The sequence below is a fragment of the Phascolarctos cinereus genome, unplaced genomic scaffold, assembly GCF_003287225.1.
Source record: "Phascolarctos cinereus isolate Bilbo 61053 unplaced genomic scaffold, phaCin_HiC Scaffold_4;HRSCAF=312, whole genome shotgun sequence".
NCBI lineage: Eukaryota > Metazoa > Chordata > Mammalia > Diprotodontia > Phascolarctidae > Phascolarctos > Phascolarctos cinereus.
Window position 1 is genome coordinate 659,010,631 of NW_027555847.1, and position 137,770 is coordinate 659,148,400.

Sequence of the window (137,770 nt, forward strand, 5' to 3'; positions counted from 1 at the left end):
CATCCCTACTCTGTTCTATGGCATGGCCTTGGAGAGATGGTGGGTATATCACTCAGGCTTCAGAAGGTAGGAAACCTAGGCATGGTAACACATGCCCGTGAGCCACCAATCTAAGGCTGGTGTATTGCTTGAGCTCTTAGGGAGCTGCAGGGGGCTAAAGCCAATCTGGTGTCTGTCCTCTTTGTCACTAGTATGGTGGGCCGTGGGAGTGTGTGTGGGGGGGTGTTGGTGGTACCAAGCTGCCTGAGATCAGGCCCAGGTCAGAAGTAAAGCTTCTTTACCAATCAGCAGTGGAATCTGGCCCACATGTGGCCATTGGACATGTAACCTGGGAAATCCAGTCTCCAGGAAAAAAAAATGTGGAAAAGATGGATCAAGTTGGTTCTGGCCTATCAGATTTAGGGGATGGGAGGGAAATGGTGTGGTGAGTTGGAACGGGGCTGACCATTGTATGAGACTTAGTACTTGTGTGAAGCCAAGGTAATTAGCACCCTAATCAAAGGCTCTAGGCAGACCCCATATAGAGTATTGCTTTCAGTTCTGGGTAGCTCATAGGATTGTAGAATTTGAGCAGGAAGCCACCTGAGAAATCATTGACTCCAACTCTATTTCATAAATGAGGGAACTGAAACCCAGGGAGATTAAGTAATTTGCCCAAGGTAGGGAATAGAAGAGAAGGATTTGAAAGCCAGGGGCACTGCTGCTATGTCCTTGGGCTTTCTCAATTCTAAGGACATTGACAAGGTCAAGGGCATCCTGGAGGACGACTGGGCAAGGGACGGGGACAGGAGGCATGTGACAATTGACTGAAGTAACCGGGGAGGTTTATTCCAGAGAAGTGAAAACTGAGGGGGCACGTGATCACTGCACACTTTGTCTGGACTGAAGGACTGGCATGTGGAAAGATTAAACTTGCCCTATCAGGCAAAATTAGGAGTGACAGAAGTCAGGCAGATTTAAACTTAATATAAAGAAAAATGCCCCCAAATTAGATCGAGAATAAAAAGCAGTGGCTTTGAGAGGGGAGTGATGGTGGGGGTTGGGTAGAGTGGGGGTGTTTCACCTCCCTGGAGGACTTTCAGACAAGGCTGATCACTTTCGAGGAACACTAGGGAAGACATTGTTGCTCAGGCATACACCGGGCTAGACGGCCCCTGAAGTTCTTTGCAATGGTAACCCTTGAGCCAGTTGTCTGGGAACAGAGCTCTGGGGCCTGACTCCTGGGTTAGGTTGGATGGCTGCCTGGGAGGGCAGAGGAAGGCAGCAGCCTCTGACTTCTGGTCATGTTTCCCCTGGCTGATTTCCTAAACAAACCCCAATGTCTTTTTCTGCAGGGGGCTGGGATCAGAAGGTATCTGTGGCCGTGGTAGGGCCCTAAAAAGAATGAAGGTCCAAAAAAGGGGCTTCTGGACGCTCACAGATATAATCCTGCCCTTCCCACCCAAAAGTGAGGGCTGGCTCTGGATTTCAATTGGGCCCATGCTGACCAACCCTGCCATCTAGTGGCCGGACCAAGAGCCTGCACATAATGCCATCCCCTTCCCTTCTACTTGTCCTAGCTTCCCAGAGAACACACGGAGACAAAGGTAGGGGAACACCAGGGATCTTGTTGGGATCAGTGCCTTGGCCCAGCCAGACATCCCTCTGGGATGGCCCCGGCTCTCCCTCAGCCTCAGACAGGTCCAAGCCTGGGGCCCTCTCAGACAGGAGAGTCAGTCATCAGGGTGGGGACCGAGCTCCCTCCTTCTTCCGTAGCACGAAATCCCTGGGGCTAGCTGGGCTCATGGCATAGAACACATTGGCGTCGTCTGGGATCAGGAGCTCTGTGGGTGGAAGGCCCACATGGTATCAAATTGCATCAAGTTGGTATACTTAGGCTGTGAGTCTTTTCTTCCTCCGTATTTACTGTTTGTTTGGTTTTTTTTCCCCTTACGTAGCAGGGAAGGGGGTCAGAGGATCATAGAAATTTAGAGCTGAAGGGACCTTTGGCCTCTTATTTGACAGAGGAGGAAACTGAGACGGGGCAGGGCAGGGGGGAGAATCACATGAGCAAGCTCATAAAAGTGGCAGTACCAAACTTTGAACTAGACCCCAAGTCTGGTGCACCATGCCCACCTCTACACAAAAAGCCTCAGTGACTGGCGACTAACTCCCTTCCCCTTGTTAACCGCACTCAGTCTGAAGCAGCTTTCTGCCAGAATTGTCTGCCCTTGAATTTTCTCAATCTTGAGGCTCAGGAGGAGGGAAGGGCAGGACTGGGATTGCCTCCTCAGAGGGCTACTGAGAAGGGAAAGCTGGTTGGAGCTCTGCCAGAAGCCCTCTTGGAGAGTTGAAGTCCTTGCTCGGTTGGGGCCACCAGCCACCGCCCTGGGTTCCCCGGTCCCTGGAGTCACTACAGTCCCTGGGGCTCTCACACCCACTCACCCCGGTCCCCAGGCAGGACCTGGAACAGCTGATAGTCACGGGGCTGTGGCTGCTCCAGGTGCAGCTTCTGAAGGGCTCGGAGAACCACACCTGGAACTTTGTCCTGGCTAGTCAGCTGGGGGTGGAGGGTGGAGAAAGAATTCTTGAGAAAGAGAAGTGGGGAAGGTGCTAGGGAAACAGTGAGTGGAGGGAGGGAGCAGTGGTGCAGGTCAGTGAGAGGTTCAAGAGGCTGCAAATGGGGTGGGAATGTTCTAAGCGTGGAGACAACCTCCCTTCCCACCCTGATTCTCCCTTTGCTGCTGTAATACAGACTGTGCTCCTCCTCCTTACCAAAATGCTCCTATAAAGGTTCCCAGGATCATGGTCAATGCTGACTCTGATGACACAGGTATCCGGGGTCTGCTGCCCTGGGTGGGAAGTTAGAGCATGGCTCCCAGGGGAGGCTGGGGCAGCCTGGAGCTCAGGAGCTTCGGTTCCCAGAGGCAGCTCCACAGTGCCCTGGGCAGGGGAACAAGTTACAGCAATCAACAGTATCTAGTGCACATCCTGGCTTCAGTACAACCACACATGGACACACAACATCTCTCACTCTCACCCACCATGTGTAAGTCACCCTCATCAGATGTTGGGGAGGAGATGCTTTCCTATTCTTTCATTTGAGCTCGTTAACACCTCCCAGCCACACTGGTGTAATACTCCTCTGTTTTACACATGAGAAATTTGAAAGCCAGACAGGAGAAATGACTTGCTCAAGATCATACAGTCAGTGGTAGGGTCAAGACTAGAACCCAGGTCTCCTGACTTTCAGTCCAATTAAGTAGTTTTCCCAGTACTCTGGCTGCCTCTTCACACAAACACACAATATCATACATAGTTGAGGTGATGCACCTTGTGGCCCAGACCAGTTGCCCCTGGGGATGGAGGAAGGCTAAGGGTCAGGGGGTCCCCATCTCCAGGGCTGGATGGGTAGGAACCTGAAGAGAGACTACAGGAGACACAGAAACCAGAGATGGCATTATTCTCTTAACTGCAGACCCTAACCTTGCCCTCCAACCTTTATCCTCTCCCAACCTGCCTTACCTGGGACTGGAAGAGGGGGGGTCCCCAGGCTGGTGGCTGGGAGAGGAGCCCCTTTCCCGTGACAACTTCCTAAGAGTTGAGAGAGAGAGGTGTCAGATATGGCTCCAAAGGAAGCCCAGGTTTCCCCCAGTCTCTCTCCCTCCCCCATAATTTCATCATTCTTCCACCCTAAGATGGAAATTGACTCACGCACTAAGTCTCTTAGTAAGACTTATCCGTCGCCGGATCCTGGGGGAGCTGGGACAGGAGGCAGCTGGGGGCTCAATAACCCGGGACAGGCGGTAACTGGGGATGATGGGAGTGAGGAAATGGGGACCAGAGTCAAATCAGAGACTGGGTTGGAATCAGAAGAATGGAGATGGGGGCCAGAGGGATGGGACCAGGTGATAAGAATGCATCAGAGGAATGAGGTTCAGAACATGAGTCAATTAATTCATTTAACAAACATTCAATCATCATGCTTTGCCTCTGCCCCATGTCCCCCTGCTGCCTACCAAGTCAGTAATTCAAGGGTCACTCTATGCTCCAACCTAAGTAAGTAAATATCTAACCCTGAACCACACATGCCCTATACTCCCCTCCTTTACTTTTGCTTACAGTGTTCATCCTTTACCTTTTTCCTGTTGAATTCCTATCCATCCTTTAAAGCTAAGCTCAAAGGGCACATTCTCCAAGAAGTCCTTCCTCAATCAGTAATGACTTTCTCCTTCATACCTCAAATAGGATGGTGCTTATATCTAACATAAACCACATTTGTTGTCTGTATTTGTGTCTTATCCCTATACAAGACTGTGAGCTCAATGAGGGAAGGAAGCATGCCTTATCCAAGCTTACCCAGAACTCAGTACAGGGCTTTGCACAAAGTAGACATTTAATCAATGCTCGCTTAACTGAATTGTGTTCAGGAAGAGAAGCACTGTGGGATAATGGACAGAGAACCAGCCCAGAAACACACTAGCTCTATGATCCTGGGCACTTTGTTTTACATCTCATTGCTTCCAGACAACTAACTCTTAAGATGTGTAAGTTACAGAGCAAATGCTGATTTGCATTAATAGAGGGGGTTTCCTCACTGGAAGTTTCCTAAACCAATGGAGTCACAGATCTGGTCGACAAAAACAAAAACCATTTAGGAAGTGCCTACTTGTATGCTGGGCACTGAGGGACAGATATATGACAAAGCCCGCCCTAGAGGAGCTTACAACTTAAGAAGGAGAAATGCGGGGGAGGTAAGGGCACAGGAGAGGACCAGGCAGGCAAAATGCTCTTTGAAATGTGAGAGGGCAAAAAACACTTTCAGCTAGAGAAATCCAAGAAGACTTCCTCAAGGAGGTAGCAGCCACTTTGCTAACCACTGAAGTAATCAGGCGATTCCCACATCCACAAAAGGGGAGAAAAGAGAATGGATCTAATCAGATAAGAAGCTGACTTGAACAAAGACACGGAGACAGGAAGGAACAAGGCAAGAATGAGGGATAGAGAAGCCTGGTTGGATTACCAGAAGGGGAATAGTATGAGCTACAGTTAACCACGTAGGTTGGAGCTGGGATCCAGAGTTTGGACTTAATTCAAAGGAGATTGATTGCTTGCTCCAGGGTAAGCCCCTGGGGGCTTGGTCAGAGACGTCAGACGTAGGTTGTGCATCACAGGGTAGTGGAAGCAGGGATTAGACACGTCACCTCTGCTCCTCACTGAGGATACGCTGGGCACGGAAGGCAGCAAGAACAGGTGGCCGAGGTGGCAGGCTATAGTTCACACAGCGACGCTGAAGGTGCTGGATTCGGGACAGGATCTCCCACTCCTTGGAAAAGGGAGGCAAGGTTCTTTCTGCTGGACCCTCCCTCCCCCCACTCCCACCTCCCAGGCATTCCCACTCCCACCTGTCCCGGGGTCTTTACCTCTCTCCCCAGTTTCCCTTCATCACCCAGCACACCCTCCCCTTTCCCCTCTGCCCAGACCCCTTTACCTTCCTCCGCTTCTCAAAGTTGATAAGCTCTCCCTGGGGATGGTGGAAAGGAAGCAAGCCTGAGCACAGAACTGAGCTCAGAGTCCCCAAGACAGCCCAGATCACAGGATCATAGAACTTAAAGCTAGAAGGGACCTTAGAGATCTGGTCCCACCGCCTTAAATTTACAGAGGAACCACCTGAGGAGCCTCAGCTCAATGAGTGGTCACTTCAAATGCAGTGCAGTGGGGCAGTCAGGGGAGGTCGTAGGCTTCTGGAAAGGTCTCAGTAGCAAGGATGACCATGAAAGGATTGGGGGTTGGGGGGGGACTGGGGAGTGGGATCAGGGGCCAAGCTTTCACCTCCAGCTGGTCAGGCAATGCAGTGTCCAGCATGACCAGGTCAGTGAGGAAGGTGCCCAGGTAGGGAATAGGACCAGGGGGCACTTTCTGGAATTGATCAGAAACTCAATCAATTCCCTTGGGTATTATTGTCCCAACCTTGGTCCCACCTGTTCCATCATATCTCCCAATCCCAGTCCCTCCTTCACCCCCAGAACCGACTCTTTGTAGCCCTCTTCACTAGGCCTGCCCCCTTCTCAAGTTCAATGTAGCCCCTCACCAAGGGAGGGACTCTTGGAGCTGTCTCCTCTTCAGGGGACGTCAAAGGGGCTTCTTCCTAGGATAGAAAAGGGTTAAAGAAAGAACCCAAAGGATAGGACCCTGTCCCTTTTTCTAATAGCTAGACCAGAGCCCCCCAGAGGAAGAAAACCTGTTTTGTGGAACAAAGGTTTAGCCACAAAGGCAAAAAATGTTGGGCACTGAAGGAAGAGGGTACCCCCTTAGTGGAGAAAGCAACAATGGTTTGGAGACAGACGGAAGCTTCAAGGGCCCCATCTTTAAAAGGGTCAAATGAGGCAAGAGAGAGAAACATAAGGAATGAGGTCTTGTCCATTAAGGGGTGCTAAGGCTGAACTTCGGTGCTGGACACTGGGGAAATATCAACTAGGAGAAGTCCCAAACCCTCATCACTGCTTCTGGCTAGGTTGTTTCTATTCATACAGAAGGCTACTGGTTAAGTACACTGCTAGGCAAGTGTCTACCAACCTAAGCATTATATGCCACCAGCCTCAAGTCAACATACATTTATGAAGCACCTACTATGTGCCAGGCTGATAAAAGTTAAGCCCGGTACAAAGCGATAGCTCTGAAAGACCATGGGTACTCATTGTCTTCTCGGTGAGTCCTTTCCCCATCCAGCTTGGGTACTCCCACCTCAGGGACCCCAGCGTCCAAGGTTCTTCTGTACCTGGGAGAGAATCTCTCTGCTGTTAAGGTGATTGTTCTCATCTGAGAAAATATTGGAGAGTTTCCGGTATATGGACAGTGGCTCCCTAGGGGAGAGAGAGAGAGAGTGGGAGGAGGAAGGGAGCAAGGTCAGGGGTGAGAGAGCACCTCTTTGAGGTCTCTGCTAGTCAGTCTATCTATCTACAGCATCTCAGAAAGGGATGTCAAGAGTCACTTTCATCAGTCACACCAATCTGGAAAGGTCTCAGTAGCAAGGATTCCAAAGGGGATTAATCTCCTTTACAACATCTGGTAGGTCCCTTTCTCCTCCAGTAGCTCATTTCACTTCTGCATGCCTAGGAGCATTAGGAAACTTCCCAAATCCTAAATCTGCCTCTTGGCAACTTCCAACCCAGTGTTCCTAGTTCCATCCTCTGAGGCTATGAAGAACTACTCTGTAACAGTCTCTACTGTCTCTGCCAAATCCCATCTATCCCCATTCTTGTTATTCAGTCTATAGTCTTCGATCAAGGAAGAAGAGAATCAATCAGGTCCCTGAGGTGGCATCCTCCCTCTGGCCTCCTCTAGCTCACTCACAGCCACTCCTGCAGCCCTCACCAGCTCACCGCTGCCCAGCTCCTCTTGAGTCTGTATATGGGGTTGGACTGCAGCGCTGAGAGGATGGCCCGGAGGGATGAGAAGTTCCTCAGCTCCCTACAGCGCTGAGTAAGAAAAGCTAGGCCATGTTAGATCCTGTTAGTCTGTGTTGAAGACCCCTGGCATCCCACCCATGGAGGCATCCCACCTGGAGGCTTTCCAACTACATATAGCCTCCCACCTGAGCAATAAAGATCCATTTCTCCAGGCGTTGGGCCCGATGGGGTGGGGGCAGTCCTGGTCCCACCAGCACTGAGCTCAGGACACAACTAGTTACTGCATTGAACTGTGCCACAGTGGCTCGGACAGAGGGGGCAGTCCCACGGCCCACTGCTTTATCCCGATGAGACCACACAGAACCCAGGCACTCCCAAAGGCATACTTGAGAAAAAAGTTCCTGCGAATAAGGGTGGAGGTGGAGAGAGATACAACTGAATATAAGGACCTTCCTGCATTGTTGGCCTCCCAGCCCATCCCACCCCCAATCTCCAATCTCCCCTGGGGCTCTAAGTTTGAGTGAGGTGGTAGTTCTGAGGTCCAAGCAAGGGACAAAGAAGGCAAACATCCTTGCCCTATACATCAGGTATAGGTTAGGGAGGAGAGGGCCAGGGAAGTGTCCTTACTCCATCCATTGGGATCAGGGGGGTGGGGACAGATGTTCCCTGCCCAGGGGGGTAAGACAGAAGTGTCCCACAGGGTTGGGGAAAGGGGCCAAGGGAGCCGGTCACAGAACCAGGTGATCTCAGAATCAGAAAATACTTCAGAGCCCATCTAGTCCAGCTCATACTTGAATCCCTCTACTGTAGACTGGTCAAGTAGTCATTTAGCCTTTGATTGAAGGCCTCCAGTGAGAGGGAGCTCACTACCTCTCAAGACAGCTCATTACTTGGGGACAGCACCAATTGTTAGGACAGCAAGTCAAATCTGCCCCTTTGCACATCCACCTACCGCTCCTAATACTGCCCTCTGCAATCAAGTAAGTAGCACATAGCTCTGCCCTCTCCCTTATGAAAAATACTTCAAAGATCATAGATTCAAATACTTTAAGGATCAGAGATTTCATACTAGAAGGAAACTTATCAGGCAGAGAATCCACTCTGTCATTTTCTAGATAAGGAAACTGGAGCCCAGAGAGTGACTTACCCATGGTGGCAGAGGTGACCAAGCTGGAATCTGAACACAGGACCTCAAATCTAGCACTCTCTCTACTATATGCCTGAAGATAGTGACCATGTCCTTCCCTAAATCTCCTATTCTTCAGGCTAAATCTCCCCAGTTCCTTCAACTGATCTCACATGGAACAACCTTCAGATCCTTCACCATCTTGGTTGCTCTTTCTAACTTATCTGTGTCTCCCACTTAAACAATGATTCCAAAATAGCAAGGTAACACAGTGGATGGAGCACTGGCCCTAGAGTCAGGAGGACCTGAGTTCAAATCCGGCATCAGACATTTACTAGCTGTGTGATCCTGGGCAAGTCACTTAACCCCAACTGCCTCCAAAAACAAACAAACAAACAAAATGATTCCTGGAACTGAATCCAGATGTGGGATGACCAGAATTCAAATCTTGCCTCTGCTTCTTACTCGTTAGGTGACCTTGGGCAAATCACTTCACCTGTATCTTGTTTTTTCTTCCCATCTGTAAAATGAAGCCGTTGGACCTTCAAGGTCCTCCAGCTGTAATCCTATGATTTGTAATCCTGGTGGAAGCTAGGTGGTGCAGTGGATAAGGTACTGGGCTCAGTCAGGAAGACCTGAGTTCAAATCCAGTCTTAGCCACTTACTAAGTTGTGTGACACTGAGCAAGTCCCTTAACCTCTCTCTGCCTCAGCTTCCTCAGCTGTAAAATGGGGATTATAATGACACTCACTTCCAAGAGTTGTAGAGGGGATGGGATAATATCTGCAAAGCATTTAGCAAACCTTATGGTGCCATATAAATGCTAGCTATTATTATCTTATATTATGCCTAGAACTCTTAAAGGACAACTGAGTGTTCTATCACACTCTTCACCCTACTTGTTCTAAATTTAAACTCCCTACAAGCCATTTCTCTTTGTCAGAATTTCATTCCCTTTCCTATGAAAAACAGAAAAGAGTTGAGTAGTTTTGCCCTCTCTGAGTGAATCCATTCTTCTCCCTTTCAAGCAGCAGTTCTATCTTGTCTTTTATCCTTTTCTTTTCCCCAATGTAGGGAAAAAAACCCCACAACCCCTAAACTCATCCAAATGTACTTAACTTTCCTCAACAGCCTCTGCCCATTCTGAATTTTTGTGCTCCAATACTATTCTTAAATGACTTTTATATTTACTTTCTGTTACCTAGCCATGTTTCTACCTAAGGCCCTTTTTAACATCTCAATTGGACAAATAATTCCCCCCATGCATCCATTCACATCAATCTCTATGAACACCCTCTTTTCTTTTTCTTTGGGTAAGTACTGGTTTCTCTTTGGGTCTTCAGAATCCCATCCCTAAGAATTTCTTACTACTATTAGGCTGATTTTCTCTGTCATTTTTTAGTCCATGGGAACCTTTTTTTTTTTGAACCTTTTGAAATTTGCTCTCTCCAAATCTAAGATGCATGTCAGTATTTAACCTTATTCCAAGCAGCAGGGTCAAGAGGAGCTGGATGCTACCCTCACCATATCCATCACGGTCAGCTGCTCAGCTACCTCATCCACACTGAAATCCAGCAGCTCTGGGCACTCTTTCACATGTTGTTCTTCCTTCTCCAGGGGCTTTTCTGGGTCTAGAGATCCTGGGCAGGGGGAGTTAAGAATGAGGAAAAAATGGCCTTTCTCCCACTTGGAGAGGGGCAACAGGTATCAGAAGTGGACAGTTGTGGTGTCAAGGTTCTACTAGAGCAATGAGAGGACCAGGGGGATGGGGGTGAGAACAAGGGAGGAGGAACAAACCTTCCTTTAGCCATACTTAGCCTCTCACATGGGTGTGAGCCCTGAACATGAGCCAGGTAGAGACAACAGAAAGGGGGACAGAGGAAGAGGAGAGAATGGTTGGGGGTTAGAAGGGAGGGCTGTGTCCCAGAATACAACCCAGTCATGGAAAGAGGAGGTTTAGTGCTATAGAGAAAGAGACCACTGAAAATGGAATCAGAGGAACTCACATCCCAGCTCTGCCACTTCCTAGCAGGCAGATGGGGCAGCTAGATGGATAGAGTGCCAGCCCTGTAATCAGGAGGACCTGAGCTCAAATGCCACCTCAGCTGTGTGACCCTGGGAAAGTCATTTAATCCAGTTTGCCTCAGTTTCCTCATCTATAAAATGAGCTGGAGAAGGAAATGGCAAACCACTCCAGTATCTCTGCCAAGAAAACCCCAAATGGAGTCACAAAGATTCAGATATGACTGAAACAACTCAACAACAAAAAGATGGGAGACCTTGGACAAGTCATTTAATCTGGAGCTCCGTTTTCTTCATCTGCCTGTATAGTGCTTTAAGCATAATAGACACTTAATACATGTTTGTTGAATTGAATCAGATCTGTAAAATGGGGGCATTGAACTACATGATCTCGAAGGTCCCTTCCAGCTCTAATCCTGGGAGCCTATGATTTCAGCCAGGTTGGAAGAGGGAGCCTTTATCTTTCAAATAATATTAGCAATAGTAATGTAATATTCCTGAAGTACTTTATGATGAGCAAAGCCTTTTCCTCACCACAACCTTGTGAGGTAAGAAATAAAAGGTACTATCCCCATTTCACAGATGAGAAAGCTGAGGTTCATCAGAGATAAGGTGACTTATCTAAGGTCACACAATTAATATGTATCAGAGTTGGGATTGAAACCCCAGGTTATACATACTATAAGACCAACATCTTCTTTCCACTACCGATTGCCTCTCATCCACCGAGATACTTCTGAAAGAAGGACTCACCCTGCCCTATTCAGAGTAAAGGACAGAAGAGGGATGCATCCTGTCTTTTTTTAGTTAGCTGCCAATGCCCCCATTCCAATCTCCTAGGATGGCGACCCCAAAAGCAATGGGGCTGGTTGTGGTGGTAGGAGGGGAGGTACCATAGTGAGAAGGCTCTGCCACTTCTGGGGCCTCCTTGACCCCCTCTTTGTCCTCTTGGAATTTCTTGGCCACCTCCTCCTCTTCCTCCTCTTGGAAGTGCTTCAACAGCCTCTCAGCTTCTTGGCTCTCTGCCCCCCCTGGGGCTGCCACACTCAGAAAGGTACAAACCGGACCAGGTTGGGGTGGGCAGGGGGATCTTTGAAGTCCTGGGGGTGATCCAGCAGCCAGGAGCCCAGCACAGATATCAAAGCCCTGTAGCCAGAGTCTAGCCTCAGGCTATGAACTAGCCATGGACCCTTAAAAAACCCACTAATTTCTCACAACCAACCCCTGACTTCTCAAACCTAACTTCCAACCCAGTCATTGGCCTCTTACCTTTCACATTTAACCCCTGACTCAGTCATGGATCTTTCATCCTTGGAGACCCAATCAATGAATGGCTTATAGCCATGGTAGAAAAAAACAGGTACCAACCTGGACTCCTGCTCCTGGCTGTGATCCAAATGACCTTGACCTTGTTCCTTCTGTCCTTCCCTGGAAAACAGCCCCAGGGAAACATCAGTAAATGGAGACTGGAAGGAGGAAATAGAGGGATAGTAGGAGGGAGGGAGGGAGGTTTCATTAACATGAGGATATGGAAATATCAGGACTGGAGGCCAACCTAAAAGACTTAGACTGTATGTTTGTGTGTGTGGGGGGGTAACAGGATCAGGTTCTTAGGGTGATTGAGTGGTCATTGGAGTTGGGAATGAGTGGAGTCAGTGAAGGAGAAGGTGACTCGGGAAGGAGCATCTATTATGGAACAAGAAGACAAGAGTGGAAGGAAGGACAGGCAGGAGATTCCGAAAGGGGAGAGGAGAACCTGATGGACAGCCAAGGAGATACAGAGAAGATGAGGGGTGAAGTCGGGGAGGGACCTCACTAACCCTTGGGGTCTTGGGACCTGCCTCAGAGGCAGCAGGAGACCTAGTACATGGTCTGTGGGTATGAAGGCACGGTGCGTGGCCAGGAAGGCGGGCACGAAGGCCGGGTCCTGTTCATGATCGCCTTTCACCAGCTCCAGTACCAGACGCTCTATTCGAGCTGCGCGCAGTGCCCGAACTTTGCAAGTGCGATAGTGCACAAAATCTTCAGACCGCCCAGGATCAGAAGCCTTCAGGGGGCGAGCCTCAATCAGCCTCTGGCAGCAAGTACCCTAAAACCCTCTAGGGCCCCCGGCCCTGCCACCTAGCTCCTAGCTCCTAGCCCCCAGCCCGGGACTCTGCTCCTGACCCCTCCTCATTCCAGGCTCCGCCCCCAGGTCCACCCTCCTGGCCCGACCCTCCTACCCCTTGCCCTGTTCCTCACCTGGCCCCACCCCCTGCTCCCCCGGCCCAATTCCTCACCTGGCCCCTCCCCCTCGCTCGGTTCCCACCCTGGCCAGGTCGCTGATTGCGCTGCCGACGAAGGGTGACATTGTACACGGCTCCGTCCACCTTCTCTTCGCCCCACTCCTGGAGCGGCGCCTGCGGTGACCCAGAGCCATATTTGGGACTGGAGGTGACTTGGCGAGGAAGTCCCAGGACAGGGAACTTATCTCCCTCCCGCCCCTCCTAGTCCTCTTACTCCGCCTCCCTCCCCCGTCCTGGTTACCAGGGCGAGCTCCTTTCCGGGGGGCCGCTCCATGCCTCGGACACCTGCAGCTGGCCGGGGCGCTCCTGGCCGGACTCTGGCTCCGGCCCCGGCAGCAGCGGCAGCGGAGGGACTGAGACGGAAGAGCGGACCGAGCAGCCTGGAAGCGGAGCGTTCCGGCTTCAGCAGCAGCAGCAGCAGCAGCAGCAGCAGTGGCAGCCAGGCTCCTACTCTGGCCGAGGGCGGGGTCGGGAGAGGGGTCTGCGCTGGGGGGACGATGGCGGAGGGGGGCAGAGGAGGGAGGCGGGGGCTGAAAGGGAGCCTTGGGGCGAGGGCCCAGCTACGCACTGGTATAGGGGGTCACTCAGGTTCAGGCGATTAAAACTGCGGGCGGGGGGCGGGGTTGGGTGCGCACCGCTGACCGCCCAGGTAGGTGGGTGCTGGGCGGGCTATTTCCATTACAAGCAGGATGGGGACACGGGGACAGGAGGCCGGTCAGGGGGCGGGGAGTCCCGGTCACTGCCCACCTGGCCCTGGACAAACCGGGAAGTACTTTCCAAACTTCCAGGGGCTTTTTTGTGGGGGCTGGGGGGGGAGGTGCCCTTCAAATACACACACCTGGGAAGCCCTCCCCTTCCCTGCCCCCCCCAATCCCCACCAGGACCTGAAACCTAACCAGCCTTTATCTTTCTATCTTTCTTGGCCAAAGTCTCAACTCAGGCAGTCGTGGCCAGTTTCTATTTCTCTAGATCCCTATTTATCTGTCTCTACTTATCTGTGTGACCGTGGTCAAGTCACTTAATCGCTGAATCTGTTTCCTCATCTGTAAAATGGGGATAACAATACTTCACAAGGCTGTTGTGAGAAGCAAATGGAATAATATGAAAAACACTTTGTAAATCTCACAGTCCTATACAAATGTGAACATTTAGGACTCTTTGTCTTTGCATCCCTCCCTCTTCCCTTTAGTGCCAATGCCAGTGACCCTTCCACCCAGCACCAGAGGCGCCTGGCAGGCAGACGCAGGAACACAGCTCAGGCTCCTTTGTAATTTTTATTGCCTGAAAAAAAAATGACTACTTGGAGGCAGGCAGTAGACCCTGAGTGTCATACAGGGCCTTTGAGACCTTCTCAGACCCAGGAGGTTTATGATTGATGGTGGGAACAGTCAGAAACTAGGTCCCACCTCCCCTAAGCTGGGCCAGCAAGGCCCTGGGCCTGCTTCCCAAGGGACAGGGACATTGCTTCTCTCCCAGGCCTTAGGGGTAGAAAAGGCCTCAAACTGCTCTTGCCCAGCTATGTAGGCTAAGACTTACTCCTAGGAAGGAGAGGACCCAATCCTCTAGGTAGATCTTGAAAAAGGGGAGAGGACCCAGGTCTACCATTCAGGCCCTTGAGAAAGAACCTGGAGCTAGGCAGGGCCATGAGATGCTCTAACTGGCCCAGGTTGGGATCTGCGACTGCCCCCCTAGAGGGGTGCTAGCAGCGAGGCCAGGAGGTTGTGGCATCTATGACCGCTTTCGAGATCGAGACCGGCCTCTCTTCTTGCTTTTGGATTCTATGAGTTTCTGAGACTGGAACTTCAAGGATGCTCGGGTCACTATCTCCCCAGTCTCCTCCTCACTCTCTTCCTCATCTGAGGGAGACATAAGCAGGATGAAGAAGAGGGGTGGGGGACATGAGGACGTTCCCTGCCCCCAGCACAGATTTCTTGTGCATCTCTCCTTGCCTGTTACTGGCTCCTTGCCTGATATAACCCTATCCCTACCTACCCCCAGGCTGACTCACCAAAGAAATTGTCCTGGGTGGCAGATGTGGGCACGAAGATGCGGGTGTTGTGAGAAGGAAGCTTCCCTTCCAGGGTGGCATAGAACTGTGGGAGGAAAGGACAGAGTAAAAGGGCTGCTGGGCAAAGAGAAGCAAGGCTGCATTTTCTTTAGTGCCACCTTTGTACCAAGCACTGTGCTAGGGCCTTTACAAATATCCCCACCAAACAGTGGGGAGGCCTGTCTAGGGATTCAATATCCAGGAGCAGGAGGCGTGATGGAAAGAGAGAAAATCTGGAACAGTTCCCCACTTAGACCCCTTCAGGGCTCCCACCTCACGCTCAGCAAGCTGTTGCAGTAGATCTGGCACATTGCGTCCTTCCATTTCACTCTGAAGTTTGAGCAACTTCTCCTCGTTCTGAGCCATGAGGTCCAGCACATAATCTACGGTATTAGGGTTTAGCTCCTTTTTGCTTTTCTCCTAGGGAATGTGGTTCGAGTGGAACCAAGGTCTCAGGAAGTTTATAGGTGATGCCTCAAAGAGAGGGAGTGACAGGGAGCTTGGGGGTGTCTGTGGGAGACCCTGGGAAAGTGGTGGGCGGAAGGGTTAGGCATGATAGGGTAATATGTTGAGGCTGGATAAATAGGGGACTTGAAGGGGGTGGGGCAGGGGTTCATATGTCTGGGATATATACCACTGGGATATGCTTCAATTTTTCAGCCAGGTGCTCCACCCCATCCTTGGCAAGCTGCAGTGCTACAATGGTATTTTGCAGCTTCTCCTTAGCTTCTGCTATTTGCTTCTCCTGGGTGTCCAGATGCTTCTGAAGCTCAACCATGACCTGGTTATCCCTGGGTTGGGCAGTGGGGAGGGGAAGGACCAGGTGTGAGGGCCCTTGGGATGACACCCTATCCCCTCCCCCCCAGCACCCCGCTTATTCCCCGCCTCACACCTGATGGCCTTGGCCTCCCCAGAGTACTTGAGCCGAGTGAGCTCCTGCTGCAGACGCTGCTTGTCTTGTTTAAGTGCTGCCAGTGTCACTTCGTTCTCTTGCTTCAGGGACTCCAGGTGTGCAAATGTCTCACTCTGGGCTAAGAACCTGCTCACCACAAACTGTCCCCCCCCCACATCCACTCACTCAGGGATACAGATACACCTAGGAGAACCCAGACTGCTTTCCTTCCCATGGAGTCATTCTCAGACATTGGAACATACTGGGTATCTGACCTACCTACCCCCAGAATCAAAGGGCAAGAGAGGGACAGAGACAGAGACAGATCAGTGCATGAGCCTTGCAGGCTCTCCTACATCTTGTCTAGAGTTGAAGATGCCCCTTAATTTATGGGTGCTTATTTCTTCCTGTGTCTGGGGTAGGGCCCCCATGGGAACCTCTATAGCCTCAAGTCTTTTTCCTCCCACCTGGAGTACCCTCCCCAAGTTAGGTAGGGCAGCCAGAAGGCCTGCCCGGCCTCCCCCTCCCCCGTCCGGTAACTCACGCTGGGGTCAGATACGCCAGTGGCGACCCTGAGCCTGTCACATGCCAGCTCTGTCTGGTACTTGTTCCATTGGTGCTTTAGCTTGTCTGGTTTTGTCCCCTGGGCATCGGTTAAGGTTTCGTCAGACCGAGTGGGTACTTGATCTCGCTGCTGGGTCTGTGGATACCAGTGAGTGGCATGGAAGGTAGTGTACTCAGTTCTGCCACCTTCCTCCCCTGCCTCTTCTTCTTCTTCTCTTTTTTTTTTTTTAGTGAGGCAGTTGGGGTTAAGTGACTTGCCCAAGGTCCCACAGCTAGTACATGTCAAGTGTTTGGTCTGAGGCCGGATTTGAACTCAGGTCCTCCTGACTTCAAGGCCGGTGTTCTATCCACTGCACCACCTCGCTGCCCCTCCCTGCCTCTTCTGAACTGGGTCCACACACCTTCCTCTCAATCCGCTCATTCTGAAGCTTCTTCTCTTCTGTTCTCTTCCTGGCCTCCATCAATACCCTGTCTCGCTCCTTCCGATCTTTGAATAAGTTCTCCTCCAGTTTCTGAAGTTCACTCTGGGGTGGGGGAGGAGGTGGCAAGAACATCAGGGATTAGATAGAGGAAGCCCTGGGGGCCAAGCTTCAGGGTTCCTGCCCCTGGAACAAAGGGGGAGGGGCTGGGGCTGACATACTCAAGGCCCCTGCTCCAGTACCAGCTCAGCCACCAAGAGCTCAGGAGGCTGGATCTACAGGCTTGTTGGGGCTAAGTGCGTCCACGTGTGATTTGCAATGGCCTGGCCAGGTTGAGGTGAGGTGAGGACCAGGGTGAGGCTATGCCATACCTTGGCAGCATCCCGAGCATCTGTGGCTTGCTGGCCCACGTTCTGCAGTTCTGAGAACTCATGTCTTAGTCGACTGACTTCACCTTCCATTGCATCCAATTTGTTCTCAAAGTTCAGGCTCTCCTCCTGGGAAAGGAGGGGAGGGGAGGGCCAGGCTGGAGTGTGAGAGCCAGAGAAGAGGGCCTGCTAGTCTTCCCAGATTCTCACCATAGAGCCAAGCCCCCTCCTAACTTCATCTAGATCCACAAAGCAATTTCCTTACAATAAGTCCCTACATATAGGACCCCACCACACACGTCTAACCCATTTATATTCATTCTACCCTGCCATTCCCACACACCACACCTGCATGTAAGCCTTCAACTGCAGGTAAACTCGAGTGATGTGTTCTGCCTCATTGGCCTTCAGCCGGGCCTTTTCCAGCCGATTTTCCAGGTTGCGCATGGTCTGGGGGAGAGGTGGCAGTGATTAGGCATGATTCCTCCTCTCTCCAGGTCATTGACCAATTGTGAGCTCTCTGCTCCCATAACCCACCCTGCTTGGATTGGGCAGGGCTTCATGCCCACCTTTGCCACCTCAGTATCACTGTCTTGAAATTCATTAATCTCTAGCTCTCGAAGTGAATACTGCAACTGGAGCTCTTCTATTCGCTGCTGCCTTTGTTCTGCTTCATGTCGAAGGGCATTTAATTGTTTCATCTTCTCATTCAGCCGGTGATCCACAAGGGCCAGAGCTTCCTGGGGGCCAAGATCAAATGATAGATATAAATGTGTGTACATATGATACAGACATGCATATATCATATGTGTATATATAAATGTGGTATACATATGACACAGACAGCTGATACACATATCACATATGTAGATACATGAATGTGTGTACATAGATACACACAGCTGATACACATATCACCTATGTATAAACATAAACGTGTGTGTACATAGATACAGATAGCTGATACATACATATATCACATGTATATATAAATATGCATATACATGTGATACAGATGCTGTTACATATACACATAAATGATACAGACAGCTGACAGATATACATACCATGTGTATATATAAATGTGCATGTAATATGATACAGGCAGCTGATACATATACATATCACATATGCATATATATAAATGTGTATGTGTACATATGATGCAGATACTGGATACATATACATATCACATATATAAACGTGTCGATGTATATATGATACAGACACCTGATACATATGCACATATACAATATATGTACATATAAATGTGTGTGAACATATGGTACAGACAGTCGATACATATATACCCCATCATGCACGTATATAAAATGTGTGTGCACACACACATACACACATGTTCTGAGTCAGGATCCAGGACTCAGAAAAGGAGGTTATTATTAAAAGGGCCTCCTGGAAGTCTGGAGGTTGAGGGTCCTGCTGTGGCTGAGGCTACCTTTGCAACCTACCTCTCCATTCTTGTTTTTCAGATAAGGCTTTTCCTCCTTCCACTCGCTGATAACCCAGTGCAGCACTTTCTCATCACCCTGGGAAGCCAAGAAATCAAAACCATTCCCTACCCTATCGAACCCCCAGGCTTGTTTCCCCCCACCAGGAGGGCATCAATAGCAAAGTTCCCCACACAAACACTCCTCTAGGAGCCTTGTTTTCCTGACATAGCCCGCTCCCATGACCCAGGTGGCCTTGGTCTAGCCCAGCCCGGGAGCTTTCCCCTGAAAGGTCAGTGGAGCATGGGAGTCTCCCTCCCCCACCCTCCCTGCTTCCTCCCACCCAGTCCCCTCTTCTGCTCCCTCCACTCCAGCCCTCACACTGAACAAGTCTGACAGCTTCTGGTACGATATCTTGTTCTCTTCTCGAAGGTGTTTAATAGTTTCCTTGTTCTTTTTGATGGTCCACTGAGTGCTCTCATAGAAGCACTTACGTTCGCCCTCTGGGGGCAAAGCAGAGTGTGAGCACCCACCATACTGCCACCTCCTACTTCCCATCTCCTCCCTTTCCCAACTATCATTCCCAACCTTCAGCCCTTGTCCTACCCACAAATACCCCATTTCCTACCCTCCTCCTGAATCTCTCCTTCCATCTCCCCCATCAGCCCACTGCTTGCTAATCCTACTCTTCTCTTCACTCCTATGTTCCTCTCTCCAGCTGACCTTGGTTTGATTAGCACGCTGTCTTTGATCTCCCTCTCAAACTATGGACTCTCTACATTGTCTCAGGTCTGGCCATGACCTCAATATTCTGAACCCCATCTCACCACCCTTTCTTTCTTGGTTCTGGTCACGATCATTCCCTTATCTCTCCCTGAGCCCAACTTCTTTCCAACATCTCCCCAGGCTTAGGCCACATCAGCTGCCCCGTTTCTTTCTTTCCTTTACCCCCACACACATGCTTACCCAACAACTGGATCTTCTTGTGCAGCTCAGAAATCTGCACGTGAACGGGAGGCTTCACTCCAGAATGACTGAAATGTGGATGACTCTGCATTTGTTTTGCGTGATGCTTTGAGGCTGGCCTCGAGGAGATGGAACGGAAGGAACGGAAAGAACGGGTCTTGGGGAAGGGGGAAGCAGCTGGGGAATGCAGGGGAACCATGTTTAATCTTTTGCAAGGGAGTCTCCTTAGCCTCTGGATGAAGGGTAAGATAGAGCCCTAGCCTAGGGGGAGGGAACAGAAATTAGCCTATGACTGGGGTACAGAAAAAAGAAGATATCCGCCTGGGTTGAGGGAGCAGGTTGTGGCCAAGCCTGTGGGATTTAGAATGTGGGAAGAGTATCCTGGGAAGTCAGAGAAGGAACTAAGGGGAGAGAAGGAAAAATAAGGATTGGAGGTCGGGGAAGAACAGAGGGGATCTGAGGGCTTATTCCCAGGGTTCAGGGAAGGACTGTCCCAGGACGGGAGGGATCTGTGGGAAAGGCTAGCGCCTGGACATTCCTGGAGGGAGCTCTGCTGTCGCCTGCGGCTCAGATTCCAGGGTCCCTAGGACTCCCACACAGTCTAGGTCCAGATGAAGCCTCTCAGCATCTGTTTCCGTTGCTAGGAAACCATCTCCCCCTCCTCCCTCCGTCCGCTACTATGGAAACCGGCCGCGTCCCACGCGATCGTTCCCATTGGCTGGCGCTACGCCACGGGGATGGGAAGTGGGACCAGCCTAGAGGCTGGGCGGGGCATGCTGGGAAAGAAGGAATGAGGGAAGGGAGGAAGTTTGGGGTGAAGGGTGGCAGGGTCTGCCGTATAATCTCGGACTTCTAGTTCCTGGAGATCGGGCCAGAACTATCAGTGAAGGCAGGGGAAAAAGATAGGGAAATTTTTCATTCATTTCTGTCTTTTCAACATTAAGTCGCTCCGCTACCAAGATGGCGCCCGCAGCCGCCATTAAGCGCGAGACCCCTGCTTTGACTGTCCTACCCAAGGTGGCTGTTATAGCTTGAGATTCCTTTTCGCCACTCTCAACATGGCTACCATAGTGGTCGTTCCCGCCCCTCTTCCGGGAAGCCAGGATTGGACAGTAGGCCGGAAGTTCTGGAGTTCCTTGCTTCCGCTTCCTGTTCCTGGCTGGAGCCTGATCGGGCGTGTGCTGGGAAGCAGGGGTGGACGAGAGTGGCTTCTGGCTTCTGGCCCCGACCCCGCGTAGGTCCGCCGACGGGGTGGGTGGGTGGGAGGCTGATGAGTGCCTACATTTGTGGTGAGTGGCCACCATTGGCTGGGGGGGAGGTTATGAGGGACTCCCTTTGGCTGAGAGGTCAGGTCTCCCGTTGGTTGGGAGGGGGGTGATGAAAGACTCAGAGGAGGGTAAGGGGCTCTCAGTGGCTGAAAGGGGGATGGGAGTTCCCATTGGCTGAGAGGGAGGTGAGGGACTCCCATTGGCCAAGAAGTAGGTGGGCCCCATTGGCTAGGAGGCGGGTAAGTTAGTGCATGAGGACTGTGATCGTCTGCTTTGTGTTTGTTATTGTAGTTTGCAAGGTTAAGACTAGGCATCCCTTTCCTTAGGTCCTCACCTCCCGTGTGTTTTTCTTCTTGCCCTAGGAGTTGCTGCTGCTTCCTGTACCCAGCACAATGTTTCTGCCACCTCTCCTGCTGCTGCTAAGCTTTGCCACAGCTGCCGTTGAAGTCAAAAGGCCTCGAGGTGTCTCCCTTACCAGTGAGTTTTTTGCAGGAGGCCAGAGGCTAGTTAGGAGGAGGCACCGTGGAGCCTCCAGCAACCTCCTAAAGTCAATGGAATTGGAGGTTGGAGTGGGAACAAAACCTGGCTTTGCTGAACATTGTCTAAATTTCCTATTCTTGGGTGGGGGGCTGGGTAAGAATAATATGTTTTGAGTTTCTAAGCCGTAAGGAAGTGACCTCTGGGTTAGTATTTACACCTAATGTTATGCATTGGTCCACAAGAGAGGGTCAGAAACCTTTTGTAGTCAATAGAGCTTCATTGGGTCCACTGATCTTATGTGGGTGGAAAGCTAAAGTTATTTTTCATTATGCTCTTCAGATCATCATTTCTATGACAAATCTAAGCCCTTCACCTGCCTGGATGGATCTTCCACTATCCCCTTTGATCAAGTAAATGATGACTACTGTGATTGTCAGGATGGCTCCGATGAACCAGGTGGGAATGAGGGACTCACTGGAGGAGCGTAGAAGGGGCAAGAGAAGTGTTCCCTGTGTGGACCTAACTACATCTTCAAGTGGGAGGGTGAAGGCTATATATGTCAGCTGAGAAAGGGCTTCTACTTGGTCTTCCCCTTTTTCTATTTTCCTCTTTTGATCTCATTTGTGTTGGTCACTCTTTTAGTTTCTTGTCTGTTTGAGCTTGGTCCAGGCTGTCCACATGGCTGTGAGTTTAACTGTCTTTCTCTTTCTGTTCCTCTGTTTGTTTCTCCATCTGCACATAAGATGCGTCTTTCTTTGTGACCATCCATCTGTCTCAGCATCTATTCGTATCTCCCTTCTGTTTGTATTAGCCATTTGTCCATCTGTTGTCTATTTGTCTCTGCATCTTTTCAGATGCGCCTATCATTGTGTCTGTCTCTCTGTTTGCATCCATCCATCTGCCTCTGTGTGTCTGTCCATTCATGTGTTTGTCCATCTGGGTTTTTCTGTTGCTGTCTGTTTATCTTTATGTCTATAAAGATGTCTTCCTACCTATTTTGTGTCCACCTGTCTCTGTTCTTTTCTGTCTATATGTCAGTCAGTCTTTGTCTGTGCATGTGTTTCTTATTATGCCTGTGTCTAGCCGTATGCATCTCTGTTAGTATGTCCACCCATCTGTCTATATCCTTCGAACTGCCCATGTCCATCTTTCCCTATGTCTCTGCATTCTTCTCTGTATGTCCACATGGGTGTGTCTGCCAATTTGTCTCTATCTGTGTGTCCATCTGGGTTTGTCAGTTTCTGTCTGTCAAGCCAACGAGGATTTATTAAGTGTCTACTATGTGAATCAGGTTAAGTGTTATAGATACAAAGAAAGCCAAAAAAAAAACCAATCCATGCCCATAGTCTAATTAATAAAGGAGACAAAATGCAAACTACTACGGACAGACAAGATCTATACCGAGGTATATTGGAGACATTCTCAGAGGGAAGACACTAAGTCTTGCTTCAGGAGGACTAGGATAGATTTCTTGCTGAAACGAACTTCAGCTGAGATCAGAAAGAAGCCAGGAGGTAGAGATGAGGGTGAAGAGAATTCCAGGTATGAGAGGAAGCCAGTGTCACTGGATTGCAGAGTATGGGTCTGGTAAATGTAAGAAGACCGGAAAAATAGATAGGAGCCAGGTTATGAAAGGCTTTAAAAGCCAAATAGATGGTTTTGTTGTTGATCCTGAAGGCAGCTTGCACATTGGTCTCCGTGCTTGCCTCTCCATCCCCGTGTCTCTGTGTCTGTCTAGGTCTGCGTTTCTTTCTCCTCTGTGTCTATATTTGTGACTCTGTGGGTCTCCGTATGCCTTTCTTTATTACCAACCTCAGTTTCCCTTTGTCTCTCCATTCTCTGTGTATTGTTTCGTTTTTCACCTTGGATCAGTTTATTTCAGTAGGATGTAATAAATAACTTCTGCCTTTCTCCATGACTGTCAGGAACTGCTGCCTGCCCAGAGGGACGCTTCCACTGTACCAATGCTGGCTATAAGCCCCACTATATCCCCTCAAGCCGTGTCAATGATGGGATCTGTGGTAAGACTACTTCTGGCTAGAGGCCAGGGCTAGGACAGTTGTCCTGGTACCAGATCTGGTCTCAATGGCTCCTCTCTGTTCCGCTCCTTTAGATTGCTGTGATGCCACAGATGAGTACAACAGTGGTGTCATCTGTGAGAACACATGCAGGTACATGGTTGGGTGGTTAGGGGGAGATTCGTTTACTACCAACTCCTTTCTCCCTTAGAGGTGCCAGGCCTCCATTCCCAGTCTCAAGAGCGGGCTTAGGTCCTCAAGTATATGCACACACACAGCTGTAGGCTTGGGACTGGCACACTCATCATTCTCCCCATATTTAGGGTTCCTCAAAGCCAGGCTAGAACTCACCATCCTTGATGGATGGGGAGTCAGGAAGCCCCATTGGAATGCTCTGTGAGGTCTGGTTCTAGGAATTTTGCTTTCCCTTAACCCATGTGTGATTCCTCTCCATCCACGTGGGCTGCCCACCCAGGGAAATGGGCCGGAAGGAGAAGGAGACTCTGGAACAGATGGCGGAAGTTGCCCGTGAGGGCTTCCGGCTCAAGAAGATCTTAATTGAAGAAGGGAAGAAGGGCCAGGAGGAAAAGCGGGTGAGTCGGGGCGGTGTTCGGTCTCTGTTCCAAAGGGATTGCCCCACTCTGGTGAAAGGGTAGGGTTTAGGCATGACCCTTCAATCCTTGGTATCTCTGGGCATGTGTCCTCACCTGTGAGGTGAGAGAGTTGGCAAAGATGATTTCCAAGGTTCATTTCAGCTAATTCTGGTGATCCCTGATTTTATCAGGAGCCTAGAGGTAGAGGGAGGAGATTAGGGATTATCTTTCTGATGGAAACTCTGTTGGGTCTTGTGTTAGTGTGATTTGCAAGGTCTTGTTCTCCCTCCTAAATCCCTAATCCCCTTGGCTCCTGTGTGCCCTTACTTGGCCCCAAGGCTCGTGTCAGAGCAAGGCAAATAGAATTGTGTTTGAGGTGAGCAGACACAGGTGCCTTAATTCCTCCCTTCTCTTGCCCTTGCTCATCAGAGGTTGAGTGTCTGTCCCCTTGGCGCAGTTCATTTGGTGACTCTGCCCTACATCTCATTCTTTATTAAAGACGTAGGAGATTCCCTTTCTAATCTGGAGCTATGAGTGCCCAGCCAGTGGAAAAGAGGCAGGAACAGCTTTTCTGTGGCAGGGTTGGTTCTCTGACCTTTACCCAGCTGGCTCAGGGCAGCTGCTAGTCATAGGGCAGCAGAGAGAGTGGGATTGGCAGGGGATAACGAACTTGGAAAATTATCAGCTTGTAGTAGTAGAGGAATTTAACTTGGAGCCAAATGACTGGGGCTGAGTTTTCTGTCCTGTCCAGGTGACACTGAACAAGGCCTTTCCCCTTTTTGGCACTCAGTTTTTCCCTTAGTAGAATGGGGGGATTCCCTTAGGCAGGGGTGGGGAACCTTTGGCCTTTAAGCCACACGTGGTCCTCTGAGTCCTTGAGTTCAGATTTCACAGAACAGATCCTTTTATTAAGGGGGAGATTTGTTCTGTGAAGTTTGGATTCAGTCAAAGGACCACTCTTGAGGACCTAGGGGACCACAGGTTCCCCACCCCTGTCTTAGATAATCCCTAGAGTTCGTTTTACCTCTGCATTTGTGGTTGTATGGCTTTGGGTGGGGGTGGGGGGCAGGTCAGCTGTATCGTTGGGCTGCTTGAATGGGAAGAGGTAGCTGTTTCCACTCCCCTTGGGCCAGCCCTGGGGACTCTGCCCCTGGCCAGCCTGGCCCTCAAGCAGGCAGTACTCAAGTACTTTCTCTCTTGCACAACCAGAGCAGGCTCCTTGGTTTACAAGAGTCGAAGAAGGCCCTGGAGGAGCAGGTGGCAATGCTGAGAGCAGTGAAGGAGGAAGCAGAGAAGCCTGAGAAAGAATTCAAGGAGCGGCACCAGAGGCTGTGGGAAGGTGACCTGCCCTAAAGGTCTCCCACTGCCCTTGGTTCCACAGGAAGTTCCCCGTGCCCTCTGTTGCAGCACAAGATGGGATGGCGTTTATTGTTATTATTGGTCATTGTTAGCCACGCTAAGGACCAGTGCTGAGAGTGAGATTGGAGTTTGAAGAGTCAGGGAAGGGGGTGGGCGGGAAGTGAACCTTGAAGGCTGGAGTTTGGTTAGAAAAGGGCATTCTAGGCAGAGACAAACAGGACCTGGGCCTGGGGTGGTGGGGTGGAAAAGAAGGAAGTGCCCCCTTGCTTCTCCATTCTTCCTGGCTTTGGGAACAGTCCCAGCTCCCTGCTGGGAGTAATGGAGTAATGGAGCTGGTTGTGTGTGAACAGAGCAGCAGGCTGCAGCCAGGGCCACAAGGGACCAGGAGCAGGCCGCCAGTGCTTTCCAGGAGTTGGATGACAACACCGATGGAGTGTGAGTCCTGCGGGCTGCAGAGGGTACTGCTTCCTGGAGCCTCCTCCTTGCAGCTCCTGTCTGCTTCAGGGTCCCAGCTCTTGCATGGGAAGAGCAATTGACAGAGTTGATTTCAGACCTCTGTCGTTCTCCACCCCATCCCCTACTCCCGACCTAGGGAGAAGGGACTGCTTCCAACCTGAGGGCCTTTGGGGGCAAACACGCTCATCTCAGCTCTGAGATCGGAGCTGCCTTAGATTACGTGAGATGTTTGTAGCTTGAGGTTGGTTATCCTCCCTAGGTATTTAATAATAGTGCTAAAAGATTGGCTGACAACAGGGAAGGTAGCTTTGGTACAGGCTTGAGAAAGTGGCATCTTCTCGGCTTCTGTTATCCCTGAATCAGGATCATAGGTTTGGAGCTAGAAAGAAAGGGGCTTTAGAGATCACCTAGTCCAGCTTGGTCATTTTACAGATTAGGAACTCTGAGGCCCAGCAAGATTGATTGATTTGTCTGGAGTTGCAGAGCTACCAAATGTCTAAGGCAGGATTTGAACTCAGGTCTTACTCTGTCTACGTCTCTGTTCACTGTGCAATACTACCTGACTTCTGAGGTGATTTGAGACCGAGGAAGAAATGTTAAGTTCTAATTCTGTGGGTAGAGGGTCATGTTTTGGGGAAATGGTTTATCAGCCTTAGCCAGCTGTCCTCTCCCCTCCACACACTAAGTAAGCCCTTTCTTACCACTTGCCACTAAGATGACCACTTCTATGACAAGCCAATCCCTCATCCTGTCTCTCTTTCCAGGATTTCCGTGGCTGAACTTCAGACTCACCCAGAGCTGGACCCCGATGGTGATGGGGCTTTGTCAGAAGCAGAAGCCCAGGTAACCAGGTTGTCACCCCACTAGCTATTCCTACAGTATGTGCCCATAACCCCCAGCCAGGGTTGGGAGGTGAAAGGTAGAGACTAGCTAATACCCTACTCTGAGCTGCCCCTTGACCACACTCCCTCACATAAAGGGCAGGACCAAGCCTTGTAGGGTCCTTTAGCGGAAACCCTCTTGACAGGGCCCAGAGGCCTGAGCAGGACTGTTTCCTCCTGTCTCATACCTCCTCGTGGGTGACTTGAGTCAGCAGCAGCTCTGCCGGGGTTGACTAGAGGCTCCTTCCTGGCTTGGTGATTGAGTCTTCCCTTAAGGGCCAGCTGGATTGCGGAACGCCCCCCAGGACTGGGGAGGTGGGGGTGCAGGCATGCATGTTCTGCCTACTGTATTATGGCTGGGCCTAAGGGAGAAATGCAAACCCTGGTAACAGTGGGGCTCAGGTGGGAGCCCTGTGTTCTGTGACGTGTGCACACTTGCCTGCGGCTCCTAGGGGGTTTGCTGACTGGTGGTGGGTGGGCAGAGGGAGCCTTCTCTCCTTGCTTCAGTGAAGCCGCTTCCAGAAGATGCCAGGGGAGGGGCAAGTTCCCTGGGTAGGCATTGCCAGCAGGGGGCAGTGCCGGTGCAGGGAGCTCCTCCAGGAAGTCCCCAGTTCTGTGTGAGGGGCGATGCCAGCTCATCCTGGGCTAGGGTCTCTCTTGTCTTCCCATCATCCTTTGCTCCATGGCCTAAATAAGAGTCACCCAGGGGTCCTGAAGGGCAATGATAGAGGCTGAAACTAGAGGGGTTGGGACAGAGGGTGCTCTGAGTGGTGCCATCCTCCACCCCAGGGCCTCCTCCCTGGTTCCAGTTCCAAAGTCATCCTGTGTGACCTTGGTTGAGTAACATAACTTCTCTTGGCTTGTTTTCTCATCTGTAAAATGGGATTACCAAGACTTGCATGCCCTACTTCACAGTGGGGTTGTAAGGAAGGCCCTTAGCAGCCTAAAGCACTGTCAGAGTAGGTGCTGCTTTTGTCTTCGTCTGCTCCAGGCTCTTTTAGGAGAGGCCTTGCGTGTGGATGCTGCCAGCTTCCAAGAAGGCCTGTGGGCAGCCATCAAGGATAAGTACCGGCAGGAGGTGAGTAGCCTGGGCCAGGCAGCCGAGGGAAGGGGGAAGGGGGTCCAGGAGGCATGGGCGGGGTGTGGGGGTGGCCTGTAGCCAGCAGGGGGAGACAGCAGCACACGTGGCTGGCCTAAGCTAGACCGAAGGGACTCGGTGACCTCACAAAGGATCTGCCAGCCTGGGGGAGGCAGGGAAGGAGGCAGAGCGGGGGCTAAGATTTCGTTCCCTGGAGCCCATCCATCCCAACCAGCTGGGCCCGGCAGCAGCAGATGCTGCCATTCCTGATTAACAAGGCAGCTGCCACCCTTCCTCCTCCCCACCCACTGTCCTAGCCTGTGGTCACAGTGGCAGTCCCCCCCCCCAGGTGAGCTCTCATCTGACAAGAGCCGTGTTCCTTTTGCTCTCCAGTGACTCTGCCTACCCCATTCTGATTCCTCAGGGTCTTTCCCTAACTTAGGGACTTTCTTAACCTAAAAAAGCAAGCCATTGAGGGGGGAATTGGAGCTCACAGGCACAAATGGCAGAGGGTGTGCTGGGATTAAAAAGAATCTCTAGTCTCCAGATCTGGCCATGAGAAAGAGAAAGCATTGCCTGTGTCCTCTAGTCCCTGCCTACTGTGCCACCCCTTGCTGAGGCCACAACAGAGAATTTGCTAGAGGTCCCAGAACAGCCATCCCCAGCAGAGGATGAAGATGAAGGGCCTGGGTTGGAAGAAGAAATGGAGGAGGATGAAGAGGACGAAGAAGAAGATACCCCTGAGGAGGATAAGGTAGGGCGAGTGGAGGCAGTGTGGGCTCTGAGGAGGCTGGGGGCAGGGTGGAGGCAGGCACTGGCTGGCTTCCTGGAAGCCCATTAAGAAATGGCAGTCACTAAAGCTGCTCAGGCTGACTACAGCTAGGGCAGGGAAAGGCAGGAACATCTCTTCTCCAGGACCCAGGGGAATGGCTTAAAAGGGATGGTGCTCCCTGGTGCTAGGGGGAGGCTGTTTGTTGGCTCTGCCTGCCCTTCCCCTCCCCCCAGCCCAGCCTAGATCAGCCTTTGTTTGGGCTCAGGGCCTGGGGACCTGAAGCCCATGCAGTGGAGGTAAAGGCTTTTGTGGGAGAGAGGTAATAGGGTAGGCCAGGAGTACATAGTCCAGGTTTTAAGCCTGGGAGCACCTGGGCTGGGAGCCAGGGGCTTGGGTTCACCTTGTTTGTCACCTCTCCCCTTAGGAGCCCTTGCCCCCACAGTCAGTCAAGGTGGACAAGGAGGTGGAGAAGGACAAGATGCCTCCATATGATGAGAGAACACAAGCCTATATTGACGGTATGTGGTGAGGCCTTCAGGGGAGGGGAACATTTGGAGCTGATCCTTAGCCTGGGGCATTTTTTTGTCAGACAGGACATCTTATAGCCTTTAAGTAATTCTGGGGCTTGTGGTCCACCCCCTACCACAGGGGGTCTTCCTTTCCTGAGGAGGCCTCATCCAACATGGAGGTTCTAGACCAGGGGGATTTTCCCCCCACCCCATGAACTTCCCTTAGTGTTTGTCTAGAAAATATTGGCCGTCCACTACATACAAATCTATGCCCACACCTGAGGTGGGCCCTCCTATCAGGTAGCCTAGGTTCCATTTCCATTCCCACATGAAAAGTTAGCTCATATTGCAGGCTTTGACACCTGCTCCAGGTCCAGGGAGTGGATTTGACAGGTAGATCTGGAGGAGCTTGGAAGTGGAGGGGGAGATTGCTGGGAGTTTCCTGGAAGAGGTGGGCCTTATGTTTCAATCTTAGAGGGTTTGGCAGAGAGGCCAAGAGGCAGAAAGGAGGCTTCCTGCTGTGCTCAGCAGGGATGAGAATGCTAGTGATAGAGAAAGCCAGAGCAGCCTGTGGCCAGGCCTTGGAGGGCCTTGAGCCGAAGGCTGAGGATTTGAGCAGTTAGGGCATCGGGTTTTCAAGAAGGGGGTAATGTTGTAAAAGTGGTACTTGGGGAGATGGAAATTATAGCATCATAGGATATCTGAGCTGGGGCAAGGAACCTTAAAACAGGATTTTAGGGGGATGGGAAGGACCTTAGCAACCACCTGTTCCGCCCTCCCAGTTTTACAGATGGCAAGAGAAAGCAGCTTGTCACACAGTAAATTCATGGCAAAGCCAGCACCAGAAACCAGGCTTCCTGCTCCTGGTCCAAGGCTCTTATGTTGTGAATGTGAGGTGATGAGTGCCTGATAGTGACTGATTTCCAGTGTTCTTGGCTAGGCTGGCATGCCCACGAGTTGACATGACTAGGTTTATTGCCACCCTTTCTGAGGGTGGCCAGGAGATGACTTGGATCATCCTGGGGGCTGGCCTTTTGGAGTGGGAAGAGAGGAATTGAGGAATGGGCCTCCTGCTGCCCCAGCTTGGCTTCTTGAAAGGCTCTGGGTCAAGTTGAGGCTTCGTGTATAACCTCAGGGAGGTGGGTAGGGGAGGAGTCAGTGGGGTACTTTAAAGATTGACCACTTGTCCACAGGGAGGACCATCCCTCAATGTACTGGATAGTACTGCACTATGGAGCCTAGAACCAAGACTGTAGACATCCTCCCTGAGGTTGGGAAATATGTCTTCCTTGTAGAGAGTCCCAAGTGAAACTGACCAAGGAAAATCAGAAGGCAGGAATAGGTGAGCCTGTCCAGGCGGGGGCCCGTGCCTAGCCCTGTGGCCCTAGCTGGTTCTCTGAGGAGTTGACATCTTTTTGCTTTCACAGAAGGTGCTGACATTGCCCCCAGGACCCTGGCCTGGTGCTGTTGCCGTGCCTTTGTAATTTCCCTCTAGGCCCAGCCCATCAAAAGGGAACCACCAGCACCAAGCCCAGGGTATGAGTGCCTCAGATTGGACCTGGGTGGTGCTTCGCCCTGATTCTAGCTTTCTCTACTACTTACTCGCTTAGTGACCTGAGACAAGTCACTGTGCTTACAATGAGGGTATTGTCCTGGCTGACCCCTAGAGTCCCTTAGAGATACACAGGAGGCAGTGTGCAGAGGAAGGGATGTGTGTAGGACTCTTGCACCTGCTACCCTCAGTGTATCCCCAGAGTCTGAGCTGGAAATGCCTGTGTCTGATGGCATAGGACTGGAGAGCCTAGAATAGGTTGAGGGACAGCAAGTACAGATGGTGCTGGTACAGATGCACCCAATGAAGCAGGGTCAGACCGGTCTCTAAGACACTTCTCTGGGAAAGAAGGGAGGCTCAGCTTCCCCTCTCTCACAACAGGTTATCCCCACACCTCCACCCTCCCCAGTCAGTCACTGGGGAGAAAGTTGCTCCTGCCTACAGAGATGTCAAAACGGCTCTTTGATGCACACAGCTGCTGGGCGCAGCCACTTGAGAACAGTGGGGGACTTTTCTCCAGCTTCTGGCCAGATCCAGGGTCTCCACAACTGAAGAAAGTTGTTGAGGAGAGCCCAGGGGGGTTGGGCCTGACCCTGGATGTGTGTGGGGGAGCCTCTTAAGGGTGTGGCTTCAGTGTCCCCTGTTCCCCTTTCCTGCTTCCCCATGGGCCACTGGGCTTGTTTGTGAGTCTTTACCAGGCACTCTGGTTCTAGCAGTGGGTGAGGGAGGAGCCAGCAGGGTCCCCTAGGAGGCCTGCACTGAGCAGGGCAGAGAATTTTCTAGGCTTCCTGCTGAGAAGCCATGATTGGCCAAGGGCCAGGCACTAGATGTGGTAGGATGGGGCACCTGCGTTGGGGCTCCTCACTCAGGCTGATTTCCATCCATGCCCTGTGCCAACTGGAGCTGGGGCAGTTGAGAGGGTTGTTCTGAGGAGGCCTTGCTGCCTCTGCTCCTGAGACCTAAACTAGTACTCCAATGAGGGTAGGGGGTGGGCTTTTTCCGAGCCCCCTGCTCTCCTGGAGCCATAATTCACCCTAGATGAAAGACCTCCGGGCTGAGCATTTCTATCAGTTCAGATGGTAGCTGAGGCTGTGGTGCCCAAGGCACCGGGAAGGAGACAACCTTTAGCCAAGCCTCTTCTGAGCAGTGTCACACATGGTGGTTCCCAAAAGAGGGAGCTTGTAGGCATGTGCGTGGGTGCCTAAGCATTCTGTGAGTATGAGCACAGAGTTTTGTGTGTGCATCCGTCCTGCATGGTGTGCATGGGGCTGAGTGAGTGAACCTGCCATCTTGCAGAATGTATGTTTGTGGATTTGGAGTTCAGCGTTCTTTTGGGAGGGGCCGTATGCATGCACACTGAAGAGACTGGCATTTGTGTGGGGTTCTAAGTGTCCGGTGGTATCTTCATGCTCATTTGTGGTCCCTCACATGGGAGTGGCTTTGGGGTCAGAAGATTTAGAGGTAGAAAGGTCTCCCAGTCCAGCCTTCCCTGGTTACAGTGGAGGCAGCTGAGGCCCAGAGCAAGAATGGGACTCACCCTGAGGTCACACAGATAGTAAGTGGCCGAACCAGTGTTTGACCTCCTGCCTTCTGACTCACTGTGTGTGTGTGTGTGTGTGTGTGTGTGTGTGTGTCTGTCTGTCTGTCTGTCTGTGGTGATCCTGAGAGTGTGAGGAAGATGTCACGTGATTCTTCTCGGGGGAACATACTGTTTCCACTCCCTGGGAAAGGGAAGAGTAAGGCCAGTCATGGGGGCGGGGAGAAACCCAGGGCTGAGGGTCTGACAGGAGACACATGGCTTTCCCTTAGTTCTGTCCCACTGCTGAGAGTGCCAGGGTCTTTTGCCTGAGATGAGGCCCTCTTCTGGTAAAGGGAACCTGGGGCCCAGCGAGAGGGCAGTTACCAGGATTGGGCTGAGAGGGAGGCCCTGGCTTTACATCCTGGATGACTTGATTAGGACCCTTTGGGAGTCTGGTGCACTGGGATGTTCCCTGGGTGCTGCCTTGCTGCCACAGGGTCATCACACTGGGACCCCAAAAGACAGCTGCGGTGTGGGGAGAGGGGCCCCCAGCTATGGGAGGTGAGCAAATCCTAGTCTGAGGCTCAGATAGCTGTGAGCCTTTGTGCTGTTTGTTACCTATATTTCTGTGCTCCTTTGCTCTGGTGTCTTGAAATAGTAGAAAGAGCCCTGGGTTTGGAGTTCTGGGACCCATGTTCACATCCTAGTTCTGCAGCCAGGAACAGCTGTGTGAGTTTGGACAAGTGTCCTGATGTCTCTGGGCCTAAAATATGAGAGTGTAGACATCACAGGTCCACATCTGGCTGGCCACCTGTTGTTGCTTAGCCCCTTGAACTAACAGTGGAATTTAAAAATGTAAAAAACCCTTCTCAGCTTGCTGACCCCATACCAGATGCTCCTTAGGAGCCTTCCAGGCCTGGGATTGCCTCCCCCAAGGTACTGAGTAGGGAGAAGGAGATGATCCGATGTAGGCCCCAGCCCGTCATCTCTGGGTGTTTTGTGCCTTCCAGCGGCCCAGGAAGCTCGAGACCATTTTGAAGAAGCCGAAAAGTCATTGACAGAGATGGAGGAGTCCATCAGGTAGCTCCCTGGTCAGGGCCTGGGAGGGAGGCTGGCCCTGGTAGAGGATGGAGTGGGAAGGCAGAATTGGGGAGGGGTGGGGGTGGAGAACTCCTTAGAAATGCCTTAAGAGAAACCTTAATTTTTCCCCCCTCCCTCCCATCCCTTGTGAAAGAGAGCTTGCGTCCTTCCTTCCTCTCTGTCCCCAGGCCTGGGACAGAAAAGGAACAGAGACCCCTACACGGCCATCACAGGCCATGCCACCTTCTCTAGCATTGAGCACCATGCTGTGTGCCAGAGAGATACAGACAGACAAGCTGCAGGATGACCTTAGTAAGTCCATTAGGGCTTGAGACAAAGATGCACACAGCTTTGGTACAGAAGGGTGCCCATGAGTGACCACTGATCTCTGCAATCCTAGGGAAAGGAGCTGTAGTCACTTAGGCATTTGGATCTCACTATGGATTAGGGCTAGGTGTGAGCAGAGTGCCTCTTCTGCTCAGTATATTTGTCCTGGATGCTTTGCCTTCTGTTACCCAGTTTTCCCTCTTGGTTCCCATGGGGCATTCCACCCTTCCACCAAACTGTCCTCTGGGAAGTGGGGCAGGAAATAGCAGTCCCCTGTCACAGGTAGGGAAATTCCATCTTGTCGTGCAGGAAGGCTTTCGAAGGGCTGTGGACGAAGTAGATGCTAGGCACTGGGTCTCCTAACTTCACTGATGTGGCCTGAGCCCAGGGTTTAAAACCCTTGTGGAGCTGTGATCAGACCCCCATGGAGGGGGAGGAGCCACTGAGCTGGGGGGCAGGGGGGGGAGCAGAGACACACATCCCTCGCGGGAGGGATAGCCACAGAGTGCTGTGGGGAGGAGTTTAAAAGCTCCTCTCTGGTGCCTTGAGACGAGGCATTAACAAGGGCCCTCCCAGACGTCCTCAACTTAGCTGAGCTGCTATGGCAGGGGGATGGGGGTGGAGGAGAGCCCAAGCCCTGGGATTTGGGGCTGGGGCTCTGTCCTCTCCTGCCACCACCTCCAGCAGGGCCCCAGAGTCCCGGTAATTGAGGGTAGCCTTGGTTACAGGGAGGTGCAGAGGTGGCTTCACTAAGGAGTCCTGTGGCTCCCTGGGGGCCCCCTGCATCAGAACTGGGCTGGGGGGAGGGAAAGACAATGACTTGACTAGCTGGATTGGAACCCTGTTCATTGTGGAAGACTGGGACCCAGAGGCCTAAGTCACCTGTCCTGAATTTGGAGCTGGGGGAAATCATAAAATTTAGGATTTGAGGGGCTCTAAAAACATAACAGAAAGGGGCCTTCAGGCATAAAAGGACCTTAGACTTTGGAACGTGTTTGCTGCAAAAGACAGGGCGTTTTACTGGTGAGGAATCAGGTCTAAAGAAGAGTGTATAGGACCTGGTCAGAGTCTAAACCCAGGTTCTAACCCTGAATCCAGGGCTCCTTCCCCTTGTCTTGCTGATCATTGCTTTGGCATCAGGGAGGCTCCCTCACCCAAGGTGGGCTGCCCTCCCACCCATCCTTCCTATTGTCCTGCTGCAGGAACCTAGAGCAAGAGATGGCGCTGGACTTGGGTCCCAGTGGGGAGTTTTCCTACCTCTTTGGCCAGTGCTATGAGTTATCCACCAATGAGTAAGTGCCTGGGGACTGGCAACATCTCTGTACGCACTTAAAGGGGAGAAGATGCAAGGGAGAGACACCCCAGGGTTCTTACAGGGCCCTTGAAGGTGGGAGGGCAGGGAGGGCACTAGGAAGCCTGGGCTTCAGCACTGTGGCAGGGGTTAGAGTGACTCTGAAGGTGGATTCTGAATCGGGGGCCTCTCTCGTCTTGGTGGGGAAGAAAAGGGAGGGAGAGCTGGGGACGAGGCCTTCCCTTTTTCCTACTGGCACACCATCCTGGTTATTAATATCTTGTCTCAGAACCTGGGGTTGGGAGTAAAACCCCAAGAGGGGAGATCATGTATGTGCATCCAGATCCTAGGAATGGGATCTTGGGGAAAGAGCCCCAGGAGGGGACATCTGAGAAGGAGGGCATAGGCTGATTCCATGAGGAGCAGGATGGCCACTGGTTTGCTAGAGAAGATCTCAGGCTAGTATTTGCACTCCCACTCTGGGTCACTAATACCCCCTTCTGCCTGTGCAGATATATTTATAGACTGTGTCCCTTCAACCGAGTCACCCAGAAACCTAACCATGGAGGTTCTGAGACCAACTTGGGGTGAGTGTCCTCTCTTCCTCAGCCTTATCTGCCACTGCCCCACCACCACCATGTCACAGGACCCTCTGCCTCCCACCTCCCCCACTTCCCTCACCCTTATGCCCTTGTACCTCAGCCTGCCTTTCTCCCTGCAGCACGTGGGGGTCCTGGGATGCATCAGAGGAGGAGAAATTCCGCATCATGCATTATGAACATGGGACAGGTTGCTGGCAAGGCCCCAACCGCTCTACCAAGGTGAGGGCTATGGGAATTGGACAGGGTAGGGGGAGCCAGAGTCCCAGTGGACCCTCCACTGACATCCCTCGGTTTTGGGGGGGATGGGCTGTCTCAGGTGAAGCTGGTATGTGGGAAGGAAACTGTAGTCACGAGTGCCACAGAGCCAAGCCGATGTGAGTACCTGATGGAGCTGGTGACCCCAGCCGCGTGCCAGGAGCCGCCCCCAGAGTCCCCAGGGGATCCTGACCATGATGAGCTCTAAGCCCCCCAGGTATGACTGGCCCCACCCTGCCCCCTTTCCCCCACTCTCACCCCCAATCTGGGAGGCCATGTGTTGGAGAAAAGCCCTGCCAGTGGGAGCCAGGTCTTCCTACCCATGTCAGCCTCAAAAGAGGTTGGGCAAGTCCCTAGACTGATTTCCCATCTACACACTAACTTCCTGGGCCTGGGTTACTTCCTTCCCCAAGCCCTCCCTGTCTCTTCTTACCCCACCTGGGGCAGCTGCTTCCAGGGGAGTGGGGTGTAGGGCCAGCCCTCAGTAATCACCTTTCCCATTCTTTCCTGCAGAATCCCAGGGGAGAAGTTAATACCTCCAGGACCTGCATACACATCTCCCTCCCAACCCTGACCCAGGATATGTGCTCCTGCCCACCCTGGCTCTTTGGGGGCCAGTGCAGGGGGCCCCCTGAACCTTCCTCCTTGGAAGGCTCGCTATGTTGATGAAGAGAGTCTCGGTGTGCCTCCCTTGGAAGACCAAGAGGCTGCCTTTGATTGGGGAAGCCTCACCCATCCCTTCTGGTCTAGCTGCTCAAGTGACTGGGACACTTTGCCTGCCCAATCCCCCTCCCATGTTGGCAGCTCCACCCTGATGGGTGACTTGATGCCCTCTCACCCTGGCCTTGCTTCCGGCCCAGGTGGTACAACTGGCTACGTAGCTAGTGAGCAAGACCTGCTGGGGTGGGAGAGCCTGACTTCACTGTGACCTTGGCACAATAAACTCAGATCCTTCCCCATAGCTCCAAGTTGGCTCTCTTCATTCTTGATGCTGGAGGAGGGAGGGCTGGGGAAGGGAGGGTAGAGGGGTCCTGGGCCCCCCACTGCTACAGGCCCTGCTGAACACCTCTGGCAAATCACTTAGGCTCTCAGCCCTGGTTTTCTCCTCTGTAAAATGAGGACAGTAGTGGTACCTTTACAATGTACTTTATTGCAAACCTTGATATGGAATGCTGCTGGCTGTTATTGCTACCCCAGCCCAGAGTCTCTGGCTGCCTTACATCCCACCTAGAATGGCCTCCTCACACACCCTAAATGGAACACAGTGCAAGGATTTTATCCCTGTTCTAGAGATGAGGAAATGAGAGTACAAGAAGATGTTCTAGGCTGGGCCTTGCTCCCAGTCACACAGTCCTAAGTGTCTGAGGTGGGATTCAGACTTTGGTTTCCTCACGTCTGTCCCAGCAGGGCATTAACATTAAATGTAGGAATATGATAGCTGTCCACAATGCACAGACACCACCCCTTCACTCCCCTACACACTCAGAAGTACCAATACATGGGCTAGATCTCACATGTACACACTCACAAACAGATATGCTTCAACTCTCGAATGTACATTCAAACACACTCAAAAACACCAACAAATTCAATCTCACACATGTGCACCCAAAACCCATAAGATTCTGAACTTTTATTTTCTGGCATGAAAAGTACAAATAATCCAACGATTCCATGTAAAAGTCTGTTACAGCGTCAGGCCTGTAATCCCATAATAAATAGTCTAAACTCAACGCAAAGTGTTTTTTTTTTCTTTTTACAGTTTTTTTTTGATCCTCCAACATTTACTCTGTCATGATTTGAAACCATCCGAATAAATAACAGGATGAAGTGAGGAGGAGTGGGCAGAGCCCTCTCCTGCCTGCCAGCCCCCCTCCAGGGATGTGGAAGACCAGGGGCCCCCTCCCTTCCCCTCTGGGGAGCCCCAGCCACTCTGGGGGAAGGAAGGGGCCTGGCCATGGGAGCCTGGCTGAGTTTAGTTTAGTTTTAGAAAAAAATATCCCAAGCTGTGGGGGGGGGGGGGAGAGCCAGGCTGGGGGGAGGGGGCTCTGCCTGGGGAGTGGGAGTTTGGGGGAGGGGGGAGCGGGGAGGGGGCACCTCTCTCTCCTGCTCAGCAGAGCCCGGCCCTCAGGGCCCCCGCTGCCCCCCCCCAAGCCCCCAGCCCGCCCTTATTGCTCCGAGAAGCCTCAGGACACGTTGCACACACGTGTGCACATACGTGCTCACACGTGTCAAGGGCAGAGGGGGAAAAGCCCCAAGAAACAGGGGGAGAGAGGAGGGGAGAGCAAAGGGCCAAGGTGGGGGGGACGCCTGGGGCTGGGCCTGGGGGGGTAGGGGGGGCCTCTCCTATCCCTCCTTCCCTCAGGGTCCACCCTGCTCTGGGTCTGGGGAGAAGGAGGGTGGGGTTAGAAAATTCACAAGAATAAATAGATCCGTGTAGATAAACAACAAGCTTAAGTCTTCACCAGCTAATAGAATGAGGACTGAAAATAGTACCCAACAAGACAAGAGCAAAATCATAGAGCACATCGAAAAACCCCACGGAAGAACCGTCCGGATCCTGCCACCCCCCCGCTGCCCGCCCGGGCCGGCCTGGGCGCTGGGCCCCCGCCAGCCGCTCTCTCCAGTTACTCCAAAGAAATTCTGATCCAACTACACTTTTGTTCCCTTGGATAAATAAATTAGGCATAAACCACTTCTCAGCAAATTAAAAAAAATCTGTCCTTTAACTTGTGGATAGGATGAAGGAACAGAAATATACACAAATGTCCTCACGCGGCCGGAATAATAATAAATAGTTAAGTTAACAATAAGTTAAAACTACAAGAAGCTAAATTCTGCAAAAAGGTGTAGTAAGAGTTATTGGTGCCAGTTTCTCTCTCTCATTTTTATAGGTTTTTTTTTGTTTGTTGTTGTTCGCTTTTTTGTTTTTTTTGTGTGTTTTTTGTGTGTTTTTTTGTTTTTTGTTTTTTTTATTTTTTTTTTCTCGCAGCAGAAGCTCCACAGACACCTACAAACACTGGGGGAGCACAGGACGGTGGGAGCGCAGGGAGGGGGTCCAGGCCCCAAACTAACGCCTAACGGGAAACAAGGAAGAAGCTTGACTTGGGTGAATGGTGTCTCACTGAACTGAGGCTGAGCTGGGCTGCCCCAGCTGGGGAGAACGGAGCCCGCAGACCAAGGGGGCCAGGGCCAGGCCACGGTCTTCGCTTTTGTTGAAACGAAAAAACAGAAACTATAAATGCACATTCCAGACGGGATGGGAGGTGGAGTGGGGGGAGGAGGAAGGATGGAGGGGATGGGGGATGGGGATCTCTGAGGGGTGGGATGGGCAAGGGTCAGGGCCTGGGCCTGGGGGGCTGCCGCAGTTTCCCTGAACCAAGGAGAGGTTTGGGAGGGACCTAGGTGAGTGTGTCAGGGTGGGTAGAGGAGGTCAGGTGTGTCTACTTCCCTCTTTGTATTGTTCCCAGAAGATGGGTTTGGATGGGAGGGTGGGGCCAGCTCAGGCCGCCACAGCACCAGGGCCAGGGCTTGTCCACTGCGGGATAGGGAGGGATGTTGGCTGCCCAAGGTCTAGGGAACAGTCTCACCACCTGCCTCCCAAGGAGAGGCAGGGCTCCTGTGGCCCGGCCCCACGATAGGGTGAATAAAGATGGAAGATTGGTGTCTAGGAGACCAGGACTGTGTAGCTGAGGGGAGTGGCCGGCACTGACCCTATGCCTTTGGGACCACAGGGTTTGGAGGATGAGCTCCCTCCCATCCTGACTCCCACTAGTTAAGGGGAGGTACAACTTTCTTCCCAAACAATATGGTCATTGCTCCCACAGCCCTGACCCTGACTAGGGCTGAGATCTGGGCTCTGTACCCTTCTTGGCACTGGCCCCAGCCCCACTAGTTCTAGGGAGAGATGGTGTAGTGACAGAGGAAAAAGAAAGAGCCCCTGCCTCCACACCCCCCCCATTCTCTCAGGTCCCCCAGAATGAGCCCAAGAACCAGGCCCTGGCCTGAAGTCACCATGGCCTGGTCTGGGCCCCAAATCAGGATGTGCTGAGAGGCTGCCCAGCTCCTGCACTGTGACCTAAGGCCAGGGGGACCCCATAAGCTGACACAAGGGGAGGAGGAGATGGCTGGGGCTGGGGAGCATGGACCTTTGGCCCCTTGGGGCCATGCCCAGGGAGGCTGAGTGTCCCTCTGGTCCCTGGTCCGGCCCCAAGGTTAGTTCTGAGCTAGTATGTTAAGTCCTTCCATTCTGGGGCTCCCTTGAAGGGAAGCTTGAGGCAGTTTCTAGAAAGGGAGTTAAGCAGAGAGGGAGTGTCTGTGTTGTCATGTGTTGTCCTGCGTGTTCATGTATGTCTGCAACTGTCTGTATGGTAGAGGTGGAAAGTGTCTCTGATATCATGTGTGGGTGGGATCCTGTGTGACTGATGGCCCCTTGAGTGTGTATGTGTGTGTATATATATGTATATAACTGTGTGATCCTGTGTGTGTGCGTGCGTGCATGTGTGTGTGTGTGTGTGTGTGTGTGTGTGTGTGTATCTCAGGTATGACATTCCCAGGGTGCCCTTCAAGAGTCCCTCCTCTCCTCCCTCTCCAGGCCCCAACCTCAGCCCCATCAGCCTCACCTGCCAAAAAGCCTCTCATTTTTTTTTGTCTTTTTGTCTTTTTTTTTTGTCAAGTTCAAGAATCCCCAGTAAAAATTCTCCACAAGGTCTTTTTCCCTTTTTACAAAAATAGAGTTTTCTTTTTTTTTCCCCTTTTTTTCCATTGTGTTTCTGTTTTCAGCTTCTCCCCCCCGCCCGCCTCCCACCATCTCCTGGGGCCAGGCCCCCTTCTCAAGGTCTCTTTTTTTTGGGGATTTTTAAACCTGTTCCTTTGCCTCCCTCACCCCTCCTGGTCCTGGGGCCTGGAAGGGCAGGGGTCCCAGGCAGAATCTGCCTAGAATGATGGGGGGCCCTGAACCCCCACTTCCTCTGACTCCCCAGCCCCGGCTAAACCACCAGGTTTTTGCGTCTTCGGTTTTTGTTTTGCCAAAATAAAAGAAAAAACTTTCAGAATGACTGAAACCAAGAGCTCAGTGCTCAGGAAGATCGAGAGAGAGTGAGCGAATGAGCCAGTATCTGGGGGGGGGCAAGAAAGAAGGGAGTGGGGCTCAGGAGGGCCCCACCCCCAGCCCCTCTCTAAGGCCAGCGCCTTCCCCCGCTCCAGCCCAATTCCGCTCCCTAGTCCCCGGGAGGGTCTGGGGCAGAGAGAGGAGGGGGCCATTCATTCCGCCCTCCGGTTTCTAGTCCAGAGAGGGAGGTTCTGGCGCCCCCCAGCCCCCGCCCCGCCCCTAGCAGCAGTGGCTGCAGCGTGTCCTCCTGTCTGTCAGTCGACATCTGTCACGCTGCAAGGGAGAGGGGGAAGGGGGAGCAGGGGAGCAGGGAGGCCAGGTTGGGGAGCGGGGAAAAGGGGAGGGATGTTCCGGTAGGAACACTGGTGGGGCCAGGGCTAACACTGGGGGGCCAAGGGCTGCTGCCGGGGTGGGTTAGGGGTCGGGGTTGGGGAGTCAGGAGGGTGACCTAAGTTTGGGTGGCTGCTTCCTTCTCCGTGGGGGGTGAGGGTGGGGGTCTGTTCAGACGTCCACCAGTCCATCCGTGAGTCTGGTCAGTACTCCCCACCCCCCCACCTCCCCGAGCCTGGCCCAGCTCAGATTCTCGGCCCTGCCCACCCACTTTGCACCCTGACCTATCTGCTGCCCTGGCCCGCCCCGTCCAGCCCAGCCCGCCTGGCCCACCGGCCCACCCACCGGCGCTCACGCCTTGTGCTGCTTGCTGGTCTTGAACGAGACCTGCAGGATGCGGTCACCCAGGCGGTAGCCGTTGAGGCTGGCGATGGCCATGGCGGCCTCGTCGTAGTTGGTCATGGTCACGAAGCCAAAGCCTTTGCACTTATTGGTGGTGAAGTCGCGGATGACCTTGACGTTGGTCACGGCCCCAAAGGGCCCGAACAGCTGCCACAGGACGCTCTCGTCTGCCTCCGGGGACAGGTTGTAGACGAAGATGCACCAGCCAGCGCCCGATGCGCCCCCCGACAGGCTCACACCCGCCAGGCTGCTCATGCCGTCGATGGTGATGGGCGAAAACCTGGCGATGAGCGACAGGGGACTACTCTGGGTGTAACGCGGGTGTCCGGCCGGGGGGGCCGGGAACCAGCCCGACGAGGAGATTGGGGGTGGCAGCAGGGAGGGATGGGACTGACTGGCTGGATGATGGGGGGCAGGGAACAGAGAAGGAGGTGGAAGAAGGAGGTGGGGATGGGAGATGGGAGGAGGGGTCTAAGTGAAGAAGAAATGAGCATAGGGAATGGGGATGGGAGCAGATAAAAGGAAGAAGGGACTGGGATGAAAAGGGGATGGGCAAAAGAAAGGACTGAGAATTGAGAGTTGAGAGTCGGGGGCAGGAGACAAAGGAGATAAGGAGAGGATGTAGACAGACGCTAGATGGGATAGACAGAGATAAGGTAGGGAGGATGGACAGAGAACAGAGGGGACCCAGAATCAGATGGGTAAAAGAGTTGGTGGCGAACAGGAAGAGGAGCCAGATGAGACAAGATGGAGAAAAGGATAATGGGGACTAGGGACTGTATGAAAGATGGGGACGAGGATGGAGGAGGGGCAAGATGGAGCTGGGGTTGGAAGAGGTGAAGAGAGGGTGGGGACCTAGGGTGGGGTTAGGAGTTGGTCCAGGATGGATATGAAAGATAGGAACTAGGGATGGGGGACAGAGCTGGGAAAGGGGAGGAGGAGGTTCTGAATCCATGAGAAAGCTGGAGGACAGTCACAGGGAGACCCATGGCAGCAGCCCTGGCACCCAGGGAGGGGGGTGAGCTTGGTGCATGGAGGTAAGGGGAGTGGGAAGAGATCAGGATGTCCCCAGGTTGGGGGGAGGGGAAGGGACAGGAAATGAGGGGCCCTGGGGGAGCCAGTTACCTCTTTACGCCATAGGCCATGTTTAGCAAATTGTCCAGCCTGTGGGAGGGAGGGAGGAAGGTCAGTGACTGAACTCTGGTAGAGGGGGAGGTAGAGGATACCATGGGTGGGGGAACTCAGGCTTGCACGACTCCTATGCTGCCTACCCCTTGACATATATGTGGATGTACATGTGACACATCTGACAGAGGAAGGCACTAGCGAGTAGGTCCCCCTCAGGCTTACAGCCCAACGTGGGCAGGGTTCAGAGGGCTGTCCTCAGCACTTCCCCTCCCAGCCAGGGCACTGCCTGGCACGGAAACTCACATGGCCCAGCCTCAGCGTGGGTGCCCTTGTGTCCAGTGTTCAGGACAGTCTCCCCTCCCTGACTAGAGCAATCTTTTCCTTCCCCACTAAGGACTTCAAGAGTCTTGCCTAGAACCTAGACACAACCGAGAGATCACCCCCAGAAAGCGACATGGGGGGACATGACTTGTGAGATATTTGTAGAAAATCAGGGTTGCTGTTTGAAAGAGGTGATGGGTTCTTTTACTGGTGGTGGGTTTTTTTTTTAAATTTTGGGTTTTGTTTTGTTTTTTTGAGAACAGGGTAAGGGGGAGGATCAAGGTATCTCACCTGAACCTCTGTGTCTGGTGGTGCAGGGGTCCTGCATACCGCCGTGCTGAGGACTGGTAAAGGTGTGTGAGCAGGGCCTGGCCTGTCTTCTGGCTGGGGTTGTTGGCGAACTTGACAGTGATGGGCTCACTGGCGCCTAGTGGCTTCTGCCCATTCAGGCCCTTGATGGCCTCTTCTGCCTCAATCCTCTTGTCAAACCGAATGAAGCCCACGCCCCTAGAAACACCTGTGCAGGAGGGGGAGTGGGTGAGGAGCTCTGATCCCCTCCAGCCCAGTGTGTGGGGAGGGGCTCTGATGCTCCCCCACCTTGTAACGTCCCCGTGGGGAAGAGAGAGACAGTGGGGAGGGGAGTTCTGATGCCCTTAAACCCCAGGACACAGGTGGCTTCTGATGAGGAAGAAAAGGGGAAACTGTCCAAAGAAAATAAATAGCTCACATTTTTATAGGGCTTTGAGGTTGACCAAGCACTTTACCCACAACTCTGGGAGATAGTACAAAGGTTTTTATTCCCATTTTTACCAGTGAGAAAACAGAGACTCAGAGGTATTAAGCGACTTGCCCAAAGTCACAGGATTGGGGAATGTCAGTGCTGGGACTTGAACCCAGAACCTTCTGACTGAATCCAGTGTTCTTTGCACAAAGCCATATTAACTCTCAAAGAGCCCAACTTGGGAATGCACAGGGAACCACTTCAGATCTTTTAACATATGTACAAAAGATGAAAGCAAAGTCAGATAACAGAGAATGAGTTTCAAAGAGTGGTAGGTCCTATAAGAATAGTTTAGGAAATCAATGATAAAAAGTTTTTCTTTTTAAAAGTAAATTTTATTGATATTTTTACATTTCCTACATTTCCCAGTGGATCCCTTTCTCTCCTGCCCCCCTCCACCTCCCAGAGAACCAGCCTTGATAAGAAAGAATGTAAAAGATGGAGGAAGAAAGCAGTTCAGCAAAACTAATCAATACATCCAGGAAAAGTCTGACATTATATACAGTGTTCCACACTCATATTCCCCCACCTCTACAATGAATGGAGGGGAGATGCTTTTTTTTAATCTCTTCTTTTGGGCCAAACCTGGTCATTAAAATTTCATAGCATTCAGAGTTAGCTGTTCTGTTGCTGTTCTTTCCATTTACACTGTTGTGGTCATTGTATGTATCATGTTTTGTTTTGTTTTTTTTCCTGTTTCTGCTTACTTTTTTTTGCATCTGTTCATTTAAGTCTGCCCATGCTTTTCTGTATCCATCATACCCATCTTTTCTCACAGAACAGTGATATTCCCTTACATCCATATCCCATGTTCACTCCCCCAATCCATGGACATCTACTTGATTTCCAGTTCTTTGATACTATAGAAAGTGGTGACCTTTTTTTTTTAAGTGTCAATCAATCCATCCACAAAATATTTACAAAGCACCTACTGTGTATTCCATGAATTGTGTTAGGTGCTCAGAATACAAGGACAAAAGTAAAAAACAGTCTCTGACTTCAAAAGCCTTAAGCAGGAAATACACCCAAAGAAAGTAGATGCCCATTGACTGGAAGAGGGCTAACCAAATTCTGGTGTTTCAATATAATGGGATGTTACTGAACTGGAAGAGATTATGGGTATGAAAAATAGGGAGAAACTTGGGAAGACAAATGAGATGAGGCAAAGGGATGTGAGCAGGAAAGGGAAACAAACCTAGAGGAAGCAGAACCAAGTAAGGAAAACAATACACACAAAGACTATAACGACATGAACAACAATAACAATAACAATAACAACAAACCCCACAAAAGTCACTTCTATGAAATTCTAGCTGACCAAGCTTGGCCCCAAAGAAGAGATATGAGAAGAATGCACCTAGCCCCACTTCTTTAAAGAGGTGGGAGACCACGAGTGTGAAAGCAACTGCACGAGACGTTGGCCTAGGTCCATGCTTTGATGAGTTTTGCTCAGTTGTGTGGTTTTTTTCCCCCTGCTCTTAAATTTTTTTTTGTTGTTGTTGTTGTTATAAGGGATATTACAAGAGATGCCTCTCTGGGAGAGAGAGGGAAGAAGATCATTATAATTAAAAATGAAGGCAATGCAAAAATAAAATATAGCCATAAAAATTTCCATTAAAAAAAACACAGTTTTCAGAGCTCGAAAGCACAGCAGTGATTGTGAAGGCCAGCTGCTATAAGGGGCTTTTAAAAAGCCAGGGTGGAGGGAAAAGAATGATCAAAGAGCAGGGGCTCTTTTTTCACAATGTGGGAGACACTGAGAAGGGGCAACAGATAAAAAGTAAAGCTATTTCACTCTTGTTTTGTTTCTTTTTCCTCTAAGGAGAATAATCTTTTAACTGAGGCTAGACTAAATCTGGACAGACAAGTGAAATGGTAAGGTAACCTGTAGCTAAACTTAGCTGAGCTCTAGTCATCACAATTCGATAATAGGTAGCATTTATATAATACTTTAAGGTTTGAAAAGTGCTTTACCTATATTATCTCATTTGAGCTTTGCTATTATTATTATCTATTATTACTATTACTGTTACTACTACTAACTACTATAATTTTTAAAATTATTATTATTATTATTATCCCCATTTTACAGATAAGGAAACTGAAGCTGAGAGAGGTTGACTTGCCCAGCTGGTAAATACCTGAGGCAGGCCTGGAATTCTGGTCTTTCTGACTCCAGCTTCCAATCCACTGTACCGCCCAGGCTAAACTACTTAGCTCATGAGCTGAGTCTGGTTACTCAATTTAAGGAATTAAGTATTCAAATTAAGGAATTACTCAAATTAAAGGAATCAAGGCAGACAACCAAGATACAGTGGGGTATGAGTGTTGAGTAACTATCAGTCTTTGAAAAGTCACACCGAATTTGCAAGATATCTACCCTTCAAGGAGACCAAAGACAGTAAGTAAGAAAGGTTCTACCTAAGTCAAAATATTCATGGCATTCCTTTTTGTGGTAGCAAAGAATTGGAAGCAAAGTAGATGCCCATTGACTGGGGAAGAGCTAAATACATTGTGGCACTTGAAGGTAATGGAATATTGCTGACCCCTTAAGAAAGAAAGAACTTGAAGAATTCAGAGAAGCCTGGGAATACATCTGACAGTGCCAAGTCAGGTGAGCAGAACCAGGAAAACAATATACAAAATGACTGTAACAATGTAAATGGAAAGCACAACAACAAAACCTTCAGGTTGTATCATTATCGTGATCAAGGGTGGCCCCAGAAAGGAGCTGAGAAAATACAACTTTTTTTTTTTTTGCCAAGGTGGAGAGCTAAGGGGGTGGAATATTGCATATACTGTCAGACTCCATTGCTGTTTTCTGACCTTTTTTCCTCCTCATCTTTTTAATTCTTTGTTAAGAGAGATGGGTCCCTGGGTAAGAGGGGGAGGAGGAACGTATTTGGAAATGAAGGTAATGTAAAACCCAAAGATATTCATAACAATTAAGCTTTTTTTTTAAAGTGAAAATAACAGAGAGTGAGAAATGTGTTGGACTGGAAAGAGGCAAATATCCTGATTTTCCAAAAGGGAAGAGGTTAAGAGTCTTCAAACTCGAGGTCTAACTAAGCTTAACATTGATTCCTGGCAGTATTCTGAAATGATTACAGAGGAGGTCTGTGAGTACTTGCAATGGAAACTAGCAGTCATTAAAAGCCAAGAATGGGCTCATCAAGGACAGTCTAAAAGTCTTCCCTTTCTTGACAGTGTTATTAAGCTGATTAAAATGGAGAATGACATCGACAGCTCTACCTCAACATCCCACAGGCATCTCAGACATCTCAGACTCAGCATGTGTAAACCAACCTATTTTCCCTTAAGCCCACTCCTCCACCTAAAATCTCTATTTTTTGCCCCCACAGGGCATCACTATCCTTCAATTCGTCAGCATCATTCACAATAATTTTTACTCTTGATTCACATAGCCAATCAACTGCCAAATCTGGTGTCAGTCTTCTTAGCATCTCTCACTTCTAATATTTCTCTCTACTTCCATGCTGCTGTGATATTTCAGGACCTTGCTACCTCTCACCTAGACTACTGTAACTGTTTACTGAATTCGGGGTCTCCCTACATTCAATCTCCTCTCTCCAATCCTCCAAAAAGCTGACAAATGAATATTTTCAAGTGCAGATCACATTATGTAATTCCCTTGCTCAAAAAAAAAACACCTCAGTGGCTTCCCTATTCCTGTAATATAAAATCCACATTCCTCTCTTTGGCATCTAAAGCCCCTCACAATCTGGGTCCAGATCATCTTTTCTTAGGCTGATTACATGTCACTCCCCATCACACCCAGGAAGCTCCAGCTCCAGTGGCTGGTCTCCCACCTTAGTGCCTTGGTACGCTAGCTGTCTTTCACTGTGTCTTTCACTTTACATTATGCTTTCCTTTTTTCTCTCCAATTCTTGGAACCCCTTTCTCTCTCTTTGAGTCTCAGCTCTGGTACCACCTTTGTCAGGAGGCCTTTCTCAATTTCCCCAGGTGTCAGTGCCACACCCCATCACCAAATCACTACATCTATTTGGTATTCATCTCCTGTATTTATTTGCCTGTGTGTATCTCCACAACAGAATCTAAACTCCTTTAGACAGAATCTGGCTTACTTCTACATTTGAATCTCCAGCACCTATGTCTGGCACATAGTGGATACTTAAATGCTGATTGATTGACTGATTCAATGTATATAAGTCTATCTAGATTTCTTCAAGGTTTGGTGATCTCTCCCAAGACATCCTTGTGGACAAGATGTAGAGATAAAGGCTGGATAAAGAAGATTCTGAAATTATCGAATTACCAGACCCAAAGAGTGATGATTGATTCACTGAGGTCCATCTAGAGAAAGGTCTGTAGTGGAGGGCACCAAAAACCTGGCATAGGCTTTGGATTCTTTAATGTTTTTATCAAAGACTCAGATTTTCAAGGCATAGATGGTGTACTTATCAGATGTTCAGGCAACAATGCTGAAATCAGTCAAGAAAATTAATGCACTATGGGACAGCAAATATATATACAGTTGCTGCTTTCAGACCTCAAAACCTGCCCCTCCTTGGGACCTCCATGTTTATGTTGGCTCCACCTTCTAAGACACTCAAGACACAAAACCTGAGTCTCATATGCAATATTTCAATCTTTACCGATTTCCATTTCTAATCAGTTGCCAAAATCCTTCTATGATCTCTCTTCCTTCCATTTCCTTGTCACTGCAATTACCTGAACTCAGTCAGATCCTCTTTTCCTCTCTCTGGGATCACTGTATTAGGACCCTTCATTGACTTCCTCCCTAAAGTCTCTCCCTAATGGAGTCTATTCTTCAGAATGTTGTAAGAGGAAGCTTCTCATGAACTATTCTGATCATGTGATTCTGCTACTCAAAAAACTCATGGCCCTTCGTTGCCCATCAAGAAAAAGCATTGTCCCTTTAGGATGAAATTCAAGATCTCTACAAACTAGCTCTGAAAAATCTCTTCCAGCCCTGTCTCACACTCAGTTAATCAGTGAGCCAATAAATGGTTATTAGGCACCTACTGCATGCCAGGCATTATATATTCAATATTTTCAACATTCTGACTAAACATGACTACTCACCAGTAGTCTAGAATCCCAAAACATCTTGGCTAGAATGATGGGCCAAAGCCCGAAGGATATGGTCACTTGTATGACTTTGGATGAGTAATTCCCTTTCTCTAGCAAGCTTCTTCATCTGTAAAATTAGGGAATTGGACTGGATGATTTCTAAGGCACCTTCCTGCTCTAAATATATGCTTCTAAAATGAAATTTAGTAGGGACAAAGGACTTAAGTCCTACTCCTGGCACTCACAAGTCACAATGACAGAGGAGGAGAGGCATGACTTTTCGTGGAGTTTCGCATTTGAAAGGTGGATTATAAAGCTCAGTATTAGTTAAGAGTCTAACATGGAGATAAAAAAAAATCTCATGTGCTGTTAGGATGTACTCATAGTAGAGACAGTGGGTAGTAGAGGCTCTGTACTGACATCGGAATCAGGAAGACCCAGTGGGTCTGTCACTTCCTAGCACTGGAACCTGGGCTCATAGAACTTTTATGAGTCTGTTTCTTCACCTGTAAAATAGGGATAATAATAACACCTGTCTCCAGGGACTAGAGGTAAGGGTCAAATGAGATAATGTGTATGAAATGCCCTACAAATGGGAGTTGTTATTATTCCAGTGTTCAGAGTACTACAAGGTTCTGTCTCACTCAGACCAGGACAAGCTATATCTGGAGAACTGTCTTCAGTCTTGGGTACCACATGTTAGGAAAGAGTCAGAAAGACTGACAACCTGGAGCATGTCCAAAGGAAAGTAACCAGGAGGATGGTTAACTTAGGACATGTAAACATCCTGTTCTTTCCATTAGGTGAAAGAACTGTGTGTAGTTAACTTGGAGAAAAGATATGAGAGCTGTTTTCAAGTATTTGAAGGGCATGGAACAAGAAATAGATTCGATCTACTTAGAACCAGAGGGAAGAACTAGGAACTGTGTGTGGAGGCTGCAGAGAGACACATAGATGTGTGGAAAGAAACTTCCTAATAATTAGAACAGTCTCGAAGTGGAGATTTTCAAGTAGAAGCCAGATGAATCCTCTGTCAGGGAAATTACTATCTGCACACAGATTGGACTGAAAGATCTCTGAGATTCCCTTTTAACTGGGTTCCTTTGCCTGACTGGGTGAGGAGGGAGATAATTGGAGGCTTCTATCCATCCTCCCCTCCCCCATTGCCCTGTGCCCAAGGGCACATGTATGGGGGAGGAGAGAACAGGAACAGAGACCCCTGTGCCTGAGGTACCAGATCAGTGACTCTGATCAATACCTCAGTCAATACCCTGCAAAGTGCAGCTCATCGACTAATTCTGCCCTGAGCAGAAAACAGGGGAGGGGCCCTTGCTGTGGCCTGAGTATCTGGATCGGGGCACTCTCAAATCCCTTTTATTCTGATGCCCCTTTCCCTTGTGATCAAATCAGGCCCCTAAGCCTTGGACTCAGAACCCATCCCTCTGGAGTCACTTCCTCTCCAGCCCTCCTTCCCCTGCCCCTGCCCCCTTTGCTTTGTGCCAGCCAAGTGGTCTCTTTACCAGGCTAGCTAGCACACTGGGCATATCAGGCATTTTATCTTTACCTCCCTGGCCTGAATGAGGCAGTGCCAGGTATGGGGTACAGCCCTGAGGGAAAAACCTGAGATCGAGTTCAGTTCCAAAGACAGTTGGCAGTATGACTTTGGGCAAGTCCAGACCTCAGTTTCCCCTTGTGTAAAATGAAGGGGTTGGACCTATGCATCTGATCTTTGTGACTCTATGAGCTCCTAGAGGGCCTCTGATTAGCTCCCCACTCCCATCAATTCTTCCCCCTCCCACCCTTGGGCCAAATGAGGCAGGATGGGCTGTGCTGACCTGTGACCTGATCTACGAGGATTCGGGAGGTGATGATGCGCCCGTACTGGGAGAAGAGTTGCTCCATTTCCTTCTGGCTCATGGTCTTGGGGAGGCCACTCACATACAGGTTGGCATCTCTGATGGAGGCTGAGCTGGGCCGGGCGTAGGACACCTGGGGGTATTAGGGACCCATGCAGGATCCAGGGCCAGTGGGAATGAGGGGATAACCCCTGGCTTAGAGTTCATTTATCCAACCACCCCCACCCTTCCCTTCCCATTCTATAGATAGGGAAAGTGAGGACTAGTCTGGGGAGAAAGAGACCTCCCTATAGTCAGTCACACAGCTAGTCAAAGGAAAATCCAGAGCTAGACCACCTGGGCTTCCTCGAGGCCAAGCCCAGGCAGGCTTCAAGCCTCTGTTTTCTAGGAGCCTCAATGTCCCCACAGGCAAATGCCCAGAGTCACAGACACAGAAATTTGGGGAGGGGACAGCACTTTTTTTGGGGGGGGGATGGGGCAAGTGAAAGCACTACTAAGTTTCCATGGAAACTCTGATCAGACTCTCATCTTGAGTTTCCCACCTCCTGGGTTGGGGGAATGAGGGAACCTAGATTTTGAGGAGACTCACCCTCCCCCATGGTGTGGAGAAGCCATCTCTGAGCCTCTCCTTTCCCCCACCCAGATTTCCAGGGTAGGGACCCCTTTCCCCTCTAGTTAGAGAGAGACAGTAATACAGAGACAAGATCAGGATGAAAGACAAAGACGGAGACAGAAGGGGAAAAAAAAGAGTCAAGATGGAGACAAAGTTATGCAAATGAGAGAGAGAAAGAGAGAGTGTGAGAGAGGGAGAGAGTTAGGGAGACAGGGAAACTGGGAGGGAAAGGAAGAGGGAAAGGGAGAGGGAGAAAGAAGGAGAAAGGGAGAAGGGGAGAAGGAGGAAGACAAAGACAGAGAAAGACATAGACAGACTGGGACAGAAGACAGGGACATATTGTCAGTGAAACAGAAACAGACCTGGAGAGATGGAAGGATAGAGGGAAAGCCCTGGGTGGGGGGTCTTGACCCAAGGTTTGACCCTGCTTCTCTTCTGAATCAACAGAAACCCAGGTGTCCAGAAGCTGGGCCTTCCACTACACATAGTTCCTTCCCTTCTCTGATGCAACTATGATCCTCCCCCTCCTCACCCCCCACCCCGACAAACACACACACACACACACACACACACACACACACACACACACATACACACACACACACACTCACTCGATCGATCACACACACACACTCACACAGAGGCAAAAACTCACACGGACACAGACAAAGGGGGAGGGGCGGGGCCTGTGGTCACTAATCCCCCTTCCCCCCACCATGCCCTAATTAGGCAGCTCAGGCACCAGATGGGCCCCTCCCGCCATTTCCATGACAAAAACATGGAAAGTGCCGAGCCGATCCCCTCCCCCATCCCTGACCCCGGGTCAGCCTTCTGTCCGCCCTGCCTGGGGCGCAGGGGGCTGACCCCATTTCAAGGAGCAGGCTGAGCGCAGGGGGCTGACCTTGATGGTCTTGGTCTGCAGCTTGAGGCCATTGAGGGTGTTGATGGCTTTGTCCGCATCATTGGGGTCCACATAATTCACGAAGCCATAGCCCAAGCTTTGCCCTGGGGGGAATGGAGGGGAGGGATGTGGGTGTCAGAGAGGGACAAATAGCCTTGAAGCTGAAGCCTTCATAGTCAGAGAAAGAGTCCCCTAATAATAGCTAAAATTTAATTCATATGGTGTCTTAAGGTTCACAAAGTACTTATATTATCTCATTTGATAGATCCTGGAATCCCAAACTTATACTTCTCAAATCTCAAACTCAGATCCCTCAAAATCCAAACCTCTAGGCTCTCAAAAAATCCTGAGCCCAGGACAGTAACACCAGGCCAGGATTCTAAAGCATCCTATTTTCTCGCCCTGTGACCTCAACTCCACTACGCCTTTTTCCACCTTAGACCTATGACCCCTCTACCCCTCTCTCTCCCTGACCTCTTCCCACCAAGACCCTCATCCTCCCCCATGCAGGCTGGATCTATAACACTGTGCCTCTTTCCCCTCCCACCTATGACCCTCTTCCCCCTTCCCTGGATCAGGATCTGTAACTTCAATGACACCCATGACCTTGTCCCTCAGACTCAGGGCCATCTGGGACCTCTTTCCTCCACTTCCTCCCTGTGATTTCATCTCTCCTTCCCATTCATGACTTCCCCTGCCTTCCCATGGCCACCCACTAGGGCTTTGTCCTAGTCTGACTCCTCTCTTCTCATTCTCCCTTCTCCAGTCCTGACATTGCTCCCTTTGGGACATTGTCTACCCCCCCTCCCCTTCCAGGGCTAGGGCCCTCACCTGTGATCTTGTCCCGAACCAGCTTGCAGGACTCAATCTCCCCAATGCTGCCGAAGAGACTTTTGAACTCCTCCTGTGTCATGTTCTGGGGCAGGTAGTTGACAATGAGGTTGGTCTTGCTATCATCGGTGGCTCCGTTGGTGCTGACAAGCGGCCCATTGGGCAGGGCCGTAGGGGGGGGGCCGCCGGACACCTGAGTCTCCATGGTGCTAATTATCTGCTGGAGACAAAAGGAGCCATGCCTGGTGAGGGACCGTGGGAAGGGAGTGCTCAGAGACCCAGGACCCAGATTTAAGACCACCTGGCATTGTGGAAATGGAGAGCAGACAAGAGAATATGGGACCTTGGTGACAGAATTGGGGACCCAGTCCAGATGGAAGCGTGAGCTGCAGAGTCCAAAAGCACAGGACTTGAAACAGTCTTGGAGGGAGGAGGCAGGTGCATAGAGACCAATACCGAATATAACTTGTGAACCCCAAAGGCTGGAGGCCACATTTGCCACCCCCATCTGCACACATACACAAATATACACTCCCCTTCCCGTCCCCCCTCCAAAGTCTCATGGCCCTGAATACATCCTGGCCTTCCTCACAGTATAGGCCAAGTGATCATCCTCCCCCCTGTCCCCAGAGAGGGGGTTTGGGCCTCCCTAGAAGGATGCTCTGCCCTAAGACCTCCACCTACTATGCATCTCAGAGCACTGACCTCACCCCAACCCTGAGACTTAGCAGTTTCAATTTCATCCAGGACTGAGCTGGCTAAGCCTCTAATGGGGATCAGATCAAGACAGGATCCATCCCCCCCCTGCCCCGCCTGCACCAGTCCAGCCTGGCATATGGCCCCTGTCGGGGGTGGGAGTGGGGGAGGGAGGTTTCCATTGCTGGGAGAAGAGCCACATCCTAACCAGAGACAGACTCGGAAATAGTAAAAGACATAGAGAAACAAATACAGAGGCAGATACACACACACACACACACACACACACACACACACACACACACACACACACGGCTGCCCAGAGATCCAGAGACATGCATTCAGATGACCAGAGACATGTGTAGGGAAATACCCAGACACACTGAAACAGGAATAATGATGATGCTCGAAGACATAGATATATAAAGATAATTTCAGATAAAGGATAGACATTCTCAAGAAAGAAAACAAAAAGCCCCCAACCAAGCCTTCACATACTTTCTGTTTCTTGTATCTTTTCTCTGTCTTTGGACTGCAGAGAGAAGGCCTTGGCTGGTTGCCATGGAAATTCTTCACTAGACTAAGCCCAAGCACCCCACTAACCCATAGTCCCAGCTTAGTTAACTATTTTTCCCCTCCCTCACAAGTCAGAAGCCATCTTCCAATATTGCAGGCATTTCTCCTCCCCCCTACTCCACTGGGTTTGGAGTCAGAGGACCTAGGTTTGAATCTGGACTTTGTCACTTACTATATGTGTGTGACTTTAGGCAAATTACTTCTCCACTCTGGGCCAAACCAGTTTGCTGCTCTGCAAAATGAGAGGATTGATGACCCAGAAGGGTCCTTCCAGCTCTAGATTCCATAATCTAAATCCTAAGACCTTCCCTATACAGAGAAGTCTCAAAACAGTTGCCCCCACAGAGCGAACTGGTCCTGTTGGAGAGATTTCTCAATACGGAGAGCACCTCCCTCTAGTAAGTAACATTTAGGAAGTACCATTTCAGCAACAAACACACCTGAGTCATAGGAAGTTGAGATTCCCTAGCACACAGAGACTGCAGAGACAGAGACAACAGACACAGGGAGACAAATACAGAGACACAGACACATACAAACACGCCCCTCCAGCCCCTCCTCCTCCCAACAATGGGGCATTGAGTGGTGGCGTCAGCGGCACGAGGGCTGCCTGCCACCACCGGGCCTAAGGCTCTGGCATTCCCACACCCCCACCCCTTTATGCCTAGAGAAAAGGGGATCCTGGAGTTCTGAGTCAGGGAATCAAGAAGCCTAGGTTACATTTGTGCCGTAAAGGTTTCTCTCCCAGACTATCCTTTCCTCTCCTCACAGTCCTGCCTCAGTTTACTCTCAGGGTAGCCCTCCTATGACAGTTATTCTTCTTCCTTGCCACCACCTCCACCCACCCAAGGGATCCGCATTCCTTAAAAAGGCAATGAATTTGATAAACCTTGACCTCAAGTCTTCATTTTCCAAAGGTCTGCCCCACCCATCTCACCTGACCCTTCTCTCAACAAATTGTGTTGGGGCTTAGATGGAGCTTCAGCGGTTACTTCCAACAGTTCTAGATGTTCCCCAGTGTAAGGTCCCTGATCATTTGTGAACCCCGAGTCCCTGTATGACATTTTGCCTTGGCTTACTCAGGAAGGGAAGCAAAAGGCCCCAAAGTTTGACATGGGGGTGGGGGTGGTCCTTGACTCTAGGGAAAGGGTCTTCTTTGCACACTCGCTTATTTGCCTCTTTCATCACTGTAGAAGAGATGGGGGAGGACAGGGGCTTAGGGGTACATTGCTTCCCAGTTTCTAGGAATATATGAACCTCTGGGCCTCTGGAGAGGCAAACCCAATCCTAGCCCCAGGATAAGAGGTTAGTATGAAACCTCACAGGCAAACGATCTTGGCAGGGAGACAAGGGGAACCAGAAAGAGAGGAGCGGTGTGTACAGGCTAGGGAGAAGACATGGGTAGAGAGGTGGCTTGAGAGTCAGGGGTAGATAAGGGAAAGGGAGATAGAGGAGCAGAAAGAAAGAGACTGAGGCACAGAGGTGAGGGGGCAGGGCAGAATATCTAAGGACAGGAGTACGAAAACAGGGGTGGTAAGGATAGAAATGGACAAGTACAGAGATATAGTGGATGAGACAAGCTGAGACAGATAGGGAAAGGGACCAGGAAAAAGACACCCTGGCTGGAAGAGAGACACTGGAGTAGTGGACCGGCACGCAGAGACAGGACAGAGACATTAGGGGTAGAGACAAAGCAAAGGGCAGAATCAGATAGGTACAAAGAGAGAGGGGGAAGTACTAGAACGAGGGGCAGTGCAAACGGGAGTGGGGGTGGGGGATGGGAGGGAGGGAGGGAGTGGAGAACAGAGTCAAAGACAGGGTAGGAAGAGGGAGGCAGGGACAGAGATGTAGGTCTAGAAATAGGGACTTAAGAGATAGAGACAGCAAGAGTAAAAGACAGAAACAAAGGAAGGCAAACAGCGAGTCCAGGTACAGAAGGGAGGTCGAGAGAAAGAAGGCTGCGGGCAGGAAATCACTTGCGAGATGGGGCTGCCTGCTGTGCGCTGGCAGGAGCTGCCTGGAACCCCAGCGGGCTCGGGGGCGGGGCCGGCGTGGGTGGGGCATGGAGGGGCGGGGCCGATGTGGGAGGGGCTCAGAGCCCGGGAACTGGCCAGCTCCCTGACTGCTGAAAACCTTCAGGCCTAGCCCGGCGGGGCCATGCATTGTGGGGTGGGGTCTGGTTGGGTGGGGTCTGGCAGGGCGGAGCCGAAGTATGGAGACGCGAGCGCCTTCTGCAGCCCCCGCGCTCGCTCCTCCACTGCTCGGCCCGCTCAAGGTCACCCCGAGGCAGAGCCCGAACCCCTTCGCCCCAGGGCTCCCAGCTCAGTCTGAGGCCACTCCCCCTGCCGGTCACTAGCCTCGCTAGGTCCTAGGGGTGGGGATTGAAGGGGGGGCAGAAAGGAAGGGTGCCCTTTAGACACGCCCTGGGCGGGGGGGCAGAGGCTGGATGGCAGGTGGATTTGGGGCAACAAGAGATCGATCTTTTTCTCCAAAGGAACCCGAACGGGGACTGGGTGGGGGGAGCGGGTCTAGGGTCTGCAGGACTATGGTCTTCTGAAGATCTTCGGGACCTTTAGGCCCCCAAAACCTATACTGGTGGTGAGGAATTCTTGGAGGTTTCGAGGGTCTCGGGGGTCATAGATGCGTGGGACCCTAAATTGGGAAGCTTGGTACTGGGGGTGGGGGCTCAGGGACTTGAAGGGGCGTGGGGTTGGGTTGGTCCTACCCCTGCCGCAGCCCTCCCTTCCCTTCTCTGCTGCTGCATCGATGACCCTCACCCCCATCCCCCACCCCCACCCTTGCTTGGTTCGTGGCCATCCCTGGGAAGAGGATGGGAGCCCCCACCCCCGTGAACCACTTCTCCCGACTCCTCTTTCCTTCTTCCACTCCCCCCGCCACCCTCCCCACCCCACCCCGCCCAAACCCGAGGCGGCTGCGAAGGCGTCCGCGCAAGACGGCGGCGGTGATGGCGAGAAGATCCGAGAAACAAAGAGATGTCTCGGGCCGGGCCCGCGGCATTCCAGCAGGGCGGGCACAGCGCCCCCAGTCCCCCCCCCCCCTGGCCCCCGCCCCTCCTGCCGCAAGGTCGACCGGGCGGAGGACAAACGCCGCCCCCCCAGTCCCCGCCCGGCCCAAGACCCCAGAATCTCAATGTAACGACAGTCCTTGACACACCCGCCTTCCCCCTCCCCCAGACAGCAGTAGCGCCCCCGCTCAGTGGCCCACTCCCTGAGTCTGCCACCGCCGCTCCCCGGGGCCCTGCGCAGCGCAACGCAGCCCCACCCGGCCCGATTCCCCCATTCAGGCCCCATCTCTCCATCTCCATCTCCCCGGGTTCCATCCCCCAAGGATGCAGGCTCCCATTGGATCTAGGCCCACATCTCCATCCATCTCTTCCCGTCCTTCCCACCCCCCCACCCCCCAGTTCAACCAACCCATAACGCCGAAGCTGGAGCTTGAATTCAAACCCATTCACCGCCTCCCCTCCCCATCCCTGAGGCCCCATCTTCATCTCATTTTAGTCACCCCTCCCTTCACCAGGACTCTCGGCCCATCCCTATACAGCATCCCCCAATCTCTGCCCCAAAAGGATTCTTCTCTAACCTGCACTGGGACTCGGGCCCAACCCTGTCCGTCGCCTCCCCTCCCAATCTTCCAGGCCAGTCCCCACCCTCAATTCCACTCTTATTATATATCAATCTTCCTCCCCCATCCAGGCCCCATTTTTATTCTCCCCCCTTCCCAGGCTGTCGAGCGCTATTCCTTTCTCCCTAGGCCCCTCCATTCCCATCCCCCCCCCCCGTCGTTTCCCCCTCCCTTCACCCTTCTAACGCTCGGGCCCATTCTTACCCTCCCCCCACCAGGCCCATGAGGCTTCTGAGTCCGCAGAGCTTCAGCATCCTCAGGCAGGAGAAGGGGGAGGGGACCCAGCCTGGCCTCACGGGTTGGGGGGTGGAGGGGTGAGGTGGACGCCCAGCAAATCGACCCTTTCTTCACTTCCCTCCTCCAAATGCCCTATCATCCTCCAAATCCACCACCCCTCCCCCCCCATCCCTTCGCGAGCCGCTCGCGCGGACGGAGGATACCTACAGTGACCATTCTTCTGGGTCCGGCGGGCGCGGTTTTGGCTAGAGGCGGCTCTGGGGGGCCCGGATTCGGGCGTCCGTCAGCCCAGAGGCCCCGGCACCATGCGAGGCCCGCGGCCTGAGCCTAACCGCTCGTTAACTCCGGAGGCGGCCGCTCCCTCGAAGAAGGGTTGGGGAACTGGGGAATAATCGGGAGGACCGGGGATAGCGGCGACAGCAGCGATCCAGGAGGCCCAGCCCTGATGGGGAGGCGGCGGCCGCGGAGGAGGGAGAGGCGAGAGCGTGAAGATGGAGTTGGGGGGGCGGCGGCGTCGGGGGGGGGCGGGGAGTGACGCCCCGGCTCTGCCCAGCTAGCTCTGGGCTGCTAGGGGCGGGGGGGCCCCCGGGAGGGGGAGCTGTGGTTCCCAAAAACAAATAGCGATGCTCCTCCCTAGCCGCAGCTGTAGCCGCCGCCCAGCCCCGGCCCCGGCCCCGGCCCTGCTTGTCCCCGCTCCCCGCCCGCCCGCCCGCCCCGGCCCCTGCCCCGGCCCGCGCTGTGAGCTGCGCGCTGTGTGTCGCGGCGCCGCCGCCCCCGGCCCTTTATACCACCAGCTGCCGCCGCCGAAGCAGCTCATTGGCTGCTCTGTGCAAGGGTTCCCTCCGCCTCCTCACCCCGCTACCCTGCTCCCCCTCCCGGCCCCCAGTCAGCTCGGCAGGTGGAGGCAGAGACCCGCCGTCCAGGCTCCTCGCAGCCGCGCTGCTCCCCAAGCCTGACTTCAAGTCTTTCTCTTGAATTTTAGTCTCTCCCCTATCTGATACTGTCCCATTCATTCATTTACTCTTTTTAGTCCGACATCTATCCCTTTGCTCTCTCTCACCCTACGACGGGGTCATCTAGGGCAGCCCTGAGAAATCCGGCTAGAAAGTACTCTCAGGAAATCTGGAACCCTCTCTTTTCATGTGTGGGGAGGAAGAGTCAGTTGGCTAGGCCTGGGGACCGGTGTGAAACAAGGACCATTACCTCGCAGGGTCACAATGATCACGAGGAGCAGTGACCGAATTCTGGGAAAGGGGGAATCCTCTTCTATTGACACGTTTAATTCGGAATAGCCTGACTCTCTCTGTTTGGCTCGGTATTCCTTTGCCTTTCTGCGTCCCTGCTTCTCTCTTCAATTCCACAAACATTTATTAGCATCATATACAGGAATTGGGGGGGGGAATGAAAACAGTCTGTGCCCTGAAAGAGCTTACATTCTAATTCTGTCTTTCTGCTTCTGTGACCAGGTTCCTTTCGAGGTGTTGGTAGACCTTGATGGAGGAGTCTGAGAAAGTCAAATTATTCTTGGTACAAAAGAGTGCGTAGAAAAAAACCACACTATTCTCTGGACAAAAGGATAGCTAGGGACCCACCTGGTGTCTCTCTAATGTTGTCATTTTCCAAACCTTGCATTCTATGTTATTAAAGAGGACAGCCGGCCTGGGACTCTCCAAGAAAGAGGACCTACGCATAGGGATCCCATCGAAAGAGTGGAAACTTTAGGAGTGTTCATCACGCTTTGGACCCTGCATCTTGACCCCCGAAGTTCCCTGGCAAGGTAGGGCAGGTTGCGGGTTGTGCCGCAGCGCAACTCTTCGGGTACGTTGAGGGCTACGAGTCCAGGGAGAGGAACAGACCGATTCAGGAGCCTGAGGCCAGCGCAAAAGGCCGCTTGGAGATCCTCTTGACTGAAGAAGGGGCGGAATGAAGGAACCTGGCTCGGGCGCGAGGAGGGGGTGGAGCAGAGAAGAACAACCTCCTCAGCCCGACTACTGTGAGTTTCCCAGGGGCAACCCTAGGCCTCTGGATGGGGAGGAGAGGGGAAAATCAAGGCTTAGCCAATCACAACTCGAAGCCCGGAAAGCCGAAGAACCACGTGGATTCCCCCCCTCCCCACAAACTTAGGGTGGGCGGATACTACATAAAAATGAACAGAAGTTCCCGGCTTCTAATTGGCAGGGTAAACTACCGTCATACTCTCAGGCCCAGGGGAACCCATGGCTACTCCAGGCGGAGCCCAGGCTGAGCTTTCCGTGCATGTATAAGTCCTCAAATATCTGGATAGATAATTATGAGTTCACATATGTCCAGACGTACATACACACACGGACGGAAAGATGCATACTTGCATAGGCATATGTGCACACATGGCCACACATACATGCTTGCGCCTCGTCTCACATACATAAACACGTGTTCACATCCGTGCACCAACATGTGAAGAATGCACACGTTTAGACAAACTTCCGGCTGAGTTAGTGGTGGCTAAGACGCCACCCTCCCCCTTCCCGCATAGCCTCGGCCTCCGGAACCCAAACAATAGGAACCAGTCCCACTCTAAGGAGAGGAAAAGTAGCAGCTGCCTCTATTCCTCTCTATCTCTCCGTCCCGCCCCTGGAGCCTTTGTTCCCAGTGCCCAGTCTCTGGATTTTTGTTCGTCTCTCTCTAGCCCACACCTCTTTGACTCTGAGATGGAAGGCTCCTTTCCCGGAGGTGACCATTCCATTAAGCTCAGCTTCAGCACCATAGACAGCGCGCCACGACGGCTCCGTCCGCTCTTAAACCACGCGCAGCGCGCCAAGATTCCAGTAGCAGCTCCGTTGCGGAGGGAAGCTCTTCTTCCGCTCTCCCACTCCTCGCCTGTCCTATCCCTTTTGGGACAGAGGCCGAAACAAAAGGAGACTGAGAAGCAGAGGGGCAGGGTCTATCATCATGTCCTAGTATTGCCCTGTAGTTCAAATATCACAGATCAGCTTCACGCAGAACTCCGCACTACGGCTGCCAGACCCTTCTTGGAGCAATCACTGAACAGATGGAAAATCGCCCAATCAGGGAAAGTCATCGAAGAAACCAATTGTGGGCGGATGCTCACGTCGAAGGACCTAGAGCCAGCCAATCACGAAGTGGACAACAGGGGGTGCCGTTGGAGTATTGGCTACAAAGGCCATGACACCTTGACCCGTCGGAGAAGCCAATACAAGGCTCCTTAGGGATACCCCCTCGAGGGCCACACTTCGTGGGCTCTGGACTGTGGGGTGGAAGGACACCCATCTTGAACAAGTGCTCAGACTGGCTGGATAGTGGGGGATGGAGGACTGGCTGAAAATTACACCTGACCTTCCTTTCCTAAACTACTCAATGCATTGCTCTCCCCGAGCCGCCTGGGACTTTTTGGGAGGGCATTATGGGCCTCGCTGCCCTCTCCCAGCGCGGCTTCTCACGGTTGTTTGTTCACCCACAGCCGTGCTGGGTAAGAAGGAAACCAATGGAATGTTTTATAACAGCGTCGGCAGAGCCCGGTAGCTAAACTGAGGTTCACCTATTGGTCAGAATAGAGTACAGAAAGCATATTTTCCCTCACGTCAGCGAGTTTGGGGAGAAAAAAGCTGACTGGCCTCCGTGGGCGGGGAAGAACTGACAGTCCACCAGGGTCGAGGGAGAGGTGATGAGCGCGGTGGAACGGGAGGATACAGCGCTCCCACCAGCTTCTAGAAGCATAAGGCCTAAGCAGGGTTCCCATGGTAACTGCAGGTCTTCCTGCTGCGGCCGCATGGGAGGAGAGGGGGCGCGGTCTGAGACTGCCTCTCAGCCTCTAAACTGGGAGACTCCCTCTCCATTCTTACCTAAAACCACCCTCCAAGTGTCGGGGTTCTAATAGCCTCGGGCTTCAAACAACTCCTACCCAAACCTGAAAAGCACGAGGCGAAGGGCCACAATGGGAAGGTGAGGCAGAACTCCGCCTCTCTTTCAACGCGGGAGACTCCGGCGGGCCAAAAACCAGGTATGTCCGCAGCCAATCAGTGTCCCGATATCCCCAGGGCGGGAGTCGAGGGCGTGGGGTCGAGGCACGCGTCTAGACTCACAGCAGCGCCGCCAATCACGTGCTCCGCTCTTGCGAGGAACCTAGTCGCCACCTCCTGGCGAAAGGAGGCCACAAAACCTTAAAAAGACCCGGGTTCAGGGGCAGAATTCTCAAAACTGATTTGAAATATAGGGATTGGGACCTACGTGTCTTAGCACTAAACTTTTGTCCCCCAAAAAGGGTTGTTGGTCTATCCTCCCGGAGAATTATCACGATGGGAGGAGTGGGACGTGGAAGTAAAGCCCTAGATTTGGGGTCAGGTGATGTGGGTTTGCACCTATCCATCCTCCAACCCTTTGGGACCTAAGACACAACCCCTCAGAGTGGTTAGGCATACTCGTCTGCAAAAGGTATATACTACTTCGAAGCCCTCTCTCCTGGGGCTATGTTAAGTGCTGTGCCAACCCTCCTAAAAACAAACAAAAACACACTGTTCAACCCCAGCTCTCATAGAGGTGGGCCTCTTTTGTACTTGGTAGCCCAACACCCAGCACAGGGCTTACTGCTGACTGACACCTCCCAGTGTGTCAGTCTCAGCTGCAGAATCTGGGTAAAAGCAATGGCTTCACCCCGTTTCACTAAGGCTGCCTGACTAGTCGTTCATGAAAGGGATAAAAGTATGGATACATCCCTGAGGAGCTGACTCACCAACCACCAGGTGCAATGGGATGAGTTGCAGGGAACTGATCCCTGTTCCTGGGGATCCTGAGCTTCCATCCCTATCCCAAGCTCTGGCCCAAAGCCAAAGGAGCCCCGCTGCACGTACTGAAGAGCTCCCTTCTGGGCCTAAAGACCTCTTCTCCCGATAGTCTCTATCAGTGCTAAGGAGGGCGCAGTTTTCCTACCACCAGGGCATGAGAGAAAGAACAATCTGGAAAACCTGAAACACTAATCTAAGGCCCTAAGGCACACAGGAGTCTGAGTAAGAGCACAGGACCCTCCCAACCTTTCCTTAGGAAGGCAAAACTCATCTCTTCCCTTAGCCCAAAGTGTGAGAAAGGAGCTCCTCATTACCCAGGGCTCTCCTAGCTCCAGGAGAAAAGTCAACAGTCAACTGTCACCCCTGAAGGCAAGCAGAAAGGCACAGATCGGAGGCAGGGGCCTCTGGGGGAAAGTAGCAGACTATACATAATTGGGAAAAGCACACAGGCCACTCTTTTTTCCCTTTAGGCCCAAAGGGATGGAGATGAAAAGTTGGGCCTAGTCTTCCCAAGTGTTCTGGAGTGTGAACTCACCACTTTGGCCTTGAGCATACATAGAGGTGGGGTGGGGAGAGGGGTTTTTTTGGTGTGTCTTTTTTTTTTAATCATTTTTGCTCACTTAACACTGTTCCAGGTATCCAGCCCTCTTGCCCAGCGACTTAGCTGAGAGACCCCAGCTTTAAGGGGGTAGACCCATGCCCCACAACATCCAAGCAGATCCTTACAACACCTGCCATATCACCCAGCACAGCCCTAATCCAACAGAAAAGGGCCACTCCTGGAGGCCATCTCCTTCTTTCACGGCTTGCCCTGGTGCCCTCAGTGTCCACCTATGCTGCTTGCAGCCCCAGAATGAGGCTGACTCTCTTCAGCCTCCCAGGAATAGCCTTTGTGAAAGCAGGGTCAGATTTAGGGAGAAGGGCCCAGGAGATCATCGGGGACAAATAAATAGAAGCGTCCTTGTGCTGGGGCAGCCAGGATCACGTGGGTCTATGGTCAGGGTGGCTCTTGAGCTTGTGAAACTTGACGCTGTCCATCTTCTCAAAGCGCTTGCCACAGCGCTCACAGGTGAAGTTGTACTGCACCTCGGCTGTGTGCTTCTTCATGTGCCAATTCAAGGATGCCCTCTGGCGACACTGGTAACCACAGATCTCACACCTGGGGATAAGCAGGGGGCAGAGGTGGGGCAGCTTTGGGGCTACGACTGCCCTGCCAAGGGCCACAGCCACAGCCTGAGGAGGAACCTCACTCCTCCAATCTCCCTGAGCCTGGACTGGGAGAAGGCCCAACCTTCTCTGGGGCCAAGAACCCTGGAGGGCTGCTTTGGGGTGGGGAGAGAAAGCCATCACTCACTGCAAAGGGGTCTCTCCTGTATGTGTCCGTCGATGGACCTCGAGGTGATTTTTTCTCTTGAAGGATTTCCCACAGGTTTCACAGGTAAATTCTCGGACACCTGGAAGTACAGCCCAGAGACCCAGGGACTGAAGGTTAAGGATTCATTCTTAAAGTGTACCCCACCATTCATGACAATGCAAAAGGGCCAATGAGGAGAAAGCTTTGTAACCCCTTCAGCCTGATTAAAAAAATCCTTTTTGTTGTGCAGGAGTGAGTGGGTGCCATCGTAGGTAAATGACCCTAAATGAGGGAAAGAACTCTTGAGATAAGAAGGATTCCAACTGGACTGCACCACCCCCTGGCTGTCCAAGAAAAAGTCCTCTACTGAACCTCCCAACCAAGCCTAATCTACAATTCCACGGGCCCAACCTGAGTGAATGATCATGTGCCGTCGAAGGTGATTGGACAAATAGAACTTCTTGCCACAGCCTGGGTGAGGACACACCTTCGTTTTCCCCTTCCGATGGACAAGGTTCACATGATTCTGGAGTAGAAAAATGCACAAATTCGGAGTGGAGTGGGGACAGAAATAGACAATGTGCAAACCTGTGATTCAAATGATTCAGAAGGAAACTTCTTTCCTTGGGAAATTCTCAAGAAAGTGGGAGGTCCACAGGGGAGAGAAGAGGGAGCACAAGTGAGAGAGAATTGCAAATGGGGCCCCTGCCTGCCTCTGGTTTCATTTCCTAATTCCCAGTCCTAGAGGACTAGGGGGCAGATAGAAAGTCCTTAGCCCAAGAATCTCTTACAGCAGCCCCAGAGAGGGGCTGAGGACAGTTTAAGTTCCCCTCAAGGTTTCTCCCGCTCCCTCTCCCCTCTTTCTAAGTTCCCTTTTCTAGACCATCAACTACTGCCCTACCGGTGAGTGTCCCTTTCTCTCTTCGCCCTCTTTCATTCATCCCACTGGTCTTAAAGGATAGGTCTAACCACGTCACTCCTCTGCTAAACAATTTTCAGTGACTCATTACTTTTAAGATGAAATACAAACATCTCCCCCTAATAATAACAGCTCACATTTATCCAGTAGCACTCCAAGGGTTGCAAAGCACTGCATCCAGCATCCATTCTATCCTCTAACCCTTTTTCTAAGGTCCTTCCTGACAACAACACTGTGAGGGAAGGGCTGTTCTCAGCCTCATGTGACATTCAGGGTCCCTGAAGCTGAGAGGTGGAGTCCCCTAATTAGAATCCCACAGCTGATCAGTACCTTCTTATCCAAGACTCCATCCACCAGGGAGATGCCTCCCTGCCTGCAGTATCTAAAGCTTCAACTTTAGCCTAACAGCCCAGGTTTACTTAGCTTGACTTTCCTTCTCCCTCTTTAGGTTCCAGTTACCCTGGTGGGAGAGTCCATCTCCTGAATCCCTGTCTTGGTGCCAGGCGCCATACCTGCAGAAAAGCCTTCCTCAATTTCCCTACTTGTTTCTTTTTTTTTTTTTTTGCGAGGCAATCGGGGTAAGTGACTTGCCCAGGGTCACACAGCTAGTAAGTTTCAAATGACTGAGGCCGGATTTGAACTCAGGTCCTCCTGACTCCAAGGCTGGAGTTGCATCTACTTCGCCACCTAGCTGCCCCAATTTCCCTACTTGCTAGAGCCCTCTCTCGAGTGAGGCTGTGCTGACATGGATACACCAGTGCAAAAGAAGAGAAGTTCCTTGAGATCAGGACCTGTCTCCCACTGGCTTTTATCTCCCCAGAGCCTGGTACACACAAGTGCTTGGCACACACTTGTTAACTAAACAAATGGGAAAGGAATCTGAGAGGCCTGGCATACCTGAAAGCTGCTGAGGGCTACATAGACCTGACTACAGCCTTCATAGGGGCAATGGAACATCTCCAACAGACCGTCAGCATCTGTCGCTCGGCCCCGCTTGCTGCGTCGCCTCCTGGGGGTGGGGATGGGGGGAAAGCAGAGACAATGTCAGGGAAAGCTCAGGCCTTGAGCCAAAAGACACCATCCTCATCTCTGCCTCTTTTCAGACTTTTGCTCAATCCCTGGGGCCTAGGAGCCCTGGACACTGATGCACTTAGCACAATCAAGCCACGAGACCCTGTCCTGCCTGTTCTTTGAGGGCCCCAGCCAGTTCCTCCCAGGTATTCCCACGGATCCAGCTCAACTCCCTCCCCTCTGGCACTTAGATCTCTGATAGAGTCAAATGGGTTCACTGGGTAAGACAGATTAAGTGAAGTACATGGGTAGGGGGCACATATGTGTGTAAAGGGGTTGTACGTGTAGAAAAGCAGGTAGGGGATACGTGGGGGTATATGTGCGTGGCTTCAGGATGTGGGTATGTGTGTGCATACACATGTAGGGGTGTGTATGTGTGCATGGCTTTAGGGGTAGGTGTGTGTGCATGCATGTGCACGTGTGTGGGGTGTGTATGGCTTCGGGGTGCATGTGTGGGTGTCTATGCATCCCTGTGAGGGAGTTACATGGCCTCAGGGGTGTGGGTGGGTGTGGGTGCATGCAAGTATGGACATGGGTTGGGAGGCGTTCCCTCAGGGCATCTGCAGCCTGTCCTCCCCCAGGCTCTTGTGGCTAGAGAAGAGCTCAGCCAAGCACAGTGCTAGGCCTTGTCCTGAGAGCCAGCATCCCTCGCGGTGTCCTGTCCAAGCATCCTTTCTCCCAACAGAGCTGACACGCTGCCCCAGCACTGTGCCCCACACAAGATGGCCCAGGAGGAGTGTATGACCACACAGTCATGGGATATGCACACACTCACTTCTCGGGCTCCTTGGGAATCTCATAAATGATGGCTGACATGTCATTGCTGTCTAACTCCTCTGGTTCAGGCTCGGGCTCCATGTTCTCAGGCACTGTCTCTAACTCCTCCAGCTCTGGGGAAGATAGTTCCTCTTTCTCCTCCTTCTTGAGGACATAGAGTTCTTCCTTCTCTGGGACCAGGGAAAGTCACACATTAGTGCTGGGCCCCATGCTGAAAGGGTCTCTCCTCCTGAAGAGTCCCCAAATTTGGGTGTGGGTGTAATTCCTAACAGGGTTAAGAAGTCCTGATCAAGGACTGAGCCCCAACCAAGCTGGGCACTGGGACTGCAGCAGGGCACTGTCCCTGGGCCCTTCAGGGAAGGCTTACTGGTGACCTGGATTACCTCCATCCAGGTAACATCTCATACTTCCTCCCACCCTCCCCCACCCAGGACATCTTCCAACCTCTTCAGGGACAAGTAACAATATTTCTTTATCTTTATCCCCCACCCCACTGACCCAGGTCACTCTTTCCCACGTATCTGTCCTAAAACCCCATGATTTAGAATTCAGAGATCATTTAAGTCCAACACTTTCATTTTACAGATGAGTAAACAGCCCCAGAAGTGACGTGACTTGCCTAAGGTCTGTCTCACAGGCAGTGTGATTGGCAGAGGAGGGATTCAAACCCAGGGCCTCTGACTCCAAATCCAATGTTGTTTCCACTACACCAGGCTGCCTTGTCTTCACTGGAATGTGTGTACATGAGCACTCCTGAACAGGCGAGGGCAGGATGCCCACCTTCTGCTCCTCTGGGGCCCGGCCCTCCCTGGCCCTTGATCCCTCCCCTAGGGGCCCAGGACAGGGTTCTGCCTGGGGTCAACTGGCTGACCTGAGGGAGGCCCAGGAAGGGAAGGGAGAGGAACTGAGAGGAGGGAAAAGAGAAAGACCTTTTTTGGTTTCTATACACTCCATGCTCTCCACGGGGCCAGAGGGATCAGGCTGGCTGCCTTCCGGCTCAGTCTGGGTGTACGCGGCCACGCCCTCAATCACAGCACAGGGCACCTCTTCTCCACTGCTGCCACCACTGGCCACATTCAAGTGGATGCCCTCTGCTGCCAGAGCGTCATAACCAGGGCCTGCGATAATGATCACCTGCGAGCCTGGCACCATGCCTGGCACAGGGCAGCTGGCTACCACCTCACCCAAAGCTTCCTGTGGCACACTGTCAAACAGGGCACTGTGGCCTGTGCCCACCTGGACTGGCACAGGCACACACACCACAGTCTCCATGCTCTCGGGGCACTGGTGGTTGGGCTGTGGCACAGGGGTGTGCCCTGCTCCGCTGTCAAGCTGTCCATGTGGTGTTCAAAGGGAATATGGATACCGTCCTGTGTGATGAGCCCGCTGCTGCTGCCCTCGGGGGCCGGAGGAGGTGGTGCAGCTGGCACTGGGGAGGCCTGCACAGTCTGGGCCTGCCGGCTCTCTGGCTGCCCATCAGAATCAGAATCAGATTCAGAGCCCGAGGAGTCTGAGCTTTCAGCCCCCACGCCATTCCCCACTGCAGAAAAGACAAGAAAGCAGGGATCACAACACTTCTGAAACAGACCTGACTCAGCAATCACGCTTCCTTTTAGTTCCCCCCGCAAAGGTCCTAAGCATACTTAAGAAACTGAGTCGTGCAGACACATTAATTGTAACAGCTAGCATTCATACAGTACCTACTGTGTGCCAGGCATTGTGCTGAGTGCTTTACAAATGCTATCTCATTTGATTCTCACAACAACCCTTCAAGATAGGTAGTATTATTATCCCCATTTTATGGATGAGGAAACTGAGGCAGACCAAGGTGAAATGACTTGCCCAGGGTCACTAGTAAGTGTCTCAGGTTGGATTTGGATCCTGACTCCAAGCCCAGTGCCCTATCCACTATGCCAGCTAGCTCAGTCAAACTCATCTCCTAAACACCCCCTTATTAATGCTATGCTCATTCCTGTTTTGGCATGGGCCATCTTCTCTGTCTATAATTTGCATTGCCTTCAACTCTCCAACTCCTACTCGTCCTTCAGGGACAAGCTCCAAATCTCTATTGCCCTCCCCCTGCCCCAAAGGTAGTCTTTCCTGATCATTTCCTCACTGATCACTCCTTAGCAGAACAACTTATCTGTCCCTTATCACACACCACTCAGAACTGCTTTCTGATCTAGATATGTGAATTTTTTTTCAACAGACCCAAGGAGAGGAACTGAGTTCTCTCCTCTTCCCTCTGCCTTGCCCCTAGATAACCTAACACAAGGCTAGCAGGCACCAATCCAGCATATCTGGGGAGAGTGGATATAACTAAGTCTGAGCAGGCAACTACATTCAAGAAAAACAGGAAGATGGAAAGAGAAATAGAGCTGTGAGCCCACAGTGAGAGTGGGCCCTCCTGAGGGGGAGGCTGCCTCAGTGCCAGGAGCCAAAGGAGGTGTGTCCCAGGCCCCTCAGCTCAAAACAGCCCCAAGGCTCCCTACCTCGGTCACTCTCATTCTCCGAGTCACTGAGCGGCTTCAGAGGTGAGTGGAGGTCCTGGAAGTACCGGTGTCCAGCCTCACACTGCCACACCGCCGTGGTATAAAGCCCAAAGGTGGGGTCGAGCTCAGCCAGGTGAGGCTCGTAGGGACAGCGGTTCTTGTGATCCTCATACCAGATCACCATGTTCTTTAGGCAGTTCACATTACGCCTCCTTCCTAGGAAAGGAGAAAGGCAAATGGAACAATGCTTGCAAGAGGCAAGCCTCAGGCCCTTCCTCTCCTGTGAGGATTTGGGGAACATACTATCTAAGCATGTGGGTCATTGTCCATCTCCTTCCCAAGAGGAAGAAGCAGCTCCTGTCCAGGGAGGTACCCCTGGACACCACTATTCATCTCAGTATTGTTCCCCCTCCCAACGGAGGTCTGTCACTGAGTCAGTGTGAGAGGCCTCATCTGTAAGGAACAGAAAGTAGGACAGGTTGGCTATGCTTCCCACAAATGTCATTCCAGGCCAGGGCCCTCTTGTGTTGGTAGGAAAGAGTAAACTCTCTTGCCAACACCAGGGCAGGCATGTTGCCCAATCATAGGTCTTGGGCACAGACTACTAGGGTTCCACTGGCATAGAGGGATGAGTGAAAGGGAGGACAGGCAATCTCCCAAGTAGGTACACCTATAACATTGGGGTCTCCTTGAACGCTCAGAGCCAGTCTATTCTCACAGTAGGCTCTGGGACATAAAAGCTTATTAATCAAAACAGAAGTCCACATTGCTCTCTTTGGGTCAGTGAACTGATACCTAAAGCCTAAAACCTCCCCATAGAGCACAGATATCATACAGCTGCTAGAAGGCATTCTGAGGCCTAAGGGCCAGTGTCCTGCAGCAGGTGCACCCCAACCACATCCTTACAAAAGATCAGAGAATGGGGGAGAAAGGAAAGTGTGGCTACCAAAATTTCAATTCCTCCATCAGCTAAAGACTAGTCCTCCAAACAAATAACACTCCTTCCAGTTAGATGAGTCATACTTTTCAATGGTCACAGCTGAAATTACCAAAATCTTTCAGTCACCTGAACCCACAAACACTTTGCCCTTCCTGGCCAATTAGGGCACAGATACTGTCTAGCCCATGGGATAAGAACAGAGCCCTTGAGGAGGGCCAGAGGAGAGGACAGGGTAAATCTAGCCCAGCTCTGAATGGAGCCACTTGCTCCCTCATTTCTCCTGGGCCTACTAAGTCCTATCTGTGCTGCTGAAAGAGAGGAAATAAGGGCTCACTACTCTGACTCATCAGCATCATTGCTCCTCCATTCCCTGGACAAATCACAAGCCTTAGGCCCCATTACCAACTTACTCTTCTTCCGCTTTGGCTTTTTGGGGACTTGCTCCCAAGGCTTCCTGTAACAGAGAGAAGTAGCATCGAGTGAGAGGGCCAGGCTAGGGTCTGTGAAGGTCTTCTCATTCGGCAGCAGAAAGGGTATCTGGCGGAGGAAGGACCCATGGCACAGGGATATGGGGGTATCATGAAGAGGCCCTCAAAATCAGAGAAAAGATAACCTGGAAGTCAGGGAGGCAAGACCATGAGGAAAGCTGTAGGGTAGGAATAGGGAGGAGAGTTTGCACAGCAGGAAGTGAGGGTTATGGGAAGTCTGTTATACGTTTTCCCCTGATCCCACTACTCCTTTCTGGCTACCATCATGTCCCTCCTTTTGCCACAAAATATCTAAACCACAGTAAGAAGAAGGAATACAAAGTGCTTTCCTCACAACAACTTGTGAGAAAGAGCATGGCCCCTTAATTTTTCATTTTCTTTCTGGAAAGTGAGGCTCAAGAAGGCTACAGGACTTTCCCAGAATCACACAGTAGTGCTGGTTTCAAATATAGGTTTCCTGACCATCTCTCTTTCCATTACAACATATTACCGCCCAATTACAGTATACACCCCAAACCCCTACCTAGCAGCTGCCTCCTCTGCTCCCACCATTCCACTTGAATAACACTGTTCTCCCCAAAAACTTTTCTGAGCCTCATTTTCTAATCTGTAAAATGGGGACAATAAAATTTATACTACTTAACAGAGTATGCTGTGAGGAAGGTTCTTTGTCACAAATAAGTACAGTCAAGCAAAACAAATCAACCACTGGCCACTATCTGACAATACATGCCTCATTCTGTTCTATTGCCCACTACCACTTTTTCAGACCACTTTTCAGAAGTCATGCTCTACTATTAAGTCCTCTGAAGTCACAAATGGTCACTGGATTGGTCAGAATAACTGACAAATGACTGTTTCTTGGAAATTCTAATGGCATTTTATCAGCCTTCATCATCCCAGACCTCCTCTCAGTATCATTCAATCAACCAACAAGCACTTATTAAGCAGCTATGTTAGAGGTACTGGGATACAAATACAAAAGTTAAACAATCTAGATTCCCCTCTATGTTCCCAGATCCGACACTTCTTTCCTGGAGAATTTCCCTTCTTTAGTTTCTATGACACTGTTCTCTCATAGTTCTCTTCCTACTCCTCTGGCTGTTTCCACCCCCAGATACCCGTGTTTCATTATAACAATAGTAGCTGACATTTGTACATAATTTAGTATCTGAAAAGACCTTTATGGATATTATCTCCCTACAAAATCTCAGAAGCCCTCAATCCAGCAAGCATTCATTAAGTACCTACTATGTACCAGGCACTGTTCTAAGTGCTGGACTAGTTTAGCTTGTACCTAAATAAGTATCTCCTCTACAATTTCCCTGAAAAGTGTTCATCCAGCTTTTGTTTGAAGCCTTCCAATGACACAGAACTCCAGTACTTCTTGAGACCATTCTGCTTTTTAGACAATTCTTCATCGTTGGCAAGGTTTCCCTTATGTTGGCCTGCCTAATTTTATATGCATTTACCCTAGTTTTGCTCCCCGGAGCCAAACATGATAAGTTTATTTCTCTTATCCAGTCAGCCCTCCAGACACTTGAAGACAGAGTTCATGCCCCTCAGTCTCCTCCTTGGCCCTCTTCTCTTCCTACACTCATTCCCTTTGGCAATCTCAATCTCCTCCTACACCTTCAGTTCCAACCCTTCACTCCTTTTCCAAATGTCTACAGGACACCTTCTTCTAAATGTCTTAACATCACTCAACACAGCATCCCAGACCAAGCTCCTAATCATGCTCCAAACCGGCAATCCTCCCCCACATACCCACAGCTGTCACCCGCACCACTGATCGCCTGTTAAGTACATGCCTAACACACTGGGAGCACTCAGTGAAAATGTATGAATGGAATGCTTTCCGTTCTCATCTCCACCTCCTGTCTTCAAGTCCCAGCTAAAATTTCACCTTCTCTAAGAAGTCTCTCCCACCCTCCTTAAAGCTAATGCTTTCCCTCAGCTGATTATCTCTACCTGTCAATAGCTCGTTTGTACAGAGCTGTTCGCAGGCTGCCTCCCCATTAGACTGGGAGCTCCTCACGGGCAGGGACTGCTTTTTGCCCTTCTCTGCATCCCCAGAGCTCAGCCCAGTGCCTGGCACGTAGTAGGCGCTTAGTGGATCCTTGCTGACTTGACTTCCCCACATACAGAACGTCCGATGCCGCTCCCGCCCTGGGGATGCCCCCCAACCTCCCAAGCCAGCTCGCGGCTGAGCTCCTGCAGGAAGTCTGCCCGACCCCTCCGGGGCCCGGAGCTCGGAGCTCGGGCCCTCTCCAGCTCCCTCCCTCCCGCGCGTGCCTCGGCGGTTCGCGGGGCGCTGCGGGAGGAGCGGGCCCGGGCCTCACCCGTGGCGGCCGCTGCGCTGCCCCCGCTCCAGGGAGATGAGGTAGGCGGCGAGCTTGGCGTCGCTCCAGCCGCTGCGGCGCCGCAGGTCCACCCAGGGCCCGTGCGCCTCGCCCAGGTACACGCGCCGCACGTCGTACTTCTTCCGGGACTCCAGCCGCCGCCGCGCCCGGTCCGACTCGGTGAGGCGCGGCCGGCCCCGGGCCTTGCGGCCCGCCGCGCCCTCCTCGGCCGCCGCCTCCCCGCCGCCCTCGCCCTCGGCCCCGGTCTCCGTCTCGGCCTCGGCTCGGGCTCGGGCTCCGGTGCCCGCTCCGCCATCCCCCCCCTCCCTGGTTACAGCCTCTCCCGTTGTTAGGAGCCCGGCCGGAAGTGGCGCCGATAGCCCGCGCCCGCCGGGAAAAATTTAACCCGGCGTTCGCGAAAAAGGGCCCCGGCGCGCCGAGCGCGCCTGCGCGAGCCCAGAACGCGCCCCGCCCTCTCTGCATGGGATCAGCCTGCAGAGGGGAGGGGGAAAGGGAAAGATTTGAGAACTGGAGGACATTCCATGAGGAAACTGAGACTGTGACCCAAGTGCCCAAGGCCGCCCAGGTCTCTGGTAGCAGCACCAAATGCCTGTCCCGGAGGTGCTGGCAGCCGGGGGGCTGCCCACCATACACCAGCCCGGGGCAGGGAGGTGGCACAGAATGGGGGGCTGGAACAGAACTTAGAATCACTTCGTTTAGTCTCTTCTCCGATAGAGGGCTCTTAAGTGTCAGAATTGGAACTGGGGTCTTTTGCCTCTGTCCAACATCCCTTCCAACAAACCACATTTCTAGATTTTGAGGGAAAGAGAAGCCTTGGAAAGAAAAGGAAACTCCAGGAATGAAAGAAAAACTAGTTTGCATTTAATCTTTTTTTGGGGGGGAGGGTGGATGTGGCCACAGTCTTGAATAGGTATAATAAGTGCCAGATATCACATAGAAAGGATATTTCTCTCATCCTCCCAGATGGAAAAACTGAGCAGACAAACTGCTTGTAGGATAGTGCCTGGCTTCAGTCAGACCACCTTTGTCCTGCTGTGGTGGAGCCCACCCCTACCCATATGCTGGGCCTCACCCCGAAGGGCAGTCCACAACAGGACTAGGGACAAAAACAGAAATCAGGGCAGGCAGAATCCCCAAGGATGATACTTTATTTGCTACCTACTCAAGAAAGGCAAGTAGCAAAGCACGATCAATTTTGTGGCACTGATCCCCTGGGGAGGAGGTGGAAGCAGCTACCTCAAAACTCCATTCCCCATCAAGGTTTTCAGCTTCAAGTCCAGCTTCTGCTTTTACAATAAACCAAAACCACACCTAACAGAGAGCAAGAACACTCAGTCTAAGAATCCTTTCAGGCAAAGGCTCAGCTCTGACCCTGGTGTTGGATCTGGGTTTGGGATGGCTCTTTCTCTTCTTCCTTCAAAGACACCTGCTCCTCTTGCTCCCTGGTGTGCTGGCCCTGGCCTTCCTGATGCTCAGAGAGTTGGAGTTCTCCTCCCACTGCTCCCAGACGGAAGACCACTGGGATGTTGGCCAGTGCTGGGTTGGTGATCTGCAAGCCCTGGATCCACTTGGCAAGTGTGGCCTGATCATGGGCTCCAGCCATACACATGGCAAATACAGGGCCTTCCTCAACTATAGGAACAGATAGGAGCTCTGGGCTGGAGAAACCAGGGACTGGCTTCTAGGAGGACTGCCCAGAAGGAGCTCTGGGCTGGAGAAACCAGGGACTGGCTTCTAGGAGGACTGCCCAGAAGGTAACTCCTGACCTTTACCACTAGGGTCTGAAGCTCCTCACCTCCTGGATCACCCCCTTCCCTTCTTCTGGTTGACAAGTAGCTACAGACCCCATTCTGGTAAGCCCTGGCAGAAGCTCAGGAACCTGGGTCTCCACCACCCCTACCCCCACCTCCCCCATTAAGACTAATTTTCCAGGTTTGAGGCCAGCCTTGTTCCCTGTGCCTAAAGTAGTACCCAGAAGGGAAGGACAATGCCAAGGGGCTTCCATCTCAAACCCAAAGGACAGTGGAGGTGGGAGCTATACCAGACCCTAGAAAACCACTCTGAGGCTATGTAGAGGAACCCCAATACCTTCATCCACATCAAACTCATAGTCATCCCAGGGTCCTTGATCCAAATCCGAGTCCAGCTGCATGGGGTAATAGAAGTTCCTCTCTGGCCCGATCTCTTTGTCTTCCTGCTGGAGGCAGCATCCATGGGGCTCAGATTAAGGTCAAACACTCTGTGGTACCACCCACCCCAACCAGGGTTTTAAGCATAGCTGTTAGAACCACCCACTGTTAGAAGGTACCAGACCACTCTTCCACTCAACACTCGATACTGGAGCACCCACAGCCCCTCCTTCTGGCCCCTCCCGGGCTTCTCCTCTCACTCTTTCTTCTGGAGGCAGCAGGTCAGCTCGAAGTACGTGGTAGTAGAGACACTGGTCTCGAAGCCACAATGGGAAGGGGCCCTCGACAAAAACAGGCCTAGCAGGGTTGTGCTGAGCCAAGGCAGCCTGCTGGTCAGGGCTCTGGATTCCTGGTTTGGGGAGGGACACAGGCACACATCAATTCCAGTTGATTTCCAGGAGGTGACTTCCACCCAGCCCTTCCAGGGGCCCAGATGTAAAATGAGGGGTTATACTTTATCTCCAGGTCCTTTCCCGCTCTACCTCTATAAAATGAGGTCATAATTACGTAGCACCAGGTTTTGTCTGTCACCTTATGCAAAGACCTAGAGAGTCCCTAAAACTAACTAATTTGATCTCCACTTGCTTAGCTCTCTCTGGTTTCTCTCTCCAGAATTCATCTTAGTTTATGTCTTCAACCAGAAGTAGGATGAGGAAATGGGCACTGTCTTTTCAGGGTTCTGAGGACTCCTTGGGCCCTCTGAAAACTCTACCATCAGTGTCTTCCCATTTACTCTCCTCCTGTCTAACCTCACTCTATCTGTGGTCTTAGGAGATTGGCAATATACTATATACCCAATGGACACAAGACCTACCTACAATGTGAGGCTGTGATGGGTTAGCTCCAAGATCTTCTGGCCTAGGCATCTACAGACAGAACAGCAAAAGGATACTAGGTGCCCAGCCCCACCCCACCCACATTCACCACCCACCCCCACCTGAAGGGCAAAGAGTCAAGAGGAAACATACAAGGACAATGGGATCAGCAGAGGAAAAAGTCTTGGCACTCTGTGTGTGGCTACCAAGACAGAGATCATAAGGACAGAAAAAGCAATCAGGACCTACAGTGGTAGTTGGGGGAAATCAAGTAGTCCTGGGTGCTACCTGGTAGACAGTGACTCTGGCACTCAAGTCGGCGGCAATACGCTCCAGACCATGCCGGGCCAAGTCAATAGGGTCCTTGGGTAGTGGTCTTGGCACTGGGAATGGATTGATGTTCTTAAAGCGGGGGAGCCAGTAAATCAGGCGAAGATATTTGAGCATAGGGTGACTCTTGCGCCCAAAAATTTGTAGCAGCAGAAACTCGGTTTCCTTGTTTGGCATGACCCCTGTGCTAAGCAAGAAGGGAAAGAAGCAGAAGAGAACAGGGAAAGGCAAAGCCAGTCACAGAAGCAGATATGGGCCACAGGTAAACTGCCCCAAATAGGGGAGCCCCCTCCCCATGCCCTTCTTCTGAAAAACAGAATGACAGAATTTTACATACAGAAGGGGCCTCCAAGATTATCCAGTCCAACCTGTGCCTTAACAAGAATCTCTCCATAAATGAGTTTCTGAAACTTTTTTGGGGTCATTCCCTCTGGAAATCTGGTGAAGCTATGGCCCCCTTCTCAAAATAATGTTTTTCAAATGCATAAAACAAAATATATAGGCTTACAAATAAAACCAATTATGCTGAAAATACAGTTATCAAAATATTTAAAAAGCAAGTTTATAGAACCTAGGTTAAGAACCCGAGTTCTATTCTCTCCTTGTCAGGTAATTATCTAGCCTGCCCCGAAGACCCCCTATGATGGGGAACTTACTGTCTCCTAATAGTCCTTTCCATTTCTGGTCAGCTCTAATTGCTAATGACATTTTCCGAACCTAAAGTCTAAATCTGATTCTGCCATTTCCTGACCAAAGCTCCCGGTCCTTGTCCTGGTAGAGGAACTCTGGCTGCCCAGCCCCTTCCCAACTTTCTCCTCGTCCTCTGGGGACAAACAGCATGAGTGTTAGCCCTCTTCCATGTGACTGCCCTTTAAATCCTTGCAGACAGAGTATCCATCTACCCACCCCAATAACCCCCTCAAAACACCTTTTCAATCATCAACTTCATCTTAACTGGGATTAATTCACTCAACCCATCTAATACCATTCCACACTGGCTAACAGCAATGTTCTTCCTCCAGTGCCCTCCTTGGCAAAGGCTGGGGCTGGGAAGGGATCCTCAGACTCCTCCCTCTTACCATAATTCTCCATCTGATCTAACACCTTCACGCCACACTCCTGCTGACGGGGATAATGGTTGAAGATTTGCTGCAGCATGTTTCGAGGCACAAAGACCTCCTTAGGAAAGATGTCCAGCAGGAGGTTGTAGATAGCCAGGTCATGCTGCACCCCATACTCCGGCATCTTTCGAAGAGCTAAGTAGATGAAATCAACATGGCCCCGCTTTCTCATGTCCCGCTGGGCAAAGGCCTTGACTGCCCTTGAGAATCCTGTCTTATCTCGCTGTCCACCAGATGCTTGCTCAAAGAAGTCCTCGTATGGCTCCAAGGCCTTCATGGACACCGTAGGGGGCTTCACCATAGGGACTTGCTCAGAATCTGAGGTTAGTCTTGCTGCACTGCTGTGGAAGCCCCTCGGGAACTGGGAGCGGCCCTGTGGGTCAACAAGAAGGATCACAGCTAGGATCTGACACCCTTGTCCACCAGGAAGCCTGCCTATCCTACCTTGATAGGGGACCTCGTTCCTTTCCTAAAGGAGAGGCAGTAAAGTACAGTGGAAAGATAACTGGAACTGGAGTTTAGGAATTAGGTTTGAACTCTGGCTCTGTTATTTATGGATATGACCTTGAATACTTAGCTCTCAAACTCTCTGGGCCTTAGTTCCTCCTCTGAACACTTAGCCCTGGGGCTTGTTATCTACCAAGGAGACTGGTTGGCTCTGGAAAAACCCAGGCCTTCTCTTCTCTTTCCCAATTTGGAATCCTGAGGTTCCGAAATCTTTCAGTAGTATTGTCAAGGGAACTTCCATTCTCCGACTAACCTAGGTCCCCAACTTAAGCGTCATCCTTGACTCTACTCTCTCATCTAACATATCCAAACCACTGCCTAGTCTAGCCAGGGATTCCCAGTATCTCTATTAGCTCTTCCTTCTTCCCCACAATAGCCAACATCTGTATTAGGAAAAGGATTTTCTGTCTACAACACAAAATTTTTTTCCTGTTTACTGGGGGCATTTGTGTTTCTTTCCACTTATTTCAGATTCACATTCCTAATTTGTTGCAGTCTTTCTGAGTACACATGGCCTGAGAAGCTGCTAAACATTCAACAGAATTTACTGAAGGAAATGCTAACCAGGAATGGCACCAAAATCAAATAGCCCATGGGAAGATTACTAAGAGTCAGTTTTAGATGGCACTGAAGAGGGCAAGTGAATGGGGCATAACCAGAGGGAAGCAGGTGCCTCCTCCTATCCCCCCAACCCACTCAGGCCAGAAGAGAGGGAAAGAGGACTAAAACCTGGAAGAGTTGATGGGTTTATTAACTGTAAAATGATGGCATGGAGCTAGATGACCTCCAAAAGGAGGCCAAGAGAGGTTAAATGGCTTATCCAAAGTTAGGCAAGTAGGTGATCCCTCTCCCTACCCCATTCCCACTACCTGTAAAAGGCAGCTTCCTTCAGGCTGCCAAGGGCTATGCCCTGGAGCAGCTCTGGAAAGGAAGTGGTGACCCATAGAGTAATCCAAGGCTAGGATAGCCCTCCGTATGCAGTTCATCCTGTTGCTGGCCCTGGTCAGGCAACCAGATGCCTACCTAACCCAAGGAAAGGAGATGTGGTTAGCTGGCCCAGAGGATGGCCTTAGAACCCTATGCATGCACACACACACACACACACACACACACACACACACACACACACTCTAGATTTATTCTCTTTCTCCCCCAAATCCTCCTGTCTTCCAAACTTTGATACTATTACCATGTCAAGAGTATGTCCATCCTCTCATTAACCTAGGCTCCCACTTCCAGTGTACTTCTTGATTCCACTCTCATCCAACATATTCAGTCCAACACCAAATCTTATCACTTCTATACTTCACAGCATCTCTCCCTTAATGTTACATCCCTTTCTCTCCAATTATAAAGCATTACATTAGTTCAGGTTCTTTTAGTCTTAAGCCTGGACTATTACAATAACGTTTGAACTGGTATTCCTAATTCAAGTCTTTCACAAGCCCAATCCATCCTCCATTCGATGCTCAAAGTGATATTTTTAGAGAGCAGGTCTGACTTGGTCACAACCACCCCCTACTCCATGCTCAATCGATTTCAATAGCTTCCTATTATCTCCAAATCAAATGTTCAAAATTCTTCATAGGCTGGTGCATTCCTACCTTTCCAGTACTGCCTCTCTGACGCAGCTACATTGTACTCATTGCTGTTTCTCAAGCAGGGCATTCTGGCTCCTTCCTAAGCCTAGAATGTTTTCTTTCCTCACTTCAGCCTCTTCATTTCCCAGGTTTCCTTCAAGATTCAGCTCAAAGCCCTCTTCTGCAGAAGGTCTTTCCCCTTCCTTCCTCCCTCCCTCCCCCAGCAGCTAGTGCCTTCCCCTCTGAGATTACCTTCCATTTACTCAGTACGGATCTTGTAGGTACCTAATTAACTTCGTGTTGACTCCCCCATTAGGATGTGTGCTCCTTGACAGCAGGGACTGTTTTTGCTTTTTTTTGCATCCCCTGGGGACGGCAGTGCCTGGTACACAACAGGCACTTAATAAATGCTCGATGTCTGCCTAACACACCTCCACACTGATCAGGAGATGGCAGAGTCAGATTTAGACTTTAGGTTTGGAAAACGTCCCCTCCTGGGGCGTAATCCGCACACGGCCTCGTTTACGTGCCAGCTCCAGGCACGTGGGTGTTCACTAGGTCAGGCTGGGTCTCTCCGTCTCAGATCCCGGGTTCTCCGGGCCAGAGCCATGTCTCCTTTCTCCTTTGCCTGTGTGCTGGGTTTGGGACGGGGTGGGGGTTTTGAGGGTCACACATACACACCCATATACACACAATACAATACACACATATACACATATCCATTCACACACACAGACACACAGTAGGCGGGGCTCACGCCGCCCCCGCCCCTCCCCTTCCCTTCCCAAACGCGATACAAGGGGAAAAGGTCACCATGTCCGCAGACCTGCGGCGGAGCGCGCTAGGAGTCTGAGCTGCTTCTCGAGCAGCGCGACGGCGATCACCCCCACGGCGATTCTCAGATGGCTCCGTCTCTACTTGTCGGTATTGCTGGGCGCAGCCATATTGGCCGTTAGAGCTTCCGGGTCACAGGGCGTCAGGCGGGGAGAGAAAGGGTTTCTCAGAGAAAAGCAAAGATCAGGAGCCAATGGGAAGACGTCATTTGGAAAGCCCCGCCCCCGGCCCACCCACCCAGGTCTAAGCTTAGAAAGCAGTTCCCAGCGCAGGTTGCACTTGGAGGCCGATCTCCTGTGTGCAGTTCTGCTTTTCATTTTCTCGCTACTTGCTTAGACTCATTAGGCCTCAGTTTGCTCATCTGCGAAATGGGTAGAAGTTTATTCGCCACCAAACCGGGGGAGAAGACGGTAGGTAGGGGACGAGGAGGCTGCATGGTGATAAGTGTCCACTAGCTCAGCTTTTTTCTGGTCCAAAGCTGCCGGGACTGGAAACGGACCCAACCCCAGCCCAGCTCTGATGGACAGGTGGATCTGGTGAGAAACACTGGATATAGGGTTTCAGAATTTCACTGGTGCTTTCCAAACCCCGCCGTCTTCCATTTTACAGTTCGAGAAACTGAATCCACGAGTTGTCAAAATGAGTTGATGTGTTTCCTAGAAGTTACAACCCTAAGTCACCTTAGACTCTACCCACGCACCCTCTTTTTTAAGAGATGGGAAAAAATAGCAGATGTTGGTATGTGATTGCAAAGAGGTTCTATATAAACCGTTTTTTTCACCCAAATAACAGCCTTATGAATAAGTACTATGGGCATCTCTCCATTTTTCAGTTGTCCTTTCCATCTCAACAACTTCTTTTATATATGCTCTCTCCTTCCACCTAGTTCAGGTCCCCATCTCCCCTACCCTGGACGATTACAATAACTTTTCCTTTTTATTTCTTTACCTCAAGCCTCAATCCCCTTCAATCCATTCTCCTCACTTCCAAGGTTTGATTGTCACATACACACACACACACACACACACCATTCAATAAACTCCAGTGGTTTTTCTGTTACCTCTGGGATCAAATCATCATTTGGGGCATTTCACAGAATTTCAGAATCTGAGAGTTGGAAGGGAAGGCAATGACCATCCAATCCAGCTTATACAGAAAAGTAATCCCCACATACCTTTCCAGTGGTCACCCAGACTCTGCTTGAAGACTGCCAGGGAGAAGGAAGACACCACCTTTGGGGTGCCCATTACTCTTTTATATAATTTTAGTCATTAGGAGGTTTTTCCTGAAATCTAGTCTAAATTATCTTCTTTGTAATTTGTTTCTGGTTCTATCCTCTGGGGACAAACCAAACTAGCCCAATCCCTCCTCCACATCCATCCTTTAAATATTACGTGAACACAGAGAGAGTGAGGAGTCAACAGTAACTGGAAAGATGGTGTCTTCAACAGTCATTGGGAAGTTAGGAGTGGGGGAGGGTTTAAGGGGAAAGGTGATGAGTTCAGTTTTGGACATTTTGACATCCTAAACAATGAATTAATCACTGAATGGAGTATACTAGGTATGCAGGAATTTTCCTAAACCCTTATGAAAATACATGTGGACAAGCCCTTCATCATTTTGAAAGCATCATGAAACTTTGGCCACTCGATGCAATGCAAATGATGCTGCACAGGAAGCAGATTATGCTTGCTTGAAATGATCAAATGTGCCTCTGGACTTATGTATAAAATAGCAAGCCTCTTCCAAGTTTCGCAGACCTACAGCAGGCTGGTGAGGTGTAGAAAAGCCCTTGAAAAATAGAACAAAGTAGAAAAGAGAACAAAATAGAAAAATGTCTTTCTCTTTTTCCTACCTCCATGCTACCAGGATCAGGGAGATCTTGAGGTCCCACCAGAAGTTTCACCAGTGATTAGAGTTGGTAGCAGAGTCCAATAGAGCTGGATATACAGTAAGTATAGGAGTCAGTACTTGAGGTGGAGATACCCAGGTAGAGATGTTGTAAGCATTACATGTTCTGGAACACCTACAGACTAGAACCTGGTGCTTTCCCTTCCCTTGGCACCTGAGCAGAACTGGAGGAGAGAGTACCAGCAAGAGTGGAGAAGTGGCCTGGCTCAGTAGCAAGGGGCAGAGTCTTATCCAACAGCAAATTGGCCCAGCCTAGTAGCAGATTGACCTTTCCAGAAGAGATAACCTTGCCCTCCAAAGAGCCAGCCACACTGGTAAACTCAACCATCACTCAGACCACCCCTTGCTATGAATTTCACGAGGGATCCATGAAGGGAGAAAAGAACTTCCAGTAACTAGGAGTTGTATAATCTATTGTGTGCCTCACCACCACTGTACTCACTCTCCCAAGTTTGAACTCACTCTCCCAAGGACCTTGTGTTTGCAAAGGGAGGGTGTGCCCCATTGTTCCATTTGAGGAGAAAAAATTTTAATAACTGCTTTTACTGTGCCTTTTTAGTAAATACTCTTGCTAAAATGTAATTGAGGATACTGGCTAATAACAAACGTGAAGTACACTGGGGCTCAGGATCAACTGTGTTAGAAACCCTAGGGTTTCTAATTTCCCCAGAACCTTTTAAGGAATAGTAACATAGGGCAGTTAGGTGGCACAGTGGATAGAGCAACCAGCCCTGGAGTCAGGAGGACCTGAGTTCAAATCCAGTCTCAGACCAGACACTTGACACTTACTAGCTGTGCGACCCTGGGCAAGTCACTTAACCCTAATTGCCTTGCTAAAAAAAAAAAAAAGGAAAGAAAGAAAAAAGGAAAAGGAGTAGTAGCAGCCACTCTCTGAGGGACCATACTTGTCAAGTGGGAGATGCTACATTCCAGAAGTTATTAATAGAGGCTCATCCATCACATCTGAGAGTTTTTCAGGACCCAAGCATGTAGTTCATCTGGGTCATCAGGTAACTTGAATTCACCAAGGGGACTTAGGGGCTCTCTTACTATCTCCTTTTTTATTTTGGAGTATCAGTGCCTTACTAGCTATATTTGTTCTACTGTATCCAGTGCAGTGGTTATTCTTTTTGGCAGTGAAAAGAGAAGCACAGTAATTTAAATATCTTTACAAACATGTCTCTCCCAACCTTTCCAGTCTTATTATACATTACTTCTCCCCACTCACTCTCTGTAACCAAACTGGTCTACTAGATATCTCTCCTGTATAACCTCCATCTCCCATCTCTATGTCTTTGTATTGGCTGTTCCTCATGCCTGGAATGCTTTCCCTTTTCGCTTTTTGTGTCTTGGAATCCCTAGATTCCTTCAAGATTCAGCCATGGAGCCTTTCCTGGTCCCCCTAATTCTTAGTGCCCTACTTCCCCAAACTACCTTTGGTATATTGTATACTATATGTGGATATGTATACATGTATGTGTGTATGTATATGCACATATATATACACATGTGTGTATATAGCTATCTACCTACACACATGTTGAATCCCCTGTGAGAATGTAAGCTTTCTGTGGGCAAGCTCTGATTCACTTTTGTCTTTGTGTGTTGTCAGCACAGTGGTTAGCACATAGTAAGCATTTAATAAATGTCTGTTAAATTATTAATTCTGGAAACTGAAACTCAGTGGCAAACGTGGTACTTGAACCAGGATGGGAGTCATAGCGGGGTTGGTGTTGTTATGACCCTAACCTAATGCCTTTCCTACTTCAGTTTCCATACCATCCTCCTCTCCCTTCCCCCTCACCCCTCCAATTAGGTATTAAAGACAGGACTCCCAACTTCTGAGAGCCCCAAATCCTTTCAGCCTCCCCAATCCAAAGTTCAGTTGCCCAGAGGCCCCAGGCTAAGAAGGGATGGGAAGGGCCAGGAGGCTGGCAGTGTCTGCCCCAGCCACCTCCTGGGTCTCTGAGGCTATTCCAGTCTAGCATCCTCAAGTAGGGTGGCCATGAGTACCAGGCAGGGAGCCAGAATTCCTGAGAGGGAGACGCCAAGGTCAAAGCTGGGAGCTCCCTGGGGAGCCAAGGGTATCCCTGCTCCAGATGGTGAGAGGCATGTCCTCTGACTCAGATTGGCTGGTATGGTAGCAAGGGCTGGGCTCCCAGCTTTTGAGTTCTGATATGCTGGGCAACCCTTCCTGTCTACTCTGCCAGCATCAGTGAGCCGTCTGTCCCCAGAACCTATGCCCCCCACTCCACCCCCATCCCCACCACTTATTTCATCTGTCTTTCTAATCGGGCATCTTTCAGTCCCAGCTCCTACAATCAACACACCTGGAACAGTCCCGCAGGCCTTCAGGCACAAATCTTTCTTTCACCAGCACCCCATCTCTCTGAAGCAGGGACTCGGACCCCCAACATTTTCCAAGAGACCTCCATCCTGAACTCTCATGGCCCCCAATCCCAAATTCTCCTAGTCCTAAATCCCAAACCACACCTCCCCTCAGGATTTCCCAGGAACTCTTAATCTCTTGTTTTAGGAGTTCTCACTAATCTCAGTGTCCCAAGAACTCCCTAGTTCATTTCCAGTCTCAGACAGGCTCTCCAGTCTTGACATCCCACGGTCTCCCCACTCCAACCCGCCAGAGCTCAGATTTAAAGTGACACCATCTTCTTCTTCAACCTTCCTGCCGTCTTCGGCCTGGGGTCCCTTTGATCCTCTCTCAGAGTAGCTGCACATCAAGTATTGGGGGTGGGTGGACCTAGATCCTGGCTCTTTCCCTAAATGAACAGGGTTGAGATCATATTTCAGGGAAATGCCACTGGCTGCTTGTAACCTAAAAATACCCGAACCTGGAAGGATCTCCCACTTCACTTTCCCCACTGTTAATAAAGGGAGAATTAGTAGCCAGGACAGGAAGGAGAGGTGCCTGAACCACAGCCCCTACATCAGGGGTGAATGGTCAGGACTAGGACTGTATTCACCTTAGAGCTGGAAGATCAAGTGCCCATTACTTTCTTCAAAGTCCCTAGGGCTGGACTATCCCATAGGGATGTAGTCTTGTGGGTCTAGGGAAGGAGTGGGGAACCCTTTCAAAGATCGGCATTTACTGGGGAGAGAGAAGGTTTGGAGATCCTCAGTAATCCTTCTGTGGAGGATGGGCTGGCTCAGATTTGTCCTCTGCTTTGCCTAGGCCATTGACGGCATGAGGTTCTAGATACAAGGTGTCTGGGTGTGTGAATGAGTGTGAATAAGCAACCACGCCCCTCTGTGTGTATATCAGTGTCTTAGGTGACTGACTGATAGGTGTCAGTAGTGGAATGTGTGTGTGTCTCAGTATACATCCTCCTATCTGTGTCTATAAATATGTGTATCAATAACTACATCTAAGGGTCTGTGCCTCTATGTGTCACAAGAGTAAGTCTGATGGTGAGCATACATGCTTCTGTATATCTAGCTGTCTTTATTGCAGTGGGTCCATTTGTGCCTGTGTGAGTGTGTGTCTAGGCTGGTCCCAGAGTGTCCCAGAGAGCATCAGTTCTCAGTTCTCTTCTCTCTCTTTGTCCATCCTCATATCTCTGGACAAACATGCTGTAATCTTCCGTCCTTCCAGCCATCACCCAGGAAGGGGCCAGAACTCCTGAGTTCTTATACCACCTGGGACTTCAAGGGAGGAGATCAGAACACAGCCTCAGCCAAGACAAGGAGCCTTGATGGGAAGGGCTGACCTAATCCTTGATACTTGGATGTCAAACACATGACACAGGAGGCCTCCTGAAGCAAGTGACGAGGATGCTGGCCCTGCCCTTGCCCAGGCCTGCCATGCTGCAGCCCCTAGAGATGGCAAGATTTTCTGTACTTAGGCAATTTGGGAGGCTCTGTCTTGGCCTTCCTACTATGTTCTGCATTCAGTCCTCATGTGTCCTGCTACCTCAGCACTACCTACCATAACCTGGGCAAAAGGAGGTACAGCCTTGCCCCGCTTAAGTTCCAACCCAGGGACCTCATGGGGTCCTTCCTAGGAGACCCTAGCCTGAGACCTCCATCCTACTTCCCATAGTGCAACAGTACCATTTTTGGAGGCCTGGTTGGGAGAGTGAAGTCAGAACCCAAAGGGAAGAGGAATTTGGGGGGCTATCACCTTGCGTCAGAGGGGGTGGTGATATTGTAGGAAGAACGTTGAGTTTGGAGTCAAAGAATCTTGATGCTATCACTGTCTACTTGACAGTCCAGCTCAGAGACTTGCTCAATATCAAATGAGATAATACTTGCAAAGTGCTTAGCACTTTGGATAAATCTTTACCTCTCTGACTCAGTTTTACCTTATGTAAAATTACCTCAAAAGTCATTTCCAGATGTAAATCCTGTGAGACAAGCTAATCTATTGGGGACAGTGACCCCCTGGTGGGAGGTGAGAGATAGTGGAAGGCTTCAGTAATAATGAACTTCTCCTTCCCCCAGGTTCATGTTGACCATCAATGCCACCTTGATCCAATGCCTCAGCCTCTATAGCCTGCAAAATGAAGGGTTTATCCAAGATGATCCCATCAAGTAAAACTTCCCATCCTCAACCCAAGGGTTAGCTTCAGAAGCACAGAGACCCAAGGGAATCCAGGAGCCTAGGGAGAGGGCAGAGGCAGCCTGGATCTGAGTTCCCCAGGGACTCTGGCTGTATCCATAATGTGGGGGCCTAAATCTGTACCATCTTTCCCAAGGGATCAGGGTATGATCTGAAAGGTGGATTTATTTCCCAGGACAATAAGGCTTTGTTTTTGTGAACCTCAACTATCCCCACTCCCCCTTCTCCTACCACCGCACTGGGCAGGAACCCCCTCCCCCACCCTACCCTCCCCACACATACCCTTTCCCCATCACCTTGATAACTCCTCCCCAATAGAGGCTACTTATTCCTGACAATGATCAACCCCAGCCATCTCCTCAGGTTATAAGGTTTATGGTAAGAGGGAACCTTATGGCCCTCGTTCCAGTCCCATCCTTCACCTTCACCTCCCCACAGCTATCCATTCAACAGGCATTTACTGATCTTTCCTGTGAATGGAATGGAATAAGTATTTATTAAGTGCTTATATGTGCCAGGCTGGGGCTAGCTAGATGGCTCAGTGGATAGAGCACCTGAGTCAGAAAGACCAGAATTCAAATCTGACCTCACACACTTACTAGCTGTGTGACCCTGGGCAAGTCACTTAACCTCTCTTTGACTTAATCCACTGGAAAAAGGAAATGGCATACTACTCTAGTATCTCTGCCAAGAAAACCCCATGGACATTTGGTCCATGGGTTCATGAAGAGTCAGTCAGGACTGAACATTGTGTCAGGTGCTCTGTTAAGCACTTTGCAAGTATTATTTCATTTGATATGAGCAAGTCTCTGAGCTGGGCTGTGATGTGGGTGCAATAAAGGTGAATCAGATTATGGGCTTTAGAGCTGGAAGAGGCCTTGAACTGGCTAGTCTAAAAATCTCTTTAGACAGAAGAAAAGGAGACTCAGCTAAGAGGAGTGATTTACCAGAGGTCACCCAGTGGAATCATAGTTATAGAAGAAAATGTTATGTCCGACTCTTTGTGACCCCATTTGGAGTTTTCTTGGAAGAGATACTGGAGTAATTTGCCCTTTCCTTCTCCAGCTTATTTTACAGATGAGGAAACTGAGGCAAACAGAGTTAAGTGACTTGCCTAGGGTCATATTGCTAGTAAGTATCTGAGGCCATATTTGAACTCAGGTCTTTCTGACTCTAGGCCTGGTGCTCTATCCTCTTTGCCACCTAGCTGCCCAGAAGACCATGTCAGAGGTCACATAGTTTCACTCTTTTATTTTCACAGATGAGGAAAGTGAAACCCAGAACGTTTAAATTACTTTTTCAAGGTCACACAAGTAGTAAATAGCAGATTCAAGCCCAGGGCCTCTGACTTAAAATCCATCATTCTCTCCAGGAATACCTTATAGTGAGACATTTAAATCTTAGCATTGATGCTTAAGTGATTTTTCCATCACAATAGAAAACAACATCCCTGCCCTCAGAATTCCCACAGTCCAGCTCATAGAGATAATATGTGAGCCCAAACTTATAAGGCAAGGCCAAGTGTAATAGCCAAAGTTCTACTGTGAGATCACCTAGCTGAGGTCATCAGAGAAGGCGATGGTTATTTGGTCAAGAGGGGCCCTTGTAAGGGGCAGCTGGGTGGCGCAGTGGATAGAGCGCCAGCCCTGGATTCAGGAGGACCTGAGTTCAAATCTGACCTCAGACCAAACACTTGACACTTAACTAGCACTTACTAGCTGTGTGACCCTGGGTGAGTCACTTAACCCCAATTGCCAAAAAAAAAAAAGAGGGGCCTTGTACAATAAATTGGGTTTTGACAAATAGGAAGAGAGGGACTCCAGGCAGAGGGGAATGTGAAGGAAGACATAGAGCTGATTTAGTGCTATGTTGAGCACACAAGACCTGAGGAGGCAAGCAGTAAGATCTTGGAAACAAAGCTTCTCCAACTGTGAGAGACTGTGTTTCCTTCCACCACCTGAGCTTAAACTCTTTCCCACCAGTCACTGATCATTCAGCTTTCGTCCTGACCCTAGAACAGTTGGGGAGCTGTTCCTCCTCCTCTTCCTCCATCTCTCTTGATCTGTCCTCATCACTCTGCCCTTCTGGGGACTTGGACCAGCAAGCAGTCAGTCAGTCAATCAACAAGCAAGCATTTTTTATTGAGAGCTTACTATGTGCCAGGCACAATGATTGGTGTTGGGATACAAAGAAAGACAAAAACTAACAAAAAACCATTCCTTGATCTCAAAGATCTCATATTCCAGTGGGGGAGGGGACATGAAAATATCCAAAATATCAAGGCATATATTCAGAGTATATGGAGGTCATCTGGAAGGGAAAAGTATTAGGCCATGGAAGGACCAGGTGGGATTGGAACTGAGCCAGAGAAACTGAGGCAAAGGTGAGAGCGCAGAGTATTCTAGTCAAGGGAGACCAGCCAGTGCAAAGGTCCTGGGAATAATATCAAGTCTGAGGATTGGTAAATAGGCTGATATAGCCAGATTATGAATTGATCTGAGCACCTTCATAGATGATGAATATATCTTATATATACCTAGATAGTATTGACATTTACATATTGTCTCCTCAGTAGAATGTGAACACCTTGGTAACAGAGACTAAGCGTGTGTGTGTGTGTGTGTGTGTGTGTGTGTGTGTGTTTTGCCTTTCTTTAACTTCCTAGGTACTCAGCACTGTGCTCAAGACCTTAGAGGGACAGAGAGATGTATGGTATAAAAAAAGTGGAAAGGCAGGAAAGGGCCAGATTATGAAGAGCTTTTAAATAATCATAGCCAGCATTTATATGGGCAGCTGGTGGCCCAGTGGATAGAGCACTGGGCCTGGAATCAGAAAAACTCTCATGTCATGAGTTCAAAGCTGGCCTCTGCCACTTATTAGCTGTGTGACCCTGGACAAGTCTCTTAACCCAGTTTGGCTCAGTTTCCTCATCTGTAAAATTACTTACTGACTCTTTCTCTCTCTCTCTCTCTCTCTCTCTCTCTCTCTCTCTCTCTCTCTCTCACACACACACACACACACAAAGTCCCTTTTCCCCAGGACAGTCACAGGTGGCTCCTGGACTGGCCCAGCTTTTCAAAGCTTGTCATCTTAAATGGCTTGGCCCTCATGTTGGTTTTCTTCCTGGTGCAAACTGCTGTGCCTCCCATCTACTATAGCCTGATCCTCCCTTGAATGGGCACCCAAGTTCTGTTAAATTGGTGGATTTGCCAAGCCTGGATTCTTAACTCATTGAGTCTCCACATCTTCAGCATATCTATGGGTATACTGCATCTGGCATGGCCTGCTATATTTCATTCAACAGAGCCCCAAGGACAGGACTAGATAGAAGGGAGGAAAGGGGGGGAGCAGTTGGGGAAGTGGGCGACCTTCCCCAGAAGGAAACCGCCCCTAGCACTTAGGGAATCCCTTCCTGGCTGTGGAACTACCGCCCATGGATTAAGACTGGACTGGTTACGTACTCGACAACCCAGCGGAACCATACGGCCATTCAGGAACGAGGTTTCCCTTTGCCCAAGGCTTCTCAGACAGGAGGGAGTTAGGAGAGGGTAGTGCCCAAAGCTCACAGCATCCCTAGAGGGCGCCGGCGGCCCGTGGCCACAACGCTAGAACACCTAGGAAGAGGCGGCCCACAAATTGTGAATGGTGGCTGGGGTGGGGGGCTCCTACGATTGGTCAGGTCCTGAGGTCTTGTAGCCAATAAAGTGCCAGTTCAAGAGGGGCTCGCCTTCCCCCTCCCAGATCTCTGCTGTCTCTTGGAATTGGTCCTGTCTCCTGCGTGACCCTGCACTGCCTTCTCCTGGCCAAGTCTCCGAATCGCTCGTCCCGAGACCTTGGCTAGGGACCCGAAGGATGCAACACACCCAACAACAGCATACATTACACGTTCAGTTGAGAGTCCCAGCAATCATTTATTAAGCCTACTGTGTGCTACCAGGCACCTTGCTAGGTGCTAAGGGCACAAAGACGAAAGGGAAACGATCCCTGCCCTCAAGAAACTTACAATTAGATAGGTAAATATCAGGCGTGATATTATAGGTATAGAAGACTCAGGGTCAGTCATTAAGTCAACAAGCATTTCTTTTTTTAAAAATTAATTTAATTCATTTTTAGTTTTCAACAATCACTTCCGTAAGCTTTGGAGTTTTAAATTTTCCCCCTCCCTTCCAGCCTCCTTCCCCAACACGCCCAGCAATCTGATATAGGCTGTACATATACATTCCTATTACACATATTTTCGTATTAGTCATGTTAAGAAGAATTAGAACCAATAGGAGGAAACACAAAAAAAGAAGAAAACAAAACAAGAAGAAAAAAAAAGAGCAAATAGTACTCTTGGCTCTGCATTGAGACTCCATAGTTCTTTCTCTGGATGTGGATAGCATTTTCCAACATGAGACTTTTGGAGATGTCTTAGATCCTTGCACTGCTGAGAAGAGCTAAGTCCATCAAAGGCAATCATTGCACAATGTTGCTGTTACTGTGTACAACTTTCTCCTTGTTCTGCTCACTTCACTCAACATCAGTCAATACAAGTCTTTTCAGTTTTTTCTGAAGTCTGCCTGCTCATCATTTCTTATAGCACAACAGTATTCCATTACATTCATATAACACAACTTGTTCAACTATTCCCCAGCTGATGGGCATCCTCTCAATTTCCAATTCTTTGCCACCACAAAAAGAGCTGCTGTAAATATTTTTGTGCATGTGGGTCCTTTCCCCATTTTTACGATGTCTTTGGGATACAGCCCTAGAAGTACTATTGCTGGGCCAAAGGATATGCCCTTTGGGCATAGTTCCAAATTGCTCATTTCACAATCTACCAACCATAGTTCGAATATTAATGTTCCAATTTCCCCCCATCTTCTCCAACATTTATCATTTTCCTGTTTTGTCATGTTACCCAATACCTCAGTGTTGTTTTGATTTGCATTTCTCTAATCAATAGTGATTTAGAACATTTTTTTTCATGTGACTGTAGATAAGCTTTAATTTCTTCATCTGAAAACTGCCTGTTTATATCCTTTGATCATTTATCAACTAGGGAATGACTTGTATTCTTACAAATTTGACTTAGTTCTCTATATATTTTAGAAATGAGTCCGTTATCAGAGACACTGGTTGTAAAAATTCTTTCAGGCAAGTATTTCTTTTTTTTTTTTGGCTAGGCAGCGGGGTTAAGTGACCTGCCCAGGGTCACACAGCTAGTGAGTGTTAGGTGTCTGAGGCAGGATTTGTATTCAGATCCTCCTGACTCCAGGGTCGGTGCTCTATCCACTGCGCCACCTAGCTGCCCCCTCAACAAGTATTTCTTAAGCACCTACTATGTGCCAGGCACTGTGTTAAATTCTGGGGTTACAAAACAGTTCTTGCTCTTAGGGGTCTCACAGTCTAACACCCTTTGTGCTAGCAGACACCTGCCTAGGGCACTGAAATGTTAAATGATTTATCTAGTGCCCTACAGCATTTATCAGGAGCCAGACTAGAACTCAACTTTTCCTGACTCTCAGACTGTTTTCTATCTATAAGACTACTAGGGAAACACCAACAGCTCTGGCCAACAGGAAAGGCTTTTTGGAGTAGATGGCTCTTGAACTGAGTTTTGAAGGGAGCTAAGAATTCTGGGAGGTTGAGGTGAGGAGGAAGATCTTTCTAGATATTGGGGACAGGCAGCTTATGCAAAAGCATGGAGGCAGAGCGGATCATAAGATAAAATGAACACTTTTTATTACATAAAATTTTGCACAAACAAAACCAATGTAGTTAAAATGAGAAGGGAAGCCAAATCAATCAAACTACAAAAACATTACTTTATATAGTTACAAAAAAATAATCATGAAATTCATCTGGAGGAACAAAAACAACAAATCCATAATGAAAGAAGTGGGAAAGAAGGGGGCCTAACAATACCAGATCTCAAACTCTGCTACAAAGCAGTAATCATCAAAAATGATTTGATATGGGTTGAGAAATAGAGGTCAAGGCAGCTAGGTGGCACAGTGGATAGAGTACTGGCCCCTGAAGTCAGGAGGACCTGAGTTCAAATCCAGCCTCAGACACATAACACTCACTAGCTGTGTGACTCTGGGCAAGTCACTTAACCCCAATTGCCTAAAAACAAAGAAAAAAGAGAGAGAGAGAGAGAGAGAGAGAGAGAGAGAGAAAGAAAGAGGTTAGAAATAGAGAGGTCGATCAGTAGAACAGGTTAGGTATGCAACATACAAAGCAAATGAACACAGTAGCCTAGTGTCTGATACATTCAAAGACCCCAGCTACTGTGGAAAGAGCTCATTGTTTGACAAATACCTTTGGGAAAACTGGAAAATAGTCTAAGTATAGACTGACATCTCTCATCTTATACCAAGTCCAAATAGATATATGACTTAGACATAAAGAGTGATATTATATACAAATTAGAGGAGCAAGGAAGAAATTGCCTTCCAGATCTCTATACAAGGGAAGAGTTCCTGACCAAACAAGAGATAGAATCACAGAAGACAGAATGGACAATTTTGATCACAAAAAAAAAAGAATTAGTTTTTGTAAAAACAAAACTAATGCAGATAGAATTGGAAGGAAAGTAGATAATGGGGGGGGCAGGAATCTTTGTAGTATGTTTCCCTAATAAGGGTCTCATACCCAAGATATATGAGGAACTAATTCAAATTTGTAAGAATAAGAATCATTCCCCAACTGATAAATGGTTAAAGGATATGTACAGGAAATTTTCTTTTTTCCTGAGGCAATCAGGGTTAAGTGATATACTCAGGGTCACAAAGCTAGTGTCAAATGTCTGAGGCCAGATTTAAACTGAGGTCCTCCTGACTTCAGGGCCAGTGCTCTATCTTCTGTGCCACCTAGCTGCCCCAATAGGAAGTTTTCTAAGGAAGAAATCCAAGATATTGATAGACATATGAACCCCCCACACACACACACCAAATCACTAATAATAAGAGAAATACAAATTAAAGCAATTCTGAGGTTCTACCTCATACCTATCAGATCAGCAAACTTGACAAAAATGGAAAATGGCAAATGTTGGAAGGGCTTCAGAAAACATATCTCAGTGCACTATTGGTGGAGCTATGAATTGGTCCAGCCATTCTGGAAGGTATTATGTAACTATTTTTAGAAAGTTACTAAACTACAATGATCAACAGCGAATTACTTAGCTATTCTCAGCAATATGATGGTCTAAGAATTCCAAAAGACTCATGATGAAAAATGCTTATCCACCTCCAAAGAAAGAATTGATGGAATCTGAAAGAAGATCAAAGCATGCTTTTAAAAAACTTTCTTTAATTTTCTTGTTTTGTTTTGTTTGGTCTGTGTTTTCTTTCACAACATGACAAACACAGAAATATGTTTTGCATGACAGCACATGTATAACCTATATCAAATGAGGGGGGAAGGAGAGAATTTGGAAATCAAAATTTAAAAAACAAATGTTAAAAATTGTTTTTTACATGTAATTGGGGACAAATATTTAAGACTTGGAGGAAAAAGTTACTAAACTGTTCCTGCCTTTTGACCCAGTAATATCACTACTAGGCCTATATCCCAGAGATCAAAGAAAGAGGAAAAGGACTCATGTAGAAAAATATTTATAACAACTCTTTTTGTGGCAGTAAAGAACTGGAAACTGAGGGGTTGCCCATCAACTGTGGACTGGCTGGACAAATTATGGTATATGAATGTAATAAAATATTATTATACTATAAGAAATGGTGAAGTGACAGCTTCAGAGAAGCCTGGGAAGATTTGTATGAATTAATGCTGAGTGAGGTTAAGAGAAGTGGGAGAACAATTTATACATTAACAACATGGCAAAGATAAACAACTTTGAAAGGTGTAGGAACTCTGATCAACACAGTAACTAGTCAAAATTTGAGAGGACTCATAATGGAAGTATGCTACCTACCTCCTGACAGAGAGATGGTAGACTCAGGGTGCAGAATAAGACAGCTTTTTTGGACATAGCCAATGTGGAAATTTGTTTTGCTTGACTAGACATATTTGTTATAGGCTTTTGTTTTTCTTTTCTTTTTTTTAGTGGGGGAGGCAGGGGTAAAATTGAAGGGGAAGGGAGGGGCTATCAATAGGGTTGCCAAAAGACAATAATGAAAAGAAGGTCACTGAAGCATTTTTAAATGCACCAAAGAATCAGAAAAAAAAAAGGCCCAGACAGAAACAGGCAAGCAAGACAGTTTTGAAAGTTATTTGTTCAATTTAATATTTAAAAGAAAAAGCAAGCTGTATGTAATGCAGATTTGTGATTTCATGACTAATCCTCTTTTTCTGTTCTAGTTTGTATACAGAAATGCTTGTTTTATTTGGTGTTTATTAAGTTTGGAATAAAAATAAATAAACATACATATATAGATATATAAATATGTAATCCTTTGGGTTATATTGGGTGTGTGTGTGTTTTTTTTTTTAAACCCAAAGGCATGGAAGCAAGTGATAAGATGTTCTATATGGAGAACAGAAGAGCAGTAATGTGAAATGGGACAGCTAGGAGGCCCAGGGGCAGCCATGTGGAAAAGCAGGTAGCTCACCAGGCTTAGAACCAGGAAGACACATCTTCCAAAGTTCAAATCTGGTCTCAAACACTTACTAGCTGTGTGACCCTAAGCAAGTCACTTCACTCTGTTGGAGAAGGAAATGGCAAACCACTCCAGTATTTTTGCCAAGATAGGAAAAGTCCAACACATCTGAGAATCACTGAACTAGTCTCTTCATGAAGGCCCAGTTCTAACCAAACTGGCCAGCTGACTGTTCCTCCATCTCAACACTCTGTTGCTGGCCTTGGTACCTTTTTTGTCTTTGTGTCTCCAGCCCCTAGCACAGAGTGCCTGGCACATAATAAATGTCTGTACAACTCAAGTGACTTATGAGGCCAAATTTGGGGAATAGCTAGGAGTCTAATTTGGCAGGGCTATAGAGTGTAGCTAGTCACATGACATAAAGCTGACAATGGGCTCCCCATTGCCTCTGAGATAAATTACAGGTTCTCTAGCTGGGCATGGAAAGCTCCAGTACCTTGGTACTGGGTTGCAGGGGGCTTGCCTCTGAACCATGGTGAGCAATTCAATTCAAGAAACTTTCATATGGGGGCAGCTAGATTGTGCAGTGGATAGAGCTCCGGTCTTGGAGCTGAGGACCTGAGTTCAAATGCAACCTCATACACTTGACACTTACTAGCTGTGTGACCCTGGGCAAGTCACTTAACTCCAATCGCCTCACCCCCCCCCACAAAAAAGAAGCTTTCATATGACTTGCATTCTCATTTTCCCCTCTTCTCTCTTTTTAGTTTTTATTCTTCTCTTGGCCTTGGCCCAAGGTGGTAATGATTCAGGGTAGAGAGACTGGCAAAGACATTTCTGATGATTCTGGTGCACATAAGAGGATAATTACCCTTCCTCACCTCTCAGAGGGTCTTGAGAAACATGTGCTTACAATGAACAGGGAGTCATGAAATAGGAGAGAGGGGTGTGGCATCTGTACCCTGCTTCTTCCTTCTGTTGCCCTCAAGAGCTAACTTCTTGATCATCTTATGGAAAGATTTAGCTACAATTCAGATGGAAAGATCCCATAGTCCTTAAAGTAGAGGCAAAGCAGAAGGAAATTAACTTTGTTAATAGTATTTCAACCGATCTAATTGCATTCATTTCTGATGCTGAATCCTTTGACAGTGTCAAAGACTTTAGTGACAAGAACTTGCTTTCCTGGATCTCAAGATATATGGCTGAGGCAATGGAAGAAGCAGTGGACAGGCTGCACCCTCATGGGATTGCTTCCTGGGATGATGGCTTTGGGTACTGGGATGGAAACACGGCTATTCCAAAAGCTTGTGCATTCAGGGTTCAGAGGCAACTGTGGTGTAGTGGAAAGTGCACTGGACCTGAGTCAGGAAGATCTGAGTTCAAATCTGGTTTCAGACAATTATTAGCTGTGTGACTCTGGGCAAGTCACTAAACCTCTGCTTTCTTCATTTGTAAAATGGGGATAATAATAGCACCGACTTCCCAGGGTGGTTGTTAGGATCAAGTGAGATAATAGTTGTAAGGCAATGGTTATTATAAAGGTTCCTGGCACATAAGTGCTAAATAAATGTGTGTTATCATTATATTATCATAAATCCAGGCTCTCATTGAGTTCAGAATCCTGGGCTACCTCCATCAGGGTCTGAGGGGAGATGATGGTCAAGATGGTGGTTTGTTCTGCCTGGCACATGCTATCTTCCATGTCTCCCTTGGGGTCCTTTGCTACTTCATCTAGACTGGCTTTGCTCCCTTGTGAATGGCAGTTGGCTAGAAGTTAGTGGGGATGACTGGCCTCTTCTCCTTAGGAGCTGCTTCCCTAGATGATGTCTGTGAGGGCTGGGCTGGAAGCAAGACCAGTGGCCTGGGGGAAATACTGGGGGAATATTAAAATGGGAATCCTATAGCCTTCTAGGAAGGCCATTCTTTCTGGCCATCTTGCCATCCTCCCTGCTTCTCCATGCCTGGAGCCTCCCGGCCTCCATAATGGACTTCCAAAAAATATCTCCTAGTTCCTAGAAGTGGTAATCCACCCCATTCTCCAACTTCTGCTCTTGTACTGGGCTGTCTTGATTGGCGAGTAGAAACTCAATTAGTCTACTAGATAGAGCTGACTGCAGACCACCATATTAGACAATGCTTCACACTGAATTCAGCCATCCAGCTAAGTTGTCATCTATCTTGTCACTTTCTATTTTACCCCCACCCTGATGCCTTTCACCTCTGGATCTGGGCTTAGTCATCAAGTCAACCCTGTCACAATACCATTGTTCTTGGAAAGGACCTGTCACTTGACTGTCTTGTGGATCAGTTCAACATCCATGCTCTGACATTCCCTTCCCTGGACACCTCTACCATATATGTGTTGCCTTCCCCCATTAAAAATGTAAATTCCTTGAGGCCTAAGATCATCTTACTTCTTCATTTCTATCCCTAGCTCTTAGCACAAAGCCCAGCTCATCACAAGTGCTTAATAAATGCTTTTTTTTTTTCATTCATTCATCCCTCCGACTCATGGACAAGAGAGACTCTGACAAGACCACAGGCTTGGTGGGTCAAGTAGAACGCCTACTGAGGGACAATATTATACTCCCTTGTTGGATAAGTAGGATAGTGATACATCCTCTTTTTATAGACTTTAGGAAGGTAGTGTTTGAGCCATACAAACCAGGGGCATGAGGAAAAGGGCCACAATGGACACAGGGGTCACATTTATTTAGAACCTCCTATTTGTAAGACGTAGTGCTAGGAGCTAGAAACAACAATGTAGAGAGTTGATCAGGGGAGTTTTTGACCAAGATGAACTTTTGGACTTCTTGATTTCCGTAGAAAGAGTGAAGAATATATCCACTGGCACTTTGTTAAGAAGACTTAGTTCAGCTGACTAAGTCTCCAGGACTGGGCCTACTCCTAAGAAAAATTTGTTGGTTTGAAGTTGCCCTAGGAGGATCTGTTTAATTGATGGGCGATGACCCCCTGATAAATTAGTTCTGACTCAAGCAATTAGACCCCTGTGGGAAGATCCTTAAAAGAGAATCAACAGATTTCTTTACTTTCACTTCTCTTCTGGGGAGTTCTTGAAAGCACAACAGGGGCTACCTAGGAGCCATTAGTAGCAGCTTTGCAGAAGCACATGGCAAGGCAGACAAATGCTTGCCCAAGTAGCCTGAGAGAGAAGTTCCTGGACCGTGTTGTTTCTGGACACTTGCCTTTAGTTGGGGGTGGGGGGATGGGGGAGGGGAGAGATTTCCCAGGCATTGTAATTCAGGAATCTGTCCTAGCCAGGATAGGGAGATATCCTGGGCAACGCCAGCATTAGAGGTTGCCTCTGTAGCAAACCCAAGTATGAAAAGAGTCCTAGAATCTAGCCTTCAGAGACAGAGCCTTAGAGACAGAGAAGAGGATCATGAATCTGGCTGCTGGGACTGGGCAGAACAGTGGGAAGGGACCAAAGGGCCTGGAATTTGCACTCCACTGTTAAAGACAGCTATGTAGACAGTTAAGGTCAGCAGGAAAGTAGAGCTATCCAAAAGCCCCAAATGTCCCTTTCAGGGAAATATAAGACTATTAGGCCCTGAAAGAATCTATACCGAAAGCAAAGATGGCCCCAAGAGTCTGAGGAGCTAGGAGGATACTGCATTCTCTCCTGTAGGAAGAGGGACACACCTGAATATTGAAGGGTATCCCCGCCCGGGCTCTCAACTTCATTTTCCTTCTGAGTCTAAACCACAAACAGGAGCTTCTGGTATGGAGGACTTTAGGACCCTGGTGGAACAGAATTCTTTTGATTGTTTATGAGCTATTATGAGTGGTTTAATATGTGTTCTGAATGTGTTTATGGGCTTCTGAGTCCTTTGTATTTTCTGCATCCTGCATATCTTACTAAGGGATAAAATAAAAACTGTCCTATACCTGTTAAATGCATTTGCTACCTTTAGTACTTGTAGGGGACCTGGGGATACTTTTACATACCATTTGTGGACTTAAAATTGATGGTATTCAGAGATTTCCTGGAGTAAACGCTGGGAAAAAGAGAATATTTGGACTAGGCCCCAAAATCAGACCAAGTCTATTTAAAACCCAGAAGAGATTGGGGGTGGGGTAAGGGTCCTGGAGGGAACACAAGCATAAATATTATTTAGACTTTGCTCTTGAGGAGCTTACAATTTATTGGGGGGAGGTGGGTCAGGGAATACAAATCACAGGATCTGGGTTCAAACAGTGACACTGCTACTTACAACCTGGGTGATCTTGCTGTAAGACATTTAAACTCTTGGAATCTGTCCTCTCACCTCTAAGATGAGGAGGAGGCGAAGTATGTTGTAGCAGATAGAGGATGGGTCTTGGAGTCAGGAAAGAACTGGGTTCCAGTCTGTTCTTAGACATAAACCTGTGTAATCATAGGTAAATCTGTTAACCTTTTGGTGACCCTCTTAGGCAGTACTTAGGGGATGAGTTGTAGACCTGCATCAGTGGGAGAAGTTTCCGTACGGAGAGTTCCCTATCACAGTGAAATTGTAGGTCCAGACCAAAACAAACAAATAAACAAATGAACCAAAGAATAGAAAATGAAGGGATCAGACTATGTTATGTGATTGCTAAGGTCCGTTCCAGCTTTAAAAATTATAAGTTGGAGGACATAAATACCATACAATAGAGAGAGGTGAAGAAGAATTGAAAGTTAGATAAAATTTGAAACAGAAAAAAAAATGGGAGCTCATTCTTCAACTAGGATGTAAGCTCTTTGAGGCTAGGGACCCTTTTCCATTTTGAACTGGTGTCTCCAGGTCCTACCACTGTGCTTTACACTTTGTAGGTACTAAATAAATGCTTGTTGGATCATTTTACAGGTGGAAAAACTGAGGTCCAGAGAAAGGTTAGGTAACTTGCCTGCCCCAAGTCATAAAAGCAATGAAGTGAGTAGTTTACAATTTTTACAATTCCAGGCATGGGGGCAGGGCTACTTTGTCTGATCTGTGACCCCAGCCTGCCACCTCTTTTTCTCTCCTGGTTTTAAAATATCCTTTACTCACCCCCTTGCCTGGGATCAATGCAATGAGCCCTTTTTAAAGACAAGAGGAGTGTGTATGTGGTGTGTGTGGTGTGTGGTGTGTGGTGTGTGTGTGTGTGTGTGTGTGCTCATTCATAGCTTTATAGAGAGATGATAAAACCTCTTACTCCATGACATGGTGGCCACCTGTTCCTTAGTAGGGGTGGTCTGGGGGTGACAATGCCTCTTGCTGAGTAAGGGTCATTACTCAGAAGTTCTAAATGTACCTTGACGGTGAATCACTCCAACCTTTCCAGCATCCCACTTCCCATTGTCATAACTGGAAGCACCTAGAACTCTTCTTCCCTCCTATCAGTCTTCTGCCCATTGTACCAAAAAAGAAAACAGGTGGAGAGGGAGGCTTGTGACCATCCATGAGGGACCTCTCTTCCTACCCACCAATCAGGGCTGTCTTCAGAGTTTTCTAACATTACCCCTACACCCAATGTTCATAGGGCTTTATCAGATTATGCTGAAATCCCCAAACTCCCCTGCACTAATCCTCATTAAGGATGAAGACTGATTGAGAGGCAAAAGAAGCCAAAATCATGGTAAAAGGAGAGACAATTCTATCCAAGGGGAAAGAGTTCCCTGGGGTTGGTTTCCCTGGGGGTAAAGAAAGGCCTGGGACGGGGGACACCCTGGAAGGCTCCAAAGTGGCCTTTCTGGGGTTAGGAGCCTCAAGGGATCCCATCCTCCAAGCCAGGCTGGCGGTGACTTCAGAGCCGAAGAGGTCCATTCTATAAATGGTGAAGCCTACAACAAAAAGGAGGGAGGGAGGAGAATGGTGAGGATGGCCCACAGCCCCGACGCTGACGCTGTGTTAGTCACCCACAGACATCACGTCCAAGGGATTCAGACTGAATACCCTTTTACCCTGGCACAAGACCCAAGCTCCTTCCTCTGGCTCATTCTCATCCTACAGGCACAGAATTGAGAGTTGGGAGGGGCCTCAGAGATAATCTAGTGACCCAGGGGTTCCTCACCTAAGAGTCCATGTACTTGTTTTTAAAGGTACTCTGAGAAATGTATTTCAATAGTATTGGTTTGCTTTGTAATCTTATGTACTTTGTTTTAGGCATTTAGAAACAGGATTTTAAGAAGGGGTTCACAGGCGTCCCCAGACTGCCAAGCGGGGCCATACACAAAAAAGCTAAGGAGCCCTGTTCTAGTCCAACCATTTCACTTAAGAGGGAGAAACGAAGGCTAAGGGAGATAAGGTGCCCCAAGTCTCACGCCTAATCAGTGCCAGAGCTGGGATTCCAATGGAGACCAAACAACTCTGTCTTGATGATCCACATGGAGGCAAAGTTCCCTCTCCCTGTTCTGAACACTCAAGGCTCCCAACCCCCTTTCTCCAATGCAAGGGCAGGATTCCCAGAAGGGGAGAAAAATCTGCCCAGGGGGAAAAGACACAATCGTTTCTGCAGAAAAGGGAGAGCCTTATAAGGTGGGGGTGGGGGCAGAGGGGAGCCACAGAAAGTCCCCTCCCCATCCCATCTCCCAGGGTGCTGAAAGCTTCCAGGAAGCCTGAGGGGGACCCAAGACTCAGGAGCCAAATTGGCCTTAAACAGCCTGGATCTTGGCTTGGGCCGATTACTCCCTTGTTCTGCCCTCCCCTTGCCCTTTCTGAAATGCTGATCCACAGGTGCCCAGGAATTGAGGGCAATGATGGCAGCCAGCCAAGGGAAGGTCTCAGGCCCTTAATCCCAAAGGGTCGAGGATGAATAAGAGGGAAGGGGCAGAAAGAGAGAGAAGCAGAAGGAGAAGCAGAGAAAACAGGGGCAAAGAGGGATACAAACAAAGACACAGGGGAAAGAAAATGTTGGCTTGGTCTATGAGCTCCTAGAACACAGGAAAGGTGTTGAATGCTAGGTGCTTAATAAATGTGGGTAGCATTAAACTGTCCCAAAGACAGCCTTTGACAGTGTTTGCTCTGAGTCCATCTCCGTCTCTGGAACAGTCACAGAGAGAGACAAATAGACACAGACAGAAACCCAGTACAGACTGCCAGACACGGGCAACACATGGGGTTAACCCAGCATATGGTGGGGGATGGTGACTCTTGTCTCAGACTGTCCCTGTCCCCTGTTAGTCACCCACAGCTAGATAGGTCCTCCCCAGGAATTCTCAGCCGGTTATTCTTCCATACTCCCCCCACTCCCCTTTCTGGACTAAGAATGACTATAGCAGTGCCTCCCCTCCCCTCCCCTCCAACGTCCCTCCCCCCACCAAGGTGGAAACAATGACAGCATCGGCTCCCAATACCAGGGGCCTGACATCACGGGGGTGGGGGGGATGGGGGGGCCTGGCTGACGTGGGGGAAGGGGAGGGGGGGATTGCTTCTCAGCCATTGGTGGGCCCTCTGGCCCAATGAGACGACCCGCCAGGGCTCATATGGGGAAGCCCAGAGCTCCAGCTTTCAAAAAGTTGCAGGGAAAATTTGAGGCCACTTCACAGCAGCAGCAGCAGCAGCAGCAGCAGCAGCAGCAGACGCACATCAGGCGAAACACAGGCCAGGCTCCCCTCCACCAGCAGCAGCACCACCAGCATGTCTACTGCTCACTTCAACCGGGGCCCTGCTTATGGACTGTCAGCTGAGGTCAAGAACAAGGTAATTACCTTAGCTCTATCATCTCCCTCAGTCTACCTAGGGTAGGATTCCTGGTCCTTAGCCCCAGAGGTAGCAATGTCATGTCCCAGCCTTCCCCCCACACACACACACCTCCTAGACTCTGAGTTTCTTCCTCCTCCTTCAGCAGTCCCCAGCCCCAGCGCTTGCTCTGGTTCTAAGTACCTGGAGCAGAGGGTAGTGAGGGCACTAATCCAGGGAGCCAGGCCCAGCCCAGAGAATGAGGGCCCTTGCCCTAAAAACCAAATGAGGGTCATTCTTGTCCAGCTTATGAACTATCTACTCCATTCACTAGTTTCTCAAGCTTCTGGTCCAAAACCTGCCAGGGAGGGGCAATGGGGGCTGGGATTAAATCCACAGTGAGGAGAACTGAGTGAGAAGAAGAACAGAGGAAAGGAGAGGGTTTGGAAGGGCGGAAGGGGCAAGAGGGTAGAGGATGGAAGGGTGGAAGGGTCAGAGGAGAATAATTAGAGGGGCAGGAGGGAAGGAGAAAGGGCTAGAAGGATAAAGGGGAGCAGGGGACAGAGATAGGAGGGGCAAAGAGCTAGGGGTAGAGGGACTGGAGTGGGAAAGGGATGCAGGGAGAGGCAGTGGAGGCCCAGAGTCTGGGGATGGGAAAGAAAATTTGGATGGTAAGAAGGAAGGGCTAAAGAAGGGGGGCTAGAGGAATAGAAGGCCCAGGAGATGTCTATAGGGATCTATGTGGTGGCTGAGGGAGAGAGGGCCTCAGCTGAGTGGGCTTTTCAGGGAGTCAGGATTTGCTCAGACACCATTCTCATAACACACCTCTTGGGAATATCTCCTCCCTGAAAGCTCTTACCCCCTGAGGACAGGATTTTGTTCCCTACTTTGTACCCCGAAGTTCAGTTCTTTGCATCTATCCTCTTGTGTATGGTAAATCTGAAGAGTATGGAAGGTGAAAGAAGGAAGAAGGGGACAGATTCCCCATGGGAGTAATGGCACCAAGGATCTCATGGTCCAAGATAGACAGGATCCTTTTCCCCAGCATCTCTGGGGCATCCCTCAGCCCCAGGGCCACCTGCAGGAAGATGCATTGACCAGTAACTTTGAGAAATTTTAACTCTTCCACTACCCCTCATCAGACTGACACTAAGCCCTGGACCCCTGAACCCCAACATGGGGAGCAAAGCTAAATCTCAGAGGCTCTGGGTGACAGTGAAAAGGCAGGAAGATACTAGGGGGATACTAAAACTATTTGGATACCTGGTTCTGAACTGTTACCATGCACCCTCCTAGAGCTCTGGGTTAGCAAGCTTCCAGGGAAGTAGATCACCTTGTCACCCGATTGAGCTTTCCCTCTTCTGGACTCCCAAGAGAGCAGACTGGCTATGCCTTTGGTGACAGGTGCCTGGGAATACCCAGAAAGGCCAGCCTGTTGATAATGACGGCCAGGAGGAAGCATCTCCACACATCCCCATCCCATCCCCCAACAAGAGAGCATGAGAGATGTAGGAAGTTCAGACTGACTTCCAATCATTGTAGACTCCTACTCATACCCCCCCACCCAAATCCCCCAGGAATCTTTCTTCCTAGGTCTCAAATAACCTTACAGAGTAGCATACTTCCTGATGGCCCCTGTCTCCTTTTCTGATGGAAAAGCTCAGTCCTTTGGAGAAAGACACTTGGATGGGGGGAGAAGTGGTCGGTCTTGGACAGTGGGGCTGGCGTCCTAGCTGCGTGGGAGAATTTTAAAATCCCAGACCTGCAGGAAAGGACCTTAGAAATTATCTTGTCCAACCTTCCTCACTTCCCAGCCAGGAAAACAGAGATTCCCCAGGGGATGAGGGGTCTTCCCCACTCCCTTCCCCCCATATAACGGGAGCAGGGAGGGAGAATGAGGGGGGAGAGCTTGGGCTGTCCATCCCCCACTGGGACCCAGCTCCAGACTACCCCCTCTCTCCCTAGAGCACCCGGCAGAACAGCCTCTCCATATAAGGCTGCTTTGGGGGAAGCTGGGCAGGGAGGCCCGAGCTCTATATAAGGGCTGGTTTGCTTTATAAAGCAAACTGGAGCTGGAGGGGAGGTGGGGGCTGGGGGAACGAAGGGAGGGGCCATTGCACAGGCTGGCAGCGGATGCTCCTCAGGCCAGGTGAGTAGGAAGAGTGGAGAGCTAGGCCCCTCCCCTCATTCAGGAATGTGGCTCAATCCTTCCCCTCCTCTTTACCCCACTGCCCTGCCCGGGGCAGATCAGGCACTGGGCACCCCCTGCTGGCATGTTGGAGACTGAGGTGGCAGTGCTCGGGGCAGGCTTTCTAGTCCCAACCCACTTACCCCCTATCCAGTTCCTGAAGCCCTGGGGGAGGACCTGGGAGATCAGTGGCTACAGTGGATGCTGAGATAGCCAGAGGACTTGTTTGGTCTAGTGGGGTCAGGATGCCACCTCATCCCATGTGTGCACACTCTGACACTCTGTCAGTCTCTCTCTCTCTCTGACACTGTCAGTCTCTGTCTGTCTGTCTGTCTGTCTCTCTCTCTCTCACACACCACACACACACACACACACACACACACACACACACATACACCCCTTAAAACCCAGCAGTGACATAGGATCACCTGTCTTGGAGACTGTCTATGGACTTCCTGGCTGAAAGACTAGAAATGACTTCTCAGGGTCCTCCCAACTTTGAGATCCTGAGATGTAGTGACAGAGGATTGGAGATGCAGAAGGCAGAGAAAAACAAACCCCAGAAAAATGGATAGACACATAGCTATCCATGCACATTAATACACACACAGAGAACCCTAGGGAGAGACAGGGAAAGGAATGAGAAGGCTACAGAATTAGGACATGCACAGTGAAGCCCAGTGGTTGGCATGACCTCAAATGATGCTTCTATGCTCAAGCCTTCTGCATCAGGTTCTCTGTTAAGACCCATGCTCAAGAGGGGATGAGAAGGGAAGAAACAGGGAAGAGTGGCAATCAAGTCTGGTTAAGAGGGTTGAAAAGATAACTTCCCCTCTCCCTCGGGGCTCTCCTTACATCTCTGCCCAATCCTTTTCTATTTCTCTATGCCAAACCTCTGGCATTCCTGGAATGGGCCCCCTGGGCAGGTGCTGAGCATGGCCCTGGCCTAATGCCTCCCCCCGCCCCTGGGCCCAGGGATAGCATTGCCTTAGTTGGGAAGAGATGGGGAAAGTAAGCTGGCCTCTTCAGTCTACGGGAGGGGATGGGGCTGGGGGGCAGGGAGTCCTTTTCACAATGGGTACACTATTCTAGGCTCTTCTTGTCTTTAATACAGCTCAGGATAGGACCTAGATGTCTTGCCTCCCAGGATACACTTTCCATTACCAGCTTTGCCCAACCCAATCCCAATCATAACCCAGGTACTCTCCTAGTACCTCCTTACACTGTTGGCCATAGGAGTTATAGGGGGTCGAAGTCCACTCACCATTCTCTCCCACCACCCAGTTGGCCCAGAAGTATGACCCTCGACGGGAGCAGGAGCTTCGGGCATGGATTGAGGAGGTTACTGGAAGACGCATAGGTCCCAACTTCATGGACGGTCTCAAGGATGGAATCATCCTCTGCGAGTAAGAATGGGGAGACTAGGGGCAGCTAGGTGGTGCAGTGGATAGAGCACTGGCCCTGGAGTCAGGAGAACCTGAGTTCAGATCTGGCCTCAGACACTTGACACTTACTAGCTGTGTGACCCTGGGCAAGTCACTTAACCCTAATTTCCTCACCAAAAAAAAAAAAATAGGGAGACTGGCTGGGATTCTATGACGCAGGCCCTTAATTTGGAGTGTCGGACCCCTCCCCCCCAAAATGTCCAACTTTAAGGAAGAAATTCTGTTCTCTTCCTGTGGTTGAGGAGTATAATGGAAAGAACCCTGGATTTCAAGTCCAGGACCTGGGATCAAATTCTGACTCTGCTACTTACTAGCTTTTGACACTGGGAGGTGACTGGGGGTGGGGTGGCATATGGAAGCTGCCATCTAGTATTCAAAGGGTCGTTGAGTCGTGACTTCTGTTTGCTCACAGAAGGCAGAATCAATGAGTAGAAGGAAGTTGAAGGGAGGCAATTTCGGCTCAAAACGAATAAAAACTTTTTAATATTAGGGCTGTCCAAAAGTGAAGTGGGCAGCCAAAGAGAGGTTTCAGTAATGGGCTCCTAATCCCTGGATTTGAGCAGAAACAGAATAATTACTTGTGGTAGGGAGGGTGTCCTGCTCAGGGTGGGAAGAGACAGCTGCAGAAGCCCTGCTCCTGCTCTGGGTTACCAAATCAGCCTTTGTTCCTTTTAGGTTCATCAATAAACTGCAGCCCGGCTCAGTGAGGAAGGTGAATGAGTCCACCCAGAACTGGCACCAGGTACAACCCAGCACTACCTTCTCTTCCAATCCCCAGCAGCCTACCTGTCGGCTTTTCCTCACCTCTGACTTCTCTGTTCTCTAATCCTTCTAAGCTGGAAAATATCGGGAACTTCATCAAAGCCATCACCAAATACGGAGTGAAGCCTCATGACATCTTCGAGGCCAATGATTTGTTTGAGAATACAAACCACACACAGGTGCAGTCCACCCTCATTGCCCTGGCCAGTGTGGTGAGTAGGGACGAGGGGGGCTTTCTATTAGGGGTAGGGGGAAGCAATGACCGGGGGCTCAATCCCCACTGCCTTGATCTCTACAGGCCAAGACAAAAGGGAACAAGGTGAATATGGGAGTGAAATATGCAGAGAAGCAGGAGAGGAAGTTTCTGCCAGAAAAGCTGAAAGAGGGACGGAACATTATAGGCCTGCAGGTGGGTAGGGCTGCTGGTAGCCACGAGCCCAAGAGAAGGTGGAGGAGTGATCCCAGAGCCTAGGGGAGGGTTTGCACTTGCCCCGATTCCTTGCTGACTTTGGTAGGCTGGTTGTCTGGCTCATGCCCAGGTCAGACTGCTGCTACCCTAAGGTTATTACCTTGGGAGGATGCCCAGGCCAGTACCTAAGGCTCCTGGATGGGTGTCTCCCTAGATGGGCACCAACAAGTTTGCCAGCCAGCAAGGAATGACAGCCTATGGTACCCGCCGCCACCTCTATGACCCCAAGCTGGGCACAGATCAGCCCTTGGACCAGGCTACCATCAGTCTGCAGATGGGCACCAACAAAGGTGCCAGTCAGGTAAGCCACATGAGTAATCTGGGAGGTGGAGGAATGCAAGGCACAGCTTTGGGCACTCCACCTTAAGCCTACTGCCTTGGAGGACCCCTCTCCACTGGCAGGCAAGGCTCTGAGCACCTTGGATAGTACATGGTGCTCCCAGCCCTGCCATTCTGCTCCTTCCCCCTACAGGCAGGCATGACAGCCCCTGGAACCAAGCGGCAGATCTTTGAGCCAACGTTGGGCATGGAGCACTGTGACACACTCAACGTTAGCCTGCAGATGGGCAGCAACAAGGGGGCATCCCAGCGTGGCATGACAGTGTACGGCCTGCCCCGCCAGGTGTATGATCCCAAGTATTGCCTGACCCCCGAGTACCCAGAGTTGGGTGACGAGCCCACTCATAATCATCACTCACACAACTACTACAACTCTGCGTAGGGGCCAACCCAGAACCCCAGGGAGGGAGTCAGCAGCTGCTCTAGGGGCCTGAAGAATGGCCAGGCCCAACCTGCCTTACCACCATGCCTCAAGGGTGTATCCTTCCAGCCAGGGTGCATAGTCTGGGGGGACATTAGGGTTGGGGGAGTGGGCTGTGGGAGCCAGGAGAAGGGGAAGACAAAGGAAGAAGTAAGGAGGCTCTCTCCTCCTTCCCCTGCCCCTTAGACCCCCTGCAAAAAACCTCACCCTGAGCCTGCATTCTTGAGTCTGCTTTCCACCTTCCCTCTTGCTCAGGGCTAAGGCCCCATTTTCCCCAGAGGTCAGTGTAAGAGTAAGGAGGTCTCTTCCTAGGGGTGGAGGTGAAACCTCAAATACACCAACTATAACAAGGCTGGACAATACCCCCAACAGAAAAGCCTTAAGAAATCCAAACTACTGAGCGGAAATGAAATTGCTGTATGTCTCCCTTGCCCTGAGGACTCCCCCTCCTCGGCCCATCCTGACAGCCCTGACCCCCAAAGCAAACTTGTCTCGGACTTTTCCCTTCCCAACTCCAGCGCAGTGAGCACAAACTGCATGCCAAAAGGCTAAGCGGACACACTCGGTTTTGCATTTTTGCGTTGACTGGCATTCCTGAAGGCGTTTGCTAAGTGAGCACTTTCTTTTTTAAATTTCACTGGAGCACAATAAAAATTTACAAAAACCACTATTAGCTCCCAAAGCCTACTCCGTTTCTAGCTCCAGCATCCTACAGGCCCTGGCACTTACTCTCTTGTCTCTTCCTTTCCCCATCCACCCCAAACCACAAGTGAGCATCGCCAAATGCCCCAGTCTGTGTATTTGATGTGGGAGTCAGAGGTGGGGAAGGAGTATGAGATCTGAAGTCAGAAAATCTGAGTTTGAATCTCAGATCTCCTTATCGTATGACTTTGGACAAGTCATTTCACCATGCCAAGCCTCAGTTTCTATCTCAGTTAAAAAAGAGAATTAGATTAACTGATCTCTTAAGGTTTCTTCTTGCTCTTAAGTTTTATTTCCTTGGCCATAGGAGTCTGCTGCATTCCTGGGGCACCTCAATCACCAAGAAGCAAAATCTAAGGAAGGTGGAAAGGAAAGAAGGGAGAAAGGGAGGAGGAGGGAGGGAGAGAGGAAGAAAGGAAGGAAAGGGAGAGAGGGAGGAAGGGAGGATTTATTAAGCACCTACTATGCACTGTGCACCAAGTACTTTACCAATGGTATCTCAATTCTCATAACAACCCTTGGAGGTAGCATTTATTAAGTATTTACTATGTGCTAAGTACTGGGGATACCAATCCAAAGCAAAAAGAAAGTTTTTCCCTAAAGAGAGAGACTAGGCCAGGCCATGGTCAGGTAGAAAGGTCTGGGCTCCCCTGTAGGGAGAGGTCTTCTGACAGGACAAGGGATGTCTGGGAAGATGAGTAAGGAGGGAACATGTTGGACAGTGACTCAAAGGCAAACACTTCCCACATTAGGGCAGGGCCCAGGCCAGGGGTGGGAAACCTGAGGCCTTGAGGCCACATGCCACACTCTAGGTCCTCAAGGTCAGCCCTTTGACTGAATCCAAACTTCACAGAACAAATCCCCTTAATGATAGGATTTGTTCTGTAAAACTTGGACTCAGTCAAAAGGCTGCACCCAAGGACCTAGAGGGCCACATGTGGTCTCAAGGCTGCAGGTTCCCCACCCCTGGCCTAGGGCATCTTCTTCTCTACCACCCCAAGACGCTGAAAATAGCTCTGTGGCCACATACACATCAGTTTCACTTGTGCCACAGACTGTCTGGGGGTACGCCAGTTGCTGGGGCTTGAGGGAGAGAAAGATGCAGCAGCAGTCGTCCCAGGAGAGGGAAAGGGAAGAAGTATGGTGGGAAGAGAGGGAGTAGTTAAAAGGACGATCTACATCGGGCCTCAGCCTCTACTCCCACCTAATAAACCGGATTCCAAGAAGTCTTGGCTCTTGCTGTTTCTTGTCCTGCTCCTTGCCAAGGGTCCCTGGCGCCTGTCCTACCCCCCAGGCCAATAGGGAAAGTCATACTAAGGATCCAAGGCTCCCTGGCAAAACAGCACCATATTAGCACTGAACCTCGAGAAGCTGAAGACATAGATTGGGAGGGGGAAAGGGGCAGATGTCTGCCTCCCTCAAGGAATGGAATAGAATACAGGGGAAGAGTCGGGCCCAAACCCAACAGACATCCTAGTCCCCTCCTCTTTCTCCTGGGACTCTATAGCATATTTAGGCAGCCACTTGACCAGAAGGGCATTTGTAATGGTGCTTTTTATACAGAAATCATCCTTGACACTGAGCCATATGAGAAGTTTCGAGCAGGGAGATGCTGAATGGCGTGAGGGAATGGGGCTCAGAGTAATGAGGGTTGTACTGAGATTCCTTCTAGCTAAGCTTATGTTCTGTCCCTTGGCTAGCTGTCCTACGGGCAGTTTATACTTTTAATGGGACCCTTAACCTAACTTGGTAGCTACCAGACATAACCTGGCCAGTATTGGTTCGCTGTCTATTTGCCCCGGCCTACCTCAGGTTCTAAGCTGGTTAGTTCTAAGTTCTAAGTCCCTCCAGTTTCTAAGGCCAGGCAAGAAGGCGGCTGGGGGTTATGCCAGGTTGAGCAAAAACCCTGTACACATGGCAATAGCTGGCACTTGATGCACTGCACGAGAAACCACAGTTTAGGGAGCAAGAAAGGCTCTTGGTGCTTCTTTTTTGGGGCAAAAATCTTAACAAGAGCTTTTTGAAGCTCTCCTCTCCTCTCCCACCACCTAGGCCAAGTGCCTGGCTTTGGGCTTCTGCTGCCCGAAAGTTCTCTCCCCAGCCATACTGACTGAGGCCAATAATCACACAAATAGACTGAAATCCCTCAGAGAGTAGTTTATTAAAGGGACAATGATAGTTCCTCTCCCTCCACCTGCCTACTCCCTCAACCCAGCAAACCCCCATCTTTCTCAGTGAGATCAGTATTATTTATAGTAACTGACAGGAGGGACTTTCAGACAGCCTGAAATCAAGTCACTTCAGGAAGGGGAGGAAAGATTACATACAGTTCAAATGAAAGAGGATAAAACCAATCAAGTGCTAAGTCCCAGTGGCAGGAGCCACTCTGGTGCTCTTCTCTTTCCCCAGACCTGGCTGGCTGTTTGCTCACTGGGAAACCAGGTACTGGTGGAGTTCTGAGACAACTCAGCCACATCCCGACTGATGTAAGGCCACAGTATCTGCGCCTCCCCTGAGGGGAGGGCCACGTCTCGTCTCAAGAGGGCTGGGGGACAGAGGAATCTGCCCCAAGCCTTCAGAGGGCAGCTGCCTAACTTGGTGCCTTCAACTACTGCCCCTCCCACCTACAAAGCAATGCAGATGCCAGTCCAAGAACTTCAAGAATAGGTAGAGGCCTAGCTCAGGCTAGAGCTACAGAGGGAGCCATTCTTCTTCCACCGTTCTGGAGAGAAGCAATGGGGGAGGATGGGGGTGGGCCCTGGGTCAGGGAGGGGACAATTGAAGCTTAGGAGTCATTTCCTTTGTGGTCTCAGGAAAGTCTTCCAGCTACACAGGGCCCAATAGGACGCCCACCCTTGACAGCAAGCAGGCCGAGTCCTCAAAGCCGCTACTGATTGGCCGCTTCACAGGCATCTATCCAGTCACTGTACACATCCACGGGTTCTGACAGATCTGTGGGGTCCAAAGTCAAGGAGGCTACAAGCTTGAAGGGTAGCAGCAGAGTACATGCACTGGGATCACCTGCTGGCTTAAAGGGCACCAATTTCCCTTGTGAAGTCCACAAGTGGGTGGTACTTATCTGACAGCTTAAGGCTCCTACCAAGAACTCAAACCTCCCCCCAACCCTTTTTAGGAAGATTCCAAGATCTCTAGCATGAGTTTACCTGTCCATAGCAGGGATTTGGGCAATAAATCCTGGAGTAGGGATAGAAAGCTTAATGAGTACATACTAACCTCTTCCCATCAACCAAACAAATAATTTTTCATCCACTGACTTGGCCCACTGCTCCAAGGGGTTGGCAATTTGGGAAAGAGACATCATTTCAGAAAACAGATTTGTCTGAGAAGGATACATGTAATAGGTGTCTGAAATTCTTCCAAGCACACTGTGCAGGATATAACACCAGTGTTGCGTGCTCGATCCCTGAAATAAAGACATACTGATAAACAGAGATGCAATGGCCAATGGAGGGACCTGTCATCCTTCAAATCATGTATTATCTATCTGTTTATACCCACAAATGTGTATGTCTCTCCTGACAAATGTAAGCTGCTTGAAGGCAGTCCTTGCAGCCCTGGTACCGAGCACATTGTTTGGCTGCCTCATCCTCCACTGAGGGGAACCAAGCTTGGCCTCTGGGGAGGAACTAGAACTGGGTCTACTGGACCTGGTGACAAGGGCCAAGAGTGGGGAGGGAGAAGAATGTTGGTAACCAATGAAACAACTATTGATCCCCTGCCTGAGCTTGGGCAAATGTCACTTGTGTGCCAGGTATTGACAGGACTCTTCCAGCACCTGTCCACTACACCACATCTGGGGTCTAGTAGGACCCAGCAGCAGCACCAGTTTGGCCAACAAGGTCACTGCCAGTGATAAGCCCCACGGTGACACCTGCTCCCAGGAGAGATGGACGCCCTAACGAAAGGAGACAACAGTTTTTAGTCTTCCTTCCCTAGAGACTAGCCTTGCTTTCAGGGGTTATTAGGCCATTGGTTAGAGGATCCCTGAGGTTAAAAAGACAAAAACGTGTCCAGGTGACTGGGCATGAATGGGAATCTACTGTGATTGACTTCATTTGGTTGTCAACCCAACGTAAGATCCCTAATAGAACTCAGCAGGAAGCTCCTTTTGGACAGAAACAATACAATCTCTTGGAACTGAGGCACTATTATCCTCTCAGTCTTTGCCTGGAAAGTAACTCACCCAAGCCCAAAGGTCATGACCTCAACCTTTCCTTCATGGTTGACCCCCATGGCCATGACCACTGGCCTCTTACTCACATCTTCACGTCACAAGACTTCTCGTGGTTGCAGAAGGGACAAGTGAACTGGGTCTCCAATGTGCCAGTCATTTTCTTCTTGGGAGGAGGCTTTCTCTTTGATTTTCTTCGGCCCATCTTCTTGGAATGGCAGACCTAAAAGGAGACCAAATATTCCTGCTATTACTGGGGAAAGATGGAAAAGGCTCCACAGAAGCCTTTGAGGGGAATGGCCAATTAGGCCACAAAAAGGGGCCTCAGTCATCTGAAGTGCAGAGCCATATGGTGGGGGAAGGGCTCAGCTTAGGGCTTACCGCCTAGTATGCATACATATGGTGTTTGCCATCCCACTCCACTATGTAAGATCCTAGAGGGTAAAGATTTTAATTTTTATCTTGATATTCCTATCACCTAACATAGTGCCTGTGTATACAGTAGGGGCTTATATATGCTTGAATGAAAAGTTGTCTAGCCCTCAGGAGCCTGAGGGAATCAAAGCCAGTTCAAATTCCACAGGCTGGGCTCCAGGGCAAGTGGACCAATGTGGATAACATATGGTCTGGTAAACAAACTTTGCAGCAGTCAAAAATCTGTTCCTTCCTTTGGCTGAATACTAAGTTAAATACATGGATGTCAAAGCTGATCAACCATAAGCTAAGGCATTCCCAGAGTACTGAATTTAAAGTTAGAAGGCCTTGATTAGAATCCCAGACCTGCCACTCAACTAGCTTCTCTGACCTCGGGCAAGTACCTATCTTTTCTGGGCTTCAGTCTCCTCCTCAGTAAGATGAAAGAGGTGGATTTGATACCCCCTAAGCTTACTTCCCATTATAAATTCTATGACTACACAATTTCTCTTCAAGCTATCTCCCTGCCCAAAGCAAAACCATCCCAATTGCAGAAAACTCACAAAAATCCTTCTGTCTCTTCCTTGGATTCCCAAACTTGTAAAATCCAATGGCCTCCAGGCCCAGCTTTTTATCCACTTTGTCACCTAGCTGTCCTAGAGAACTAGAAACTAAAGGTGGTGTGGAGAGGTTATCTTGGGGATGGTTGAAGTTTGCCCAAGGTGCCTAATTAGCTATAAGACCTTCCCCTTCTCCATGGGGAGGGAAAGGGGAGCAAAGGAAGATGACATAAAAATCACTCAATTTAGGATACTAATTATTTCACTTCCAGTCCAGTCTGAGGACTTTTCTGAGTCACACACACGCACACACAAAAGCACCCTTGTCCCATTTGTGGGGGCCTGTCCTGTTCTCTCCCTGTTTCTAAGCCCCTCCTCCCAACACAAAGATCCCACCACCACCTCGCCCTCCCAGTCTTCAGAATTTGTGAAAAGTCCTATTTGGCTTGTTCAAGGGCTTTCTTCTAAGCTCAGTGCACAAGGCCCTAGGTTGGTCAGTCAACGTTTATTACGTGCTTACATACATACACACACACACACACACACACACACACACACACACACACACACACACACACACACGCCCTACCTTTGATTGAAAGGTTTGTTAAAAAGCAAAGGACAAACAAGAGTCTCCTCCCAATGCCTGGTGTGTGGTGGAAGAAAAAATTTGCTCTGGGGGTCAGAAAATCTGAATTCCCATCTGCTACTTACTAGCTGTAGAGCCAAGTCACTCTCCCTCTCTAGGCTTGTTTCCCCAGCGGTGAAACAACCGAGGTGACCCAGATGATCTTAAAGGTCCTTTCCTGCCCTGATCCAAGTCTAACTGGGTAGTGTGCGCACGGTTGCTAAGGAAGCAGGTCCACGTGGCCAGGCTCGCTTCTCCCTCCCTGCACCTCAGCCTGGGGACCGCTCTAAATAGCCCCCAGGATATTCACAACTGAATCGCAGCCTCCCAGGAACGAAGCCAGGGCTCCGGCACCGCGGAGCACGTCCCACGGGCAGCCCTGCCGGGTTTGGAGCGCAGTCGGGATTACTTCGGGGGTCCTGCTTGGGGAGGGAGTCAAGCCCCAACACGACCAACAACCACCTCCTTCCTCTCCGTGCTACAAGGAGGCCCCTTTCTTCTCTCTAGACCGCGCCTCTCCTCGCCCCCGCCAGCTGTGGCCACATCGGTCCCCTTTCTCCCCCAGGGATCCCCGACCTCACGTTTACTCACCTGTCAAGCCCAAGGATCGGAGAAGGAAACCGAGTTCAGCTGGGCCGAGCTTCCCTCGGGCAGCTAAGCCTCGCCGAGCTCTCAACCACGCTCGATCGCTGCCGCGTCGACCCGACAGAAGGCAAACTTCCGACTCCGAAGCGGAAGCGAACACCTCTCCCTTTTTGCAGCTACACAGAATTTAAAAATCACACAACAAATGCAGGGAGCTAGAATAAGCCAACGGAAGAAAGACAGGTACATAAGAGAGGAAAGTTGAACCAGGCACCACCCCCTTTTTCCAGTGCCGCCAATAAGATCGTTCAAACTCGTAGGCCCGCCTACTCGCGCGTGCGCAAAGAAGATACCCATAAGTCCGCGCGGTAAAGATTCACACCTTGAGTGAGGGAGGAAGAAATGCGCCTGCGCAACAGGCCCCTGTCTCTCTGGTGGGCCTCAACTGTCACAGTCTATGTTTCCGTCCTGCGAGCCGGAAGTTTCTTTTCCCGCTCAGGTGGGGGGAGGGGTTGTTGACTAGGATTAGAAGTCTTTGGGCTGTCTGGGAGGGGGAACCCGGGCTTCTCGAAGGAGGCGTGGGCCCTTCCCGGAGGGCGCTGACGGCGCGCGGGGCTTTTGTTCACATGCCTCAGGGCTGGGGCCCAAGCCGCAGGGCTTGTGGAGGCAGGCAGGCAGGTAGGCCGCCCAGGCCCCCAAAGCCGGCCAGTTACAGGGGCAGGAGCCCTTTCCTCATTTCTGGCTTTGCATTCCCAGTTCCTGGCCTAGAGGAGCCTTTCCAGACCACAGCCCACTTCTGAGCTAAGAATATGAGGAAAACCTCAGCACTTAAAGGGTTCCTCTGACACTTCCTCCACCAGTGCAGACTACAGCCCCTGAACACCTTGTCCCTACCTGGAAAAAAAAATCCCCTTGCATCCCCCTGGGGACGAGCCTGCCCTTAATTTGGCTGAGCTGGCCGGTTCCTGGTTGGCAGGTGGTACAGGAAGTCTTCCCAGCTTGGTAGGACTGGCCAGAGCTTGCCCTCCCTTGGCATAGTTTTTGAGAGCTGACCGTTACACTTCCAGGCATCAGAATAGGCCAAACCATGTCAGGTCTTGCCATTGCTAGAAAGGTTTTCACTGCTACTTCCCCATCCCAACCAGATGTTAAGAAGGGACCAACTTAGCTAAGCATGAACTTCACCACGTTAATGATGGATTGCCACGGGATGATGGATTTTTCTAGCCAAAGAAAAGGTGTGCAAGGGTGATTTGGTAGAAGGAATCATCATTTGAATGAAATCATAGAATTTTAAAGCAAATAGTCCTTAAAGATTTGTCAAGCACTTGTCCACATAGCTCTTTGAGGTAAGTAGTAGAAATCTTATTCTCATTTTATAGCTGGGAACTTGAGGCTGGGGTAGAGTATCCAGTGTAACATAGCTAGTAAATGTCAAGGCTTAGAACCGGGTTTCCTTACCCCAGGTCTGCTGCTTCTGTATAGCCCATGTCACTTTCCCTTTTCCCTCTTAGAAATTTCTTTTTGCCTCCAGGATCAAATACAAACTGTGTCTGCCTTTAAAGATTTCACAACCTGAGTCTAACTTTGATTTCCATCTTTTATTATGTTACTCCCATTCATGTGCTCTGTGATCCAACTTGTGATCCTCATCTCCAGCCTCAACACCTTTGTATAGGATGCCTTCCATGCTTGAAATGTACTCTCTCCTCACCTCTGCCTCTTAGAATCCATATTTTTCTTCAAAGCTCAGCTCAAGAACTACCCCCTCCTGAAGGCCTTTCCTGATTCTTTACCATCACTATCCTAGTCTCCCAACAGCAGTCAATCAGTAACCGCCAGTTGCTGTCAGTCACCAAGCTTTTTGCTTACCTTTATTAAGTGCTTACTGCCAGGCACTGTGCTAGGGGGTGTGAGTGTGTGTGTGTGTTCAGTCCGTTTTCAGTTTTTTAAAACATTCCATTTGGGGTTTTCTTGGCAAAGAAACTGTAGTGGTTTGCCATTTCCTTCTCCAGCTCATTTATAGTAATAGTTGCTAAATCTTGTGCGATTCTGAGTGTGGCTCCTTAGTATTTGAATTCTTTCTTTCTGGCTGATTGCTATATTTTTTCCTTGGTCTGAAAGCTCTGGATGTCGGCTATAATATTGCTGTGTTTTCATTTTGGGGTTTCTTTCAGGAAGTGACCAGTCAATTCTTTTAGTTTCTACTTTACTCTCTGGTTCTCAGATATCTGGACAATTTTCTTCATGATTTCTTGAAATATGGTATCTAGGTTCTTTTTTGTTCATGGCTTTCTGGTAGTCCAGTGATTCTTATACTATTTCTTCTCACTTTGTTTTCCTAGTCAGTTTTTTTCCCTATTCAGTATTTCACATTTTCCCCCCAGTCTTTTGACTTTGGTTCATTCTTTCTTTTTTTTTTTTAATATAAATTTGTTTATTTTTAGTTTTCAACATTTACTTCCACAAGATTTTGAATTCCAAATTTTCACCCCATCTTGCCCCTCCCCCCACCCCAAGATGGTGTGCATTCTGAATGCTCCTTCCCCTAGTCTTCCCTCCCTTCTATCTCCCCCCAACACCTTCTCTTATCGCCTTCCACTTCTATTTTCCTGTAGGGCAGGATAGATTTCTGTACCTCATTTCCTGTACTTCTTATTTCCTAGTTGCATGTGGAAACATTTTTTTAAACATGTGTTTTTAAAACTTTAGGTTCCGAATTTTCTCCCTTCCTTCCACCCCACCCACCCTCATTGAAAAGGCAAGCAAGTCAATACAGGCCATACATGTGCAGTTATGCAAAACACTTCCATAGTAGACATGTTGTGAAAAACTAACTCTATTTCCCTTAATCCTATCCTGCCCCCCCATTTATTCTATTCTCTTTTTTGACCCTGTCCCTCCTCAGAAGTACTTCCTTCTGATTATCCCTTTCCCAATCTGCCCTTCTCTCTATCATCCCCCTGCTCTCTTGTCCCCTTCTCCCCTATTTTCCTGTAGGGTAAGACAGATTTCCATACCCAATTGAGTGTGTATGTTATTCCTCCTTAAGCCAAATCCTATGAGAATAAGATTCCCTCATTTCCTCTCACCTTCCCCTGTTTCCCCTCCACTGTAAGAACCTTTTCTTGTCTGTTTTGTGCGAGATAATGTACCCCATTCTACCTCTCCCTTTCTCCTTCTCCTAGTATAATCCTCTCTCACCCCTTAATTTTATTCTCCAGATATCACCCCTTCATCTTCAACTCACCCTGTGCCATCTATCTACCTATCTATCTATCTATACATACATACATGCATACATATAATTCTTCCCCTCCCACTACCCTAATACTGACAAAGGTCTCATGAGTTATAGCAGGAATGTAAACAGTTCAGTCTTAATAAGTCTCTTATGATTTCTCTTTCCTGTTTACCTCTTCATGTTCCACTTGAGTCTTGTATTTGAAAGTCAAATTTTCTATTCAGCTCTGGTCTTTTCATCAAGAATGCTTGAAAGTCCTCTATTTCACTGAATGACCATTTTTTCCCCTGAAGGATTATACTCAGTTTTGCTGGGTAGGTGATTCTTGGTTGTAATCCTATCTCCTTTGCCCTCTGGAATATTATATTCCATGCCCTGTGGTCCCTTAATGTAGAAGCTGCTAAATCTTGTGTTATCCTGATTGTGTTTCCACCATACTTGAATTGTTTCTTTCTGGCTGCTTGCAATATTTTCTCCTTGACCTGGGAACTCTGGAATTTGGCTACAATATTCCTAGGAGTTTTCCTTTGGGGATCTCTTTCAGGGGAGATCATGGATTCTTTCAATTTCTATTTTGCCCTCTGGTTCTAAAATATCAGGGCAGTTTTCCTTGATAATTTCTTGAAAAGATGATGTCTAGGCTCTTTTTTTGATCATGGCTTTCAGATAGTCCAATAATTTTTAAATTCTCTCTCCTGGATCTATTTTCCAGGTCAGTTGTTTTTCCAATGAGATATTTCACATTGTTTTCTAATTTTTCATTCTTTTGGATTTGTTTTACAGTGTCTTGATTTCTCATAAAGTCACTATCTTCCAATTGCTCTATTCTAATTTTTAAGGAAGTATTTTCTTCAGTAATCTTTTGGACTTCCTTTTCCATTTGGCCAATTTTTCTTTTTAGGGCATTTTTCTCCTCATTGGCTTTTTGGACCTCTTTTGCCATTTGGGTTAGGCTATTTTTTAAGGTGTTATTTTCTTCAGTATTTTTTTGGGTCTCCTTTAGCAAGCTGTTGACTTGTTTTTCATGATTTTCTTGCATCACTTCATTTCTCTTCCCAGTTTTTCCTCTACTTCTCTTACTTGCTTCTCAAAATCCCTTTTGAGCTCTTCCAAGGCCTGGAACGGATTCATATTTTTCTTGGAGGCTTTGGATGTGAGAGCTTTGACTTTGTTGTCTTCTTCTGATTGTATGTTTTGATCTTCTTTGTCACCAAAGTAAGATAATATAGTCTGACTCTTTTTGCGAGGTTTGCTCATGATCCCAGCCAGCTACTTGAGTTTTAAACTCTTTGTTAAGGTAAAAGTCTGCTTCCAATGTGGAGCATGTACTGTCCCAAGCTTCGGGGGTTTTATAGCTGTTTTCAGAGATAATTCTAGGGACCTAAAAATTTTCAGTTCTTCCAAGGTGCTATGATAAGGGTTGAGGTGTTTACTCTTTTCCTGGCCTGTGCTCTGGTCTGTTAGTGACCACAAGCACTCCTTTCTGTCCTGGAATTGTGAGGAGGGTTTTCTCTGCACAGCCACTACAAGCTCTACCATGCCAGTGTTCCTCCTCACCCCAGGATTGCCGCTGAGAACTGTGACCCAGATCCAAGCATGGGCAAAGCAAGAGATTCCTGCCTCAGCACTGGCAAAGAGATCCCTGCAGTCCCCCTCTGATTAGCCACTGGATTCCCCCTCAGTCAGTGGGCCGAAGCTCAGGACGCAGCCACCGCCCAGGCGCCCGGGGCGCTCTGCGCTCTGTGCTCTGGAACTGGCTCTGACCTAGCTCTTCTCTCACCGAAAAAAACAGATTTTTCCCACTGACCTTCCAAGTTGTCTTTGGCATTCGTGGATTGAGGAGTCTGGAAACCACCACAGCTGCCTGTAATTCGTTCCTGTAAGGCCTGTTCCAGGTTCGCTGCGGCCTGTGCACCCACGCCTAACCGAACTCCTCTCCCCACACCCGGCAAGATGTACCTTTCCAATCAACCGTCCAGGATGTCTTGGGCTGGAAATTTGTTTTCCTCTGTCTTTTTGTGGGTTCTGCTGCTTTAGAATTTGTTTAGAGGCGTATTTGGAGGGGTTTGGGGGAGAGCTCAAGTAAGTCACTGCTTTCACTCCGCCATCTTGGCTCCGCCTGGTTCATTATTTCTTGATGTCTCATGGAGCCAATTCTAATTTTTAAAAAGTTATTTTCATCAGTATAGTTTTGCATCTCTTCTTCCATACTTTTCTCTTTTCATATCTTCCCTAGATCTTTTCCTTTCCTTTCTTTCTTTCCTTTTCTATTGCCCTCATTTGGTTTTTAAGATAATTTTTTTAGCTCCTTCTTTAGCTTTAACTGTTCTAAGAATTCTTGTTGGACTTATGTCCAAGCTGCATTTATCTTTGAGGCTTTGCTTGTAGATTTTTTTGAGTCATTCTCTTCTGTATTTGTGTGTTGAGCTTCCCTGTTGCCATGCTAACTTTTTGTGTTGTTTTTTTTTTGGTTCATTTTTGGGGTCTACTTGTTGACTTTGGATTTTATGTTAGTCCCAGGTTCTGCACACTTCTAGGGGAGTAGGGTGGGGATGGGGAATGCCTGGTTTGAGTTTCTGATCTCTTATATTTTTCTGCTGCTTTCACAGTTCCGGCTGAGGGCATTTAAGCTTTCATTACCCCTAAAGTTGTGTGATCTGGGTGAGGTCTGTTCAGTACCCTTTTGGTCTGAGTTCTGCAAGTTCCTGCCCCAGGTTTGGGTGTATCAGTTTGTTTCTAGTTAGTTTTGGCACATTGCTTCTTTACGAAGCTCTGCAAGTTCAAATCCACTGAACTGCTGGTTCCCCTTTGTCTGGAATGCTGTGCTCTGCTCCTGGGATGAGAGCCACACAGTTGCCATTTGTTTCCTGAAACTTGTTCAGTGTTCACTACATCGCTGGGGCTGATGCTCAAGATGCTCTCCTACTTGAATCTCTGATCCAGCTCTGCGTGGTGGACGACACAGCTACCAAATGGCACTCAGTCCTAAATTTTCTCAAAGATCTCTTTCCTCTATTCTGTCTCATTTGGTTGGCCCTAGAATGGTCCTATCAGTCCCTGTCTCCTGAAAACTTCTCTGCCTGACTCCCTAAGCTCTGGGCTGGAAAAGGACTTACTGTGACTTCGTCTTGGCTTTCTCAATCAGAATTCAGTCTGGTGCATTCTCTAGATCTTTGTAGAGAAGGTATGGAGGGAGAACTAGACTCTAAGACTTCCCCTCTGCCATCTTGACTCTGCCCCCCTCAATTTTGTGTGTGTGAAATGAGGCAAGTTTCACAGGTAAAGGGACAAGAGGAGTGGGTTTTGTGGGAAGCTTGAATGGCTATTGTGAATGGGACAGAGAATCAATTAGGAAGGATGAGGAGTGTTTGGCAGCTAAGTAGTCCAGACAGTGGTTAGAGTGCTGGATGTGGGATCAGTAAGACCTGATTTCAAACCCTGTCTCAAACTGATCCCAGGAAAATTACTTCTATTGACCACTGTTTCCTCATCTGTTAAATGGAGGTAATAACAGCATCTATCTTCCAGGGTTATTGTGAGAAAAAAAGATTGAGATATTTGTAAACTGCCTTGCTAGCGATGAGTTGTTACAGTTGTTACAGTGAGGGCTTGGTTGAGACTTGAGTAGCAAATATTTGTAGTGGTCCTAGTCAACATGGTTTCATGATTTCTTTTAGCTTTGTTTAGCAACACATGAATAGGAGTGAAGGAAGCAAATGTGATCAGAACCTCACATCCTTTAAGTTCAACAACATTAAGTACATACTACATGCTAGGTACTAGGAATGTGAAGAGAAGACAAAAGATCCTTGCCTTGAAGAATCTTACATTCTGCTAGAGATGCAGTGTGTAAACATAACACCAATCCAACATAATTTCAAGATACAGAGAGTACTAACAATTAGAGGCAATTAGGAAAGGCATCTCAAAGGAAGTGACACTGAATTGATCCATGAAAGAGGTGAGAAATTCAGAGGAGGGAGTGCCTTCCAGCTATGGGAGACACTTCATTGTTTTCTAGTTGGCCTCAACCAATCAACAAGCCTTGTTGGGGAGAGGTGGGAGGAAAGAATGCAAATCTTTGAACAAAAAAAAAATATACACACATACATATATATATGTATTATATATAATTTTAAAGTAATTTAATTTTATGTTTTTATTTTGAACTAGAAATTATCAGCATTATTATGAACTAGAAATTATCAGCAAACATGAAAATTTTGATATGCAAAGAAGGCCAGGAAAAGAGAATTGTATGTGAAACAATGACTCTAATACAAGACAGCTTGTTCTTTAAAATATATATGCATACATATATTATATATAAAATGTAATATGGTAGCACCAACAAGTTCTAGCTATTATTATTTCCAGTTCTTTGCTATAACAAAGAGTTGCTATTAACATTCTTATACATATGAATCCCTTGCCTGTTTTTGTCACGTGGGAGGCACTGGCACAGGACCTCTTGCTCACATCAGAGAAGGTTCTGTGCTCTATGAGCAAAGCAGAATTGAAGTAGCTCAAAAGAAACAAAAGATGCGCAGATTTAGAGAAGCCACCCCAAATGTTCACACAGATTATTTGTGCCTGAGCTATGGTAGAATATTTCCGAGCTTGAATTGGACCGATCAGCCCCCGTCAGACACACTGAAACTCGTCTCTAGCATAGTGATGTCATTTTGGTCTTCTTTGAGAATGAAGGACAACCACCACCCAACTTTGGGTAGAAGCCTACACAATTTAATCACTTTTGAAGCAGAGTTATAAAATGCTTTCCGGAATGCTTGAGCCAATTCATAGCTCTTCTAATAGTATATCAGTATTCCTGTTTTTCCCCTAGTCCCTCTAACAATGATCATTTTCCATTTTTATCATCTTTGCCAATCTAATAGATATGAGGTAGAACGTAAGTGTTTTTAAAATTTGAATTTTTCTAATTTGTAGCATTCTAAAAATATAGTTGTTGGTAGCTTGGATGTCTTCCTTAGGAAACTGTTTATATCCTATTAGGGAATGCCTGTTGTTCTTATATATTTGAATCAGTACCATACATATCTTGGATATAAAATCTTATCAAATAAATTTGCTGCAAAGATTTTTTTTCCCCAGTTAGCTATTTGCTTTGTGTTAAAATTTGTGTTCATCCCTGTCCTTTGTTTAGTCAAGAATTCTTCCCTCATCCATTGTTGTGAGGTTATCTCCTTGCATTTCCCTCTAGTTTGTTTCACCTATCTTTTATATATAGATCTTATTTCCATTTGGAGCTTATTATGGTATATGTTGTAAGATGCTGATCTAAGCCTAATTTTTCTGAAACTGCTTTCCAATTTTCCCATTAGTTTTTGTTAAATAATGAGTCCTTACCCAAATAGGTGTCTGGGTGGTTCAGTGGACAGAGTGCTGGATGGACCTGGAGTCAGGAAGACCACAGTTTGAATGTTACTTCAGCCACTCACTAGCTATGTGACCCTGGGCAAGTTACATAACCTTTCTCAGACTGTTTCCTCATCTGTAAAATGGAGATAATTGCACCTACCTCATAGAATTGTTCTGAGGATAAAATGAGATATTTGTGAAGTACTTTGCAAACCTTAAAGTGCCATATAAATGATAGGTATTATTAGTGAACACTTTGCACTGTATTCAGTTGCTTCATTTGTTAATAAGCAGGTTTTTTCATTCGTTTAGTTACTGTACTAAAATAGTATGTGCCCTCTAGTAACTAAAGTACCAACTGAAGGGTTAGTATCTTAGTGTCACTTCAGTGAAGTACTCATATGATGTTTTGTCGTTAACTTGTGTTTCATAATAGGCCACTGGTATGGAGTCACTCAGACCTTCCTCTCAACAATAGAAATATTCTTTAGCTCAGGATTGGCTCAGGTTTCTCAAAATGAAAGGAGGCAGAGAAACAGGCAGGGAACTTTTCCCTTTATAGGAAGGTGAATCCTGGTGATGTTAAATCTGGAATAGCCAGAGCAGTAACATTAACTAGCAAAGAGAGCACATGGACAGTGCTGGGTAGAATATCTGAGGACAGGGGTAGCATGTCCCCCAACCCAAGGAACTGGCCACATCTACCAGCCCTAAGATAAAATTTAAGTGCAAGAAAAGACATTCACTGACACACACACACACACACACACACACACACATTTAGCCTCTGTAACAGTCATTTTATTGAAATGCAGCAACAGAAAATACCTTTCTTTGGAAAGTTCTCTTCTTTATCTCAGTTTCTCCTTAAGATCAGGATTGCAAGTGATAACAGTCACAAGAGTGGAAAGCTACTCTTTAGAAATGCTTGTTCTCCATCCACACTGGCACATTCACATCAGCCGGTGTTGAGCTGTGGTCTCCTGGACCAAAGCTCTTTCAGGTGTTTTGTAAACCTGTGCCCACACCCTAGATTAATCAAGTGGGACTCCTTGCTTCTCTAAGTAATAGGCAAATCCCACCTACCTGCCAGCACAACCTTTGGGGGAGCAGGTTGTATATTCCTAGCTCCTTTCAAGGAAGACAAGCCTACCAGTGCTAGATTCCCAGAGACTTCCTAAGGAGCTTATCTAGGGAAGTGGGAGGGAAGAGGAGAGAGGTTGAAAGAGAATAGGGAAGGGTGCAATGAGCTCCCACTCTCTCCAAGATATTCCAAATATGAGAGGTGCCAGGCAATATAAGGTGATAGGGTCTAGGGCACAGTTCGACGGGGCAGACTTGTCTTATAGAGAGATTTGCCTGTGGCCTCAATATAAGTGATGCTCATGTCCTTGGAGGTGATCTCCACATAGGCGAAGCCACCGAGGGAATCTCGAGCCCCATAGTAAAAACGCAGATAACCATCAGGGACCTTACGTTGGTGTTTCTTGGAGGGGTCCATGAAGTTTCCTGCCCCACTCAACACATAACCCACGCCGTCCTTGTCCTTGAGGTACTGAAGAAGAGGACATGTATTAGTAGAACAGCCAGGCAAATAAGTTTCCATCCCCAAACCCCAAACTTTTCATTTTTTCTGTCTAGGCTCAGAATCCCAGAGGCCCTGCTATTGGCCTTTCTGTAGAGCTAAGACATATTTATGTTCCTGATTAGGGCTTAGGCTGAAACAAATCGCTTTCCATTCCCCAAATCCACAATGACTGACCATAGCAGGAGACCCAGAAGCATGGAGCTAGGTGACTGGTTGCTAGCCTGAAAATACAATTTTCTACAAGTTAGCCACAAAGGCCCATTTGCAGGTAATCCCAATAGTTAGTATGATTCATGGTTCCAAAGTGCATTAGATCCATTACGTTATTTGATCCTAGCCACCCTGTGTGAGGTAGGGGATGCGTGTTATTATTTTGTCTCCTTTTTACAAGTGAAGAGACAGGCTTAAAAAGGGGAATTATATAAGGAATAAAATGCTGCTTGTAGTCACATAGACAGTAAGTGGTAGACTGATAGTTTGAGGCTAGGCTTTCGGATTCCAAGTCTAGTGTTCTTGATCCCCCTCTAGTTGAAAGGTGGCTGAGTCATTTCCCTGGGATTCTTTCTCACCCTCAGCTTCACGTACTTCCCCTGCTCTCCTCACCTGCAGGTTGTGGTCATGGCCACATAGGTAAGCTGTGACTTTGTGCTTGACCAGCAGAGGCTGTAAGTGCTTTACAAGGCAATGGGTAGGTCCATGCTCTGCTATTGACCACACAGGGTAGTGGCCAGCTACCAGCAGGTAGTCCTCTTTGGCATTGGTTAGCTGTTTCTTTAGCCAGGACAGCTGGCTTCGTGCCAGCTTCAAATCCTTAGGTCTCTCAGGCTGTTGGCTCAGGAAATCATCTGAATTTCCACACAGTGTCACAGTGTCCAGCATAAAAATGGCCACGCTTACATTAGTTTTGGGGATTTTGAATCTGAGGCGGTAATAAGGGCTGGGGAAATTCCTGTAAAAGAGAAGTAATTCTCAGATGAGCAGTCTAGGAGTACATGATACAGTTTAGTATGAGCAAGGCAGGGGCTGTAGATTGTCCATTCTTTAGGGGACACACACACACACACACACACAGAGAACAGGAACCTGTCCAGTGAGAGTTAGGGACAGAATTTATTACTAGCTGCTGTGAGCCTCAAAGTAGTCAGTGCAGGACTCCTCTAAAAGTTTCAAACTTCAAACAGCTGCAGGAGCTGGGGGATGATTCAGTGGAGAATGAGAGGAGAGGGGAAAGATGGACTTCTTGGTTGGGTTTAACCTTATGGGACACAGTTTTGGGCAACAGTGGCTACTCATAAGTTGACTTAGTGAAAAATCTAGCTTTCTAATTAAAAGGAACCTAGAGAAAAGCTTTTCAGTTTCATGTAATTAAAATTATCTTACTTTTATAATTGCCCATATGTCTTACTTTGATAAAAATTCGTTCCTACTCATAGCTGTGAAAGGTATATTATCAACTTCTTGTCTAATTTTTTTTAATAGTATGACCTTGGCTATTCAGGTCACCTGTCCATTTTGAATTTATTATGGAATATAGTATATAAAATTGGTCTAAACCAGGGGTAGGTAACCTGCAGCCTCAAGGCCACATGTGGCCTTCTAGGTCCTCAAGTGCAGCCCTTTGACTTAATTTCTGTCAGACTGTTTTCCAATTTTTGTTAAATCAGGAGTTCTTTTGTAGGTACTTTATGTTTTGTCATTTATTGAACAAATTATTTACATTTCTTCTTTGTCTAGTGTTCCCTTGATCTGTTTTTCTATTTTTTAACCAGCACCAGATGCTTTTTAAGGTTGCTGCTTTACAATTAAAGTCTGTAAGTGTTATACACTCTTCGTTTCTACCTCTCTTTGTTATTTTCCTTGATATTCTATGTCTTATTATTTTATCTATCTCTGTAAAGTATTGGTGATTTGATTGGTATAAGGCTAAAATCTGTAAATCTTTGATATTTTTATTATATTGGCACAGCCCATTCATGAGCACAGAATATTCCTTTAACTATTTAAGTTGTTCTGTTATTGCCTCCTAGATTTTATTATTATCATATAGAAATGCTGTTGATTTTTGTGGGTTTATATTGTAGCTGGCAACTTTACTTGATGCCATGGATATGGGATCTGAATATTAAAGATCATGCCATTAAAAATTTAGAAGGAAAGTAGAACATATATCTTTCACAGCTAGTGTAGGAGGTAAATTCTTAACCAAAGAAGGATAGAGATGATTACAAAAGAGAGATTATTTCTATTATATGAAATTAATTTTTTTTCATGAACAAATTAATGCAACTAAGAGATTAATGAGGGAAACAATCAACTGGGAAAAATCTTTGTCTCAAATATCTTTGATAAAGGTTTGCTATGAAAGATATGTAGATAATTCACAGAAATACACAAGACAAAAAATCATTTCCTAATGGATACATGGGGTCAAAGGATATAAACAAACAGTTCACCAAAAAAAGTTAAATTATTAACAGTCCTATGAAAGAATGTTCCAAATCACTAATAATAAAAGAAGGGATTTGGACTAGACCTGCAATTTCATTGCTATAGAGAACTCTCCTAGGTAAGAAAACTCCCTTCTCATCTTGGAGAATGGTCTAGAATACTGAATGGTTGTGTGACTTGCCAAGAGTCGTAGCCAATATGAGTCAGAGGTAGAATGTAAACCTAGGCCTTCCTACCACGAACCACTGCCATCTCTAAGAGAGCTGCAAATCAAAACAGCCCTGAAGTTTCACCTCACACCCAGCAAATTGGCAAGGATGCCAACAGAAAGGAATAGCCAATGTCTGGAAAGGTTGTAAAAGAACAAGTATACTAATGCAGTGTCAGTGGAGTTGTGAATTGGTCCAGCCATTCTGGAAAGCAATTTGGAGTTATTTGAAGAGTACCTAACATGTTAATAGCCTCTGATCCAGAGATTTCTTTGCTAGGCATATACCCCTAAAGAGATCAATGATGAAAAGGCCTTATATACACCTAAATGGGGCAGCTAGATGGCGTAGTAGATAGAAGACTCATATTCCTGAGTTCAAATCTTACCTTTAACACTTTCTAGCTGTGTGATTCTGGGCAAGTCACTTAACCATATTTGCCTCAGTTTCCCTATCTGAAAAATGAGCTGGAGAAGGAAATGGCAAACCACTCCATTATCTCTGCCAAGAAAACCCCAAACGAGGTCACAGAAAGTCAGACATGACTGAAACCGATTGAACAACAACAACAAATGTTTAGAGGAGCATTTTTGTGTGTAACAGCTGGAAACAGAAGTAGGATATAAACCTTGGCCTTCCTACCATGCATCACTGCCGTCCACTGGGTGCCCATCAACTGGAGAGTGACTAAACAAATCTCAGTTCTGCCATGTACTTCCTGTGTGACCTATTGAGGGGGCTAGACTAGATGCCCTAAGGTCCCAGCTCCAGATACATGATCCTGTGAAACTATGGTACATGCTTGTAATGGAATAGTATTGTGCTGCTAAGACCTGACGAATTCAGAGAAGCGCAGAAAGACTTCTGTGAACTGATGATGCTGAGTGAAGCAAACATAACTAGGAAGATAGTAGACACAGAGACTGAAAACACACGAATGGAAGGAACCACATGAAACAATAAAAACTAAATGTTGTAAATTATAATAACCAAGCTCTGCTCTTTTCAGAAGTGGGGGGATGTGGGTGTGGAAAACTACATATGATGTCAGATTTTTTTACGTGTAATGATTGGTTATGCTGAACTTTTCTTCCTTTTTAGTCCTTATAAAGAATGGCTCTCTGAGAGTGTGTGAAGGAAGGAGCGTAGTGGGAAATGGAGATGATGTCAATACAATTAATGGGGGGAAAGGAACCTAGATGTTCCTAAAGCCTAAATATTGCCCACTCCCTCCTGACTTACTTACTATATATTAGCTAAAGGTGGAGATGAAAGTTTCCCCATTCCATCCCAAACTGTAGGGTTCCTAGGGAGGCTCACCACTCACCAGCGCTTAGAGACTTTGGAGTAAGCAATCTGAGCTGAAACATTCCCCAGGTGGTCATGGTTTCCAGCTAGCACATACCAGGGAATGTTTTGAAGGGGAGGGGGCTGTGAAAACTTCCTCAAAGGTTTCCTGTGGGGAGAAAAGGAGCATGGAAACTGATTAAGCTGGAGGAACAGGGGGTGGGCTTCATGTCATTATGCAAAGCACTCTAAAGTGAGATGTGCAACTAAATTGGAGGCAGACTCCTACATTGTTGGGCTTTAGTCACTGCATCTAGTGTCCAGACACCCATGCTTCTGCTCAGCTGACTCCCTCTGAGGTAGCCAACTGAGTGATAAATATCTATTCAGCTGAGAGTCTCCTCTAACAGTATGGCAGCATCTCTTCTTTTTCTAATCTGCTTCCAACCAGGACACAAGAATTAGATGGATTCTTCACCACCTCACCTTCCCTGCCCCCCCTCCCTCCCTCCCCCACCCCAACTGCCCTGGGTTGTGATAGGCTCTCTTACTTCAAACAGAGCTAGAAGACTACTTAACAATGATATTGTAGAAGGAATTCCTGAGTGGCTTGGAATGGATGACTTTGTAAGTCTCTTCCAACCTTTGAGATTCTCTGTAGCCCTCTAGTCAAGAAGGTAATCATTGGACTTTATAGTAAAAAAGCCTGAGTGATCATAAATTTCAACCCCTTGAGTTGACAGATGAAGAAACAGGCTCAGAAGGGGCAAGTCAGGTCACAGAGGATAATTTGCAGTTGAAGTTCAAACCCAAGTCCCTTGACTCAGCTCTTTTCATTTTATGCTGCTGTTTCCCTAGTGGACTTTGGGGGCAGGTAAAGGAATTCAAGCAGAGGGCTTAGAAGAAGGGAAAGCCTTGAATAAGTAGCCTTCAGAGTAAGGGACTATGAGAAATCACCATAGAGGAGGGAGCACCTGGAATCTTTTATCCTTGGCATCCTGAACTCCAGTGAAGTAGAAGTTGTCTCCAAGGGATAGGATGAAGTTGGCTCCCAGGGTTTCCACAGTCCTTCCAATTTCCTTTGCATTTGCCATTTCTCGGGCTGTGTAGAATGGGGCATTAGGGACCCCACCCCAGTCTCCCACAGCCACAAAGCGCAAGGTGGGAACTGAATTGTCCGTCAGTGAGAGAGTTAGGGCCCCTTGCAATAAGAGGGCTAATAGTACCGTTGTCTCCATCTGCAGGGATGAGAGGTGTAGAGCTCAGAAGGAAAGAAGGGACATTAAAAGGGGGCTGGTTCTTTTATCCTCCTGCACAGCTTAATTGTGTCAGCCTTTTCTGGAATCTATTTTCAACCCCTGATCCATCTGTGTATGTCTGTGTAATCCGTGCTGGGGCAGAGAACTCACCGTGAGAGGCTCTGAAAAGGGGGCTAGCTGGGATGTAAGCAAGGGCAAAGGTGAGAGGAAGAAAAGATGACGAAGAAAGGAGTGGCAGATGAGCTGGTATGGAAGGGAGGTAACTGGGGACTAGAGATGACAGCCTCCTGTTTCATTGTGTGAGCTCTCCAGGTATGTTGTACATGCATGCACATGATCACGTACACATTTTCTTCCTGCTTCTGGAAAAGCTAGTGGGTAGAGAGAACCCAGTGCTGACCTAGTTCCCGAGTTGCTAGAATTAAAGATAGTGGGGAGGGGTTAGCTTGGGAAATAGGTTGAAGTCTGTCCAGGGTGACCAATTAGCTCTAGGAGTTTCTTTCTCTCATCTTCCCCTTCTCCAGCATGGGGGGAAAGCAGATGAAAATAATAGGGGCCCTATGTTTGACCCACAGCCCTGTCTTAGCCTAGCTCTGAACACCGAAAGTGTTCTTGACTTTAAAAAGAGAGCTTGACTTTACCTAGTTGTTCCTGCCCTGGTATAGCAGCAGGAAACAAGAAAGTCAGAGTACTGGCAATCGAAAAGGTTTAGAGAAGATAGTCACTCACTCTGGGCAGTCCTTCAATCAGTCTGGCCCCTTGGGCCTAGGGTAGGCAAGCTGCAGATGGCTTCAGGAACTCTAGCTCCCTATGGTTTTATTCTGTGGGAAGGAGGAAGCTGGAGCCAGGGAGGGACTTAGCTCAGGGCTAGTGAGTTAATCATAATGAGGCTGATGAAGTCTCTCCATTGAGTGACCCAGGATCACCTCCCTTTGGATCATGTGAGTCTCCATGGGCCTGGGCAGTCAGTCATACTTCCCCATAGAGACAGATCAGAAGTCCAGGCTGGGGGTGGAGAAGACCTGCCAGTTCCCAAGTCAGCATGTCAGCAATTTGCTCTCATCTCAACCTGCTGCCTGATCCCTCAGTCTCCCAGTTTTATGGGTCTGAGAGCCCTTTTATCAACAAAAGAAGATGGAGCAAGGATATCACTGGAAAAGAAGGGCCACTCTGGGAAAGTTACAGATCTGGCCCCTGGACATGTAATTCTAATCCTCTGACCCTGCCCTTCCCCTCACCCATGTTATCTTCTGTAGAAGGAAAATTGTACCCATAGAAAGCCCAAGCGTGCTTGTTACCACCTGTCCAAACCCATGTCACAATATGACTAACCAGCTCATGACATTCCAGTTTCCAATTTTGCCTCTCTCTCCATATTTTGGGCCTTCTGTGGACTTCTGTTTCACATTGGCTGCTGGAGCAGCCCAAAGAGTGAAGGAAGAAGTGTAATGAGTTTAGGAGACACCAAGATAATGGCCATAGCATGGCTTCTTCCTCTGGGGAAGTCAGAATTATGGGCAGTGTATCCTACATAAAGAGGCTAAGGATTGCGTCCTCAAAGAGTCTAGTCCATCCTTGAAGAGACTGTGGAACAAGGCCCAGGGTGTGGGAATTTTTGGAACTGAAATGAAGTAACTAGAATTTCTCCTTCTTGGTCAGGTCCAGTGTAACTTCCTAGGGGCAGTCTAGCTCATTAGCCTGATTCATAGGGTCCTGCCAGAGAGCTAGTGTTCCAGGTTGCTAATAATAATAATAGCTAACATTTTAATAGGCAGTATGCTAAGCTCTTTACAATTATTTCATTTGATCCTCACAACCCTGGGAGGTAGGTTGCTATTATTATTTCCATTTTATAGATAAGGAAATTGATGCAGACAGGTTAAGTGACTTCCCCAGAGTCACACAGCTAGTGTTTGAGGTAAGATTTGAGCTTGGGTCTTCCTGAGTCCCATCACTTCATCTGCTTCATCACCTACCCTAGACAACTAGAACTAAAGATGTTATGGAAGGGTTGCCAAGTTACCTAATTAACTATAGGAGTTTATTTCTCCCACCTTCCCCTTCTCCATGGGGAGCAAAGGAAGATCACACACACACACACACACACACAAAGTCAACCAATATAAGGGACTATTTATGTCACTTCCAGTACAGTTTGGGGACTTTTCTGAGTTTAAAAAATGCAGCTCTTATCCCATTTTGGTTCCTGGCGGTCCTGTTTCCTCCCTTTCCCCTGCTTCCAAGTCTTTCCCCTCAATACAAAGACCTCACCCAGTTCTCCCAGTCCAGGATTTGTGAGAAGTCATACCTATGGCCTCTTCCCTGTTGATCTTGGGAAAGAGATAGGTGGTGCCTGGATTAGGCTTGGCTTTCCAGGGCACAAGTCTGTGAGACTCATCTATAAAAGTCTTGAGCCAAGAATGCTGGAAGTGGGGCCCACCTGTGTCCTTGAAGAGATCTGTTGCCCAAAGCCTACAACCTGTTGAAAGTCAGCTTCAATCTGGGACATAACAGTGAACCCGAAAGTAGCTTCGCAGAGCAGAGTTTTACTTTCTGAATCGGAGGAAAGGTTAAAAAACAAGGTACTCACCGTGATCTGTGGGAGGAGGGGTGGGGCTAAAGGAAGTTAGTGGCCCAGGCATGAAGGAGAGTAGGGCTGGGTCTGGCGGAAGTGAAGGGGCCTTTTTATGCAAAAGAAAAAAGAAAAAAAAAAGCCCACTGCCCTTCCCTCCTTCATGAAGAAAACGTTGATTCGGAGAACCGCTCAGCCTGGAAAAGTGTGACCAAGAAGGTCCTTCCAGACCTTGAAGGACCTGCCCTAGGTTAACTCTAAACTATTTCTTGTATTTCCCCTAGGGGGAGGACTAGGATCCTGAAGGAGGAACAAAAAGCTGCCTGGGTGGGTCCCTGATCACTGCTTTGGTCCCCTTACATTCGTTCATGGTAAATCCTATGTGCCCAGGTTTTTAGTTGTAGTTGTAATAAGACAGGAAGTGCAGGCAAGATGAGGATCTTTTTGGAATAATCTCCACATTTTAACCCTGTTCACTGTCTGCTCTAACAGGAGTTTAATGTCTCGACTTTAAAGAATCTTAGCAAGAAATCAAGTTCAAATCCCTCCTTTTAAGTAGGAACAGACGCCCAGCCAAATAACACAATGAGTGATATCCCAGACAGAGCTGGGATTAGAACCCGGGTCTTTGGACTCTTTTACCTAGTCCAGTGTACTCTCCTCTAAGCCTTTTCTTGGCCCTCAGTTGTTCTGGCTTTTGCTGTTTCTACCCCAGCCCTATCCTAACTAGAATAATATAGGTTAAGAGGCTGAAGGAACTATCCTGTCCAGGATCCAGATGGATGTCTGCAGGGAAGGGATTAAGGCAAAACTCCAGGCAGAGAGATTTTCTGGGGAGGGAGGGAGGGTTGACTGAGTGCTTTCTGGGCAAACTGAAGCAAGAACACAAGGTTTCTAGTCGGGATGGACTGTTAGAGACAGCTGGGCTGTAGGGGTCTTTTTATCTGGTGTCTCTCCTGGGAATAGTCTTAGTGTGATTACTCCTCTCCTCGCCAGATTTATTATTGTCATTTAATAGCTCAGTCATGTCCGACTCTCCGTGATCCCGTGAACCATAGCATGCTGATACTGTCCATGGGCTTTTCTTGGCAAAGATACTGAGGTGGTTTGCCGTTTCCTTCTCCAGTGTAAGGCGAATGGAGGTTAAGTGACTTACCCAGGGTCACACAGGCTAGCATCTGAAGCCCCATATGAACTCAGGTCTTCTTGACTCCTTGGGCAGCTAGGTGTCACAGTGGATAGAGCGCTGGGCTTGGAATCAGGAAGACTCATCTTCTTGTCAAGAAGAGTCGGACAGGACTGAACTACAACTCCCTGCCTCCAGGCCCAGTGTTGTATCCACTGTGCCACCTGGCTGCTTCTACCAGATCGGGCATGTCTGTTACCACCAGATCAGGGAAAGTAATAGACGTTTTGCCTTTTGGGTTGATCAGACCACATATGGAGAATTAGGTTCGTTATAAAAGGGACATTAGTAAATGAAAACACATCCATTTTGCCAAGGAAGGGGACTTAGAACTGCCAAAGGGTGTTTAGAGTAGGAAGGCATCTTTTCTAAGACAGGTCCAGTGGTAGTTGGCCAGCTTCTCCTTGAAGACCACCAGATCCAACCAATCCCACCTCACCTAGCTGCATTCTGCCCTTCCACTGCCTTGCTTCCTAGGAAAATCAACCATTTGGATCAGCCGAAAAAACACCTAGGACCCTAGGCTCTTGGGAGAGTTAATCTACTGAGGTGTCTTGCCAGATGCGCTGAGTTCACCTCTTGCTTCAGGCTCAGTTATCAAATGCACACCACCATTGCTCTGGAGGGGTGTGTCCTTTGACTTTTCAAAAGATCAATTCACCCTCCCCTTCCCTTCTAAACCACCATTCCCATAGGTTGCTTCTATCCCGATTAGAAAGCTCCGTGAGGGCAGGAACTACATCATTTTTGTATTTGTTTTTTTCAGGTTTTAGTGCTCAGTCTGTCCAGTCAGAAGGGCTGAATTCTATTGTATTCTGGATGGAAGATGGATTAGAGAAGGGACAGTTATGAAGCTGGAAGGCTAATGTAAGCAAGAGCTGGTATGGGCCTAAATTAGGACACAGGCTGGCTGAGTGAGTAAAAAACTGAGAAGTGTTTTAGAAGTAGAATCCACAGGACAAGCTGATTAATTTGGTATGAGGAATACAGGAAAGTGTCTAGGCTAGAATGACTCCAAACCTGGGAACTTGGGTGAGTGGAAGGGTGGTGCCTTCAACAGAAAATAGAGAGTTTGGAGACTTCGAAATTTGAGTTTGGAGGGAAGAAGATCAGCATTGCTTTAGACATGTTGAGTTTGAAGTGCTATATGGGTGGAGATTTTCAGGAGGTGGTTGATAATCATAGGACTAGAGCTCAGGAGGGAGATGAGGTTTGGACATATAGATTTGGGAGGCATTTATCAATCAATCAGTAAGAATTTGTTTTACCTACTATGCTGCAGGCTCTGTGTTAAGCCCTGGGACTACAAAAAGAGGCAAAAGACAGTCCCTGCTCTCAAGGAGCTTACAATCTAATGGGAGAGACAGCATACAAACAGATACATATAAAGCAAGATGTGTATAGGAAAAATAAGAGGTAACAGAGAAAGCACTAGAATTAAGAAGGTTGGAAAAGGTTTTTTTGTAGAAAGTAGGATTTTAGTTGGAACTTGAAGGAAGCCAAGGAGGTTAGTAGTCAGAGCAGAGGAGGGGAAGCATTCCAAGCATGGGGTACAGAGTCGAAAGGAATGTCTTGTTTGTGGAATGACCAGGAGACCAGTATTGCTGGATCAGAGTACATGTCCAGGAGTAAGGTGTAAGAAGGCAGGGAAGGTAGATGGGGCTAGGTTATGAAGGGCTTTGAATGCCAAATAGAGCATTTTGCATTTGCTCCTACAGATTATAGGGAGCCACTCTAGTTTGTTGAATACAGGGATGACATGATCAGACCCTCAATTTTGGAAAATCATGTTAGTGGCTGAATGGAGGATGGCCTGGATTAGGAAGAGACTTGAGGCAGGCAGACCCAACAGCAGACTGATGCAGTAGTCGAGGCTGAAGTAATGAGATCCTGCATTGGAATGGTGGCGGTGTCAGAATAGAGAAGGGTGCGTATCTGAGAGATGGTGGAAAAGTGAAATCAAAATAGGCCATGGCAACAGAGGAATCCAGGATAACTCCTAGGTTGTGAGCCTGAGGGACTGGGAGGAGAGTATTGCCCCCCACAGTAATAGGGAAAGTAGGAGAGGGGAGGATTTAGGGGGAAAGATGAGTTCCATTTTGCATATATTGAGTTTAACATGTCTACTAGATATCCAGTGCAAGATATCTGAAGGGCAGTTGGAAATTGGAGAAGACTTGAGATAAGCAGGTGGATTTGAGAGTCGTCAACATAGAGATGGTAATTAAGTCCATGGGAGCCTTTGAGATCACCAAGATCATGAAGAAGCAAGAGAAGAGAACCCAGTTTAGAACCCTGAAAGACACCTGTGGTTAGAGGGCTTGATCTGGAAGAGGGTCTAGCAAAGGAGACAAAGAAAGAGTGGTCAGATTGGTAAGAGGAGAAGCAGGGGAGAAGGGTATCCTGAAAACCTAGAGAGAAGAGTATCATCAGGGACAAGGCTTCAAGAGAATGAGGACTGAGAAAAGGCCATTGGATTTGGCGACTAAGAGACCATTAGCAATTTTGCAGAGAATAATTCTGATGAAGGGATCAGGTCAGAAGGGGTTAGAGGAGAGAAAGTGGAGGCACCTATATTGTAGATGTCT

At 49.0% G+C, this 137,770-nt stretch overlaps 9 protein-coding genes across 18 annotated transcripts; 2 read left to right on the forward strand and 7 right to left on the reverse strand.

Moving 5' to 3' along the window:
- Nucleotides 1-1,587: 1,587 nt before the first annotated feature.
- Nucleotides 1,588-13,762, reverse strand: RGL3 (ral guanine nucleotide dissociation stimulator like 3). Its single transcript, XM_078153918.1, is given in 20 exon segments — nucleotides 1,588-1,823; nucleotides 2,425-2,539; nucleotides 2,755-2,922; nucleotides 3,313-3,409; nucleotides 3,505-3,573; nucleotides 3,694-3,789; nucleotides 5,184-5,305; nucleotides 5,471-5,503; nucleotides 5,812-5,898; nucleotides 6,071-6,127; nucleotides 6,758-6,842; nucleotides 7,354-7,457; nucleotides 7,574-7,789; nucleotides 10,039-10,154; nucleotides 11,430-11,597; nucleotides 11,600-11,682; nucleotides 11,905-11,964; nucleotides 12,357-12,583; nucleotides 12,816-12,935; nucleotides 13,063-13,762. Coding segments are annotated over 20 exon segments (2,160 nt in total). The 5' UTR covers nucleotides 13,096-13,762; the 3' UTR covers nucleotides 1,588-1,719.
- A 31-nt stretch (nucleotides 13,763-13,793) lies between these two features.
- ODAD3 (outer dynein arm docking complex subunit 3) lies at nucleotides 13,794-20,436 on the reverse strand. Of its 4 annotated transcripts, none has more exons than XM_078153920.1 (13): nucleotides 19,526-20,436; nucleotides 18,941-19,062; nucleotides 18,581-18,658; nucleotides 17,681-17,851; nucleotides 17,460-17,561; nucleotides 17,115-17,240; nucleotides 16,726-16,848; nucleotides 16,305-16,460; nucleotides 15,761-15,921; nucleotides 15,503-15,659; nucleotides 15,142-15,251; nucleotides 14,830-14,914; nucleotides 13,794-13,896 (listed from the first exon to the last, which is right to left on the reverse strand). In XM_078153920.1, exons 1-13 carry the CDS (start codon nucleotides 19,722-19,724, stop codon nucleotides 13,861-13,863), a joined length of 1,626 nt encoding a protein of 541 aa, XP_078010046.1. In that variant the 5' UTR covers nucleotides 19,725-20,436; the 3' UTR covers nucleotides 13,794-13,860. The 4 variants fall into 4 exon arrangements, with proteins under 4 accessions (XP_078010046.1, XP_078010045.1, XP_020851080.1 ...); XM_078153919.1 differs by having other exon boundaries at nucleotides 13,800-13,896; nucleotides 15,142-15,288; XM_020995421.2 differs by lacking the exon at nucleotides 13,794-13,896 and adding an exon at nucleotides 14,083-14,677 and having other exon boundaries at nucleotides 15,142-15,288.
- Nucleotides 20,437-20,675: 239 nt separating this feature from the next.
- On the forward strand, nucleotides 20,676-36,526 carry PRKCSH (PRKCSH beta subunit of glucosidase II). Of its 2 annotated transcripts, none has more exons than XM_078153921.1 (18): nucleotides 20,676-20,759; nucleotides 21,156-21,270; nucleotides 21,613-21,729; nucleotides 23,199-23,294; nucleotides 23,387-23,444; nucleotides 23,767-23,884; nucleotides 25,094-25,223; nucleotides 25,594-25,678; nucleotides 26,464-26,542; nucleotides 27,572-27,658; nucleotides 28,248-28,412; nucleotides 28,855-28,948; nucleotides 33,021-33,090; nucleotides 34,620-34,709; nucleotides 35,221-35,295; nucleotides 35,430-35,529; nucleotides 35,627-35,782; nucleotides 36,079-36,526. In XM_078153921.1, exons 2-17 carry the CDS (start codon nucleotides 21,186-21,188, stop codon nucleotides 35,771-35,773), a joined length of 1,596 nt encoding a protein of 531 aa, XP_078010047.1. In that variant the 5' UTR covers nucleotides 20,676-20,759; nucleotides 21,156-21,185; the 3' UTR covers nucleotides 35,774-35,782; nucleotides 36,079-36,526. The 2 variants fall into 2 exon arrangements, with proteins under 2 accessions (XP_078010047.1, XP_020851082.1); XM_020995423.2 differs by having other exon boundaries at nucleotides 20,686-20,763.
- Nucleotides 36,527-37,183: 657 nt separating this feature from the next.
- Nucleotides 37,184-58,592, reverse strand: ELAVL3 (ELAV like RNA binding protein 3). 3 transcript variants are annotated; one of them, XM_020995425.2, is made up of 7 exons: nucleotides 58,276-58,592; nucleotides 52,915-53,131; nucleotides 52,084-52,187; nucleotides 50,549-50,702; nucleotides 43,148-43,373; nucleotides 42,533-42,571; nucleotides 37,184-41,708 (listed from the first exon to the last, which is right to left on the reverse strand). In XM_020995425.2, exons 1-7 carry the CDS (start codon nucleotides 58,282-58,284, stop codon nucleotides 41,357-41,359), a joined length of 1,101 nt encoding a protein of 366 aa, XP_020851084.1. In that variant the 5' UTR covers nucleotides 58,285-58,592; the 3' UTR covers nucleotides 37,184-41,356. The 3 variants fall into 3 exon arrangements, with proteins under 3 accessions (XP_020851084.1, XP_020851085.1, XP_020851083.1); XM_020995426.2 differs by having other exon boundaries at nucleotides 37,184-41,687; nucleotides 52,915-53,134; XM_020995424.2 differs by having other exon boundaries at nucleotides 52,915-53,134.
- Nucleotides 58,593-63,268: 4,676 nt separating this feature from the next.
- ZNF653 (zinc finger protein 653) lies at nucleotides 63,269-73,563 on the reverse strand. The gene is given in 11 exon segments (XM_020995081.2): nucleotides 63,269-64,008; nucleotides 64,204-64,303; nucleotides 64,615-64,729; nucleotides 66,020-66,131; nucleotides 66,969-67,140; nucleotides 67,900-68,253; nucleotides 68,256-68,510; nucleotides 69,463-69,678; nucleotides 70,813-70,856; nucleotides 73,233-73,516; nucleotides 73,519-73,563. Coding segments are annotated over 11 exon segments (1,860 nt in total). The 5' UTR covers nucleotides 73,549-73,563; the 3' UTR covers nucleotides 63,269-63,830.
- Nucleotides 73,564-74,092: 529 nt separating this feature from the next.
- On the reverse strand, nucleotides 74,093-80,764 carry ECSIT (ECSIT signaling integrator). 4 transcript variants are annotated; one of them, XM_020995112.2, is made up of 8 exons: nucleotides 80,622-80,764; nucleotides 79,085-79,238; nucleotides 77,667-78,081; nucleotides 76,546-76,769; nucleotides 76,257-76,308; nucleotides 75,643-75,791; nucleotides 75,342-75,450; nucleotides 74,093-74,564 (listed from the first exon to the last, which is right to left on the reverse strand). In XM_020995112.2, the coding sequence occupies exons 2-8, from the start codon at nucleotides 79,199-79,201 to the stop codon at nucleotides 74,524-74,526; spliced, it is 1,107 nt and encodes a 368-aa protein (XP_020850771.1). In that variant the 5' UTR covers nucleotides 79,202-79,238; nucleotides 80,622-80,764; the 3' UTR covers nucleotides 74,093-74,523. The 4 variants fall into 4 exon arrangements, with proteins under 4 accessions (XP_020850771.1, XP_020850769.1, XP_078010048.1 ...); XM_020995110.2 differs by having other exon boundaries at nucleotides 74,093-74,885; XM_078153922.1 differs by having other exon boundaries at nucleotides 74,093-74,885; nucleotides 80,609-80,764.
- A 22,362-nt stretch (nucleotides 80,765-103,126) lies between these two features.
- On the forward strand, nucleotides 103,127-109,593 carry CNN1 (calponin 1). Its single transcript, XM_020995328.2, has 7 exons — nucleotides 103,127-103,323; nucleotides 106,775-106,896; nucleotides 107,611-107,677; nucleotides 107,772-107,909; nucleotides 107,996-108,106; nucleotides 108,321-108,467; nucleotides 108,639-109,593. The coding sequence occupies exons 1-7, from the start codon at nucleotides 103,261-103,263 to the stop codon at nucleotides 108,885-108,887; spliced, it is 897 nt and encodes a 298-aa protein (XP_020850987.1). The 5' UTR covers nucleotides 103,127-103,260; the 3' UTR covers nucleotides 108,888-109,593.
- A 2,177-nt stretch (nucleotides 109,594-111,770) lies between these two features.
- ELOF1 (elongation factor 1) lies at nucleotides 111,771-116,289 on the reverse strand. The gene is made up of 4 exons (XM_020995380.2): nucleotides 116,014-116,289; nucleotides 113,910-114,043; nucleotides 112,982-113,052; nucleotides 111,771-112,580 (listed from the first exon to the last, which is right to left on the reverse strand). Exons 2-4 carry the CDS (start codon nucleotides 114,023-114,025, stop codon nucleotides 112,516-112,518), a joined length of 252 nt encoding a protein of 83 aa, XP_020851039.1. The 5' UTR covers nucleotides 114,026-114,043; nucleotides 116,014-116,289; the 3' UTR covers nucleotides 111,771-112,515.
- A 9,123-nt stretch (nucleotides 116,290-125,412) lies between these two features.
- On the reverse strand, nucleotides 125,413-133,996 carry ACP5 (acid phosphatase 5, tartrate resistant). Its single transcript, XM_020995272.2, is given in 6 exon segments — nucleotides 125,413-126,188; nucleotides 126,825-127,170; nucleotides 130,206-130,300; nucleotides 130,302-130,334; nucleotides 131,140-131,403; nucleotides 133,865-133,996. Coding segments are annotated over 6 exon segments (1,050 nt in total). The 5' UTR covers nucleotides 133,934-133,996; the 3' UTR covers nucleotides 125,413-125,945.
- Nucleotides 133,997-137,770: the final 3,774 nt, after the last annotated feature.

What these genes read in the sequence shown, in the direction of transcription:
- ODAD3 (XM_020995421.2), bottom strand. Translation starts at nt 19,724, where the DNA reads ATGGTTCCCCTGCATTCCCCAGCTGCTTCCCCCTTCCCCAAGACCCGT. An exon ending in AGCTGTCAGACTTGTTCAGT is followed by an intron (nt 18,659 to 18,940) that starts GTGAGGGCTGGA and finishes TTGGCTTCCCAG; the next exon opens with GGTGATGAGAAAGTGCTGCA. An exon ending in AATTGAAGCATATCCCAGTG is followed by an intron (nt 15,289 to 15,502) that starts GTATATATCCCA and finishes CACATTCCCTAG; the next exon opens with GAGAAAAGCAAAAAGGAGCT.
- PRKCSH (XM_078153921.1), top strand. Translation starts at nt 21,186, where the DNA reads ATGTTTCTGCCACCTCTCCTGCTGCTGCTAAGCTTTGCCACAGCTGCC. An exon ending in ATCTGTGAGAACACATGCAG is followed by an intron (nt 23,445 to 23,766) that starts GTACATGGTTGG and finishes CTGCCCACCCAG; the next exon opens with GGAAATGGGCCGGAAGGAGA. An exon ending in GCCCCAACCGCTCTACCAAG is followed by an intron (nt 35,530 to 35,626) that starts GTGAGGGCTATG and finishes GGGCTGTCTCAG; the next exon opens with GTGAAGCTGGTATGTGGGAA.
- ELAVL3 (XM_020995424.2), bottom strand. An exon ending in GGTTCGGGACAAGATCACAG is followed by an intron (nt 52,188 to 52,914) that starts GTGAGGGCCCTA and finishes CATTCCCCCCAG; the next exon opens with GGCAAAGCTTGGGCTATGGC. An exon ending in CACCAGACACAGAGGTTCAG is followed by an intron (nt 42,572 to 43,147) that starts GTGAGATACCTT and finishes TCCCTCCCACAG; the next exon opens with GCTGGACAATTTGCTAAACA.
- ECSIT (XM_020995110.2), bottom strand. Translation starts at nt 79,201, where the DNA reads ATGAACTGCATACGGAGGGCTATCCTAGCCTTGGATTACTCTATGGGT. An exon ending in AAGGAAGCTGCCTTTTACAG is followed by an intron (nt 78,082 to 79,084) that starts GTAGTGGGAATG and finishes GTTGACCCACAG; the next exon opens with GGCCGCTCCCAGTTCCCGAG. An exon ending in CCAGAGTCACTGTCTACCAG is followed by an intron (nt 76,309 to 76,545) that starts GTAGCACCCAGG and finishes TTCTGTCTGTAG; the next exon opens with ATGCCTAGGCCAGAAGATCT.
- CNN1 (XM_020995328.2), top strand. Translation starts at nt 103,261, where the DNA reads ATGTCTACTGCTCACTTCAACCGGGGCCCTGCTTATGGACTGTCAGCT. An exon ending in CAGCTGAGGTCAAGAACAAG is followed by an intron (nt 103,324 to 106,774) that starts GTAATTACCTTA and finishes CCCACCACCCAG; the next exon opens with TTGGCCCAGAAGTATGACCC. An exon ending in GGAACATTATAGGCCTGCAG is followed by an intron (nt 108,107 to 108,320) that starts GTGGGTAGGGCT and finishes GTGTCTCCCTAG; the next exon opens with ATGGGCACCAACAAGTTTGC.
- ELOF1 (XM_020995380.2), bottom strand. Translation starts at nt 114,025, where the DNA reads ATGGGCCGAAGAAAATCAAAGAGAAAGCCTCCTCCCAAGAAGAAAATG. An exon ending in AAGTCTTGTGACGTGAAGAT is followed by an intron (nt 113,053 to 113,909) that starts GTGAGTAAGAGG and finishes TCTTTATTTCAG; the next exon opens with GGATCGAGCACGCAACACTG. An exon ending in ATTTCAGACACCTATTACAT is followed by an intron (nt 112,581 to 112,981) that starts GTATCCTTCTCA and finishes TGGACCCCACAG; the next exon opens with ATCTGTCAGAACCCGTGGAT.